The sequence below is a fragment of the Coregonus clupeaformis genome, unplaced genomic scaffold (assembly GCF_020615455.1).
Source record: "Coregonus clupeaformis isolate EN_2021a unplaced genomic scaffold, ASM2061545v1 scaf0419, whole genome shotgun sequence".
Taxonomy (NCBI): domain Eukaryota; kingdom Metazoa; phylum Chordata; class Actinopteri; order Salmoniformes; family Salmonidae; genus Coregonus; species Coregonus clupeaformis.
The window spans coordinates 46,110-159,936 of NW_025533874.1; the positions used below are offsets into that span (position 1 = coordinate 46,110).

The window sequence follows — 113,827 nt, forward strand, 5'->3', positions numbered from 1 at the left end:
TAAACAGAGTAGCAGCAGCGTTAAAGAGGGGGTGGGGTGGGGTGGGATGGTGGGGGACAATGCAAATAGTCCGGGTAGCCATGATTAGCTGTTCAGGAGTCTTATGGCTTGGGGGTAGAAGCTGCTAAGAAGCCTTTTGGACCTAGACATGGCACTCCGGTACCGCTTGCCGTGCGGTAGCAGAGAGAACAGTCTATGACTATGGTGGCTGGAGTCTTTGACAATTTTTAGCGCCTTCCTCTGACACTGCCTGGTATAGAGGTCCTGGATGGCAGGAAGCTTGGCCCCAGTGATGTACTGGGCCGTACGCACTACCCTCTGCAGTGCCTTGCGGTCGGAAGCTGAGCAGTTGCCATACAAGGCGGTAATGCAACCAGTCAGGATGCTTCGATGGTGCAAATGTAGAACTTTTTGAGGATCTGAGGACCCATGCCAAATCTTTTCATTCTCCTGAGGGGGAATAGGCTTTGTCGTGCCCTCTTCACGACTGTCTTGGTGTGTTTGGACCATGATAGTTTAGTCTCCCGAGTGGCGCAGTGGTCTAAGGCACTGCAACACAGTGCTAGCTGTGCCACTAGAGATCCTGGTTTGAATCCAGGCTCTGTCGTAGCCGGCCGCGACCGGGAGACCCGTGGGGCGGCGCGCAATTGGCCCAGCGTCGTCCAGGGTAGGGAGGGAATGGCTGGCAGGGATGTAGCTCAGTTGATAGAGCATGGTGTTTGCAACGCCAGGGTTGTGGGTTCGATTCCCACAGGGGGTATGAAAACATATATATATATTAATGTATGCACTGTAAGTCGCTCTGGATAAGAGCGTCTGCTAAATGACTAAAATGTAAAATTGGTGATGTGGACACCAAGAAACTTGAAACTCTCAACCTGTTCCACTACAGCCCCATCGATGAGAATGGGGGTGTGCTCAGCCCTCTTTTTTTCCCTGTAGTCCACAATCATCTCCTTTGTCTTGATCACGTTGAGGGAGAGGTTGTTATCCTGGCACCACACAGCCAGGTCTCTGACCTCCTACCTATAGGCTGTCTCATCATTGTCGGAGATCAGGCATACCACTGTTGTGTCATCGGCAAACTTAATGATGATGTTGGAGTCGTGCTTGGCCATGCAGTCATCGGTGAACAGGGAGTACAGGAGGGGACTGAGAACGCACCCCTGAGGGGCCCCAGTGTTGAGGATCAGCGTGGCAGATGTGTTGTTGCCTACCCTTACCACCTAGGGGCGGCCCGTCAGGAAGTCCAGGATCCAGTTGCAGAGGGAGGTGTTTAGTCCCAGGGTCCTTAGCTTAGTGATGAGCTTTGAGGGCACTATGGTGTTGAACGCTGAGCTGTAGTCAATTAAGAGCATTCTCACATAGGTGTTCCTCTTGTCCAGGTGTGAAAGGGCAGTGTGGAGTGCAATAGAGATTGCATCATCTGTGGATCTGTTGGGGCGGTGTGCAAATTGGAGTGGGTCTAGGGTTTCTGGGATAATGGTGTTAATGTGAGCCATGACCAGCTTTTAAAAGCACTTCATGGCTACAGACGTGAGTGCTACGGGTTGGTAGTCATTTAGGCAGGTTATCTTAGTGTTCTTGGGCACAGAGACTATGGTGGTCTGCTTGAAACATGTTGGTATTACAGAAACAGTCAGGGACATGTTAAAAATGTCAGTGAAGACACTTGCCAGTTGGTCAGCGCATGCTTGGAGTACACGTCCTGGTAATCCGCCTGGCCCTACGGCCTTGTGAATGTTGACCTGCTTAAAAGTCTTACTCACATCGGCTACGGAGAGCGTGATCACATAGTCAACCGGAACAGCTGATGCGCTCATGCATGCTTGCCTCGAGGTGAGCATAGAAGTGATTTAGCTCGTCTGGTAGGCTTGTGTCACTGGGCAGCTCGCAGCTGTGCTTCCCTTTGTAGTCTGTAATAGTTTTCAAGCCCTGCCACATCCGACGAGCATCAGAGCCGGTGTAGTACGATTCAATCTTAGTCCTGTATTGACTCTTTGTCTGTTTCATGGTTCGTCAGAGGGCATAGCGGGATTTCTTATAAGCGTCCGGGTTAGAGTCCCGCTCCTTGAAAGCGGCAGCTCTACCCTTTAGCTCAGTGAGGATGTTGCCTGTAATCCATGGCTTCTGGTTGGGGTATGTATGTATGGTCACTGTGGGGATGACGTCATCGATGCACTTATTGATGAAGCCAATAACTGATGTGGTGTACTCCTCAATGCCTTCGGAAGAATCCCGGAACATATTCCAGTCTGTGCTAGCAAAACAGTCCTGTAGCTTAGCATCTGTGTCATCTGACCACTTCCTTATTAACCGAGTCACTGGTGCTTTCTGCTTCAGTTTTTGCTTATAAGCAGGAATCAGAAGGATATAATTATGGTCAGATTTTGCCAAATGGAGGGCAAGGGAGAGCTTTGTACGCGTCTCTGTGTGTGGAGTAAAGGTGGTCTAAAGTTTTTTTTCCTCTTTTTGCACATTTAACATGCTAGTAGAAATTAGGTAGAACGGATTTAAGTTTCCCTGAATTAAAGTCCCCGGCCACTAGGAGCGCTGCCTCTGGATGAGCGTTTTCCTGTTTGCTTATGGCCTTATATAGCTCATTGAGTGCAATCTTAGTTCCAGCATCGGTTTGTGGTGGTAAATAGACAGCTACGAAAAATATAGAAGAAAACTCTCTCGGTAAATAGTGTGGTCTACAGCTTATCTTGAGATACTCTACCTCAGGCGAGCAAAACCTTGAGACTTCCTTAGTATTAGATTTTATGCACCAGCTGTTGTTTACAAATATATACAGACCGCCACCCCTTGTCTTACCGGAGTCAGCCGTTCTATCCTGCCGATGTAGCGTATATCCCACCAGCTGTATGTTATCCATGTCGTCGTTCAGCCACGTCTCGGTGAAACATAAGATATTACAGTTTTTAATGTCCCGTTGGTAGGATATATTTGATCTTAGGTCGTCCATTTTGTTTTCAAGTGATTGTACGTTGGCTAATAGGATTGATGGAAGAGGTAGATTACTCGCTCGTCGTCAGATCCTTACAAGGCATCCCGACTTACGTCCATGATATCTCTGTCTCTTTCTCATGTGAATGACGGGGATTTGGGCCTTGTCGGGTGTCTGTAGAATATCCTTCGCGTCCGACTCGTTGATGAAAAATCAATACGAGGTGAGTAATCGCTGTCCTGAAACATTATGTACAGAATAAATTACAAAAAACTTGAAAAAACACACATAGTAGCACAATTGGTTAGAGGGCCGTAAAACGGCAGCTATCTCCTCTGGCACTTGGTGACCTATAGTAACACCCTAAAATAATAGGCTTTAGATGAGGCAGGTGAACCTGCAACCACAACACTTCAATAACACTTGATGTGAGATTTTCTCTAAGCATTACAGGGATATGGCTCTGAATCTATACAGCAACACCTCCCCCATAGGCATTCCTGTCTCGTCTGTAGGTGTTACAGTGCCTTCAGAATGTATTCATACCCCTTGACTTATTCCACATTTTGTTGTGTTAAAACCTGAATTCAAAATTGATTAAATTGAGTGTTTCTATATGCAATACCCCAAAATGACAAAGTGAAAACGTGTTTTTAGAAATGTTTATTGAAAATGAAATACAGAAATATCTCATTTACATAAGTATTCAGACCCCTGAGTCAATACTTTGTAGAAGCACCTTTGGCAGCGATTACAGCTGTGAGTCTTTCTGGGTAAGTCTCTAAGAGCTTTCCACACCTGAATTGTGCAACATTTGCCGATTATTCTTTTCAAAATCCTTCAAGCTCTGCCAAATTAGTTGTTGATCATTGCTAGACAACCCTTCTCAGGTCTTGCCATAGATTTTCAAGTAGATTTAAGTCAAAACTGTAACTCGGCCACTCATGAACATTCACTGTCTTCTTGGTAAGCAACTCCAGTGTAGATTTGGCCTCGTGTTTAAGGTTATTGTCCTGCTGAAAGGTGAATCCATCTCCCAGTGTCTGGTGGAAAGCAGACTGAACCAGGTTTTCCTCTAGGATTTTGCCTGTGCTTAGCTCCATTCCGTTTCTTTTTTATCCTGAAAAACTCCCCAGTCCTTAACGATGACAAGCATTCCCATAACATAATGCAGCCACCACTATGCTTGAAAATATGGAGAGTGGTACTCAGTAATGTGTTGTATTGGATTTGCCCCAAACATAACACTATATTAGGGCACAAACACATGCTAATACAAATTCTAATACGTATGTCGATTTAAAATTATATTGTGATTCAATTAATCAATTCTTTGATCAATCAGACTGTACTGTGAATAGGAGCAGAGAGAAGTCTTGATCTCTTGGTCTTGGTCTTGAGACCACTCTAGACCACATAAATGCGGTCTGATCTGTGTACTTAAGGTATAGCCTTCCATCTGGGATAACAACCCCTAATTTTCTCACATTTAACCCCCAGCTTTTGTATGCTTGTTTGGATAAGACCTATCCCCAAATTACACACCATCAAAGTGCTGTTTCACTTTTGCTGTCATTACACAGGGTGGTGCTTAAGTGGTCAGAATGTGTAAACATTTAAAGAAGTTTGCAAGCCAGAACTTTGTCATGCATCTCTATGAAAAAAAGATTAGTGTAGGCTAACTGGTGTAATCACTGTAGTGCAGTTCAAACAAACATGTTCTCTTTTTGAAACACCACTAGGGGGAGTGCTCATATGTAAATTGGGAGGTTAGATTCAAATGTCTGTTTGGTGGCACCCTAGTCAAAGTGTGAAAACGGCCTCTTTTGTCCTCAATTGCTACTCTATTGTTCCAGCAAGCAAGGGGAGAGGCCAATGACATCACATCTGGCCATCAGACAGATGGCCTTGAATGGCCTACTCCTTGAAGTTTGCAGTTTTGCAGTTTGCAGTGTCTAAAAAACAATATTTTGCTCCAAACATATATATATTTTTACCTTTAAAGTCCTACTCCAGTCTCCTTTTCACCTCATTTAACACCTGATTTACTTAAAGGCCCAGTGCAGTCAAAAACGTTATTTTCCTGGGTTTTATATATAACACTATGAGGTTGGAATAATACTGTGAAATTGTGAAAGTGATGATAATGCCCTTTTAGTATAAGAGGTGTTTGAAAAGACCGCCTGAAATGTCAGCCTGTTTTGGTGGGATGGAGTTTTGGCCTGCCTGGTGACATCACCAGGTGGTAAATTAGTTAATAGACCAATCCGAAAGAGAGTTCCAAACCTCTCTGCCAATAACAGCTAGTTTTCAGTTTTCCCCTCCTCACTCAGACCACTCCCAGACAGTCCTAGCAAAATTCTTGATTAAGATATTGCTATTTTCCAATAATCTATTTTAGTTTATTCTTGACCATTTTAATTGAAAACAATCACAGTAGGGTACTTAATTGTTACCTAGAAATTATTTGATATTAAAATTAAAACAGCTGCATTGGAATTTTAACAAAAGGCACATATCAATAGGTGGTCCAGGTGCTTCATGACTAGGGTTGCAAAAGTCAGTGAACTTTCAATACCAGCCTGGTCTCGGAGCAAAACGTCATACAGTATAGTACACATATTTAGTTTTTGTAGTCCTAGACTAAGCTACCTGGCTAAAATGCTTGCTAGCCTAACTTCCTCGCATGGACAACAATGAGCACGCTAAGTTAACGTTAAGCCTACTAAATCTACATATTGAACTTAAATTGTCTCAGGCCAGTGGCACAATGTATGAATTTATGGTTAGATCAGAATCGCTGTTATAATCATGGCCATGGCTGGGAATCCGACTTTTCCCGGCCCCTTCTTTTCTGGCACTAAAGGTCCCAAAGCTTCTACGCATGTGCAGATCACATTCTGTATGTGTGTTTCTTTACCTCTACTTAACGCACACATTTTTGTGGTCTTCTTCCCTTCACATTTCTCGTTGTCAATCGTGAATTATAATTCTTCAAGTTTTACTGGTGAAATGTCCATGCAGCATCTGCATACCAATCTCAATCAGTTTCATGGGGATATGCATTTAGAATCTTTTTGAGTTATACAGTATTGATTCAAAGAAGCCTACAGAAGCCTACATTTTTTTTTGCAGATGGCATTAACAAACTGCAGCATAGCCTACCTGCGTATTTTGCCTAGTGGCGTGCGCTGTTGAATCTTGGCCACATGAGAGAAAAATGTGGTGGTGTTTTTGTCTTACAGTAACGGTATACTGTGCTATTATTTTTGGTTCTGTTATGTACAATATTATCATTACGAGTAGAGCAGAGACTGTGCATAAAGTAAAGAATAAACACATTGGCAGAACGCAGAAGCTTCAGGCCCTTTAGTGCAAGGAAAAAATAGTCTGGGAAAAGTCGGATCCGCAGACACTGTACACTCTTAGAAAAAAAAGGTTCTAAGTAGAACTACATAGGGTTCTTCGGTTTGTCCCCATAGTGGAACCCTTTTTGGTGCTCGGTAGAACCCTCTGCAATCCTCCATATAGGGTTCTTCATAGAACTCCCTGTATATGGTTCTACTTCTATGAAGGGTTCTACAAATAACAATTTTATTATCTAGAACCCTCTATGAAAAGTTCCACCAGCCTTATTAGCCTTTAAAATGTAATGATTTATGACAATACATTATATATATCATAAGGCCTAGTTATATATCATAAGGCCTAGTTATACTTTAACACAGTGGTGTTAGGAAACCCCTGGTTTACAAGCCACATCAGGCCTGCAAGTCACATTATGCCGGCTTGCAAAGTGATGTGTAATTCCTATTGGAATCCAGCCAGAGTTAGGATATGCAACAAGTGGAATGTTTAATCACCCGCAACCTGCATTCAGAATGACTGCCAGGGTAGGGAAGATTGAATACTGAGACTATCTTAATGATCTAAACTGGTACAACCATCTCAGTAATGGGTGCAAAAGTAAAAGTAAAAGTATAAATCATTTCAAATTGCTTATATTAAGCAAACCAAACGGCACCATTTTTATTTACAGATCTATATATTCCAACACTCAGACATAATTTACAAACGAAGCATGTGTGTTTAATGAATCCGCCAGATCAGAGGCAATAGGGATGACCTGATATGTTCTCTTGATAAGTGCGTGAATTGGACCATTTTCCTGTCCAGCTAAGCATTTAAAATGTAACGTGTACCTTTGGGTGTCAGGGGAAATGTATGGAGTAAAAAGTACATCATTTTCATTGGGAATGTAGTGAAGTAAAAGTACAAATATAAATAGTAAAGTAAAGTACAGATACCACAAAAAACGACTTAAGTAGTACTTTAAAGTATTTTTACTTAAGTACTTTACATCACTGACACATCCACTGAACAGACAGTATTCAGTATAGTACTGCCAATAGGGCTCAGGTCTTTACCTCTTAAAACCAAGAGAGCTACTAACAGTTTTGTACCAGTATCAGTATGGCTTTTAAGTGAAAATTGATTTGTGTGACTTAGGTTTAGCTTTTATAGTACAGCTCTTTAATGAAATAGATTTTTGTGACTTACATTTATCTTGTATACAGTGCATTCAGAAAGTATACAGACCCTTTCCCTTTTTCCACATTTTGTTACGTTACAGCCTTATTCTTTTTTTTTATGTCCTCGTCAATCTACATACAATACCTCCTAATGACAAAGCAAAAACAGGTATTTAGAAATAACACATTTATTAAAAATAAATACATAAGTATTCAGACCCTTTGCTATGAGACTCGAAATTGAGCTCAGGTGCATCCTGTTTCCATTGATCATCCTTGAGACAGGATTGTGTTGAGGCACAGATCTGGGGAAGGGTACCAAAAAATGTCTGCAGCATTGAAGGTCCCCAAGAACACAGTGGCCTCCATCATTCTTAAATGGAAGACATTTTGAATCACCAAGACGCTTCCTAGAGCTGGCCGCCTGGCCAAACTGAGCAATTGGGAGAGAAGGGCCTTGGTCAGGGAGGTGACCAAGAACCTGATGGTCACTGACAGAGCTCCAGAGTTTGTCTGTGGAGATGGGAGAACATTCCAGAAGGACAACTATCTCTGCAGCACTCCACCAATCAGGCCTTTATACCAATCAGGCCAGACAGAAGCCACTCCTCAGTAAAAGGCACATGACAGCCCGCTTGGAGTTTGCCAAAAGATACCTAAAGGACTCTCAGACCATGAGAAACAAGATTATCTGGTCTGATGAAACCAAGATTAAACTCTTTGGCCTGAATGCCAAGCATCACGTGTGGAGGAAACCTGGCACCATCCCTACGGTGAAACATGGTGGTGGCAACATCATGCTGTGGGGATGTTTTTCAGTGGCAGGGACTGGGAGACTAGTCAAGATCGAGGGAAAGATGAACGGAGCAAAGTACAGAGAGGTCCTTGATGAAAACCTGCTCCATAGCGCTCAGGACCTCAGACTGGGGCGAAGGTTCATCTTCTAACAGGACAACGACCCTAAGCACACAGCCAAGAAAACGCAGGAGTGGCTTTGGAACAAGTCTCTGAATGTCCTTGAGTGGCCCAGCCAGAGCCCGGACTTGAACCTGACCGAACATCTCTGGAGAGACCTGAAAATAGCTGTGCAGCGACACTCCCCATCCAACCTGACAGAGCTTGAGAGGATCTTCAGAGAAGAATGGGAGAAACTCCCCAAATACCAGTGTGCCAAGCATGTAGCGCCGTACCCAAGAATACTCTAGGCTGTAATCGCTGCCAAAGGTGCTTCAACAAAGTACTGAGTAAAGGGTCTGAATACTTATGTAAATGTAATATTTCATTTTTGGGGGGCAAACATTTCTAAAAACCTGTTTTTGCTTTGTCATTATGGGGTATTGTGTGTAGACTGCTGAGGAAAAAAACTATTTTATCAATTTTAGAATAACAAAATCCATATTTATCTTTCATTCACATATCATTTTTGGATTCCCTCCGGATATCATACATGATATGGCCGGATATGTGAAGAAGCACAATGATTTTTGCCACCTAAACAGGTAAAATCATTTGGCCGCTGGACATTTCGAAGTCAGATTTAGCACATTTTCAATCAGACCTACAAGATGAAACATTAAAATATATATGATTCACATATCATGTAAGGATATTTATTGTAATTATGAATTATTTGAGAAATACAGATACATAAATGATCAGGTAATGACTACAGATATGATACATTTCAGAAAGTATGTGGATTCGTTCATGCCTGAGTATAAAGGCTTAGATATGTCAGCATGTTCCTTTCCAGAGTTAGAATATTCTACAAATATGTAAGCGGGCATCAGGTGCGTGTCTTGACTGTATCTCACCCCAAATATCTCCCCGGTAGCAGGGAGAGTTTGGAGGTCCGGATTGGATGCATGTAGAAACTGTCCCATTACTGTATCTAATAAAAGGACAGCTATCCGGAAATATATAGATAAAGATATCCCTTGATATTGACTCTTTTTCCCCAGTGAGTACTACTCACGGGCCGCTAACAATTTTTTTAGACCTACACCTAGTTCAGTTATCTAGCTAACAACCTGGTAACTTACTCTCAATAGGAAAATAGTGTTTTAACACAACGTAGAAACCTAATATTCCACAAATGCCTTTGTAATTACAATGACCAGTATTTGTATCAACATTAGCTTTTTGTAATAAACAAATGTCTTAACAGGGTTACATATTAATTGCTGGGGCACCTGCCTCAGAAGTAGCTGGAATTCCACATTTTGTTTGGTTACAGCTTGAATTTAAAATGTATTACATTTTGTCACTGGCCTACACACAATACTCCATAATGTCAAAGTGGAATTATGTTTTAATTTAATTTTTTATAAATCAATTAAAAATTAAAAGCTGAATGTCTTGAGTCAATAAGTATTCAAACCCTTTGTTATGGCAAGCCTAAATAAGTCCAGGAGTACAAATGTACTTAACAGGTCACATAATAAGTTGCATGGACTCAATCTGTGTGCAATAATAGAGTTTAACATGACTTTTTAATGACATCTCTGTACCCCACACATACAATTATGAGCAGTGAATTTCAAACACAAATTCAACCACAAAGACCAAGGAGGTTTTCCAATGCCTCGCAAAGAAGGGCACCTATTGGTAGATGGGTACAAAAAAAAACAACAGACAATAAATATCCCCTTGAGCGTGGTGAAGTTATTAATTACACTTTGGATGGTGTATCAACGTACCCAGTCACTACAAAGATGCAGGCATCCTTCCTAACTCAGTTGCTGGAAAGGAAGGAAACCGCTCAGGGTTTTCACCATGAGGCCAATAGTGACTTAAAAACAGTTACAGAATTTCATGGCTGTGATAGAAGAAAACTGAGGATGGATCAACAACATTGTAGTTACTCCACAATACTAACCTAATTGACAGAGTAAAAAGAAGGAAGCCTCTACAGAATAAAAATTATTCCAAAACATGCATCCTGTTTGCAACAAGGCACTAACTTAATACTGCAAAAAATGTGGCAAAGCAATTAACTTTTTGTCAAGAATACAAAGTGTTATGTTTGGGGAAAATCCAATACAACACATTACTGAGTACCACTCTCCATATTTTCAAGCATAGTGGTGGCTGCATCATGTTATGGGTAGGCTTGTAATCGTTAATGACTAGGGAGTTTTTCAGGATAAAAACACGAAACGGAATGGAGCTAAGCACAGTCAAATTCCTAAGGGAAAACCTGGTTCAGTCTGCTTTCCACCAGACACTGGGAGATTAATTCACCTTTTAGCCGGACAATAACCTAAAACACAAGGCCAAATCTACACTTGCTTTCCAAGAAGACAGTGAATGTTCCTGAGTGGCCAAGTAAGTTACAGTTTTGACCTTAATCTACTTCAAAATATATGGAAAGATCTGAAAATGGTTGTCTAGCAATGATCAACAACCAGCTTGAAGAATTTAAAACATAAAAAGTGTTGTCATTATGGGGTATTGTGTGTAGACGGGTGAGAAACAAAATAAATTTAATCAATTTTGAATTCAGGCTGTAACACATCAAAATGTGGATCAAGTCAAGGGGTATGAATACCTTCTGAAGGCACTGTAACTACACCAATATGGCTGCATTCTCCCCTCTTAGTCAAACATGGTGGAATGTGGACAGTTTTTACACACAAACTCACCACTCTAAAATGGTTTTATCGGGCATAATGCAACATGTCCAAATAAGGTTCTATGTACAGGTTAATTTAGTGCTTACACATTACATGTTAGCGATTTTACAGATGTTAGAAATGAGGGGGAAAAAAACAGGGGCCACTAATTTTTTGTAGAATCCTGTGAGAATATCCCTTATGTCACCTCTTAATGTGTGAGTTATTGACTACTATTGACATTAATAACTGAACAGGACGGCAGTAATGGCAGACCAAAAAGTATTGCTTGGACAATACTAGTTATCCCCAAATTACCATACAACATAAAGTGAGCTGCTTCACTTGTCCTGCCATAGAAAGACAATTTAAGGTGGTGCTCAAGTTGTCATAATTATGTAGACATTGAGTTGTGTAAACATTTCGAGCAAATAGCATGTTACAACTCTGTCATGTATGTAGCATTCATATTGTGGAGCAATATTACATACAAAATTCCCTATTAAAACTATACAATTACAATAGCTCTCCTACCATTATCTACCAGTAAAGTGAATGAAATGCCTCAAAGGCATGTCAAAGTGTCACGGATTCGGCCGAGGCTGCTCCTCCTCCTTGCTCGGGCAGGCTTCGGCGTTCGTCGTCCCCGGAGTACTAGCTGCCACCGTTGAATGTTATCGATGTTTGTTTGGTTTTGTCTTCCTTGTACACCTGTTTCCATTTAGTGTTCATTATGTCCCCTATAAGTTTCTCGTTTTGTTTGTAGTTAGTTGTGTGTAATTGTACGCCTGTCTGTTGGGGTTGTTGGATTTTGCATTCTCGTATTCAAGAGTAGTGACGCACTGTTTGCGCATCTCTTGTATTTAGTGTTTTACGCACTGTCTGCGTATCACTCGCCTCCGTCGTTTGAGGCTCTTTATTTTGTATTGTCCTTTTCCTGACTAGTAAAGTCTGTTTGGACTAAGCTTCTGTGTCCTGCACCTGACTCCACCACCACATCGTCATCAGTACCACTGACACAAAGAGAGGTAGAGGAGACTTTTTCAAATCAAAGTGTTTGTTATGACAGGGACATTGCATCAGCTAGTGTTCATGACCATTCACGAACTGTGGGTTCCAGCAGACAAGAAGCCTTACTGTTTTACCACTTCTGCAATGGCTGCATTCTTTGGTAATCACTTCTGTGTTACTGGTAATAACTTTCTGAATGGTGTTCTGTGTAGATGTCAGTGCTTTGGGGGAAATGCAGGCAACAACGCTTCTCCTCAGTCTGTGAGATTAAATCTATAGTATATACTGCATGTCATTTATAAAGGTCTAACAAATAGGATATACTATCATTCATACAATGTCAATAGAAAGGGTCAAACAATGTCCCAATGTAGTGTTTGTGAAATAAATCTGCATTCCTCTCTGGATATGTATTTATATGCCATTATCCGCCCCTCTCTCAGCTCATCTCTATGCCGTGCTCCAGCTCCATGACTGGTCTTTTCTCAGGGCTGTAGTCTCGGTCATCACGCTCCACATACCTCTGCAGGGTGCTGTAGTACTGCTCACTCTTGGAGAAGGTGTAGAGGGCTGAGACCTCCTCCCAGGCCTTGTGGTTGGGGAATGGGAATATTTCCGGGTCACGGTTCTCAAAGAAGCTCTTTAGGTTCCTCTCGGCCAGTTTGGATGCGTACTCCATAGCGAATTTGTCGAACTGCTCCTTCTCCTTTTCTACATAGCGCTTCCAGAAGGTGAGCTGCAGGTAGCTGACCTTCGAGCGGCAGTTGGTGTAGCAGGTCCCGAGGAGCCCTAGAACGGCTGAAATTATGATGATACACCAGCCCAGTATCTGGGGATGTACAGACATGAATCAAAACTCACATAAAATGAATAAACAATGCCAACAGTTTTTTAAATGAAAATAATAATAATAATTCATTAATAATAATAATTGTTAATAATAAACTTTTCCAATAATGTTGTTTTACTGTCAGTTGAATTACAAACAGTAAAGTAAATCAATGAATCACACCTTCATTTTGGTCTGACTCGTACCAGCATTTGCAGCTGTATCAATAACCCATTGACAGTGAAAAATATGACATTCCACCATACAAAAGTCACAAACAGGGTCTGACTGCTGCTTGCACTCACCTGTGACTGAGCCCGGAACATGAGCAGCAGCTCCATGCTCTCGTCACTGGGCAGCTTGGACTTGCTGCAGGGCACGCGGGCCAGCTCCTCCCTGCACATCAAGGTCTTGTTCTTACAGAACAGATCCACCACCAGGTTCTCATCCAGCCCGCTGACGGCACACTCGTAGAAGGTCCCGTTCAACAGTGCCACACACAGCCACATGATAGGGGCCACACAGGCACCGGAGAAGATTTTGACAAACACTTTGAGGCAGTTGAGGCAGTTGCCCCTGGGGCACAGTTTCATGGGTTTGAGCCAACAGCCAGTGTAGAGGCGCCACAGCCTGCTGCTGAAGAAGAGACCCAGCACCAGCAGCACCAGGCCTGGGCCCAGCAGGAAGGTCAGGCCGTATGCAAAGTTCTGGTTGTGGTTGCAGGGGCACTGGAAGGAGACCATGGAGAAGATCCGCTCTCCCCCGATGGTCAGGAGGGCCATGAAGCTGTAACCAATGCTGGACTTCTGGTTCATGAAAAAGCGCAGGACCGTCTGGAAGTTATCCATGGTGTCGACAAGGAGTTTTTACTCACGCTCCGCAAAAACCAAAATAATGCAAAGAGAATAGACAATTAGAAGAAGAAAAATACAGTGGTGAAATAGTTTAGACGCAAACGGCTACCTTTGGAATGTATGTATCCAACACTCACTCCACTCCCTGTACTGTCTGAGCCAAAGGCAAATACAAACACACTGAAGCTCTTCTGAGCATGTTTCTGCCCTCCCTTTCCATCCCTCCTGTTCTTTCTCTTTCACTCTTCCTCCCCAAGAACTCCTCCCTCTTTTCCTCACTTTATCTCTGTTTCCCGCCCTTGTCCACCCACTTAATCCAATGAGATTGTCTGTATTCTCCCGCTCTCAAACCTCACCCTGATTCTTCTTTCTTCCTTCTAAATTTCCCTTTCTCTCTCACTCCCCCCTCCTTTCCTATGCATAGGTAATAAAACAGCAGTGACCAAACTGGCTGAGATCCTGCAGATCTGGTTTTTGACTTCAGACCATGCAGCTGCCGTTGTCCTCTGAGAGTGATGTCATATGACAAGCAGCCAGAGGGTCATGCAGTCTGTCAGAAAAACAAACATAACTTCACTTTAACCAGATTCATTTAAATTGTTAGTTGAGCAGTTCAGCACAGTGATTTCAGCACCATGATTTATTATCTGTATTAAATGCACATACAGCTTGACCCAGATACAACATTATACAGTATATGCAACCAGCCTTTGCTCTCTCTCTCTCGCCCTCTCTTTCTCTTTCCCTTTCTCTTACAGGCACAAAACACACACACAGGAAGCAATGTGTTATTTCAGCACTAAGGCTACAATGCATTCATTAGCAGTTAAAAAATGTAATGGAAATCAACAATAATGTTAATACTGAGCTATGCAACCTCATGCAGATGCATATAATGTCCTCTCCCACTTCCTATAGAAGCCTGTGATGAGTTTCTATGCTCTACAATTCCCACAGGATGGAGCTATAGTCTCTTCACTCTAAAAGGCCTGTGAGTGCATTGATTTATCCCACAGAGAAGCTTTTAACAGGGCTGTACTTGCCACATTGGGCACATCAGGTACTTCATGTACTACTACCAGAAATGGGCAAAGATACACCAAAATGTATCTTGTTACAAAATATTATCCTAAAGACCAATTATTCTTCAGAGCTTTGTGGCCTCCTATCACCTCAAATTCATTGAATTGGTGTCAGAAATGAGATACTGTGAGTGTGAAGTAATCAGAGGTGCAGGTGAAGGTGAAAAGGTGTTTGAAAGAAAGTCGAGGCACAGGACTCACTTCCCGAATGAGTGTGAGTGCAGTGACAGTGTGGCAATAACACAGTGTGTTCCCTTTCAAAGTCAACTTTACTTTCCACTTATGGACCAAATTCACTGCATTATCCTCATACTCATACTTGTGCTTTAACTTTCTTTCAAGCTCCTCTACTCATCCAACAACAACTCCCATGGCCTCACACGATAGTACCATAAGATTTCTGATACCAATGCAGCAAATGTGGGGTGATTTTGGGCCACCAAAATGTGAACCACTATACTTTTTTTGTTAAAAAGTATTTTTAGTATTTTGAAAATACAAAATAACATTCTCTGAAGTATGTTGTTACAAATAAAAATTTATATATAATACTCAAAAGTAATTGAAATATGTATGTCAAATACAGTACATGTAACAGAAATACTGCCGATCTCTGACTAGTACTACTTAAGCTTTACAGAGAGATACGAATCTAACAATTACACTAAGTTTACATTCAATTCAGAGCTGATGTTCATCGCAGTTCACTTGTGGCAATGGTTGTGGCAATGGTCAGTTTACAGTGCAATAATATAAATAACAATAACTCAGAAATACTTTGGAAACCAAGCTTGTAAGGTCCATATGAATATTCTTGTGGGTTAGCGTCATAAAGATGCTACATGTACACTGGTAACAGGCTTTTCCTTGAAAGTATTTTGCAGTGCACTAGCTTACAGGAAGTAAATATGTACCTTATTTCATAGAACCAGATCATGCGTTTCCTGTTTAATGCCACAGACCAGCTGTATGTAGGCCAAGTCTGAGGAGCATTAAAATACTGAAGAAAAAATAAAAGTAAAAGAGAAAGAAAGTATGGTCAACTATTTTAAAAATGATTATTTCCCTTCTGAGCATAGAATTTCAAATAAAAAGCTGCAAGCAGCGCTGGTGATACAGTGAGTGAACTTTCAAGTAACAATATAAAATTGGGAAGAATTGTTATTCAAGTGAAGGCCTGAGAGTGGTTAATCAGATAATGTGATTGGTCTTTCTACTGAAAAATCCCCTGATGCGCAGCGATAATGATGATGATGATGAAGATTATAATGCTGACAACAATTCTCTATAATGAGTCATAACTATGATGATAAAATAATGATGATTACAGATAGGGTCATGATAGTGATGCTGTCACTGCTGTTCCTATGATCATATGCATGCCCATTCACAGCATCATCTTGCCCTCATCCACAAAGGCGAGCACGGCTAGATTAGCAGTGTCTGGACCGTCTGACCTGACAGACGACATCCTGTGGTCCCTGGCCTCTGCAGGATCATGACACGTCTCCACGTACTTGTGCAGGATGCTATAGTAGTGGTCTCTGGTGCTGAACCTGTAGAGGGACGAGATCTTCTCCCAAGCCTGGTTAGGTGGGGTGGTGACAGGCTCTGGAGACATCTGCTGGAAGAAGCTCTTCAGGTTCCTCTCTGCAAGCTTTTCGGCGTGATCTGCCGTGTAGCTTTCCAGCAGGTCGCTCTCCCGCTGGGCATAGGCCCTCCAGAACTTCAGCTGCAGGGAGCTGACTGGGGAGTTACACCGGGCAACGCAGATCAGCAGGAGGTTGAAGACCATGATGGAGGCGATCAGTAGCCAACCCAGGACCTGAAATCAAAACCAATACATTCAACACAATATTCAACTATTCTGCTTAACCCCTTACCTGGAATGCCTGAGTTAATGTCACAGTTATAATTACCCACATACATTATACTGCTCAAACTCAAACCATATCTATAAAAATAGCAGGTAGCCGGGGAATGTATTTGGGCAGTATACTGTATAAGGAATGGTAGATTCATTTCAGAGGTGTTTTGGTCATCAATTAATCCATCACCTCTTTATACAATAGGAAGCAGTGTTTCCCTTAGGATTTTTTTCAGCAGCGGTGGCAAAGTTAGAATAGCGTGGTAGTGGGTGTGGCCAATGGTGCGATCTCCAACCATACATTTTAGAGGCCCTCCTCTTAGCCGCAGAGACACAATTTAGCAGTGGCGGCCCACCACTGCTAAATTAAAATATGGGAAACACTGTAAAGTTTTGTACATTAATGAGAACAAGTCTTACAGAAACTGAGTCAGACTGAAGAAGAACTGACATTTTACAACAATGGAATTCTTATAAGTAGCCTATGCTTTGGGGCACTTCTGCTTTGGGGCACTTCTGCTTTTGTTGCGATGCAACAAATGCCTTCAAAGCAAAAATGTGTACTTCATAATGTCAGAGGCTCAGTTTAAAATATAATACAACTCCCTTAGCTGTCAGAACACATCCAGTGGTGTCAATTACTGTTTACAGTCGAATCACCTACACTCCAACAGGCTGTGGACAAAAACAAGGATAGCCCACTAAAACATATAGAAGTGTGTAAAATGGGACAAAGAAGAAAGGATAAAAAAGTATAATTCAAACCATAACTTGGTTCTATTAGTGTGCATATTATCTCACCTGCGACTCAGCGCGGATGGTTGCCAGCACATCATCCCTTTCAGATTGTGGCACGTTGGTGGCCCTCCCGCAGGGGAATTTATAAAGTTCATCCAGGCACTGCGGACTCTTTCCATCGCAAAGGTGGTTTGTGAAAACCGTTACATTGACGCCAGTCATGGCGCATTCAAAGTAATTGCCATTGAGCAAAGCGACTGCAATCCAACTTACAGGTGCAACTACTGCTGTCGTGGTGATCTGAAAGAAGACCACCCCACAGGCGCAAAAATACTTAAAACTACAAAATGTGGATTTGCGTAAACACAAACCTGTAAACAATTTCCATGTTTTATTGCTCATGATGTAACCTAACACCAACAGTGCCAGAGCAGGCACTAAGAGAAACACCATGCCATATAAAAAGTTCCAGCCGCTGCAAGGACATTTGAACACCACCGACGAAAATATCTGTTCCCCGCCTGCAGTTAACAACGCAACTAAACCAAACCCGAGACTAGTCTGCTGATTCTGAACAATTTTAAGAACAGTTTTGAACTTATCCATCTTTCCAGACGCACAGGACTCACATGCACTTTTGCTAATAGCAAGTCATGGGAACCATATAAATAGAAGTGACAGCTATACTTTCTGTTCCCTTGTCTGGGTGCGCCTGTCCTCTCTGGTGCGCCTCCAACTCAGGGTGTTGTGAACATGAAGTCACTTCACTAGGCTACAGTTTATTTATGGACGATACAGTGAGGGGATTCTATTAATTCCCATGCCTGCCCCCGCAGAGTCGTCATGCGCCCCAAAAATCTGAAGTGGCACAATGTATGTGAGGATGGCTGGGGGGTGGTCTGGAGGGGTGCTTGGGCCCCATCTGTAAATTGGAGAATCCAGCATTTTTCAAACACCTGAAACAGCTTTTTCTGCATATTTTAGGCATACTTCTTGAGCTGTCTGTATCCTCCTGACTGGTGGTAAAATATATATATATAAAAAATAAAAACATGCTTCTCTGCATCTCTGCTCACATCTGGGTAAAAGATGGAAAGGAATGTGAGTCTTATTCAGTACATTTAGTAATTGCTTGCTTTTCTAAAGTCTACCAACCTTGCCAGCAGGCATGCCAGCTAAGATAGCTACTCTAACTTGATTGATATCCTGAAATGTCTTCTTGGTAGCTAGTTATGAGGTTGGGAGATTGGGAACCTATCTGGGTTAGCGAAAGCCAACTTCATAAAATTGCTAGGTGGCTAGTAGTTTTACAGAGAAACAAAACAATATATATATATATGTGTGTGTGTGTGTGTGTGTGTGTGTGTGTGTGTGTGTGTGTGTGTGTGTGTGTGTGTGTGTGTGTGTGTGTGTGTGTTTGTGTGTATATATATTTAAACAGGACAAATCTGATGGCATGATGCCTCTGCTCCTGTCTTATCTTGGGTCCTGTGTGATCTTAGGTAGGCTCCCTCTAATTCTCCTCTCTCTCTCTCTCTCTCTCTCTCTCTCTCTCTCTCTCTCTCTCTCTCTCTCTCTCTCTCTCTCTCAATTCAATTCAATTCAATTTAAGGGCTTCATTGGCATGGGTAACGTATGTTAACATTGCCAAGCAAGTGAAGTAGATAGTAAACAAAAGTGAAATAAACAATAAATATTAACAGTAAACATTACACTCCAAAAGAATAAAGACATTTCAAATGTCATATTTTGTATATATACAGTGTTGTAACAATGTGCAAATAGTTAAAGTACAAATGGGAAAATAAATAAACATAAATATGGGTTGTATTTACAATGGTGTTTGTTCTTCACTGGTTGCTCTCTCTCTCTCTCTCTCTCTCTCTCTCTCTCTCTCTCTCTCTCTCTCTCTCTCTCTCTCTCTCTCTCTCTCTCTCTCTCTCTCTCTCTCTCTCTCCCCTTCAGGAGGAACTAAGCCCTAGTACCATGCCTCATGACTACCTGGCCTGACGACTCCTGGCTGTCCCTGTCCCCAGTCTACTTGGTCGTGCTGCTGATCCAGTTTCTTCTGTTTTGCCTGTGGCTATGGAACCCTGACCTGTTCACCGGAAGTGCTACCTTGGCCTGGACCTGCTGTTTCGACCTTCTGTCTCTCTCTCTCTCTCTCTCTCTCTCTCTCTCTCTCTCTCTCTCTCTCTCTCTCTCTCTCTCTCTCTCTCTCTCTCTCTCTCTCTCTCTCTCTCTCTCTCTCTCTCGCTCTCTCTCTCTCTCTCTCTCTCTCTCTCTCTCGCTCTACCGCACCTGCTGTCTCAACCTCTGAATGCTCAGCTATGAAAAGCCAACTGACATTTACTCCTGAGGTGTAGTGGAGTAGGGGCCTACGTGGAACTCTATTCCACATCAGGTAACTGATGCAAGCAGTAGAATCAGATTTAAAAAAAACAGATTAAAATACACCTTATGGAACAGCGGGGACTGTGAAGCAACACAAACATAGGCACAGACACATGCATACACATACATGATAACATATGCACTATACACACACTTACATATGGATTTTGTGTTGTAGATAATGCGTTTTTCCAGCAGCAGACTATGATCGATAATGTTAAAAGCCGCACTGAAGTCTAACAAAACAGCCCCCACAATATTTGTATTATCAATTTCTCTCTGCCAATCATCAGTAATTTGTGTAAGTGCTGTGATTGTTGAATGTCCTTCCCTATAAGTGTGCTGAAAGTCTGTTGTCATCTGTCTGTTGAAAGCCTTGTATCTGGTCAAACACAATTTTTTCCAAAACGTTACTAAGGGTTGGTAACAGGCTGATTGGTTGGCTATTTGAGCCAGTAAAGGGAGCTTTACTATTATTAGGTAGCGGAATGACTTTTTCTTCCCTCCAGGCCTGAGGGCACACACTTTCTAGTAGGCTTAAATTAAAGATATGGCAAATAGGAGTGGCAATATCGTCCGCTATTACCCTCAGTAATTGTCCATCCAAGTTGTCAGACCCTGGTGGCTTGTTGATACACAACAATACTTTTTTCACCTATTCCACACTCACTTTACGGAATTCAAAATTACAATTCTTGTCTTTCATAATTTGGTCAGATATACTTGGATGTGTAGTGTCAGTGTTTGTTGATGGCATGTCATGCCTAAATTTGCTAATCCTGCCAATGAAAAAATTATTAAAGTAGTTGGCAATATCAGTCTGTTTTGTGATGAATGAGCCATCTGATTCAATGAATGATGGAGCTGAGTTTGCCTTTTTTCCCAAAATGTAATTGAAGGTGCTCCAAAGCTTTTTACTATCATTCTTTATGTCATTTATCTTTGTTTCATAGTGTAGTTTCTTCTTCTTTTTATTCAGTTTAGACACATGATTTCTCATTTTGCAGTATGTTTGCAATCGGTTGTGCAGCCAGACTTATTTGCCATTTATTTTGCCTCATCCCTCTCAACCATACCATTTTTTTTTTTTTTTTTTTTTTTTTCGGGGGGATGGATCAGCTTAATATTGCAGATAGATTGTATCTTCTATCAATGTAATTGTCTGCATCACTTCCAATCCCCCATGTTTTTTTTATTTTTTATATATACAGTCATGGCCAAAATTGTTGGCACCCCTGAAATTTTTCCAGAAAATGAAGTATTTCTCACAGAAAAGTATTGAAATTACACATGTTTTGCTATGCACATGTTTATTTCCTTTGTGTGTATTGGAATAACACAAAAAAAAACAGGAAAAAAGCAAATTTGACATAATTTCACACAAAACTAAAAAAATGGTCCGGACAAAGTTATTGGCACCCTTTCAAAATTGTGGATAAATAAGTTTGTTCCAAGCATGTGATGCTCCTTTAAACTCACCTGGGGCAAGTAACAGGTGTGGGCAATCTAAAAATCACACCTGAAAGCAGATAAAAAGGAGAGAAGTTGACTCAGTCTTTGCATTGTGTTTCTGTGTGTGCCACACTAAGCATGGAGAACAGAAAGAGGAAAAGAGAACTGTCTGAGGACTTGAGAACCAAAATTGTGGAAAAATATCAACAATCTCAAGGTTACAAGTCCATCTCCAGAGATCTAGATGTTCCTTTGTCCACAGTGCGCAACATGATCAAGAAGTTTGCAACCCATGGCACTGTAGCTAATCTCCTGGACGTGGACGGAAGAGAAAAATTGATGAAAGGTTGCAACGCAGGATAGTCCGGATGGTGGATAAGCAGCCCCAAACAAGTTCCAAAGAAATTCAAGCTGTCCTGCAGGCTCAGGGTGCATCAGTGTCAGCGCGAACTATACGTCGAAATTTGAATGAAATGAAACGCTATGGCAGGAGACCCAGGAGGACCCCACTGCTGACACAGAGACATAAAAAAGCAAGACTACAGTTTGCCAAAATGTACATGAGTAAGCCAAATTCCTTCTGGGAGAACGTCTTATGGACAGATGAGACCAAGATAGAGCTTTTTGGTAAAGCACATCGTTCTACTGTTTACCGAAAATGTAATGAAGCCTTCAAAGAAAAGAACACAGTACCTACAGTCAAATATGGTGGAGGTTCAAAGATGTTTTGGGGTTGTTTTGCTGCCTCTGGCACTGGGTGCCTTGACTGTGTGCAAGGCATCATGAAATCTGAGGATTACCAAAGGATTTTGGGTCGCAATGTAGGGCCCAGTGTCAGAAAGCTGGGTTTGCGTCCGAGATCATGGGTCTTCCAGCAGGACAATGACCCCAAACATACTTCAAAAAGCACCCAGAAATGGATGGCAACAAAGCGCTGGAGAGTTCTGAAGTGGCCAGCAATGAGTCCAGATCTTAATCCCATTGAACACCTGTGGAGAGATCTTAAAATTGCTGTTGGGAAAAGGCACCCATCCAATATGAGAGACCTGGAGCAGTTTGCAAAAGAAGAGTGGTCCAAAATTCCGGGTGAGAGGTGTAAGAAGCTTATTGATGGTTATAGAAAGCGACTGATTTCAGTTATTTTTTCCAAAGGGTGTGCAACTAAATATTAAGTTAAGGGTGCCAATCATTTTGTCCGGCCCATTTTTTGAGTTTTGTGTGAAATTATGTCAAATTTGCTTTTTTCCTGTTTTTTTTGTGTTATTCCAATACACACAAAGGAAATAAACATGTGCATAGCAAAACATGTGTAATTTCAATACTTTTCTGTGAGAAATACTTCATTTTCTGGAAAAATTTCAGGGGTGCCAACAATTTTGGCCATGACTGTATATATTCCCCTTTATTACTTTTCAACCCCACCATCCTTTCCCTACTTGGAGTAAATTAGTGAACAACAACGCCCAGGCCTCTACTTCCGGTCTATACTTACTATCTACACCTTATGGACAGAGTTAATTTTACAATAATTCTATATCTATATATATCTATATATATATACACACATATATATATATATATACATATTTATTTATTTTTTTGCTCCTGAACTTCTTCTACTCTCAACCTCTCCGATCATTTTCATGATGTCCATCCGGGTTGCTTCTAAATGCCATATCTTTCTAACTGTGCTCTTTCCCAAAAGCTCCCAACATACAACCTATATACTTATTATGGACACAGTATGCTTACATTATTAGCTATCTTTGTTATTATTTGTTGTTATTTGTTATTAGTCCCATCCTTCAACTCTATTCAATACCTCCCATCTATCTCTTAACACCATCCATATAGGATTTCTATTTGCCATATATATTTCAACCATACTGTGATGTTTTACAAAAGTTCTGAACCTTTCTATTCTCATTGCTTCTACAGATTGTGAATTAAAAATAAACATTTTTGCTAAAAGTATTATTATATTATTGATTGATTGACTATGACTTTTCAGATCACCCAGTAATGCTATCTGCAAGGTTAGTTCCAGGTAAATATTGCAATCCTTTAGCCATTCCTGGACCTGTGTCCAAAAACAAGCTACAAATGGACAGAACCAAAACAAATGATCTAATGATTCTATCTCTTCACAGCAAAATCTGCAGAGCTGGGAAGATTGTATCCCCCATATAAATAACATTCTATTGGTAGCAAGAATTTTATATAATAATTTAAATTGAAAGATTCTAATTTTTGAATCCGGTGTCGTTTTGTGTGTCAGTTCATAAACACTATGCCATGGGATCGGTACGTCAAAGATCTCTTCCCAACTATTTTGCAATCTATATGGGACTGCTGTCAATCCTTTGGTCCTTAAGTGAAACTGATATACTTTTTTATACACAGTTTTCCTTAACCAATTATGTTCTTTAATGCAAGGCCGACAGACAAGTTCCTTACTTTCTCCCCCTTCAACTTTCCTCTTCCACTTTTGCGGTAAGGCTGCAATTATTTGGTTGTAATTTTGGGTAGAGCAGACATTTCCATATGTTTTTATTAGCTGCATGTGCGACATAACTCCACCAGTCCTACCGATGATATCATTTACGAAGATTATACCTTTTTTAAACATTCTGTCAATAAATAAAGGTTTTTTGTCAATTAGTATATTTGAATTTAACCACAATATTTGTTGCATTATTTGTTCTGTCGTTTCTGGAGGATTAAATTGAAATTGCAACCAACTTTCTATGGCTTGTTTTAGAAATAGTGACATTTGGGAGATTATTTCCTTTTCAAATAACTGAAAGTGAGAGGTTGTAATCTGAATAAAGGGAAAAAGGCCTTTCTTGAACAGTGGGTGAGACAATCTTACTAATTTGCTTGAGAACCAGTTCGGATTTAAGTATAACTTTTGGATGACTGAAGATTTTAGTGATAGGTCTAATGCTTTAATATTTAATAATTTCTGTCCTCCGAATTCATATTCATTATATAAATATGCTCTTTTAATTTTGTCTGGCTTGCCGTTCCAAATAAAATTGAATATTTTTTTCTCATATAATTTAAAAAACTGTTTGCTAGGCGTAGGCAAGACCATAAGCAAATAGGTAAACTGGGATAATACTAAAGAGTTAATCAGGGTGATTTTTTTGACAGGTATTTTCCTTTCCATGGTAGTAAGATCTTATCTATTTTTGCTAACTTTCTATTAAAATTTATTGAAGTGAGATCATTTATTTCCTTTGGGATATGTATTCCGAGTATATCCACATCACCATCAGACCATTTTATTGGTAAACTACATGGTAATGTAAAAATTGTATTTTTTAGTGATCCAATACGTAATATAGTACATTTGTCATAATTTGGTTTTAATCCAGAGAGGTTAGAAAATGTATCTAGATCCTCTATGAGGCTGTGGAGGGATTCTAGTTGTGGATCTAAAAGAAAACATGAATCATCTGCGTACAATGACACCTTTGTTTTTAAGCCCTGTATTTCTAATCCTCTGATATTATTATTGGATCTGATTTTAATAGCTAACATCTCGATGGCCACAATAAATAGATATGCCGATAGTGGACAACCTTGTTTCACTCCTCTTGACAGTTTGAAACTTTCTGAGAAATAGCCATTATTTACTATTTTACACCTAGGGTTACTATACATGATTTTGACCCATTTTATAAGAGATTCTCCAAAATTGAAATGCTCCAGGCATTTATATATGAATTCCAGTCGAACTTTATCAAATGCCTTTTCGAAGTCTGCTATGAATAGCAGGCCTGGTTTCCCATATTTTCCATAGTGTTCTATTGTTTCCAATACTTGCCTTATATTGTCTCCAATGTATCTTCCATGTAAAAAACCTGTCTGATTAGAATGAATAATATCCGACAATACCTTTTTAATTCTATGCGCTATACATTTTGCTAGGATTTTTGCATCACAACACTGAAGTGTAAGGGGCCTCCAATTTTGTAAATGGACTGGATCTTTATATTTTCCACTTGTATCCTGTTTCAGTAATAATGAGATCAGACCTTCTTCTTGAGTGTCAGATAATCTACCATTTACATAGGAGTGGTTAAAACATGCTAATAACGGTCCTCTTAGTATTTCAAAAAAGGTTTGGTATACCTCGATTGGTATGCCATCCAACCCTGGAGTTTTCCCGGACTTAAAGTCTTTAATTGCATCCAGAAGTTCCTCCTCTGTAATTTCACCTTCACATTTGTCTTTCTGTGTGGCTGTTAATTTGACATTATCAATAGGAAAGAAATCTCTACAATTAGCTTCAGTTAGAGGAGATGGAGGCGACTGAAAAGAAAACATATGCTTAAAATACTTTGTTTCTTCCTTCAAAATATCATTAGGTGAATTATGGGTGACTCCGTCAATTGTAACCAGTTTCATTACGTTCTTTTTGGTAGCATTCCTATGTTGAAGATTAAAAAAGAATTTTGTGCATTTTTCCCCATATTCCATCCAGTTTGCTTTGTTTTTATAATATATTACACTTGATCTTTCTTGAATAAGTTTTTCCATTTCTTTTTGTTTTTCCTCTAATTTATTCTGAGCCTCTATGTTACAGTTTTTATTGCCATCTATCTGTTCTGTTAGACTTTCTATTTCCTTTCTTAGTATAAACTCTTTTGACCTAAATTGCTTTTGTTTTCGAGATGAGTACTGAATTGCATGGCCTCTAAAGGCACATTTAAAGGTGTCCCATACAATAAGGGGATTCGCTGTACCTAAGTTATGTTGGAAAAAGTCAGTTATAAATTCCTTTGTTCTAATTATAAATAAATTATCATCTAATAGGCTTTGATTAAATTTCCAATATCCTCGCCCACGTGGAAATTCAGTCAGAGTAATGTATATGCCTATTATATGATGGTCTGACCGCATTCTGTCCCCTATCAACACTTTTTTTTACTTTTGGTGCCAACGAGAATGAGATAAGAAAGAAGTCAAGACGACTAGCTTGATTCAGTCTCCGCCATGTATATCTCACTAGATCAGCATATTTAAGCCTCCATATATCTACTAGTTCTAATGTATCCATGACATTCACAATTTCCTTAAGAGCATGTGGGTGATTGTTTGTGGTGTGATTTCCTTTTCGGTCCATTGAGCTATTTAAAACAGTATTATAATCCCCCACCATAATAATATTGTCTTGAGTTGCTTGCAGGCTTGATAATTTATTATATATATTGTCAAAGAATTGTGGATCATCATTATTTGGTCCGTAAAGGTTAATGAGCCATATCTGTTTATTGTCCAATACCATATTTAAAATAATCCATCTACCTTGCGTATCTATTTGGACAATTTGCACATTCGGATCGAAATTACTATTAATTAATATCATCACCCCTTTTGAATTTCTTTGCCCATGGGAAAAGTATATTTCCCCCCCCCCATTCTTTTTTCCACGCTACTTCATCTCGAATTGTTGAATGAGTTTCCTGTATACAATAGATATTATATTCCTTCTCTTTGAGCCATGTAAATATTGTTCTTCTTTTGTTATTATCAGCTAAGCCATTACAATTATAACTGGCTATACTTATTTCACCATACACCATAATGAGATACAAGTTTCAAGTCTATTTATCATTATATATGTTTGTAAATTTACCAATAAAAAATTGCGTAATGATTGAGTGTCCATATAGCTGTACCGTGATATTTGCATTGCTACGGAGTAACCCTTCAATTGTTCTCCACTAATTCCCCCGCTAAAGCCCCTCCCCATCCCAAGTTGAGCCGTCATCCCAGTGATCAGCATCCCCCCCACGTCCCTCCGTATCCCTAAGGCCCTGAGAGGCCAGGACCCATCCATCGAAAACAGCACACAGTGCCACCCACAAAACAGAAGCAGGTTAACCGCCAAAAGTATTTCCAATGCTTTCACCTCTATATATATATATCTATATAACTATTATTTTTTTATTTATTATGCATATCCTATTTTCCATCATTATCAATTAATATGCGTAATAATGTCGGCAGTTCACGCATAGGATTCTAACATATAACCAGGATTGCCATTGTATTACATTTAATTCATTGACAAGCAATTATTATCCTAGCAAATAATTCCCGCGGTCCATCCCATACCCCCCAACATCCCCCCCCCCACAACAGATGCCAGACCAGCACACACGCACATACTCACATACTCCAACACACTCAACCCCCCTCCTCCACAATCCACCATAAAATCCAATACTCAACGGCTGTTATATCCCAGAGCCCAACTCGAGAAATACCTTACATACAATTACCATACAATTTTTTAATTCCAAATCAATCCATGGGGATTTAACTGTTTTACAGCCATTTTCTTAATGGGTGCATGCTTATTAGTAACTGGGATAAGCTGTTTGGACAGTCAGTATTCCAAAACGGATTTGAAAAATGGAACTGATTTGAGCATTAAGGCCTGCGTGTGAACAAGGCTTTATAATCTCCACCCGGCACAGCCAGAAAAGGACTGGCCAGCCTTCAGAGTCTGGTTCCGCTCTAGGTTTCTTTCTAGGTTTCTGCCTTTCTAGGGAGTTTTTCCTAGCCACGTGCTTCTACATCTGCATTGCTTGCTCTTTGGGGTTTTATGCTGGGTTTCTGTATAAGCACTTTGTGACAACTGCTGATGTAAAAAGGGCTTTATAAATACATTTCATTGATTGATTGATTGCATATGCGCAGTTTGCCGCGAGACGACCGTTAGACACGATGACGTGTTTATGCGCATGAGTTTAGCTAGCCAACATTGCCTACAAGCGTGATCGGGGACTTCTATTGGAGAAGCAGTTTCTGCCTATCTTCATGCTGTACTGTCTTTGGAAATGGCCTGAATTGCGCAGCGTTCATAGAGATAGATAGAGGACTCATCAAAAAAAGGAATATCTCTAGCAGACAGATTTTGATGGGGATGTTTTTATTATGCTAATTCGATTCCCGCGGTGGCGTGGACATCAACTAAAGGGGGTTTAACATAGAAGTCAACCTATGTCCTGTACTTTCAAAATGATTACATTTATAAAGTTTATTTTCGATTTCTACTTCAAATGGAACAGACTTTGTTAATAACATGTATTAAATCATATAAAACACGGCAACAGTAAACATGTTGTCCCCCACAAATGATGCGGTGCCCCCCCATTTGGCCAATTAGTGACAACAATTCAAGCTTAAACGGGACAGGAGATATGCTTGTTCAAAGTTTGGAATTGCAGTTGATTACTATAGTGCCTTGGGCCTATCAGTGTAATGTTGTAAATGCCAGATCTGTCACGCCTGCTCCCGCTCCCCCTCCGTGGGGCTCGAGGGCGCCATGCTGGCCATCATTACGCACACCTGTCACCATCATTACACACACCTGTCACCATCATTACACACACCTGTCACCATCATTACACACACCTGTCACTATCATTACGCACACCTGTCACCATCATTACACACACCTGTCACCATCATTACACACACCTGTCACCATCATTACACACACCTGTCACCATCATTACGCACACCTGTCACCATCATTACACACACCTGTCACCATCATTACACACACCTGTCACCATCATTACACACACCTGTCACCATCATTACACACACCTGTCACCATCATTACACACACCTGTCACCATTGTTATGCGCATCAGCGCTTCATTGGACTCACCTGGACTTCCTCACTGTTTAATTACCTCCCCTATATCAGTCTGTTCCTCAGTTGTGATCCCCGTGTCAGCATTAATGTTGTTATGTTTCCCCTGTCCAGACTCTGTCCGTGTTTTGTTTCATGTCTGTATATATTAAATGTTCACTCCCTGTACTTGCATCTCGTCTCCCAGCATCTGTCCTCACAAGATCTCTATGGCAAGACACATCATTCAAGTATCGCCAGTGGTGTCTGAAATATTGTGTGTGACTAACATACGAACGGACGGAGAGAGATCCATAGTTCCCTCTCTGATTTCATCGTAGGGGACAATAACAATGTTTTAGCCCTATACCGTGAAAATAGAAATAAGAAAGAAATAAGCGAAAGATAAAGGAAAGAGCCCTCCACACGACCTCTCCAATCAGTTTTGCGAGAGAAAGAGCTTTGTGATAGCTTGGTAAGTAAGTTAGTACTGCTGCGTTATGAAAGGAACTAGACACGGACACGAATTATCTGCTTAGTGTGTTAACACACTATTGGTGGTTTGTTGTGACCAAGTGTTGGTGCTAAACTGTGTGTTATTGGATGCTAGCATGCTAGTTAGCTATGGTGTCATAGTTAGCTAGCTGAATAAATTGGGTTGAGTCTATTCCTTTAAACATTGAACCGCTGTGGTTCACAACAATTCTGATTTCTAAAGGTGGAAGTTGGGAGAGTTTTTGTTCGGGTGGTTCAGTGAAACAATTATAGTTTCTGAGGTGGAAGTTTTGGTGAGGGAGGCCCTGCTCTCTCCTCTCCCAGATGTTTAGTTCATTTCATTCCGATCTCCTCTGCATTATTGTAGCCATTTGCTACAGCCTGTCAACTATGCCTCTGCCTATCCCTGTTCTCTCCTCTCTGCACAGGCTACACAAACGCCTCACACCGCGTGGCTGCTGCCTCTCTAACCTGGTGGTCCCTGCACGCACCCCACACCTGGAGTTCCAGGTCTCAGGCAGCCTCTGGAACTGCCGTTCTGCTGCCAACAAAGCTGACTTCATCCCAGCCTATGCTAACCTCCAGTCCCTCGACTTCCTGGCGCTGACGGAAACATGGATTACCACTGAAAACACTGCTACTCCTACTGCTCTCTCCTCGTCTGACCATGTGTTCTCGCATACCCCGAGAGCATCTGGTCAGAGGGGTGGTGGCACAGGAATCCTCATCTCTCCCAAGTGGACATTCTCAATTTTTCCCCTAACCCACCTGTCTATCTCCTCATTTGAATTCCATGCTGTCACAGTCACTAGCCCATTTAAGCTTAATATCCTTGTCATCTATCGCCCTCCAGGTCCCCTTGGAGAGTTCATCAATGAGCTTGACGCCTTGATAAGTTCCTTTCCTGAGGATGGCTCACCCCTCACAGTTTTGGGGGATTTCAACCTCCCTATGTCCACATTTGACTCATTTCTCTCTGCCTCCTTCTTTCCACTCCTCTCCTCTTTTGACCTCACCCTCTCACCATCCCCCCCTACTCACAAGGCAGGCAATACGCTTGACCTCATCTTTACTAGATGCTGCTCTTCTACTAATCTCACTGCAACTCCCCTCCATGTCTCCGACCACTACTTTGTTTCCTTTTCTCTCTCGCTCTCCTCCAACACTACTCACTCTGCCCCTACACAGATGGTAATGCGCCGCCGCAACCTTCGCTCTCTCTCTCCCACTACTCTCTCCTCTTCCATCCTATCATCTCTTCCCTCTGCTCAATCCTTCTCCCTCCAATCTCCTGATTCTGCCTCCTCAACCCTCCTCTCCTCCCTTTCTGCATCCTTTGACTCTCTGTGTCCCCTATCCTCCCGGCCGGCTCGGTCCTCCCCTCCAGCTCCGTGGCTTGATGACTCATTGCGAGCTCACAGAACAGAGCTCCGGGCAGCGGAGCGGAAATGGAAGAAAACTAAACTCCCTGCCGACCTGGCATCTTTTCACTCCCTCCTCTCTACATTTTCTTCATCTGTTTCTGCTGCTAAGGCCACTTTCTACCACTCTAAATTTCAAGCATCTGCCTCTAACCCTAGGAAGCTCTTTGCCACATTTTCCTCCCTGCTGAATCCCCCCCCTCTCTCTGTGGATGACTTCGTCAACCACTTTGAAAAGAAGGTTGACGACATCCGATCCTCGTTTGTTAAGTCTAATGACCCTGCTGGTCCTACTCACACTGCCCTACCCTATGCTTTGACTTCTTTCTCCCCTCTCTCTCCAGATAAAATCCTGCGACTTGTGACTGCAGGCCGCCCAACAACCTGCCCGCTTGACCCCATCCCCTCCTCTCTTCTCCAGACCATCTCCGGTGACCTTCTCCCCTACCTCACCTCGCTGATCAACTCATCCTTGACCGCTGGCCATGTCCCTTCCGTCTTCAAGAGAGCGAGAGTTGCACCCCTTATCAAAAAACCAACACTCGATCCCACTGATGTCAACAACTACAGACCAGTATCCCTTCTTTCTTTTCTTTCCAAAACTATTGAGCGTGCCGTCTTTAGCCAACTCTCTTGCTATCTCTCTCAGAATGACCTTCTTGATCCAAACCAGTCAGGTTTCAGGACTGGTCATTCAACTGAGACTGCTCTTCTCTGTGTCACGGAGGCTCTCCGCACTGCTAAAGCTAACTCTCTCTCCTCTGCTCTTGTCCTTCTAGACCTGTCTGCTGCCTTTGATACTGTGAACCATCAGATCCTCCTCTCCACCCTCTCCGAGCTGGGCATCTCCGGAGCGGGCTCACTCCTGGATTGCGTCCTACCTGACCGGTCGCTCCTACCAAGTGGCGTGGCGAGAAGCTGTCTCCGCACCACGTGCTCTCACCACTGGTGTCCCCCAGGGCTCAGTTCTAGGCCCTCTCCTTTTCTCCCTATACACCAAGTCACTTGGCTCTGTCATATCCTCACATGGCCTCTCCTATCATTGCTACGCTGACGATACACAACTAATCTTCTCCTTTCCCCCTTCTGATAACCAGGTGGCGAATCGCATCTCTGCATGTCTGGCAGACATATCAGTATGGATGACGGATCACCACCTCAAGCTGAACCCTGGCAAGACGGAGCTGCTCTTCCTCCCGGGGAAGGACTGCCCGTTCCATGATCTCGCCATCACGGTTGACAACTCTGTTGTGTCCTCCTCCCAGAGTGCGAAGAGCCTTGGCGTGACCCTGGACAACACCCTGTCGTTCTCCGCTAACATCAAGGCGGTGACCCGCTCCTGCAGGTTCATGCTCTACAACATTCGGAGAGTACGACCCTGCCTTACACAGGAAGCGGCACAGGTCCTAATCCAGGCACTTGTCATCTCCCGTCTGGATTACTGCAACTCGCTGTTGGCTGGCCTCCCTGCCTGTGCCATTAAACCCCTACAACTCATCCAGAATGCCGCAGCCCATCTGGTGTTCAACCTTCCCAAGTTCTCTCACGTCACCCCCCTCCTCCGCACACTCCACTGGCTTCCAGTTGAAGCTCGCATCCGTTACAAGACCATGGTGCTTGCCTATGGAGCAGTGAGGGGAACGGCACCTCTGTACCTTCGGGCTCTGATCAGTCCCTACACCCAAACGAGGGCATTGCGTTCATCCACCTCTGGCCTGCTGGCTCCCTTCCTCTGCGGAAGCATAGTTCCCGCTCAGCCCAGTCAAAACTGTTCGCTGCTCTGGCACCCCAATGGTGGAACAAGCTCCCTCACGACGCCAGGACAGCGGAGTCACTCACCACCTTCCGGAGACATTTGAAACCCCACCTCTGTAAGGAATACCTGGGATAGGACCCCCCCAAAATTGTAAAGTGGTTATCCCACTGGCTATAGGGTGAATGCACCAATTTGTGAGTCGCTCTGGATAAGAGCGTCTGCTAAATGACGTAAATGTGCCCTTGAGCAAGGCACTTAACCCTAATTGCTCCTGTAAGTCGCTCTGGATAAGAGCGTCTGCTAAATGACTAAAATGTAAATGTAATGTAAATGTAAGTTCTCCCATATGACTGCTGGATGATTCACTAACCATGATCAACTACAGTAAACATGTAGTCTAGACTCATATCCCTGCGCATGTGTGCCAAATTTCAGCACTCTGAGTCAAACAGATCAAGAGATAAACATGTGCCCATTATAATGCCACTGTGTGGTCAATATGAATGTTCTTGCATATGTCGAGTCTTGGCAGTGTTTTCAACATGTGTACCAAATTGTGTTACAATATGAATATCCTTGACTGATTTATATGCATTTATGTATCAGACAACGCCCACGTGAATGTTCATTGGTTAATAGCAGCCATGTTGTTTTAGGTACTAGTCTGGAAAATATTGCATTGAGAGACCTTTGTCCATAGATGCCACATATCAAGTTTCATGCAGATCAGTCATTTGGTGCCAGAAGATAATATTTGAAGTGTTTTTCACAAAATTCTAAATGGCGGAAAATCAATAATGGCGGACCTGAGGCAAATCTGTTCCTTGTGAGGAGAGGAATTACTTTAGGTCAAACGGGGTGAGGGGCGTGACCTTTCTTAGTTAGCATTTTCAGTCTCCTGTTATAGTGCCACCATCTGGCCAATCAGTGTAATTTCATAAAAATGGGCCAGTGGTTTCTGAGGAAGGACGGACGGATTTCATCATGGGGGGAAATAATGCCATTCAAATAAGCTGATTCACCCACATAAGTATACCTGGATGCACATCTATCAACTTTGAAACATGGTTGTCTTTGTTTGGGCTAATGGCTATGGCTAATGGCTTCTACCTGAGCACATGGCATGTGGTAATTGTCTGCAATTCACACCTCCCAATATAGATGGTGTTATAATATGGTTAATGAGTTGTGTTTCTATACAGGAATTATAACCCCCACCTAAATAGAAGTAAATAACTGTGCAGGGGTCCTGTTAATTCAGAGTTGGTTTTAGCCAAGATCTACTGGGTTTTCCTTATACGGATACATTTTCATTAAAGCATAACAAACAGACAGACACCGTGTGGAACTGAATTAATTAATCACTCTCACTTTAATACATTGGCGACGAGAATGTACAGAGCCCTGTGCGGGTGAGAGACTTGTTGAACCTAATAATTAACTCAGACAGTGAACGAGCTAGCTACCTAGGTACAATGGCAACGTACAGAAAGATTAGCGAATATGAGCCAGAGGTGGATGACTGGCGGCAACATGTAGAACATTTTTATTTTTATTTTGAGGCAAATTAAATTACCAATGACAGGAAGAAAAAGGCTATTTCTCTCAGTGTATGAAGTAGCAAAGTTTATGCCATGTTACAGCCAGAAACACCGTCGGATCTTCCATTGAAGGATTTACTGGAAAAATGGAATGAGCATTACACATTTTTGGACTCAAGTGTGATAGTACAGAATTTCAAATTACAGCAATCAACAGTCAACTTGAGTACATATACAGGAGACAAAGTCAAAGTATTAGAAGAATTGGAAACAGTGGTGAACTACATTGAAGAAGAGAGACAGTTACCATTGCTAGTGGTTCAGGGGGAGGGCCCAAACTTACTGGGGAGAAATTGTCTTAAAGTAATTAACATAGATTAGAGAGCTGTTTTTAAACTGGAGGTCGAACAGCGAGGTGAACTTCAATCCCTCCTGACCCGTCACAAAACTGAGTTTGAGGAAGGGCTAGGCTGGGGGCCACAGCAAAAATCTATGTTGAGCCAGATGCTAAGCCAAAGTATTTTAAAGCCTGTCCCCTACCTTATGCTTTGAAGGATAAGGTGGACACCGAGTTGTCCATGTTAGAAAGGGAGAGTGTTATCGAGCTAGTTCGTTTTTCAGAGTGGGCAGCACCCATTGTGCCGATAGTCAAACAAGACAAATCAATTAGGATATGTGGGGACTACAAAGTCACAGTTAACCAATTGTCAAAACTGGACAACTATCCTATACCAAAACCTGAGGACCTACTGACCATGTTGAGGGGGGGCTGCCTTATGGAGTTCCAACGCACCATGGACAACCTCCTACAGGGCATCCCACAATTGGTGACGAGGGTCAACGACATTCTGGTGACCGGCAACTATGACGCCAGCCACATACAGAACTTGGGGATGGTGTTTGACAGGTGGTGTACTTGGGGTACAGGATTGACCACAATGGAATACACCCAATTGCAGACAATGTTTTAGACATAAACAATGACCCAAAACCGACCAACCAGACACAGCGGAAATCATTCTTAGGAATGTTGAACCATTATCATAGATTTTTGCCTAATTTGTCAACGGTGTTAGAACCCTTACATGAACTTCTGAGAAAAGGGACCACTTAGAGATTGGGTACACGTCAGGACCAGTAGTTTAAAGAGGTTAAAGCGTGCCTCCAGTCAGATGATCTGCTGGTTCACTTTGATGAGTCAAAACCACTTTACCTGTCATGCAATGCATCACTGTATGGAGTCGGAGCGGTGTTATCACACCTGTATCCAGATGGCGCGGAGATACCTATGGCGCGGAGAGGGCTATTCACAGCTTGAAAAAGAGGCCCTGGCCATCATTTTTGGCCTCAAGAAGTTTCACCAGTACTTGTATGGGAAACAATGCACTATCGTGACGGACCACAAGCCCCTACTGGGGCGACTGAGAGAGAACAAAGGTGTTCCACAGATGGCCACAGCCCAGATCCAGAAGTGGGCATTGACACTGGAGGCCTACGAGTACACCATAGTCTATAAGGAAGGCTCCAAACATGCAAATGCAGACGCATTGAGTCAACTTCCCCTACCAGAGACCCCCACAGAGACACCCCAGGTGGGGGATGTGATACTGCTCATGGAACACATGGACATCACCCCAGTTCAGCTGCAACAGATTCACACCTGGACAAGGCAGGATCCGGTGCTGTCCTGAGTCAGTGAGCGCTACATGGATGGCCTGTCAGCACAGACCCAGAGATGTTGCCTTATATCAGGTGAAAGCACAAACTGAGTGTGGAAGATGGGTGCATCCTGTGGGGGAGTAGGGTGTTAATACCACCTCAGGGGAGACAGAGAATGATAGAATAACTACACAAGGCTCATCCAGGGGTGTCACGAATCCAAACATGGATGCGGACTTAGAAGTAGCAGTCAGAAAATGTCAAACGTGTCAAACAAAGGCTACACCACCGGCTGCATCACTACACCCCTGGGAGTGCACGAGAGTGCACATATACTTTTGTCGCCCAGTGATGAGCATAGAGCAGTTGTGCAGCACCTTTACAGTCAGTGGGATCCCAGCGGTTCTGAGTCTGGTCAGTGCTGAGTTTGAAGAATTCCTAAAAAGGAACAGGATAAAGCATGTGACCTCTCCGCCCTATCAACCGTGCAGTGCGCCTCTTCAAGGAGGGAATAAAGAAAATGGGGGAGGGAAGTGTAGACACCAAGGTGGCACATTTCCTGCTGAAAAACAGGACGATCCCCCAGACCACCACGGGAGCCACACCAGCTGAACTGCTCATGAACCGCCAGCTGAGAACACAGTTGGACCTGGCGCGCCCCTCCCTGGCAGACAAAGTCAGACAGAATCAAGGAAAGCAAAAGGAGCAAAATGACTCTCATGTACAGTGGGGAGAACAAGTATTTGATACACTGCTGATTTTGCAGGTTTTCCTACTTACAAAGCATGTAGAAAAAAAATCCTGAAAATCACATTGTATGATTTTTAAGTAATTAATTTGCATTTTATTGCATGACATAAGTATTTGATCACCTACCAACCAGTAAGAATTCCGGCTCTCACAGACCTGTTAGTTTTTCTTTAAGAAGCCCTCATGTTCTCCACTTATTCCTCGTATTAACTGCACCTGTTTGAACTCGTTACCTGTATAAAAGACACCTGTCCACACACTCAATCAAACAGACATCAGGGATAAAATTGAAGACCTGCACAAGGCTGGGATGGGCTACAGGACAATAGGCAAGCAGCTTGGTGAGAAGGCAACAACTGTTGGCGCAATTATTAGAAAATGGAAGAAGTTCAAGATGACGGTCAATCACCCTCGGTCTGGGGCTCCATGCAAGATCTCACCTCGTGGGGCATCAATGATCATGAGGAAGGTGAGGGATCAGCCCAGAACTACACGGCAGGACCTGGTCAATGACCTGAAGAGAGCTGGGACCACAGTCTCAAAGAAAACCATTAGTAACACTCTACGCTGTCATGGATTAAAATCCTGCAGTGCACGCAAGGTCCCCCTGCTCAAGCCAGCGCATGTCCAGGCCCATCTGAAGTTTGCCAATGACCATCTGGATGATCCAGAGGAGGAATGGGAGAAGGTCATGTGGTCTGATGAGACTAAAATAGAGCTTTTTGGTCTAAACTCCACTCGTCGTGTTTGGAGGAAGAAGAAGGATGAGTACAACCCCAAGAACACCATCCCAACCGTGAAGCATGGAGGTGGAAACATCATTCTTTGGGGATGCTTTTCTGTAAAGGGGACAGGACGACTGCACCGTATTGAGGGGAGGATGGATGGGGCCATGTATCGCGAGATCTTGGCCAACAACCTCCTTCCCTCAGTAAGATCATTGATGATGGGTCGTGGCTGGGTCTTCCAGCATGACAACGACCCGAAACACACAGCCAGGGCAATTAAGGAGTGGCTCCGTAAGAAGCATCTCAAGGTCCTGGAGTGGCCTAGCCAGTCTCCAGACCTGAACCCAATAGAAAATCTTTGGAGGGAGCTGAAAGTGTATTGCCCAGCGACAGCCCCGAAACCTGAAGGATCTGGAGAAGGTCTGTATGGAGGAGTGGGCCAAAATCCCTGCTGCAGTGTGTGCAAACCTGGTCAGGAAACATATGATCTCTGTAATTGCAAACAAAGGTTTCTGTACCAAATATTAAGTTCTGCTTTTCTGATGTATCAAATACTTATGTTATGCAATAAAATGCAAATTAATTACTTAAAAATCATACAATGTGATTTTCTGGATTTTTAAAATTACAGACCTCTACATGCTTTGTAAGTAGGAAAACCTGCAAAATCGGCAGTGTATCAAATACTTGTTCTCCCCACTGTAAGAGACAGGGAGTTCACACAGTGTATGTGAGAGGATATCAAACGCAGGCCCCAAATGGATTCAGGGAATCCTGACAGAGAAAACTGGACCAGTCTCATGGAAAGTGAGAACATGGGATGGGCAAATGGTGGATCAGATTTGTCTACGGCACAATCCGGGGGCCCCTGTTACAGGAGTGGGTCGCAGTTCCGGAGCGACCCACTAGGTGTCATCCTCCGACAACCATAGGCACCTCCTCACTCACAGTTGGGACTAATTATCTGCCTATTGGTGTCACCTGTGACTATCTGATTCACCTGTGTATTTATGCCCTCACTTCCCTGTGTTCCCTTGCTCAGTTTTCTCTGCTAGTTCCTTGATGTCAAGCAGTACGTATCAGTGTCGGGTCACGTGACAGAGTTACAGGTACTCGAGAAGTGTTCTCCCTGTGTCATTGTGTTTTTCCAGTCAGAGTTAGTATTTCGGATTGTTTGTTGTCAGCCTGTTTTTGGAGACCTATGTGCTCCTCATTTGTTTTAGTGTATAGTCCGTTGTTTTGTATCCTGGCTTTTGGACCACCAGTACAGATCCTTGTTTCACCATCCTTGCCTACTGTCTATCCTGCACCGCACCTGGGTCACACCTCACACCAACCTTTACAGGCCCCAACACTCCTCCAAAGCGGATTGAGCTGTTACCCACCACAGGACACCACAGGACACCAAAGAGCCGCAGTTGGAACCTCAAAGGAGACCAACCGGGTGCTCTTGAGACCTTGTTGGACAAAGAGACACGTTACCCTTTGAAAGACAGGAAGACTTCTGCCTATTTAAAATATTATGTTCAGCCAGGGACAGAATCATTCTTACTGGTGCCTAAAGTAGGGTCAGTGCACCCTTAACACTTTAAATACTTTTTCAGTTCAGTACAAGTAGGGAATGGCAAGTTGGACTTTTTCCTTTTATGTTAGAGGGGGGAGGAAATGTTATAATGTGGTTAATGGGTTTTGTTTCTATACAGGCATTATAACCCCCACCTAAACAGAAGGTAAATAACTGTGCAGGGGTCCTGTTAATTCGGAGTTGGTTTTAGCCAGGAACTACTGGGTTTTCCTTATAGGGTTAGATTTGAATTAAAGCATCACAAACAGAAAGACACCGTGTGGAACTTAATGAATTAATCACTCTCACTTTACTAGAGATGGCGTGTCACAGATTCTGCCGAGGCTGCCCCTCCTCCTTGCTCGGGCAGGCTTCGGCGTTCGTCGTCACCGGAATACTAGCTACTGCCGATCTATGTTCTATGTTCTACCTGTTGTCTGATTGTTACACACCTGTTTCCCATTATGTGATTACTCCTTCCCTATTTAACCCGGTGGCTCCCAATGTGTTTTGTGCGTGTTTGTTTTTCGTTTCGTGTGTCGTTGGTTTGTTCCTCCCTGTGTGGAGGTATCTTGTATTGATTTCTTTACTTATTCAGTAAAGTATGTTTCATAGAGTTCTGTGTCCTGCGCCTGACTTCGATCCACCGCATTACACTGACACTCGTGACAGAAACACGCACCAAAGATGGAGTCAGCAGGTACAGCTAGTCAGTCCGGATCGATGGAGGAACGCGTTCAACGACAGGAGAGCATGATCCAGGCTCTCGGCACCGCTATGGAGAGGGTGGTGAATGCTACGGACCGATGGGAGAGAGGTGGTTTTCCTACACCTCCTCCAACCACTCAACCACCCATACCACTGTCCACCCCTTCGCCACCTGGGTTCAGTGGGATTCGGCTCTCGCTCCCAAGGGCATATGACGGTACACCAGCCGGGTGTCAGGGTTTCCTTCTCCAGGTAGAGCTCTACCTGGCAACCATTCACCCGGCGCACTTGGGATACGAGAGCGTGTCCGCCCTCATCTCCTGTCTGTCGGGGAAGGCGCTCGAGTGGGCCAACGCCGAGTGGGGAGGAATTGACACTACATCTGTCCGCTACGAGGATTTCACCCGCCGCTTCCAGGCGGTATTCGATCATCCACCGGAGGGGAGAGCGGCGGGCGAGTGTCTGTTCCACCTAAGACAGGAGAGGAGGAGCGCCCAGGATTTTGCGCTGGAGTTCAGGACTCTGGCAGCCAGCGCAGGATGGAATGAGAGGGCCCTGATCGACCACTATCGTTGCAGCCTAAGGGAGGATGTTCGGCGGGAACTGGCCTGCAGGGACACCAACCTCAACCTGGACCAACTGGTGGAGATGTCCATCAGGCTGGATAACCTGTTGGAGACCCGCGGACGTTCTGATCAGGGCCCATTCATTCCATCTCCCAGCACCTCCGACCCTACCCCCATGGAGCTCGGAGGTGCTGCGCTTAGGGAGACCATGAGAGGGGCCGTCCCCTGCACCAACTGTGGCCGCAGAGGACACACTGCGGGTCGGTGTTGGGGAGGGTCCCTAGGGAGTCGAGACAGTAGGCAGAGCACTGGTCGACCATCTCAGGTGAGTAAGCACCCGACTCACCCAGAGCTCCCTGTTGGTCAGCTGTGTATAGAGGTTGTTTTCCCAGCATAAGGCGCTAGTAGATTCAGGCACAGCTGGGAATTTCATTGATCATCAGTATTCACTTAGTTTAGGGATTCCCACTGTTCGTGTTGATGTGCCCTTCCCTGTACATGCATTAGATAGTCGCCCGTTAGGGTCAGGTCTAATCAGGGAGGTTACCGCACCACTCTTAATGAGGACGCAGGTGGGTCATGAGGAGAGGATTAGTCTCTATCTGATTGATTCTCCTGCGTATCCTGTGGTGTTGGGACTTCCCTGGTTAACCACTCATGACCCCACTATTTCCTGACAATAGGGGGCTCTCAAGGGATGGTCCAGTCAGTGCTCAGGGAGGTGTGTAGGGGTTTCCTTAGGGGCTACTACGGTGTCCAAACCAGGTCTCCACAATGCACATTCCTTCCGAGTATGCCGATTTGGCTCTCGCCTTCAGTAAAAAGAGGGTGACTAAATTACCACCCCATCGTCCGGGGGATTGTGCGATAAATCTCCAGGTAGGCGCTGCACTTCCCCGGAGTGATGTGTACCCTCTGTCACAGGAGGAGAAGGCGGCTATGGAAACATATGTCTCTGAATCTCTGAGACAGGGATACATTCGGCCTTCCACTTCACCTGTTTCCTCAAGTTTCTTTTTCGTGAAGAAGGATGGTGGGTTACGCCCGTGCGTTGATTACCGTGGTCTTAATCAGATCACCATCAAGTACAGCTATCCATTACCTCTGATAGCTTGTATGACGGCGTCATTGCACGGGGCGTGCTTCTTCACGAAATTGGATCTCAGGAGCGCGTACAACCTGGTGCGTATCCGGGAGGGAGATGAGTGGAAGACGGCATTCAGTACTACCTCAGGATACTATGAGTACCTCGTCATGCCATACGGGTTGATGAATGCTCCATCAGTCTTCCAATCCTTTGTCTATGAGATTTTCAGGGATCTGCACGGACAGGGTGTAGTGGTGTATATTGATGACATTCTCATATACTCCGCTACACGGGCCGAGCATGTGTCCCTGGTGTGTAAAGTGCTGAAGCATGACCTGTATGCCAAGGCGGAGAAATGCCTGTTCTTCCAGGAGTCCATCTCCTTCCTAGGGCACCACATGTCCGCGTCTGGGGTGAGGATGGAGAGTGACCGCATTTCAGGAGGAGGTGCAGCGATTTTTGGGGTTTGCCAATTACTAACAGAGGTTTATCCGGGGCTTTGGTCAGGTAGCGGCTCCCATTACCTCGTTGCTGAAGGGGGGACCGGTGCGTCTGCTGCAACTATGATGTGGGGGACCGGGAGCTGTTGGCTGTGGTCCAAGCCCTGAAAGCGTGGAGACATTGGCTTGAGGGGGCTAAACACCCTTTTCTCATTTTGACTGACCACCGCAATCTGGAGTACATCCGGGCGGCGAGGAGATTAAACCCTCACCAGGCAAGGTGGGTTTCTCGCCCGTTTTGTTTTCACCCTTTCGTACAGGCCAGGTTCCCCGAACGCTAAGGCAGATGCTCTGTCCCGACTGTATGACATGGAGGAGAGTTCCGTGGAGCCCACTCCCATACTTCCGGCGTCGTGTCTGGTGGAACCGGTGGTGTGGGAGGTGGACGCGGACATCGAGCGGGCGTTGCGTAACGAACCCACTCCTCCCCAGTGTCCAGAGGGTCGTGTGTACGTCTCGCTGGAGGGCCGCGATCGTTTGATCTATTGGGCTCACACGTCACCCTCCTCTGGTCATCCTGGTATCAGTCGGACAGTGCATTGTCTTAGTGGGAAGTACTGGTGGCCCACCTTAGCTAAGGACGTGAGGGTTTATGTTTCCTCCTGCTCGGTGTGCGCCCAGTGTAAGGACTTCCCACTTCGTGACGGATTTTCCCCCCTCACAAGGGAACACCACGATCCTGGTCATTGTGGATTGGTTTTCTAAGTCCTGCTGCCTCATTCCGCTGCCCGGTCTCCCTATGGCCCTACAGATTGCTGAGGCCCTATTTACACACGTCTTCCGGCACTATGGGGTACCTGAGGATATAGTGTTTGATAGGGGTTCCCAGTTCACCTCGAGAGTCTGGAGGGCGTTCATGGAACGTCAGCCTGACCTCAGGGTTTCACCCCGAAAGCAACGGGCAGGTGGAGAGAGTCAACCAGGAGGTGGGTAGGTTTCTGAGGTCGTACTGCCAGGACCGGCGGGGGGAGTGGTCGGTTTTTCTCCCCTGGGCAGAAATGGCCCAAAACTCACTCCGCCACTCCTTCACTAACCTTACTCCATTCCAGTGTGTATTAGGTTATCAGCCGGTTCTGGCACCTTGGCATCAGAGCCAGATCGAGGCACCTGCGGTGGATGAATGGTTTCGGCGCTCGCAGGAGATCTGGAACGCTGCCCATGTGCGCCTGCAACGGGCGGCAAAAGGCGTGCGCCGACCGCCACCGCAGTGATGTGCCCTTCCGGTGTATGCCCCGGGGGACCGGGTCTGTCTCTCGACCCGAAACCTGCCCCTTCGCCTGCCCTGCCGGAAGCTGGGCCGGCGGTTTGTGGGGCTATTCAAAGTCCTGAGGAGATTGAACGAGGTATGTTATAGGTTACAGCTTCCTCCTGATTATCGTATTAACCCCTCGTTCCATGTGTCTCTCGGTGGTAGCTGGTCCACTCCAGGAGTCTGAGATACGGGAGGTTCCTCCGCCCCCACTGGACATCGAGGGGGCACCGGCGTACTCGGTCCGTTCCATCTTGGATTCGAAGCGTCGGGTGGGAGGCCTGCAGTATTTCGTGGAGTGGGAGGGGTACGGTCCGGAGGAATGGTGCTGGGTCCCTAGGAGGGACATCCTCGATCCCTCCATGTTGAGGGATTTCCACCGCAGTCATCCGACTCGCCCCGCACCGCGTCCTGGCCGTCCCTGAGGCCGGTGTCGACGCACAGCTGGAGCCGCGCGTCAGGGGGGGGGTACTGTCACGGATTCTGCCGAGGCTGCCCCTCCTCCTTGCTCGGGCAGGCTTCGGCGTTCGTCGTCACCGGAATACTAGCTACTGCCGATCTATGTTCTATGTTCTACCTGTTGTCTGATTGTTACACACCTGTTTCCCATTATGTGATTACTCCTTCCCTATTTAACCCGGTGGCTCCCAATGTGTTTTGTGCGTGTTTGTTTTTCGTTTCGTGTGTCGTTGGTGAGCGGGTTTGTTCCTCCCTGTGTGGAGGTTCCTGACGTCTCCACGTTCGTCGCCGCCTGCACTGTGTGTGTGCAGAATAAGACTCTGCGGCAAGCAGCAGCATGCCTCCTTCAAACACTCCCTGTTCCTCACCACCACTGGTCACATATCCCTGGACTTTGTCACTGGTCTCCCTCCGTCCGATGGCAACACCACCATCCTTACGGTAGTGGATAGATTTTCCAAAGCCGCCCATTTCATTCCCCTTCCCAAGTTACCCTCAGCTAAGGAGACAGCACGTCTTCCGGATCCATGGACTTCCAGTCGACATGGTCTCCGATTGTGGTTTTCAGTTCTCGTCCCAATTCTGGAAGGCGTTCTGCACCCTCATTGGGTCATCGGCCAACCTGTCCTCTGGGTTTCATCCCCAATCTAACGGCCAGTCGGAGCCAGCCAATCAGGACCTGGAGACTACTCTTCATTGCCTCATCTCTGCCAACCCCACCACCTGGAGCCAGCAACTCGTGTGGGTGGAGTACGCCCGCAACACCCTTCCCTGCTCGGCCACTGGTCTCTCACCCTTTGAGTGTTCCTTGGGTTACCATCCCCCACTCTTCCCTGAGCAAGAGGAAGAAGTCTGTATACCCTCGGCCCAAATGTTCGTCCGCCGCTGTTGGCGTACCTGGAAGAGAGCCTGGTCCGCTCTTCTTAAGACCGCCTCCAGGTATTGGCGACAGGCGGACCACCACCGGACCCCGGCTCCCCGCTATCATCTCGGGCAGAGGGTATGGCTCTCCACTCGTGATCTGCCCCTCCGGGTGGAGTCCCCTAAACTTTCCCCCCGCTTTATCGGCCCTTTCCCCATCTCTAAAATCCTTAGCCCCACTGCGGTTCATCTTCTGTTGCCCCGCACCCTCCGTATACATCCCACTTTCCATGTGTCTAGGATTTAACCTCTGTCTCACAGCCCTTTGTCTCCTGTCAGGTCTTACCAGCGTGTTTCCCGTTTCTCCTGTTCTCAAGTTTTGTGTCTAGTCTTCACGGTTTTGACCTTTCTGCCTGTCCTGACCCTGAGCCCACCTGCCGTTCTGTCTCTGATTGACTCTGCCTTGGATTATGAACTTCTGCCTGCCTTCGACCTGCCCTTTGCCTGCCCCTTTGTTATAATAAATATTCTGAGAATCGAACTCCACCTCCTGTGTCTGCATCTAGGTCATATCCTGAGTCGTTACAGTGGGGAGAACAAGTATTTGATACACTGCCGATTTTGCAGGTTTTCCTACTTACAAAGCATGTAGAGGTCTGTAATTTTTATCATAGGTACACTTCAACTGTGAGAGACGGAATCTAAAACAAAAATCCAGAAAATCACATTGTATGATTTTTAAGTAATTAATTTGCATTTTATTGCATGACATAAGTATTTGATCACCTACCAACCAGTAAGAATTCCGGCTCTCACAGACCTGTTAGTTTTTCTTTAAGAAGCCCTCCTGTTCTCCACTCATTACCTGTATTAACTGCACCTGTTTGAACTCGTTACCTGTATAAAAGACACCTGTCCACACACTCAATCAAACAGACTCCAACCTCTCCACAATGGCCAAGACCAGAGAGCTGTGTAAGGACATCAGGGATACAATTGTAGACCTGCACAAGGCTGGGATGGGCTACAGGACAATAGGCAAGCAGCTTGGTGAGAAGGCAACAACTGTTGCCGCAATTATTAGAAAATGGAAGAAGATCCCTCACCCTCAGTCTTGGGGCTCCATGCAAGATCTCACCTCGTGGGGCATCAATGATCATGAGGAAGGTGAGGGATCAGCCCAGAACTACACGGCAGGACCTGGTCAATGACCTGAAGAGAGCTGGGACCACAGTCTCTGTCACGCCCTGGCTCTAGGGACTCTTTTAAGTTGAGCCAGGGTGTGTAGAGTTTATGTTTTGTGCTCGTTGTGTCTAGTCTAGTTTTTGTATATCTATGTTGGCCAGAGTGGTTCTCAATCAGAGGCAACGAGTATCAGCTGTTGCTGGTTGTCTCTGATTGGGAACCATATTTAGTCAGGTGGTTTTCCCACAGTGTTTGTGGGATCTTGTTCCGTGTTGGTTTGTGTTTTGCACCTGTGGACGTCACGTATCGATTTGTTGTTTTGTTCGTGTATCATTTAATAAATAAGTATGTTCACCTTCCACGCTGCGCCTTGGTCCTCTATATCCGACGATCGTGACAGTCTCAAAGAAAACCATTAGTAACACACTACGCCATCATGGATTAAAATCCTGCAGCGCACGCAAGGTCCCCCTGCTCAAGCCAGCACATGTCCAGGCCCGTCTGAAGTTTGCCAATGACCATCTGGATGATCCAGAGGAGGAATGGGAGAAGGTCATGTGGTCTGATGAGACAAAAATATAGCTTTTTGGTCTAAACTCCACTCGCCGTGTTTGGAGGAAGAAGAAGGATGAGTACAACCCCAAGAACACCATCCCAACCGTGAAGCATGGAGGTGGAAACATCATTCTTTGGGGATGCTTTTCTGCAAAGGGGACAGGATGACTGCACCGTATTGAGGGGAGGATGGATGGGGCCATGTATCGCGAGATCTTGGCCAACAACCTCCTTCCCTCAGTAAGAGCATTGAAGATGGGTCGTGGCTGGGTCTTCCAGCATGACAATGACCCGAAACACACAGCCAGGGCAACTAAGGAGTGACTCCGTAAGAAGCATCTCAAGGTCCTGGAGTGGCCTAGCCAGTCTCCAGACCTGAACCCAATAGAAAATCTTTGGATGGAGCTGAAAGTCCGTATTGCCCAGCGACAGCCCCGAAAACTGAAGGTTCTGGAGAAGGTCTGTATGGAGGAGTGGGCCAAAATCCCTGCTGCAGTGTGTGCAAACCTGGTCAAGACCTACAGGAAACGTATGATCTCTGTAATTGCAAACAAAGGTTTCTGTACCAAATATTAAGTTCTGCTTTTCTGATGTATCAAATACTTATGTCATGCAATAAAATGCAAATTAATTACTTAAAAATCATACAATGTGATTTTCTGGATTTTTGTTTTAGATTCCGTCTCTCACAGTTGAAGTGTACCTATGATAAAAATTACAGACCTCTACATGCTTTGTAAGTAGGAAAACCTGCAAAATCGGCAGTGTATCAAATACTTGTTCTCCCCACTGTATATGCATTGGTTATGCATGCCATATGATAAGCTGCTAAAGGGAATCAGATAGCTTATATACTGTGACAATCAAATAAAACTAGACAAATAAATGTTCATTTGAGAATACAACACAAACACAGACACATTAGAGACAGAACCCCTCTTTATTGCATGATTGTGACATCTGATTAATCAACATTGACACTAGTTCATTTTGAATAATAGTTTAACAATTAAATCAAGTTTAAACACTTTACTTCTAAAAATCAACACTTCATCACTACAAAATGTACAAATAAGCTAACTCGTATGTAAAGATAAGTAGATAAGTGCATGATCTACTGGGTGAGCAATCAATCAATCAATCAATCAAATACATTTATAAAGGCCTTTTTACATCAAGAGATGTCACAAAGTGCTATACAGAAACCCAGCCTAAAACCCCAAACAGCAAGCAACTCAGACATAGAAACACGGTGGCTAAGGAAAACTCCCTAGAAAGGCAGGAAACCTAGGAAGAAACCTAGAGAGGAACCAGGCTATGAGGGGTGACCAGTCCTCTTCTGGCTGTGCCAGGTGGAGATTATAAGAGTACATAGCCATTAAAGCCAGATTGTTCTTCAAGATGTTCAAACGTTCATAGATGACCATGATTTGTTTCACCTGTCTTTGTGATTGTCTCCACCCCCCTCCAGGTGTAGCCCACCTTCCCAATTATCCACAGTGTATTTATACCTGTGTTCTCTGTCTGTTGCCAGTTCGTTTTGTTTCGTTAAGCCTACCAGCTTTTCCCCCCTTGCTCCTGTCTTTCTCAAGTTCCTGTTTTCTAGTTTTCCAGATTTTGACCATTCTGCCTGCTCTGACCCTGAACCTGCATGCCGTTCTGCATCTTGTCACACCACCCTGGATTATTGACCCCAGCCTGCCCTGACTCTGAGACTGCCTGCCATTCTGTACCTTTTGGACTGATCTGGATTACTGACCTCTGCCTGCCCTTGACCTGTCGTTTGCCTGCCCCCTGTTTTTGTAATAAACTTCTGTTACTTCGACAAGGTCTGCATCTAGGTCTTCTCCTGAAACGTGATAGTACGAACTGGCCATGACTGACCCAGCAGACTCGGACCAGCTCCGCAATGCCTCCCTAGGAGCCACCATTGGAAGGCATGAGGAGCTGCTTCGTGGTCTCATGGAAGGGTTCCAGACCTTGGCCGAACGCCATGACAGAGCGTTTAACACATTGCTGGAGCAATTACGCGGGTTGTCTGTTAGGCAGCCTACAACGACGGTAACCTCCCAGCTCCTCAGTAACCCGGCTGTTAGCAGTGCGGCCTCCCCGGCAAACCCGGTTTCCCGAGAACCCTGCTTACCTCCCCCGGAACACTTCGCTGGAGATTCGGGAACCTGTCAGGCATTTCTCGCTCAGTGTTCACTCATCATCGAGCTGCAGCCCTCCTCCTTCTCCTCGGACCGCTCTAAGATAGCGCAACTCATCACGCTGATGTCTGGGAGGGCTCTCGCCTGGGCTACGGCAGTGTGGGAACAACAGTCGGCCATATGCTTCAGTCTGGAGGAGTTCATGCTGGAGGAAAAAAAAGGTTTTCGATGCTCCATTATCCGGGAGAGAGGCTGCCCGGAAGTTACTCCAGCTTCGGCAAGAATCCGGCAGTGTGGCAGACTATGCAGTGGATTTCCGCACGTTGGCAGCTGAGTGTGTCTGGAACCCGGAAGCGCTGTTCGACACGTTCCAGCACGGAGTATCGGAGGAAGTAAAGAACGAGCTTGCAGCCCAGGAACTACCGATGGATCTCGACTCGCTCATCGCCTTGACCATTCGGATCGATGGGCGACTACGCAAACGTAGGAAGGAGAGGAAGTCCGATTCCAACTCGCCTCCTAGGCATCCCGGAAGTCCCCGTTGGCTCCATTGCCAAGAGAACCCAGAGGCAACTCGAGTTCCACCGAGAGTCTCCGAACTCTGCCGATCCACCTCTTCCCGAGCCGATGCAACTAGGCAGAGCTAGGCAGTCTCCAGCCGAACGGCAATACAGGCTTCACACAAAGTGTTGCCTGTATTGCGGGACTACTGGTCATTTTGTGTCCACATGTCCACTAAAAGACCAGGCTCACCGGTAGGAGCGAGTACTCTGGTGGGCCATAAGGATAACTTTTCCTCTCCCCTTTTTAAAAATGTTTTAATTTATTTAATATTTAAACACATTTTTTAAATATTTTTGTTTGGGTAGATCAGCTTTAATATTGCAGATAGATTGTAACTTCCATCAATGTAATTATCTTCCTCCAGCATTTTCACAAGGTCCTTTGCTGATGTTCTGGAATTGATTTGCACTTTTCGCACCAAAGTACGTTCATCACTAGGAGACAGAACGCGTCTCCTTCCTGAGCGGTATGATGGCTGCGTGGTCCCATGGTGTTTATACTTGCGTACTATTGTTTGTACAGATGAACGCGGTACCTTCAGGTGTTTGGAAATTGCTCCCAAGGATGAACCAGACTTGTGGAGGTCTACAATTCTTTTTCTGAGGTCTTGGCTGATTTATTTTGGTTTTCCCATGATGTCAAGCAAAGAGGCACTGAGTTTGAAGGTAGGCCTTGAAATACATCCACAGGTACACCTCCAATTGACTCAAATTATGTAAATTAGCCTATCAGAAGCTTCTAAAGCCATGACATCATTTTCTGGAATTTTCCAAGCTGTTTAAAGGCACAGTCAACTTAGTGTATGTAAATTTCTGACCCACTGGAATTGTGATATAGTGAATCATAAGTGAAATAATCTGTCTGTAAACAATTGTTTGAAAAACTACTTGTGTCATGCACAAAGTAGATGTCCTACCCGACTTGCCAAAACTATAGTTTGTTAACAAGACATTTGTGGAGTGGTTGAAAAATGAGTTTTAATGACTCCAACCTAAGTGTATGTAAACTTCAGACTTCAACTGTATATCCACAGTAAAACTAGTCCTATATCGACATAACCTGAAAGGCCGCTCAGCAAACAAGAAGCCACTGCTCCTAAACCACCATAAAAAAGCCAGACTACGGTTTGCAACTGCACATGGGGACAAAGATCGTACTTTTTGGAGAAATGTCCTCTGGTCTGATGAAACAAAAATAGAACTGTTTGGCCATAATGACCATCGTTATGTTTGGAGGAAAAAGGGGGTTGCTTGCAAGCCGAAGAACACCATCCCAACCGTAATGCATGGGGATGGCAGCATCATGTGTGGGGGCGCTTTGCTGCAGGAGGGACTGGTGCACTTCACAAAATAAATGGCTTCATGAGGAAGGAAAATTATGTGGCTATATTGAAGCAACATCTCAAGACATCAGTCAGGAAGTTCAAGCTTGGTCGCAAATGGGTCTTCCAAATGGACAATGATCCCAAGCATACTTCCAAAGTTGTGCCAAAATGGCTTAAGGACAACAAAGTCAAGGTATTGGAGTGGCCATCACAAAGCCCTGACCTCAATCCTATAGAAAAAGTGTTGGCAGAACTGAAAAAGCGTGTGCGAGCAAGGAGGCCTACAAACCTGACTCAGTTACACCAGCTCTGTCAGGAGGAATGGGCCAAAATTCACCCAACTTATTGTGGGAAGCTTGTGGAAGGCTACTCGAAACGTTTGACCCAAGCTAAATAATTTAAAGGCAATGATACCAAATACTAATTGAGTGTATGTAAACTTCTGACCCACTGGGAATGTGATGAAATAAATAAAAGCTGAAATAAATAATTCTCTCTACTATTATTCTGACATTTCACATTCTTAAAATAAAGTGGTGATCCTAACTGACCTAAGACAGGGAATTTTTACTAGGATTAAATGTCAGGAATTGTGAAAAACTGAGTTTAAATGTATTTGGCTAAGTTGTATGTTAACTTCCGACTCCAACTGTAAATAACATTATATTGGTAGCAATAATTTTGTATAACAATTTAAATTGAAAAATTCAAAGTTTTGAATCCGGCATCGTTTTGCGTATCAGTTCATAAACACTATGCCATGGAATCGGTACGTCAAAAATCTCTTCCCAACTATTTTGCAATCTGTATGGGATGGCTGTCAATCCGTTGGTCCTTAAATGAAACTCGTATACTTTTTTATTTATCACAATTGTCTTCAACCAATTATGTTCTTTAATGCAGGGCCGACAGACAAGTTCCTTACTTTTCCCCCCTTTCACTTTCCTCTTCCATTTTCGTGGTACTGCTGCAATTATTTGGTTGTCATTTTGGGTAGAGCAGAAATTTCCATATGTTTTTGTTAACTGCATGTGCGACATAACTCCACCAGTCCTACCTATGATATCATTTACGAAGATTATACTTTTTCTTTTTTTTTATTCAAAAAAAGTATGTTTTTTATCAGTTAGTATATTTGAGTTCATCCACAATATTTATTGCATTATTTGTTCTGTCGTTTCTGGAGGATTAAATTGAAATTACAACCAACTTTCTATGGCTTGTTTTAGAAATAGTGATATTTGGGAGATGATTTCCTTTTCAAATAACTGAAAGTGAGAGGTTGTAATCTGAATAAAGGGAAAAAGGCCTTTATTGAACATGGGGTGAGACAATCTTACTAATTTGCTAGAGAACCAGTTTGGATTTAAGTATAACTTTTGTATGACTGAAGCTTTTAGTGATAGGTCTTATGCTTTAATATTTAATAATTTCTGTCCTCCGAATTCATATTCATGCACCCCTTTTCATGCCATCTTGCTGTGGGGGAACCAGTGGAAATCTCTCTAGGTACTCATCGACTCTGGGGCCAATGAGAGCATTATGGACGATACCCTGGCGTCCGAGCTGGGCATCCCCACTCAGCCCCTCTCCATTCCCATGGACGTTAGAGTGCTGGACGGGCGTTCTATAGGCCGGGTCACACACAATACCACCCCCATCAACCTACAAGTATCAGGGAACCACAAAGAGACGATCCAATTCCTGCTAATTAAGTCTCCTCGGGTTCCTGTGGTATTGGGTTGGCTCCAGTGACACAACCCCTTTATTGACTGGTCTACTGGTGTCATCATGGGCTGGAGCCTGTTCTGCCATGCTCATTGCCTGAAGTCAGCGCTGCCTGCCCCGGGATGTCTCCTGGGGGCTCGGAATTGCCTCGGATCTCTCCGCTATTCCTGCGGAGTACCAGGACCTACGGGAGGTGTTCAGTAAGGCCCGGGCCACTTCACTTCTGCTGCACCGACCCTACAGAATCGACCTTCTCCCAGGCACCACTCAGCCCCGGGGATGACTATACTCGCTATCGGGTCCGGAGACCAAGCCTATGGAGACCTACATTGAGGACTCCCTAGCTGCCGGGTTAATCTCTCCTTCTGCCTCCCCCGCCGGCGCAGAGTTCTTCTTTGTGGAGAAGAATGACAAAACCCTGCTCCCGTGCATCGACTACCGGGGCCTCAACGACATCACGGTGAAGAACTGCTACCCGCTACCACTCATTTCCTCGGCCACTCCAGGGGACCAACGTGGACCTACGGAACGCCTACCACATGGTGCGGATATGGGAGGGGGACGAGTGGAAGACTGCCTTCAACACGGCCAGCGGTCACAACGAGTATCTGGTCATGCCATTTGGCCTTACCAATGCTCAAGCTGTGTTCCAGGCCCTGGTTAATGATGTTCTCCACAACATGTTGAACCGGTTCTTCTTCGTCTACCTCGACGACATCTTCGTCTTCTCCCGCTCCGCCCAAGAACATGTGCTCCACGTCTGACAGGTCCTCCAACGCCTCCTGGAGAACCAGCTTTTTGTGAAAGCAGAGAAATGCGAATTCCATTGCTCCACCATCCCCTTCCTGGGCTACATCATCGCAGCATGGAGTGTACAGATAGATCCCGGGAAGGTGAGAGCGGCGGTGTATTGGTCCCAGCCTACGTCCAGAGTGCACCTGCAACATTTCCTGGGATTCGCCAACTTTTATCGCCACTTTATCCAGGGTTACAGCACCCTGGCTTCCCCCCTGTCTGCACTCACCTCTCCCAAGGCTCCATTCACATGGTCCCCAGCTGCTGACCGGGCGTTCCGGGACCTCAAACATAATTTCACCACTGCTCCCATCTTGGTTCATCCTGACCCGTCCCGCCAGTTCGTGGTGGAGGCCGATGCTTCGGATGTTGTAGTGGGGGCGGTCCTGTTCCAGCGTTCGGCCCTGGACCTCAAGTTACATCCCTGCGCCTTCTTCTCCCATCGCCTCAACACCACAGAGAGGAATTACGATGTGGGGAATCGTGAGATTCTCGCGGTGAAGATGGCGTTGGAGGAGTGGAGGCACTGGCTGAAGGGGGCGGAACATCCGTTCATTGTGTGGACAGACCACAAGAACTTGGAATATCTCCGCACTGCCAATTCCAGGCAAGCTAGGTGGGCCCTGCTTTTCACCTGGTTCAACTTCTCCCTCTCATACCGACCAGGATCCAAGAATGTCAAGCCAGAAGTGCTGTCACGCCGCTATAGCCCCACAGCTACACCCCTGGAATCCGAGACCATCCTTCCCACCTCGTGCTTGGCGACGGCACTCAGTTGAGAAATAGGGAAGTAGGTCCGGGAGGCGCAGCGTTCCCAGCCGAACCCCAGGGGAGGGCCCAGATAACCGGATGTTAGTTCCTGACGCTGTCCGCTCCTCGGTCCTGGAGTGGGCCCACTCCTCCAGGCTTGCCTGCCACCTGGGCTCCCATCGAACCCTGGCCTTTGTGCAACAATGCTTTTGGTGGCCTACCATGCTTCCTGACGTCTCCGCGTTCGTCGCCGCCTGCACGATCTGTGCACAGAACAAACCTCCTCCGCAAGCTCCGCCTGGTCTCCTCCAACCGCTGCCTGTTACTCATCGTCCCTGGTCTCACATATCCCTGGACTTTGTCACGGGTCTTCCCCCATCTGACAGTTGTGGACCGGTTTTCCAAAGCCGCCCACTTCATCCTCTCCCCAAGCTACGCTTCACCAAAGAGACGGCCCAGCTCATGATGCAGCACGTCTTCCGGATCCATGGACTCCCAGTGGACATGGTCTCCGACCAGTGTCCTCAGTTCTCATCCCCGTTCTGGAAGGCGTTCTGCACACTCATTGGGTTGTCGGCCAGCCTGTCCTCCGGTTTAGACCCTCAGTCCAACGGCCAGTCGGAGCGAGCCAACCAAGACCTGGAGACGACTCTGCGCTGCCTGGTCTCCGCCAACCCCACCACCTGGAGCCAGCAACTAGTGTGGGTCGAACATGCCCTCAGCACTCTTCCCTGATCTGCCGCGGGTCTTTCGCCCTTTGAGTGTTCCCTGGGTTATCAGCCCCCGCTCTTCCTGGTGCAAGAGGAAGAGGTCGGCATACCCTCGGCCCAAATGTTTGTCCGCCGCTGTCGTTGTACCTGGAGGAGAGCCCGGTCGGCTCTTCTCAAGACCACCTCCAGGTATTGACGACCTCCACCGAACCCCGGCTCCCCGGTATCGTCTCCCACCTGAGATCTGCCCCTCCAAGTGGAGTCCCGCAAACTTTCCCCCCAGTTTATCGGCCCTTTCCCCATCTCAAGATCATTAGCCCCTCTGCTGTTCATCTTCTGTTGCACGTACCCTCCGTATACACCCTACTTTTCATGTGTCTAGGATCAAACCCATGTCTCACAGCCCTTTGTCTCCTGTGTCCTGGCCCACCCCTCTCCCCCTACTCATCGACGGCCAACAGGCGTACACATTGAGGCGTCTCCTGAAAGTTCGACCTCGGGGCAGGGGATGCCAGTACCTGGTTGACCAGGAGGGTTATGGGCCGGAGGAGAGGTGCTGGGTCCCCGCTAGGGACATCCTGGACCCAGGCCTCATCGCTGAGTTTCATCGCTGGCACCAGGTATGTGCCCAGGTAGGACGCTGCAGCCCGTCTGGTGTTCAACCTTCCCAAGTTCTCTCATGTCACCCCGCTCCTCCGCACACTCCACTGGCTTCCAGTTGAAGCTTGCATCTACTACAAAACCATGGTGCTTGCCTATGGAGCTGTGTGGGGAACGGCACCTCCTTACCTTCAGGCTCTGATCAGACCCTACACCCAAACGAGGACACTACGTTCATCCACCTCTGGCCTGTTAGCCCCCCTACCTCTACAGAAGCACAGTTCCCGCTCAGCCCAGTCAAAACGATTCACTTCTCTGGCATCCTAATGGTGGAACAAGCTCCCCCATGACGCCAGGACAGCGGAGTCACTGACCACCTTCCAGAGACACTTCAAATCAAATCAAATCAAATCAAATTTTATTGGTCACATGCGCCGAATACAACAGGTGCAGACATTACAGTGAAATGCTTACTTACAGCCCTTAACCAACAGTGCATTTATTTTAAACAAAAAAAGTAAGAATAAAACAACAACAAAAAAGTGTTGAGAAAAAAAGAGCAGAAGTAAAAATAAAGTGACAGTAGGGAGGCTATATATACAATAGAATAAAGTGACAGTAGGGAGGCTATATATACAGGGGGGTACCGTTGCATAGTCAATGTGCGGGGGCACCGGCTAGTTGAGGTAGTTGAGGTAATATGTACATGTGGGTAGAGTTAAAGTGACTATGCATAAATACTTAGAGTAGCAGCAGCGTAAAAAGTATGGGGTGGGGGGCAGTGCAAATAGTCCGGGTAGCCATGATTAGCTGTTCAGGAGTCTTATGGCTTGGGGGTAGAAGCTGTTGAGAAGTCTTTTGGACCTAGACTTGGCACTCCGGTACCGCTTGCCGTGCGGTAGCAGAGAGAACAGTCTATGACTAGGGTGACTGGAGTCTTTGACAATTTTGAGGGCCTTCCTCTGACACCGCCTGGTATAGAGGTCCTGGATGGCAGGGAGCTTTGCCCCTGTGATGTACTGGGCCGTACGCACTTGAAACCCTACCTCTTTAAGGAATACCTGGAATAGTATAAAAGTAATCCTTCTACCCCCCCCCCAATAAAAAATAAATAAATAAAAATAAAAACATTTTTTTTTTTATTGTGCCAGGTTAGGCGAATTCATGTGGCAGGTCAGAAGAATTAGATCTAAGGTTAGGAAAAGGGTTAGGGTAAAGCTACAATGCACCCCGACCAAATCAGGTAGCCCGACCTAATCAGGTCGTGACAAATGTTCATGAACATCAAATTGATACTTACAATGCAGATTCCTTAACCTTCTGTTTCCATTTTCAGACTCACAAGTTGACATTTACCCTGTGGATAATGCAGAGATTTACCCTGTGGATAATGCAGAGACAGAGAGTCAGTAAAACAATTCCACACAAGATGAAGAATAAGGGGTCAATGTTCAGGAACTAGCTAGCTAAATGATATAAAAGACTAACTTACATTGGCTGGGGTCTGTCCATAGGCAGTTAGGATCCACTGCAGGGAAAAATATTATTATTTGAAGCTATAAATAATCTAGCTAGCTAGCCAGTTCCAGCTACAGTGCATTCGAAAAGTATTCAGACCCCTTGACTTTTTCCACATTTTGTTACGTTACAGCCTTATTCTAAAATGGATTAAATTGGGGGTTTTCCCTTATCAATCTACACACAATATCCCATAATGACAAAGCAAAAACAGGTTTTTAGACATTTTTGCAAATGTATAAAAAAACAACAACTGAAATATCCGTTTACTTAGTACTTTGTTGAAGCACCTTTGGAAGCAATTACAGCCTCGAGGCTTCTTGGGTATGACGCTACAAGATTGGCACACCTGTATTTGGGGGGTTTCTCCCATTCTTCTCTGCAGATCCTTTCAAGCTCTGTCAGGTTGGATGGGGAGCGTCGCTGCACAGCTATTTTCAGGTCTCTCCAGAGATGTTCGATCGGGTTCAAGTCCAGGCTCTGACTGGGCCACTCAAGGACATTCAGAGACTTGTCCCGAAGCCACTCCTGCATTGTATTGGCTGTGTGCTTAGGGTCGTTATCCTGTTAGAAGGTGAACCTTTGCCCCAGTCTGAGGTCCTGAGCGCTCTGGAGCAGGTTTTCATCAAGGATCTCTCTGAAAAACATCCCCACAGCATGATGCTGCCACCACCATGCTTCACCATAGGGATGGTAATGGCCAGGTGAAGAGCGGTGCCTGGTTTTCTCCATTTCCATTTCCATTTCCATCATTTAGCAGACGCTCTTATCCAGAGCAACTTACAAATTGGTGCATTCAACTTATGATAGCAAGTGGGACAACCACTTTTTTTCTTTTTCTTTTTATGGGGGGGTAGAATGATTACTTTATACTATTCCAGGTATTCCTTAAAGAGGTAGGGTTTCAAGTGTCTCCGGAAGGTGGTCAGTGACTCCGCTGTCCTGGCATCATGGGGGAGCTTGTTCCACCATTGGGGTGCCAGAGCAGCAAATAGCTTTGACTGGGCTGAGCGGGAACTGTGCTTCTGTAGAGGTAGGGGAGCTATCAGGCCAGAGGTGGATGAACGTAGTGCCCTCGTTTGGGTGTAGGGTCTGATCAGAACCTGAAGGTAAGGAGGTGCCGTTCCCCTCACAGCTCCGTAGGCAAGCACCATGGTCTTGTAGTAGATGCAAGCCTCAACTGGAAGCCAGTGGAGTGTGCGGAGGAGCGGGGTGACATGAGAGAACTTGGGAAAGTCGAACACCAGACGGGCTGCGGCGTTCTGGATAAGTTGTAGACGTTTAATGGCACAGGCAGGGAGCCCAGCCAACAGCGAGTTGCAGTAATCCAGACGGGAGATGACAAGGGCCTGGATTAGGACCTGTGCCGCTTTCTGTGTAAGGTAGGGTCGTACTCTGCAAATGTTGTAGAGCATGAACCTGCAGGATCGGGTCACCGTTTTGATGTTAGCAGAGAACGACAGGGTGTTGTCCAGGGTCACGCCAAGGCTCTTTGCACTCTGGGAGGAGGACACAATGGAGTTCTCCCAGAGTTGGGTGGTTGTCCCACTGGCTATCATAAGTTGAATGCACCAATTTGTAAGTCGCTCTGGATAAGAGCGTCTGCTAAATAACTTAAATGTAAAATATAAAAATGGTTGTCCTTCTGGAAGGTTCTCCCATCTCCACAGAGGAACTTTGGAGCTCTGTCAGAGTGACCATCGGATTCTTGGTCACCTCCCTGACCAAGGCCCTTCTCCCCCGATTGCTCAGTTTGGCCGGGTACACATAGGCTAAATAGGTAGTTTATCGGTTGACATTATTTTGGAGACAAAATAAACCGGTAATTAGCATAGGCCTTACTATTTAAACACTCACTGCTGTGAATGTTGTATTGGACTCAGAGGCTTACCAATTTCGATAGGCCCCATTTCTTAGCCTGGTTGCCAGTCTGTTTCTGCTCTCTTTATGGAATTGTCATGCCAACATGAGTAAATGTTTAGCTTCACAATGACAATGGAGTAGGCTAGAGGACCACAATGGAAACAAGTCTTGACTTTTTATGTGTATATAATGATCTGCAATTTTGGTATATGTATCTGCCTGGTTTAAAATTTGTATGTATTTTAAATGGTCAAATCAAATAAAAAATCAAATCAAATCAAGAGCACAAACTGGGATCATCAATCAATCAATCAAATGTTTTTTATAAAGCTCTTTTTACATCAGCAGACGTCACAAAGTGCTATACAGAAACTTAGCTTAAAACCCCAAACAGCAAGCAATGCACAGGGGCTAGGAAAACCTCCCCAGGAAGGCAGAAAACTAGGAAGAAACCTAGAGAGGAACCATAGATGACCAGCAGAGTCAAATAATAATCACAGTGGTTGTAGAGGTTGCAACAGGCCAGAGAGGTCTTGCCACCCATTTCTCGATTGGGCCAATAGACTAGCCTATAAATAATAAAATATAACGGCGAGGCCCCATAACCTACTAGGCCTTCTAATACAACAATTCCATCACTTGATGGCGCTGTATACCACATGACCGAATGCATGTGACCATATCAAGAGGCGGGGTTTGAATATGACAATTTAGCTAATGCAATGTAACCATCTCAAGTGTCCAGGACAACTGACTGTAAAACCGCAGACTAACTTGGTAACCAGCCCTCGTTTCAACTGCTCACCACAAATGCAACAGAAACGGATATCAAATGGGAGAAAACAGATTGTCTACGAAACGGAACCGCTGAGGGGACAGGGCCATAGAACAGTCATATGATGTGCGTAGCTCGTGTGGTGTGCAACATCAGGAGAATCTTACTGTATACATGGTTTGGATGGTTATTAAATGCGAGAAGTGCATATTTATACCCGGCAATATGTTATAGGTCAGATTTATGAGCCCAAGACTCATAAATGTGTCCAAGACTAGGCTGATGTGGTCAGGACACTGGTGAGACAGGGGTTTATCCCAAATACCCCTTGGGTTTTTCTCGGTTGAACTATCCGCTGCCTTGTTGCTAGGAAACCTTTGACAGCTCTGAGATTTAAAAGTGATAGTGAATGATAGTGAATGACCAAGGCCTGTGGACTCCTCCGCTGAAACAGGCTCGAGCGCACTGACTATATGCTCACCACCACCAGCCTGTTTCTATCTAATCTACCGCGCGTGCTTGTCATGCGATTTAAATTGTAGACTAGGCTATCCATGTGTAAACATGGCCATATCATGTTAACCATCAAACATCGTTAAATTCGCGAGTTATGTATGGACACTATGTTTGGCAATAAAATATGGTACAGCAAAGTAGGTTAGCATATATCTAGCCTAGGCTACTTGTCCAAAGCTTGAAAAACTAGAAGTGTCATATTTTTACTGGAGCAGCATAAAAGGCAGGAACTGGACAGGACAGGTGTGTAATGTAGTAGCCCATCTCTCTCTCTCTCTCTCTCTCTCTCTCTCTCTCTCTCTCTCTCTCTCTCTCTCTCTCTCTCTCTCTCTCATTCTCTTGGTGCCTAAGGCCAGGCATCTGAAGGTCACTCTGTCAACCAGTGGTGTAGGCAGAAATCTATTGATGGCAGGGCCTGCAAAAATGTAGGTGGGCCAAAATTGAGGCACTCAAATAATCATTAAATTATCACAAAAGCATAGTGTATCCAACCTTAATGTAATTGATCGCACACAACAAACCATCTAAAATGTATTTTCACATTACAGACCAAATAGTATTGTAGGCCTATGTAAATCCATGACTCTTGCATTTGACATGATTTAACTATGATTTGATGGCAATGAGAGGACATGTAGCTCCTGCAATGCAGCAAGTGGCAGCCAAAATCACTATGTCCGCCCTGTTGCCACGTGGAGATGTGTCATTCCACATTATCCAGAGCAACAAAGCTGAGCTCTCTTGGACAATGTTTACCTAAAGAACCACCACTGTGATATTCACCCCCAGCTGATGTATGACCTAGTACATTTGAACAAACAGGGTGTCAAGGTCTTTTCTAGGACACTGAAAGAAACTGCTCTGGGACAAAGCAAAAACCAAAATAAAAGGAACTCTGCCATACATCCTCCAAGATCATGACCACCAGCCACCCAGAGAGACCAGCACCACTCTACACCACCGGGCCACATCCAGAGAGGCCAGCTCCACCCTACACCATCGGGCCTCATCCAGAGTGGCCAACACCACCCTGCACCAACGGGCCCCTTCCAGAGAGCCCAACTTGACCCTAAACCACCAGGCCCCATCCAGAGAGGCCAGCTCCATCCTACAACATCGGGCCCCTTCCATAGTGGACAGCACCCCCCTACCTCACTACCCCCCATGCTAACAGGAAAACACCCTAATCAGAAGAGACCAACAGTCCAGCAAGACAGCTATGCAGAAGTGTCACGAAGAATAGAGCACCCTGCTGCAGCTGACCTCAACCAGATAAGGCATCTGCTGAACATTATTTGCAAAAAAAATCAGAAATAGAATTATTAGAAATACAGCCTATTATAATGATGAGTTCAGTTTTATATAAGCTACCCAGGAAAGGGTTAAAGTTAGCTCATATATACAGTTGATGTCGGAAGTTTACATACATTTAGGTTGGAGTCATTAAAACGTGTTTTTCAACCACTCCACAAATGTCTTGTTAACAAACTATAGTTTTGGCAAGTCGGGTAGGACATCTACTTTGTGCATGACACAAGTAGTTTTTCAAACAATTGTTTACAGACAGATTATTTCACTTATAATTTAATGTATCACAATTCCAGTGGGTCAGAAGTTTACATACACTAAGTTGACTGTGCCTTTAAACAGCTTGGAAAATTCCAGAAAATGATGTAATGGTGTTAGAAGCTACTGATAGGCTAATTTACATCATTTGAATCAATTGGAGGTGTACCTGTGGATGTATTTCAAGGCCTACCTTCAAACTCAATGCGTCTTTGCTTGACATGGAAAAATCAAAATAAATCAACCAAGACCTCAGAAAAAAACTGTAGACCTCCACAAGTCTGGTTCATCCTTGGGAGCAATTTCCAAACCCCTGCAGGTACCAGGTTCATCTGTACAAACAATAGTACGCAAGTATAAACATCATGGGAACACGCAGCTGTCATACCACTCAGGAAGGAGACGCGTTCTGTCTCCTAGAGATGAATGTACTTTGGTGCAAAAAGTGCAAATCAATCCCAGAACAACAGCAAAGGATCTTGTGAAGATGCTGTAGGAAACAGGTACAAAAGTATCTATATCCACAGTTAAACGAGTCCAATATCGACATAGCCTGAAAGGCCGCTCAGCAAGGAAGAAGCCACTGCTCCAAAACCACCATAAAAAAGCCAGACTACGGTTTGCAACTGCACATGGGGACAAAGATCGTACTTTTTAGAGAAATGTCCTCTGGTCTGATGAAATAAATATAGAACTGTTTGGCCATAATGACCATCGTTATGTTTGGAAGAAAAAGGGGGAAGCGAAGAACACCATCCCAACCGTGAAGCACGGGGGTGGCAGCATCATGCTGTGGGGGTGCTTTGCTGCAGGAGGGACTGGTGCACTTCACAAAATAAATGGCATCGTGAGGAAGGAAAATTATGTGGCTATATTGAAGCAACATTGCAAGACATCAGTCAGGAAGTTAAAGCTTGGTCGCAAATGGGTCTTCCAAATGGACAATGATCCCAAGCATACTTCCAAAGTTGTGGCAAAATGGCTTAAGGACAACAAAATCAAGGTATTTGAGTGGCCATCACAAAGGCCTGACCTCAATCCTGTAGAACATTTGTGGGCAGAACTGAAAAAGCGTGTGCGAGCAAGGAGGCCTACAAACCTGACTCAGTTACACCAGCTCTGTCAGGAGGAATGGGCCAACATTTGCCCAACTTATTGTGGGAAGCTTGTGGAAGGCTACCCGACTCATTTGACCCAAGTTAAACAATTTAAAGGCAATGCTACCAAATACTAATTGAGTGTATGTAAACTTCTGACCCACTGGGAATGTGATTAAATAAATAAAAGCTGAAATAAATCATTCTCTCTACTATTATTCTGACATTTCACATTCTTAAAATAAAATGGTGATCCTAACTGACCTAAAACAGAATTTTTACTAGGATTACATATCAGGAATTGTGAAAAACTGAGTTTAAATGTATTAGGCTAAGGTGTATGTAAACTTCTGACTTCAACTGTGTGTGTGTATATATATATTGTAGAATAATAGTGAAGACATCAAACTATGAAATAATACATATGGAACCATGTACAGTGAGGGAAAAAGTATTTGATCCCCTGCTGATTTTGTACGTTTGCCCACTGACAAAGACATGATCAGTCTATAATTTTAATGTTAGGTTTATTTGAACAGTGAGAGACAGAATAACAACAAAAAAATCCAGAAAAACCAAGTCAAAAATGTTACAAATTGATTTGCATTTTAATGAGGGAAATAAGTATTTGACCCCTCTGCAAAACATGACTTAGTACTTGGTGGCAAAACCCTTGTTGGAAATCACAGAGGTCAGACGTTTCTTGTAGTTGGCCACCAGGTTTGCACACATTTCAGGAGGGATTTTGTTCCACTCCTCTTTGCAGATCTTCTCCAAGTCATTAAGGTTTTGAGGCTGATGTTTGGCAACTCGAACCTTCAGCTCCCTCCACATATTTTCTATGGGATTAAGGTCTGGAGACTGGCTAGGCCACTCCAGGACCTTAATGTGCTTCTTCTTGAGCCACTCCTTTGTTGCCTTGGATGTGTGTTTTTTTGGTCATTGTCATGCTGGAATACCCATCCACGACCCATTTTCAATGCCCTGGCTGAGGAAAGGAGGTTCTCACCCAAGATTTGACGGTACATGGCCCCGTCCATCATCCCTTTAATGCGGTGAAGTTGTCCTGTCCCCTTAGCAGAAAAACACCCCCAAAGCATAATGTTTCCACCTCCATGTTTGACGGTGGGGATGGTGTTCTTGGGGTCATAGGCAGCATTCCTCCTCCTCCAAAAACGGCGAGTTGAGTTGATGCCAAAGAGCTCGATTTTGGTCTTATCTGACCACAACACTTTCACTCAGTTCTCCTCTGAATCATTCAGATGTTCATTCGCAAACTTCAGACGGGCCTGTATATGTGCTTTCTTGAGCAGGGGGACCTTGCGGGCGCTGCAGGATTTCAGTCCTTCACGGTGTAGTGTGTTACCAATTGTTTTCTTGGTGACTATGGTCCCAGCTGCCTTGAGATCATTGACAAGATCCTCCCGTGTAGTTCTGGGCTGATTCCTCACCGTTCTCATGATCATTGCAACTCCACGAGGTGAGATCTTGCATGGAGCCCCAGGCAGAGGGAGATTGACAGGTCTTTTGTGTTTCTTCCATTTGCGAATAATCGCACCAACTGTTGTCACCTTCTCACCAAGCTGCTTGGCGATGGTCTTGTAGCCCATTCCAGCCTTGTGTAGGTCTACAATCTTGTCCCTGACATCCTTGGAGAGCTCTTTGGTCTTGGCCATGGTGGAGAATTTGGAATCTGATTGATTGATTGCTTCTGTGGACAGGTGTCTTTTATACAGGTAACAAGCTGAGATTAGGAGTACTCCCTTTAAGAGTATGCTCCTAATCTCAGCTCGTTACCTGTATAAAAGACACCTGGGAGCCAGAAATCTTTCTGATTGAGAGGGGGTCAAATACTTATTTCCCTCATTAAAATGCAAATCAATTTATAACATTTTTGACATGCGTTTTTCTGGATTCTTTTTTGTTATTCTGTCTCTCACTGTTCAAATAAACCTACCATTAAAATTATAGACTGATAATTTCTTTGTCAGTGGGCAAAATCAGCAGGGGATCAAATACTTTTTTCCCTCACTGTAGTAACCAAAAAAGTGTTAAACAAATAAAAATATAATTTATATTTGAGATTCTTCAAAGTAGCCACCCTTTGCCTTGACAGCTTTGCACACTCTTGGCATTCTCTCAACCAGCTTCATGAGGTAGTCACCTCGAATGCATTTCAATTTACAGGTGTGCCTTCTTAAAAGTTAATTTGTGGAATTTCTTTCCTTAATGCGTTTGAGCCAATCAGTTGTGTTGTGACAAGGTAGGGTTGGTATAGAGAAGGTAGCCCTATTTGGTAAAAGACCAAGTCCATATTATGGCAAGAACAGCTCAAATAAGCAAAGAGAAACAACAGTCTATTATTACTTTAAGACATGAAGGTCAGTCAATACGGAACATTTCAAAAACCATCAAGCGCTATGATGAAACTGGCTCTCATGAGGACCGCCACAGGAATGGAAGACCCATAGTTACCTCTGCTGCAGAGGATAAGTTCATTAGAGTTACCAGCCTCAGAAATTGCAGCCCAAATAAATGCTTCACAGAGTTCAAGTAACAGACACATCTCAACATCAACTGTTTAGAGGAGACTGTGAATCAGGCCTTCATGGTCGAATTGCTGCAAAGTAACCACTACTAAAACACCAATAATAAGAGACTTGCTTGGGCCAAGAAACACGAGCAATGGACATTAGACCGGTGGAAATTTGTCCTTTGGTCTGGAGTCCAAATTTGAAATTTTTGGCTCCAACCACTGTGGCTTTGTGAGACGCGGAGTGGGTGAACTGATGATCTCCACATGTGTATTTCCCACCGTAAAGCATGGAGGAGGTGTTATTGTGTGGGGGTGCTTTGCTGGTGACACTGTCTGTGATTTATTTAGAATTCAAGGAACACTTAACCAGCATGGCTACCACAGCATTCTGCAGCGATATGCCTTCCCATCTGGTTTGGGCTTAGTGGGACTATCATTTGGTTTTCAACAGGACAATGACCCAACACACCTCTGTGTAAGGTATATTTGACCAAGAAGGAGAGTGATCGAGTGCTGCATCAGATGACCTGGCCTCCACAATCCCCCGACCTCAACCCAATTGAGATGGTTTGGGATGAGTCGGACCGCAGAGTGACGGAAAAGCAGCCAACAAGTGCTCAGCATATGTGGGAACTCCTTCAAGACTGCTGGAAAAGCATTCCAGGTGAAGCTGGTTAAGAGTGTGCAAAGCTGTCATCACTTTCTTGGTTACTTCATGATTCCATATGTGTTATTTCATAGTTTTGATGTCTTCACTATTATTCTACAATGTAGAAAATAGTAAAAATAAAGAAAGACCCTTGAATGAGTAGGTGTGTCCAAACTTTTGTCTGGTACTATATATATATATATATATATATATATATATATACACAGTATAATCAAATGAAGTTGTATTTATATAGCACATTTCAGACATGAATGCAACGCAATGCACTTCACAGGAAAAAACTAATAAAAAAACAATAAAATAAAAACAGAAATATTTACTACACAACAAACATAAGAGGATAAAAAATAAAAACATAATAATAAAAACATAACAACTGGCAAACTGAAAAAAGAAAGAAAAAGCACCCTAAAGAAAAGCAAAGCAGTAAGGTGTGTTTTAAGATCTCTTTTAAATGTGTCCACAGTTTCAGCCCCCCTCAGGTTCTCTTGTAGGCTATTCCAGAGACTGGGGGCATAGTAACTAAAGGCTGCCTTTCCATGCTTCTTGGTCCTAGGCTTTGGGATAGTTAAAAGGCCAGTGCCAGAGGACCTGAGCTACCTACTGGGTACATAACTCAAAAGCATGTATGATATGTATTGGGATGCACAATCGTGGATTGATTTAAAAACCAATAGAATAATCTTAAAATGTATTCTAAAACGCAGGCAGCCAGTGCAGAGACTTTGAAACCGGTGTAATGTGTGCAGCATTCTGTATGTTTTGCAGTTAACCAATGGCTTTTTTGGGTAGACCAGACAGGAGAGCATTACAGTAGTCAAGCCTGCTTGTAATAAAATCATGGATGAGTCTATGTATCAGCCTGAGATAGAAACGGCTCCGGTGACACAGAAATGTAAAGTTGTGTATCGTCTTGGTAGCAGTGAAAATCAAAATCAATTTCTGAAAACGCTGCCAAAGGGTAACATATATAAACTGAACAGTACCGGACCCAAAATGTAACCTTGTGGAACGCCACATGTGATATCTATTTTCTTTGAGTTATGTTCACCAAGGGTGACAGTCTCGACCTGTTAAATAAATTTAGAACTGGACCGGAGATGCCAACCCACTTCTCCATTCTGTCCAGAAGGACATCATGGTTAACAGTGTTGAATGCAGCACTTAAATCCAAGAGTACAAGGACAGAGAGCTGTTTGGCATATGTGTTGGCTCTAAGATCATTTACCACTTTAACTAAGGCTGTCTGTGCTGTGGTGGGCACGAAAATCAGGTTGGAATTTTTTAGAAATACAGTTGTTTGAAAACCAATTTCTTCAGAATTTTACTTAAGAATGGAAGGTTGGAGATTGGAGCTGAAGAATCTAGATTACTTTTCTTCAGAAGGGGTTTCACCATAGCAGTTTTTAGTGCAGTGGAGAAAGTGCCTGTGAACAGGGAGTGATTAACAAAATATGCAATTAAAAACTGTTTTGAAGAAGGTTGTGGGGATAGGATCAAGATGGCAGGTAGAAGGCTTAAGCTGTAATATCACTTTCCTATCATCAAACTTCTCATCAGGTCTTGCTTAACTGATACCGAGCCTAATGTTTGTTATCTTATCTCTTAACCTCTTCAGCCCGAGGTTCCCCATATCCGGGGTACTCCTCCCGCAATCGCAAACAATGACGTAGTACGGTTTTTAAATGTGTGAATACCTGAATGTTATACACTACTGGAAAGAGAAGCGTCTCAACTGTGAATCTAGCTAAACTGTTGTTGCCCAAATGAAATAATATTCAGGCTCCAAGCAAATATATATATATTCGTAGACAGATAACGTATTTTTCTCAACCTATCTACACAAACAATACACCATTCGAAAGCTGCTACCTCACAGATTCCAACAGTGAAAGCCGTGTTCCTTTCTGACCAACACTCACTAAACTATTAATCAAAGAACGTCAATAACAAACGTCCATTTTTTTCTCTCACAACAACAAACTGCGTATTACCTTTGTTTTTGTTACCAAAAGTAGTGTCTGATCGAATAAAACCACTTGAAAAGAAACTCTAGTGTCTCTCTTCGGAGGTAAAACGGAGGTAAAACGCAAAGTTTATAAAAATATGGCAGGCTCTAGTAACAAATATACAGTTACAGAGGCGTTATTAATTGTAACAGATGAAAGTTGGACTCCATGTATCCCCATTGACTCTGAATCGGACGATGAGGACCTGCTTAGACCGGACGAACCAGACCCCAACGACGAGAACGAAGGTTATCGTGTCCAGGGCCCTACTCAAGCATCAGAAGAGTATGTAATCCCATTGTTATTTATTACTTCTAATACTACTATTACTAATTTATTGTATGAGTACAAAACATACATTCTAAAATATATATTTGAGTAACTGAAGCTCAACGTAAATTAGTGCTAGCTTAGCTTAGAGGCCCACACGCAAGTTTACTTACAATACAATGCTATGTGTATTATTTATTGTCACTGAATTATCACTTTAGTCAACATTCTCATAGTTCTAACTATTTATTTTATATATCTGACTGTTTTGAGTCAGATTTGTCAATGAATGAATACAAGTGTGATTTAGTCATGATTTTCTTTTCTCTTTTGTCTTGTTTGCACAGTGAGGATTATAGGGGGGATGAGCCACAGCCAGAGCATCTGCCTCCTCAGCCACAGCTTCCCCTTCCTCAGGCAGAGCCTCCTCTTTCTCAGCCTGGCCGCTTGTCTAGGCCACGGTCTTCATCGGACACTGAGTCCCCTGTAAAGAGCCCTCAACCCAAAAGAAAAAGGAAAGCTTTCTCAAAGTCAGCGCATCCAAACAATCACCCACAAGGACAAGGGGGCAGAGGGAACACTTATACACAGACTAGCGAGGGGATAAGAACCAGGTGTGTGTAATGACAAGACAAGACAAGACAAATGGAATGATGAATATAGGAGCGGCAGTGGTTAGTAAGCCGGTGACAATGAGCGCCGAAGCCTGCCCGAACAAGGAGGGGAGGCAGCCTCGGCGGAAGTCGTGACACACACCAGGCCAGGGACTAAGCTACACTTCAGTTATGGACTTGATGCCATTCCCTCTACTTGGTGGGGGCTATACGCTCCTATATTTTTGTAGACAATTTCTATTCTAGCCCTGCCCTTTTTGAGGAACTACGTAGAAGAAACACTGGTGCCTGTGGGACAATTAGAACGAACAGGATTGGTTTCCCACAAACCAAAAGGAACAACCTGCCAAAAAAAGCAGAAAGGGGAGATTTGCGGTGGATACGCAAAGGAAATGGATTATTTGTAAAATGGATGGACACACGTGAGGTAACCATGTGCTCTACTGTACATGAAGCATTTAATGGACAAACTGTCAAAAGGAAGGTAAAAGAGGGTGGTGTATGGCAGACTAAAACTGTGCCCGTCCCAGATGCGGTAGCCGACTACAACCGGAGCATGGGTGGAGTGGATTTATCCGACGCATTGATTGGATACTACAGTGTTCACCACAAGACGATGAAATGGTATAAGACTTTTCTTTTTCATTTAGTTGATATTGCTGTTGTAAATAGTTTCCTACTTCACAAATAACTACATAAGAACAACCCCACTAAGCCATACACACAGAAGAAGTTCAGGGAAAAGCTACTCACAGAAATAGTGAGCTTTGCTAAACAGTCTGAACCACAACCTCCACCACGACCACCACCAACATCCTGCATGCCAGAATACTATGGTGATGATGCCAGCAAAGACAGGAAGAACTGTGGGAGATGTCTGGATGTTGGCATCCCCAAAGTGAAAACACCTGTGTACTGCAGGAAGTGCCAAGTCCCTTTGTGCCTTAAATCAAAGCGTAACTGTTTCAAGGATTGGCACGACAGCAAGTTTTAGGGTAAAAAGGGTCTACATTTTGTGTGACAACCCACCCAAGGACACAATATCATTGTTTGTAGTTTTGGGATGTGTGGACTTTTTGTTTTTACATTTGTTGTTTATAGTTTCTAATAAATCTGCTCAGTTTGGAGTCAAACTTTCCCATTGTATGGTTTATTTTAATGGGAACACGTATAGAGGTCTGGGAGAACATTGGAAACAACATCAAAACAGTTGTATTTTGATGGGATGTACACATATAGTGATATGTTAGTGAAATTAAATTACTTTTGCTGTCTGGTACCTGATAAAAGTCAAATGGCACTGATGGTGCCCAAATCTACCCAAATGTCTCCATTTGGTAATCCGCCTAAACATACTTCAACTAAAACCCCTACAACTTTGGTTTACTTTACTTTATTGGCATCAAACTTCACATAAGTACTCATCAGATATTGGGCTATGGTCCCATAGTGTTTAGGGGCTGCAGCTGCATAAGTCCAATAAAGCATTTCCTATAAAACCTGAAGTTACTTTCAGGCGGAATCAAAACCTCCCAATTTATGCTGTGTTCTAGCTTCATGTATTCTGACACAGTAATACCACATTAATTATTTCACTTCAAGATACATCTCACATGTGTTACCTTTCTTTTGCTACCAAGATTATGTTTATTGCCCTTGTCGTTTTGGAGATACAGTGAGGGAAAAAAGTATTTGATCCCCTGCTGATTTTGTACGTTTGGCCACTGACAAAGAAATTATCCGTCTATAATTTTAATGGTAGGTTTATTTGAACAGTGAGAGACAGAATAACAACAACAAAATCCAGAAAAACGCATGTCAAAAATGTTATAAAATGATTTGCATTTTAATGAGGGAAATAAGTATTTGACCCCCTCTCAATCAGAAAGATTTCTGGCTCCCAGGTGTCTTTTATACAGGTAACGAGCTGAGATTAGGAGCACACTCTTAAAGGGAGTGCTCCTAATCTCAGTTTGTTACCTGTATAACAGACACCTGTCCACAGAAGCAATCAATCAATCAGATTCCAAACTCTCCACCATGGCCAAGACCAAAGAGCTCTCCAAGGATGTCAGGGACAAGATTGTAGACCTACACAAGGCTGGAATGGGCTACAAGACCATCGCCAAGCAGCTTGGTGAGAAGGTGACAACAGTTGGTGCGATTATTCGCAAATGGAAGAAACGCAATATAACTGTCAATCTCCCTCGGCCTGGGGCTCCATGCAAGATCTCACCTCGTGGAGTTGCAATGATCATGAGAACGGTGAGGAATCAGCCCAGAACTACAAGGGAGGATCTTGTCAATGATCTCAAGGCAGCTGGGACAATAGTCACCAAGAAAATAATTGGTAACACACTACGCTGTGAAGGACTGAAATCCTGCAGCGCCCGCAAGGTCCCCCTGCTCAAGAAAGCACATATACAGGCCCGTCTGAAGTTTGCCAATGAACATCTGAATGATTTAGAGGAGAACTGGGTGAAAGTGTTGTGGTCAGATGAGACCAAAATCGAGCTCTTTGGCATCAACTCAACTCGCCGTGTTTGGAGGAGGAGGAATGCTGCCTATGACCCCAAGAACACCATCCCCACCGTCAAACATGGAGGTGGAAACATTATGCTTTGGGGGTGTTTTTCTGCTAAGGGGACAGGACAACTTCACCGCATCAAAGGGACGATGGACGGGGCCATGTACCGTCAAATCTTGGGTGAGAAACTCCTTCCCTCAGCCAGGGCATTGAACATGGGTCGTGGATGGGTATTCCAGCATGACAATGACCCAAAACACAAAGCCAAGGCAACAAAGGAGTGGCTCAAGAAGAAGTACAATAAGGTCCTGGAGTGGCCTAGCCAGTATATGTGGAGGGAGCTGAAGGTTCGAGTTGCCAAACGTCAGCCTCGAAACCTTAATGACTTGGAGAAGATCTGCAAAGAGGAGTGGAACAAAATCCCTCCAGAGATGTGTGCAAACCTGGTGGCCAACTACAAGAAACGTCTGACCTCTGTGATTGCCAACAAGGGTTTTGCCACCAAGTTCTAAGTCATGTTTTTGCAGAGGGGTCAAATACTTATTTCCCTCATTAAAATGCAAATCAATTTATAACATTTTTGACATGCGTTTTTCTGGATTTTTTTTGTTGTTATTCTGTCTCTCACTGTTCAAATAAACCTACCATTAAAATTGGACCTACAGCCAGTGAACTCACTGAGAGTCTTAGCAAGGAGTTAGTGTCAGAATGGGTATTTTGAAAAATAAACTGGTCTTAAATACTAAAACCAAAAGCATTGTATTTGGTTCAAAGTATTCTCTTACACGTAAACCTCAACTGGAGTTGTACATAAAGGGTGTGACCATTGAACAAGTTGAAGAAGCTGAACTCCTAGGAGTAACATTGGATGGTCAATTATCATGGTGAAGTCATATTGACAAAGTTGTTGTGAAGATGGAGAGAGGTACGTTATTATGGACATTGGTGTTGACCGTGACCTTTTATCCTCCTGTGATGTCATCACCCAGAATTGGCACAGCATTAATGGAACACTACCTCATGTTGAGTTGGGTATATCGCTCTCCTGTTTTCTACCGTTTGTACATGGCTGTACCCTTTTATTTTGTAGTTTGCAAGTAAAGGCAATGAACATTGAAACGCGTGTGGATAATCCTTGTAAAGTTACCACATCTTTTTGGCGATGAGGATAAAACTTTGAGGTCAGCTGGTACGTGATGTTGTGCTAGCTAGCTAAGAAACCGTGAGTTAGCCATTTCTTTTTTTGGAGAGCAGGACAGAAAAGAACGTGGACAGAATATGTGAAAAGGTTGGGACACTTTTTCTTGGCAAATGGAATTACAGATGAGACTAAACAGCGCTCTATTCTCTTGAATAATAATGGCACCGGATGAGATGGCTGCCCCCTAACCAATTGTGCTATTATGTGTGTTTCTTTGCGTTATTTGTAATTTATTCTGTACATAATGTTTCTGCCACCGTCTCTTATGATCAAAAATAGTTTCTGGATATCAGGACAGCGATTACTCACCTCGTATTGGATGAAGATTTTTTTTTCAACAAGTCGGACGCGAAGGATATTCTACAGACACCCGACAAGGCACAAATCCCTGTCATTCGCATGAGAAAGAGATGGAGATATCGTGGACGTATGTCGGGGTGCTTTGTAAGGTTCCGACGGTGAACAAGTTATATGCCTCTACCATCAGTCCTATTAGCCAACGTACAATCATTGGAAAACAAAATAGATGACCTACGATCACGGATATCCTACCAACGGGACATTAAAAACTGTAATATCTTATGTTTCAACGAGTCGTGGCTGAATGACGAAATGGACAACATACAGCTGGCGGGATATACGCTACATCGGCAGGATAGATCGGCTGACTCCGGTAAGACAAGGGGAGGCCTGTGTGTATTTGTAAACAAATAGACCTCCTTTACTCCATATACAGAGACGCGTACAAAGCTTTCCCTCGCCCTCCATTTGGCAAATCTGACCATAATTCTATCCTCCTGATTCCTAATTATAAGCAAAACCTAAAGCAGGAAGCACCAGTGACTCGGTTAATAAAGAAGTGGTCAGATGACGCAGATGCTAAGCTACAGGACTGTTTTGCTAGCACAGAATGGAATATGTTCTGGAATTCTCCCGATTGCATTGAGGAGTACACCACATCAGTTATTGGCTTCATTAATAAGTGCATCAATGACGTCCCCACAGTGACCGTACGTACATACCCCAACCAGAAGCCATGGATTACAGGCAACATCTGCACTGAGCTAAAGGGTAGAGCTGCCGCTTTCAAGGAGCGGGACTCTAACCTGGACGCTTATAAGAAATGCCGCTATGCCCTTCGACGAACCATCAAAGAGGCAAAGAGTCAATACAGGACTAAGTTTGAATCGTACTACACTGGTGTCCACATCACCAACAAACTATCATGGTCCAAACACACCAAGAGGGCACGACAAAGCCTATTCCCCCTCAGGAGACTGAAAATATTTGGCATGTGTCCTCAGATCCTCAAAAAGTTATACAGCTGCACTATCAAGAGCATCCTGACTGGTTGCATCACTACCTGGTATGGCAACTGCTCTGCCTTCGACCGCAAGGCACTGGGCAGGGCAAGTTCAAATCGAAGAAGCTGCAGTCAGCAGCGCACCATCTAGAGAGCACAGAAGAAGAGGATTGTTCCTACAACATGTTTAATGTAAGTGACCCGCGCGAGGAGCCTATCTATGATACAGTGGAGGTAGATGGAAAAGAGATGAGGATGGAGGTTGACACAGGGGCCTCTCCATCTGTCATAACTGAGGAGACCTACAGAAAGACCTGGGACTCAAAATAGGCTCCTGCCATCACACCGGCAGGGATCAGACTGCGTATGTACACTTGAGAGACCATACCATTGCAGGGGGCTCTAGAGGTGGATACAACAGCCAGGAAGCGAGAGCACGGCTCCTGGTGGTTAAAGGGAATGGACCTAGTCTACTAGGGCATGACTGGCTCAACAAAATACAACTGAACTGTGGTGAGATAAAACACACACAAGTGACTGTGGATGTCATTAAAAAGTACTCTGAGGTTTTCAGAGATTAACTGGGCATGCTGCAGGGTCCTGTTCGTGGATCCTCAAGCAGAGCCTTGTTTTTTCAAGCCCAGGACAGTAACCTACGCCATGAAAAAGAAAGTGGAGGATGAGTTGGAGCAGCTGCAAGAAACATCATTACACCCAATCAGTTCTCCCGCTGGGCAGTTCCAATCATTCCCGTTCTGAAAAGTGACGGCACGGTGTGTATATGCGGGGACTACAAACTCACCATCAACATGGCCTCCAAGCTGGACACTTACCCACTTTTGCGGGTGGAGGACCTGTTCTTCGCGACGCTTGCAGGAGAAAATACGTTTTCAAAGCTGGACATGAGCCATGCCTACCAACAGCTCCTCCTGGACGAGGAATCAAAAGAGGATGTGACAGTCAATACTCACAAAGGCTTGTTCAAATACAACCGCTTGGTTTTCGGGTTGGCATCCAGTCCGGCCATTTTCCAGAGGACAATCTGTTGCAGGGGATCCCTCATGTAGCAGTGTACCTGGACGGCATCCTGGTTACAGGGGAGACAGAGGAGGAGCACCTCCGCAATCTGGACTAGGTGTTAACGAGACTCTCTGATGCAGGGCTGCGCCTGAAGCGTAGCAAGTGCACCTTCCAAGCACAGAGCGTGACATACCTAGGTCACAAAATCACAGGGTCTGTGTCCTGTGGTGGACAAAGTCAGAGCAATTAAGGATGCTCCAAACCCCAAGAACGTGTCCGAGCTTAGGTCGTTCCTGGGCATGGTGAATTACTATGGTAAGTTCCTCCCTGAGGTCTCAACAGTGTTGGCTCCACTGTACCAGCTGCTCCACAAAGCCTGTAATTGGAAGTGGGGACCAGCACAAAAGAAAGCTTTCAAGGAAGTAAAAGCACTACTACAATCAGAACAACTGCTGGTTCACTTCGACTAATACAAAGAGATCATCCTGTCATGTGACACCTCGCCCTATGGTGTCGGGGCAGTACTCTCTCATCAGATGGAGGATGGGTCAGAAAAACCTATTGGATTTGCATTGCGCACGCTGAGAAGGGATATTCACAGTTAGAGAAGTAAGTTCTAGTTCTAGCCATAGTCTTTGCTGTAAAACGTTTTTATCAGTACCTCTAAGGTCATCATTTCACCATATGCATTGACCACAAGCCCCTGATGAGCTTTTTCAGTGAATCAAGATGTATTCCTCCCATGGCTTCAGCAAGGATACAGCGCTGGGCTCTCACACTTTCAGCTCACTAATACACCATTGTGTACAGAGCGGGGAAGGACAATGCAAACGCAGATGTGCTCAGCCATCTCCCGCTACCAGAGATGCCCGCCACAACTGTGGTGATCCCGAGACAATTTTCCTAATGGAGAGATTGTCAGACTCACCTGTGAATGCCAAACCGATTAAACAGTGGACAGACCTGGAACCTATCCTGTCCCAAGTGAAAAGATTCCTTATGCAGGGTTGGCCTCCTGTCATAGAGGATGATGGACTGAGACCGTATGCAAAGTGCCAAACTGAGCTGAGTGTGCAAGATGGCTGCATACTCTGGCGGTCCAGAGTGGTCGTCCCGCCCCCTGGCCGTTCACAAGTCATGGACGAGGTTCATGACGTTCATGCGGGTGCATCCCGGATAAAAAGTTTAGCCAGATCTTATATCTGGTGACCTAACATGGATCAAGACTTAGAAAGAAAGTAAAATCCTGTTCTGAGTGCCAGATCAACCAGAAGATGGCTCCGCCTGCGCCACTACATCCGTGGGAGTGGCTTGACCGCCCATGGTCCAGGTTGCACATAGACTTTGCAGGCCCTTTTATGGGTCACATGTTCCTTGTCATGGTGGACGTGCACTCCAGGTGGCTGGAGGCTCACATAATGAGCAACATCACAGTGACAACAACCATTGAGAAGCTGCGCCAGGTGTTTGCAACCCATGGTCTGCCTGACTCTCTAGTGTCAGACAATGTGACAACCTTCACCTGTGACTTGTTTCAAGAAATCATGCAGAGAATTGGGATTCGCCATGTCCGCAGCGCTCCGTTTCACCCGGCCTCAAACGGCTTAACGGAGCGGGCTGTGCAGACACTCAAAGAGGGGCTCAAAAGGAGGAATGGGGGAACCATCGCAACCAAGCTTTCTCAGTTCTTGTTCCAGTACCGTATCATGCCACAAACAACAACAGGAAAGACTCCAGCTGAGATGCTAATGGGCAGAAAGCCAAAAGCTCACCTGGACCTACTGCATCCGGACATCAAAGCACAAGTGGAACAAAAGCAGAAGAAACAAAAAGTGAGACATGACCACCACGCAAGAGAGAGACGGTTAAACCAAATTACACTGTCTACATCCACAACTTCACAAGCAGTCAACGCTGGTTGCCAGGTATCATTCTGAGTCAGAGTGGTCCAGTCTCCTTTGTAGTCAAACTGACTGATGGTCGAGTCATGCGCAGACACCAGGACCACATCCGGCTACGCTATGACAAAGAAAATACAATGTATTCAGACAAAACAGCTGTGGGGGGTAGTGCACAAGTGGAAACACCACAGGGAACAGTTTCTGAGGAACAGGGGCATTCAGTGGCTCCAGGAGAGGGTGATGGACTGTCTCTTACCAACACCCGACCCACTCCTGTGCCCTCAGATCCAGCTCCACTGGGACACGCCTCACCTGTGTCTAGTGGAACACCAGGAGTACTGCGCACATCACAGCGTAGTCACAAGGCTCCTGACAGACTGACTATAGTTGAGACTAGGAGACTCATGGTGTTAGTTTTTGAATAGCAGACATAGTTGAAAGAAAAAGGTCTGTTATCTTTGTTTGTTTACAGTTGCAGTAACACTAGCACAAGTTCTAAAGTATTGCAAAGAAAAGAAGAGGAAGCACTGCTGTTGTTTAGTTGTTGACTTGTATACTTAATGTACTGTATTTTCCTCGCAGGAGGATTGAAATTAAGAGGGAAGAAGTGCTATAGTGTGGACACTATATAAATAATTCCTACTGAATAGGTGGTGTACTTAACTGCAGTATAGTATTATTACTATTCATGGGAGCATGGTTATTATGGACATTGGTGTTGACCGTGACCTTTACCCTGCTGTGAAGTCATCTTTCGGAGTCGGAACAGCATCAACGGGACTAACCACTTGTATAATCTATTTGCATACACTTCAAACATACATACATACCCCACCAGACACGCCACTACAGGTTTCTTCATGATACCCAAACCAAAAACAGATTTAATGCATTGCTCAGTTATGTATAGAGCCATATCATCGTGGAATGCTCTGCCACCAGAAGTTACTCGGGCAAAAAGCAAGTTTTAAAAAAAACAGATAAAAACATGTATCACAGCGCCTTTCTCTACAAATCTAATTTAACTGTACTATATATAACAAAATGAATATGTGTACACTGAGTGTACAAAACATTAAGAACACCTTCCTAATATTGAGTTTCACAACCCCTTTTGCCTCAATTCGTTGGGGCATGGACTCTACAAGGTGTCGAAAGCATTCCACAGCGATGCTGACCAATGTTGACTCCAATGCTTCCCATAGTTGTGTCAAGCTGGCTGGATGTCCTTTGGGTAGTGGACCATTCTTGATACACACGGGAAACTGTTGAGCGTGAAAAACCCAGCAGAGTTGCAGTTCTTGACACACTCAAACCGGTGCGCCTGGCACCTACTACCATACCCTGTTCAAAGGCAGTTAAATATTTTGTCTTGCCCATTCACCCTCTGAATGGAACGCATACACAATCCATGTGTCAATTGTCTCTAGGCTTAAAAATCATTATTTAACCTGTCTCCTCCCCTTCATCTACACTGATTGAAGTGGATTTAACAAGTGACATCAATATGGGATCATAGCTTTCACCTGGTCAGTCTATGTCATGGAAAGAGCAGGCGTTCATAATGTTTTGTACACTCAGTGTATATGAATAGTGTGTAAATTGTATTTTTGTTGTCTCTTGGTGACTTTCCTATATATAACTCTTATTTATTTATTTATTTAATGTAATATCTTTTGTTGTTCTTGTCTATTATTGTTCTGTACTTTGTCATGTATTTGTACGTTTTGTGTGGACCCCAGGAAGAGTAGCTGCTGCATGTGCAGTAGCTAATAGGAATCCTAATAAACTAATCTAAACATGCGACTTTCATAGACACATAATAAACCATAGGCCTATCTTAATTAATCAGACTATGAGACTAGGACATAATGCCCTGATATGACTTGGCTCAGCGACCAGGAGATAGTAGGCTAGGCTAGGCGGCCACAAATGTAACCATTTAATCACTGTCACGGAGGCCAATCAAAGTAGATCAGGTTTGCATTAGGTTACATGCTGCATATTAAACAACATCAAAGGAATGGTAAATTATAGCAGTATGCTAATTAATACACATAATAATAGGCCATACTATAGCCTATATAGACTAGAACAGTGGCCAACAACCTTCTCTTAGTCAAGATCACTTTCTGAGTCAAAATGCAAGCCAAGTGCAATTCTCTGCTGGGCGCGGGACATCAAGTGCACCTACAATGTATTGTGTGATATCAATTAAATGATCAATTTCCTATCGGGCCTAACTATAGTGCATGGGGCGGAGAACCACGGGGCAAAGTTATATTTCCAATTAAATTTGCTGTGGGCTCGTGGAAGCTGCTGTAGACACAGTGATCTAAGCTATCTGATTGGCCAGCAATATGCCTACACGTGCACCTGATTTAGCTCTCTGGGCAGATAAAAGAGTTATGCCATCTGCAGACGCACAAATATCCCAATGAAATGCTAAAACTCTCACCATTACAATAACTGGGGCGGTTAGCATTTTTGGGGGGGATATGATATTTGTGTGTCTAACTTTCTCACTCATCATTATTCACGATTCATTCAGGATTATCCGTAATCATGGTAGCATCCACATTAATGTAGAAGTGTTTAGAAACATTATATTCTTAACCACAGTGTCAGTAGGAAGCTCAGGTAGTGGTCCTTCTTTGCCGATGGCTAATTCACAAAGTGTCTGTTCTTCATTCTATTCATTAAGCTGAAGTGCCTCGCAGTGACGTAGATTCAAGTGGATTTTCAGTCTGCTTTGTATTGGGGGTTAGCAGTTAGCTGACCAAATGGATTGATTGAAATGTACCTTGTCTCTTTCTCTTTCCAGGCTAATGCATGAAGTAACTGCAGCCCTCAGGAATTACAGAATACTGTTCCACCTCTTCTCTCCTTCTCCGGGAGCATGCCATCTGAACCTTGTGTCAGGTAAGAGCTGGTGAATCTGTGTGCACACACATACACACACACACACACACACACACACACACACACACACACACACGTAAAACATACACACACGCACACAAGTACAGTACATCACTGGGGCCAAGCTTCCTGCCATCCAGGACCTCTATACCAGGCGGTGTCAGAGGAAAATTGTCAAAGACTCCAGCCACCCTAGTCATAGACTGTTCTCTCTGCTACCGCAAGGCAAGCGGTACCAGCGCGCCAAGTCTAGGTCCAAAAGGCTTCTTAACAGCTTCTATCCCCAAGCCATAAGGCTCCTGAACAGCTAATCAAATTGCTACCCGGACTATTTGCATTGTTGCAATTTTACTTATCTATTGTTTACTTAACACTTATTTTTCTTAAAACTGCATTGTTGGTTAAGGGCTTGTAAGTAAGCATTTCACTGTAAGGTCTACACCTGTTGTATTTGGCGCATGTGACAAATGTTGACAATGTTGAACTACAGCTGCTGAGCCTTGGAGGTGGCCAGCATGGGGCTCCAGTGCTTTACCACCCACCCTAGTACACACACACACACACACACACACACACACACACACACACACACACACACACACACACACACATAGACACACACACACCAGACTAGTGTTCAAATACTAAATACTATTGAAGGTGACAGACCAAACTGGAGATGTGGCAGGTAGCCTAGCGGCTAAGAGTGTTGGGCCAGTGACGAAAGGTTGCTGGTTCGAATCCCTGACCTGAATAGGTGAAAAATCTGTCCATGTTCCCTTGAGCAAGGCACTTAACCCTAATTGCTCCTTTAAGTCTCTCTGGATTAGAGCGTCTGCTAAATGACTAAAATTAGATGAGCAGAGAGACAAGATAGGTGATGACGAGAGAGACAGAGATTTTCCCCCAGCCTTGACTGATATCTCTCCATTTCCCTTTCCCTCTCTCTCTCCACCGCTCTCTCTCTCTCTCGCTCTCTCTTCCAGTGGGCAGGACCTGGTAAAAGACCAGAGGCTATGCCAGTCCAAGTCTCACCAGGACTCCGTCCTCTCCGCCCTCAACCAGCAGAGGAAGGACGGCCTACTCTGTGATGTCACCCTGGTTGCCGGCGACCAGAAGTTCCACGCCCATAAAGCGGTGCTGGCGGCGTGCAGTGATTACTTCCGGGTGAGTTTGGACCTGGGGAGAACACTGCACTCTTAGAAAAAAGGGTTATTCGGCTGTCCCCATAGGAGAACCCTTTGAATAACCCTTTTTTGTTCCAGGTAGAACCCTTTTGGGTTCCATGTACAGTCGTGGTCAAAAGTTTTGAGAATGACACAAGTATTGGTCTTCACAAAGTTCGCTGCTTCAGTGTTATGAGATATTTTTGTCAGATGTTACTATTGTATACTGAAGTATAATTACAAGCATTCCATAAGTGTCAAAGGCTTTTATTGACAATTACATTAAGTTTATGCAAAGAGTCAACATTTGCAGTGTTGACCTCTGCAATCTGCCCTGGCATGCTGTCAATTAACTTCTGGGCCACATCCTGACTGATGGCAGCCCATTCTTGCATAATCAATGCTTGGAGTTTGTCAGAATTTGTGGGTTTTTGTTTGTCCACCCGCCTCTTGAGGATCGACCACAAGTTCTCAATGGGATTAAGGTCTGGGGAGTTTCCTGGCCATGGACCCAAAATGTCGATGTTTTGTTCCCCGAGCCACTTAGTTATCACTTTTGCCTTATGGCAAGGTGATCCATCATGCTGGAAAAGGCATTGGTCGTCACCAAACTGTTCTTGGATGGTTGGGAGAAGTTGCTCTCGGAGGATGTGTTGGTACCATTCTTTATTCATGGCTGTGTTCTTAGGTAAAAATGTGAGTGAGCCCACTCCCTTGGCTGAGAAGCAACCCCACACATGAATGGACTCAGGATGCTTTACTGTTGGCATGACACAGGACTGATGGTAGCGCTCACCTTGTCTTCTCCGGACAAGGGGTTTTCCGGATGCCCCAAACAATCGGAAAGGGGATTCATCAGAGAAAATGACTTTACCCCAGTCCTCAGCAGTCCAATCCCTGTACCTTTTGCAGAATATCAGTCTGTCCCTGATGTTTTTCCTGGAGAGAAGTGGCTTCTTTTCTGCCCTTCTTGACACCAGGCCATCCTCCAAAAGTCTTCGCCTCACTGTGCGTGCAGATGTACTCACACCTGCCTGCTGCCATTCCTGAGCAAGCTCTGCACTGGTGGTGCCCCGATCCCGCAGCTGAATCAACTTTAGGAGATGGTCCTGGCGCTTGCTGGACTTTCTTGGGTGCCCTGACGCCTTCTTCACAAAAATTGAACCTCTCTCCTTGAACTTCTTGATGATCCGATAAATGGTTGATTTAGGTGCAATCTTACTAGCAGCAATATCCTTGCCTGTGAAGCCCTTTTTGTGCAAAGCAATGATGACGGCACGTGTTTCCTTGCAGGTAACCATGGTTAACAGAGGAAGAACAATGATTTCAAGCACCACCCTCCTTTTAAAGCTTCCAGTCTGTTATTCTAACTCAATCAGCATGACAGAGTGATCTCCAGCCTTGTCCTCGTCAACACTCTCACCTGTGTTAACGAGAGAATCACTGACATGATGGCAGCTGGTCCTTTTGTGGCAGGGCTGAAAATGCGTGGAAAAGGTTTTTGGGGATTAAGTTCATTTTCATGGCAAAGAGGGACTTTGCAATTAATTGCAATTCATCTGATCACTCTTCATGACATTCTGGAGTATATGCAAATTGCCATCATCAAAACTGAGGCAGCAGACTTTGTGAAAATTAGTATTTGTGTCATTCTCAAAACTTTTGACAACGATTGTAGAACCCTTTCCACAGAGGGTTCTACATGGTACCCAAAAGGGTTCTACATGGTACCAAAAAGGGTTCTACTTGGAACCAAAAAGGGTTCTACCTGGAACCAAAAAGGGTTCTCCTATGGGGACAGCCGAAGAACCCTTTTGGAACCCTTTTTTCTAAGAGTGTAGTTTCAAGTTGTATTGTCACGTGCACAAGTACAGTGAAATGCCTTTCTTGCAAGCTCTTTCCCAACAATGCAGTAATTAATATCACTAGTACTATAAAGTAAAGTAGAACAAAAACACACGAGAAATATAAATAATAAGAACAGGAGAAAGTAAGTAAGCTATATACAGGGTCAGTTGCAGGGTCAGTGCCAATACCATACAATGTGTAGGGTTACTGGAGTGGTAGGGGTAGATATGTATAGGGGTAAGATGACTAGGCATCAGGATATATGATAAACAGAGTAGCAGCAGTGTATTTGTACTGGGCTGTCCACACCACCCTATGTAGCACTATGTGATCAAGGGTGGTGCAGTTGCCATACCAAGCAGTGATGCAGCCAGTCAAGATGCTCTCAGTTGGGCAGCTGTATAACTTTTTGAGGATTTGAGGGCCAATGCCAAATCTTTTCTACCTCCTGAGGGGGAGGAGGTGCAGTCGTGCCTCTTCACTACTGTGTGCGTGGACCATTTTTAAGTCCTTAGTGATTTGGACACAAAGGAACTTGAAGCTTAGTGCGGCAGGTAGCTTTGTGGTTAAGAGCGTTGTGCCAGTAACCGAAAGGTCGCTGGTTCTAATCCCCGAGCCGACTAGGTGAAAAATCTGTCGATGTGCCCTTGAGCAAGGCACTTAACCCTAATTGCTCATGTAAGTTGCTCTGGATAAATGACAACAACAAAAAAAGCTCTCGACCTGCTCAACTAGTGCTCTGTTGATGTGGATGAGGGCGTGCTCGGTGTTAATCCAGGGCTTTTGATTGGGGAAGCAGCGAACCTTCACTGTGGGGACAACATCGGTGATGCATTTGCTAATGAAGCCGGTGGCGGAGGTGGTTAGCTCTTCGATGGTATCAGCAGAGTCCCGGTACAGTCAGCGCTAGCAAAGCAGTCCTGTAGCATAGCCTCCGTTTCAGAGGACCATTTATCTACAGAGCATGTCACAGGTACTTCCTGTTTGAGCTTCTGCTTGTAGACCGGAAGCAGGAGTATAGAGTCATGATCTGATTGCCGAACGGGGGATGAGGGAGGGCCTTGTATGCTTGCTTGTGAGTAGAGTAACAGTGGTCTAGGACTTTATCACCCCTAGTGGTGAAGGAGACGTGTTGATGGAAGTTGGACATTATGTGTCTTAATGACGCAGAATTAAAATCACCGCAACCAGAAAGATAGTCTCCGGGTTCATGGTTTCCTGCTTGTTTATAGCCTTGTACAGTTCGATAAGTGCCAGATTGTTGTTTTTCTTGTCCTGAGATAGAATATATACAGCAGTCATGATAACAGCTGAAAACTCTCAGGAAATAGAAGGGTCAGCATTTGACCATCAGATATTCCAAGACGGGTGAACAATGGGTCAAGACTTCCACTGCGCTAGAGTCAGCACACCATTTGCTGTTGATGAAGAGTCATACCCCTCCCCCTCTAGGATTTCCCTGAATCCAATGTCCTGTCCGCTCGGTGAATGGAGAATCCATCGAGTTGGGTAGCCATGGGGGTTATCTTTTCCGAAAGCCATGTTTCAGAAAAGCAGAGAATATTGCAGTTACGAGAGTCCCGTTGATATCAAATCAAATCAAATCAAATCAAATTGTATTGGTCACATGCGCCGAATACAACAGGTGCAGACATTGCAGTGAAATGCTTACTTACAGCCCTTAACCAACAGTGCATTTATTTTAAACAAAAAAAGTAAGAATAAAACAACAACAACAAAAAAGTGTTGAGAAAAAAAGAGCAGAAGTAAAATAAAGTGACAGTAAGGAGGCTATATATACAGTAAAATAAAGTGACAGTAGGGAGGCTATATATACAGGGGGGTACCGTTGCAGAGTCAATGTGCGGGGGCACCGGCTAGTTGAGGTAGTTGAGGTAATATGTACATGTGGGTAGAGTTAAAGTGACTATGCATAAATACTTCAAATTCACGATTGGAGGTCATCCATCATATTAAGTGTCTGGCCAATAGAATAGAGGGAAGAGGTGGCCGGTTATCCCTTCGCCTTAATCTTACCAGGACTCCCCCTCTCCTGTGATCTTTTTCGCCGGCGTTTCATCTTGGGTAGACCGAAAATTGGGTCGGAATTACACTAACAGCCCAGGGCAGAGTCGAAGTTGAAGCCGGAATTGAGGTTAGTAACTGCCGATCTGATGTTCAAAGGTTCTTGTCGATCATAAGTTTCGCCGGTGTAGGCCGTCACTGTAAATAAGAATTTGTTCTTAACTGACTTGCCTAGTTAAATAAAGGTAAAATAAATACAAAATATGATAGCGGATACATTTCATGCAAAAAAGTAAAGATAAACGCCAAAAGAATCACAAAATAGCAAAGTTGGGTCAGAGCTCGAAAGACTGCAGCCATACAGTACGACGCCATCTTCTGTGCCAGTATGTAATAAATAATAATGTAATGTCAGTGTAATGTGCACATCTGGCTTCAGAGGACATGGAACATATACAATACAGTCCACATGCACAGTATATCTACACAGTATATCTGCACATACACTATATATACAAAAGTATGTGGACACCCCTTCAAATGAGCGGATTCAGCTATTTCAGCCACCCCCGTTGCTGACAGGTATATAAAATCGAGCACACAGCCATGCAATCTCCATAGACAGACATTGGCAGTAGAATGGCCTTACTGAAGAGCTCAGTGACTTTCAATGTGGCACCGACATAGGATGCCACCTTTCCAACAAGTCAGTTCGTCAAATTTCTGCCCTGCTAGAGCTACCCCGGTCAACTGTAAGTGCTGTTATTGTGAAGTGGAAACGTCTAGGCGCAACAGCGGCTCAGCTGCAAAGTGATAAGGCACACAAGCTCACAGAACGGGACCGCCGAGTGCTGACCGCTGAGGTGTCCACATACTTTTGGTAATGTAGTGTATATTAGTCAGTAATCAAGCAAATTGGACTGGAGCCATAGAGATATGGCACTGAATGAGAAATGAGTCAGTCCATAGAGAATGCTAATATGTCAGTATGAGGTACAGATGGCTCATAGGCAGTAAATAGATTAGATCTGCAGACAGACGGATGGATGGACTGACGGATGGAGGGACAGAAAGACAGACAGGCTGGCAGACAAAAAGACAGACAGGAAGGCTGGCAGACTAACGGACCAACAGACAGACAGATGGATGGACGGCTGGACTGACGGATGGAGGGACAGGGAGACAGACAGACAGACAGACCGACAGACAGGGTGGAGAGCTGCAGCTGAGACAGCAGGCCAGTGAAAAGTGCACCAATGAGATTTGATTTAGGGACACTGAGCAGGTTAGGAAGAGGAAATTAATCCTCCCCCTTGAAAACAAGAGAGAGATTATACCTCCTAGTTGCCTATAGGGATTATTCAGCATGGGTATTTTTACGCCTCTTTTCCCTCTCGGTAACTGCGGACATGAGGGTAATAGTATTTCCTCTCTTTTCTTCCTCTTCTCCTCCTTTTGTTATTTCGTTCCCTTTTAAATAGTGTTGTTACACAATCGACTCTCTTCTGTCAAATCTCAGATGAGTCAAGTAACAATATGTTACAGAGCTCAGTTATCATAGTGATCTGGTATAGCTATCAACAGCCTGTACTTTCAGATTAGACTGTGGGACGAATGTCGTGTCAAGTTTGTTATCATCTGGCACCAAAGTTTAGTTAAGCATGTATGGAGTGGTTTTAATTTAGATTAATAATTCAGTAGAGATGGCTCTTTGGAAGGGCATATGCGAGTAGGTTGTGTATGAGTGTGTGAGACTGTGAGTAACTGGTGTGCTCTGGGTTTTTATGAAGCAAGCGCCTACATGCACAGGCACGAACGCACATACACACATACACAGTCCCTGTCATCCTTCTCCTCCAATCCCATCACATTACCTTTGTGTACCTCAGGGAAATATAGCATAATATCACAGCCACCCTGTCTGTGACACCTTACCAGGGCCATGCACAGAGCTTTCAGGGGGCAGGTGCTCAAAATGAAAAAAGCATAGGCATATTTATTTCTGCAACAACACACTCACTCATCACAAATTGTAAGGAAGCTAGTTACAGTGCCTCTTAAACACATGATTGACACCGGGAAAAGAGGGTAGGCTATTAGCTGATCATTGGGTACATTTACATGAACACTAATAATTAGATATTAAACTGATTATGGCAGTAGGTTGAGTATGGCTCATGTAAACACTTTACTCTGCTTATCTTAATGAGTTTAAGGTCAAAATCGAAGTAAGCACACACTGATTAAAACACCTGGTTTTCTGAGCAATCTTTTGAATTATTAGCACATGTTAACAGCTTAATTGGCATTCCAGCAGTATACAGTGAGGGAAAAAAGTATTTGATCCCCTGCTGATTTTGTACGTTTGCCCACTGACAAAGACATGATCAGTCTATAATTTTAATGGTAGGTTTATTTGAACAGTGAGAGACAGAATAACAACAAAAAAATCCAGAAAAACGCATGTCAAAAATGTTATAAATGTATTTGCATTTTAATGAGGGAAATAAGTATTTGACCCCTCTGCAAAACATGACTTAGTACTTGGTGGCAAAACCCTTGTTGGCAATCACAGAGGTCAGACGTTTCTTGTAGTTGGCCACCAGGTTTGCACACATCTCAGGAGGGATTTTGTCCCACTCCTCTTTGCAGATCTTCTCCAAGTCATTAAGGTTTCGAGGCTGACGTTTGGCAACTCTAACCTTCAGCTTCCTCCACAGATTTTCTATGGGATTAAGGTCTGGAGACTGGCTAGGCCACTCCAGGACCTTAATGTGCTTCTTCTTGAGCCACTCCTTTGTTGCCTTGGCTGTGTGTTTTGGGTCATTGTCATGCTGGAATACCCATCCACGACCCATTTTCAATGCCCTGGCTGAGGGAAGGAAGGTTCTCACCCAAGATTTGACGGTACATGGCCCCGTCCATCGTCCCTTTGATGCTGTGAAGTTGTCCTGTCCCCTTAGCAGAAAAACACCCCCAAAGCATAATGTTTCCACCTCCATGTTTGATGGTGTGGATGGTGTTCTTGGGGTCATAGGCAGCATTCCTCCTCCTCCAAACACGGCGAGTTGAGTTGATGCCAAAGAGCTCGATTTTGGTCTCATCTGATCACAACACTTTCACCCAGTTCTCCTCTGAATCATTCAGATGTTCATTGGCAAACTTCAGACGGGCCTGTATATGTGCTTTCTTGAGCAGGGGGACCTTGCGGGCGCTGCAGGATTTCAGTCCTTCACGGCGTAGTGTGTTACCAATTGTTTTCTTGGTGACTATGGTCCCAGCTGCCTTGAGATCATTGACAAGATCCTCCCGTGTAGTTCTGGGCTGATTCCTCACCGTTCTCATGATCATTGCAACTCCACGAGGTGAGATCTTGCATGAAGGCCCAGGCCGAGGGAGATTGACAGGTCTTTTGTGTTTCTTCCATTTGCGAATAATTCCACCAACTGTTGTCACCTTCTCACCAAGCTGCTTGGCGATGGTCTTGTAGCCCATTCCAGCCTTGTGTAGGTCTACAATCTTGTACCTGACATCCTTTTAGAGCTATTTGGTCTTGGCCATGGTGGAGAGTTTGGAATCTGATTGATTGATTGTTTCTGTGGACAGATGTCTTTTATACAGGTAACAAGCTGAGATTAGGAGCACTCCATTTAAGAGTGTGCTCCTAATCTCAGCTTGTTACCTGTATAAAAGACACCTGAGAGCCAGAAATCTTTCTGATTGAGAGGGGGGTCAAATACTTATTTCCCTCATTAAAATGCAAATCAATTTATAACATTTTTGACATGCGTTTTTCTGGATTTTTTTGTTGTTATTCTGTCTCTCACTGTTCAAATAAACCTACCATTAAAATTATAGACTGATCATTTCTTTGTCAGTGGGCAAACATACAAAATCAGCAGAGGATCAAATACTTTTTTCCCTCACTGTATTTGATCTGCGCATGTGCCAGCACCAGTAGCGCAAGCCTCCCTCTTATGCGCGAGAGAAGTGAGTAGGGCAGATAACTGGAAGTATGCATCTTAGACATTGTTTTCACATACAAACTTTATATGTCGGAACTCAGAATCAAATAGGCTTCACAAAAATAACATGGTCTCTGTGGTAGAACATTTATTTTGATTGGCGATTTTCTCATCAGGTAGCCGGATTTCAAATGTGTCCATGTAAACAGGATTATTAGGAAAATCGTTCTAAACAAACTATTATATTAATCTGACTATCTACAATAATAGTATTATTGTGTGCATGTAACCGTACTCATTGATGTTGATGATTTATGTAAATATGTTAGTTACTAGCTCGATATATATATTTTTGTACGGATTGTGATTTATCTTCAATGCTCTTAAATAATCACTTCATAATAGCCTATACCAGTGGTCACCAAGGCATTCCTAGTCGATCGCCAAACAGTTCTGTAGAAAACCCAACAATAAGCCTTGCATGCGCTGTTGGTGGTAGGTGCACCCGATTCTGCTGCTCTGGGCGCCGGGTAGGTGTAGTTTTCCCATTTTGAACCATTTCATATGTCTGAAGCTACAAACTGCCTTCCCGGCTGGCCCGGGGGGAGCAAATCAAGTACACTATAGGCCTACCACTGGCCAATCGGATTGCTCAGATTACCGTGTCTGCAATAACGTAGCAGGCATAAAAGAAAGCTACAGCAAAGTTGATACAATGAGATTTCTAAACTTTTAAAATCATGACTAGAGAGAGAGACTGTCAACGAATATAGCAAAGAGCTGCTGTTTTTATGAGTGAGTTCATGTTTAAGTTTTTACTCAGCACTGTCAACAGCGCTTTTATAAGCAATAAAATGCGCATTCTCCCTACTTCCACTCAAACTACAATCAGCACTGCAGCTGCAATGAATGAGCAGGAAAGTGTATCGATAGGCTTGCGTTGTAATTATTAGCGGCTTGGGTCTTTTTTAATATTGAGGAATATTTCACTTTCTCTGGTCATAGGAGTAAGTAACAACATGAATTTGTGCATGAAGCAGAATTAATTTGGTGCGACTCGAGTTTCACCATCAGCTGGAAGACGTTGTCCCTTTTTGGTCAGTGTCAGCGGAGGAAAGGGAGAGCGGAGGGACGTTGAGAGGCGGACCCTCAGTCTGCTGCCCTTTCCCTCTGCTGAGACTAATAATCAGATGTAGGCTCCATCAGCCCAGTAAAATAAAAAGCTAATTGTTTAAACGCAGTGGTGTAAAGTACTTAAGTAAAAATACTTTAAAGTACTACTTACGTAGTTTTTTGTGGTATCTGTACTTTACTTTACTATTTATATTTATGGAAACTTTTACTTTTACTTCACTACATTCCTAAAGAAAATAATGTACTTTTTACTCCATACATTTCCCTGACACCCAAAAGTACTCGTTACATTTTGACAGGAAAATGATCCAATTCACACACTTATCAAGAGAACATCCCTGGTCATCCCTACTGCCTCTGATCTGGCTGACTCACTAAACACTAATGTTTCGTTTGTAAATTATGTCTGAGTGTTGGAGTGTGCCCCTGGCTATCCGTAGATTTAAAAAAGAAAAAAAAGAAAATTGTGCTGTCTGGTTTGCTTAATATAAGGAATTTGAAATGGTTCATACTTTTACTTTTGATACTTAAGTACATTTTAGCAATTCCATTTACTTTTGATACTTAAGTATATTTAAAACCAAATACTTTTGGACTTTTAGTCAAGTAGTATTTTACTGGGTGACTTTCACTTTTACTTGAGTCATTTTCTATTAAGGTATCTTTACTTTTACTCAAGTATGACAATTGAGTACTTTTTCCACCACTGTTTAAACGTATGGTCACTCAGCTGTGCCTCACAAGTAATACAACAACTGATCTATTACCGGTGTGATCATATAGCCTTCCCCAAATGTTAAAATATATATTAAAAAGGAATGGTCTGAGAAGAACAACAATGCATTGGCAGGGCAATTCAAGCAAAGCCAATATGCAGTATAATGTTTTGGGCCTATAGCCTACTGCACAAACCTCATTACTAGAGTACTGTTTTTAATAGACTAATGTTGAAAATCACATTTGTGGTTTCACATGTATATTAAAAAAATCTCTATTTCACATGTGAAAATCTTAGGGCTGACCCCATTTAGTTGACTGGTTGATTGATTGGTCGATAGGCTGTTGGTCGACCGAGATTTCTTTAGTCGAGTAGTCGTTTTTTGTTTTTTTTCATGATGCACAAGACGCATGTCTGATTCGCACCTGTCTCAGTGGACTACTCCATTGCGGAGGCCACGGGGATGGCACAGTCCGGGTAATGTAATTATGTGCACAAGCACAAAACACCACATCTGTCTTTTTTTTTTTGTCCCGTCCAATTCTGCCATGTCAGTAATTTGTACATGGCAATTCCAGCCAGAATACAGAGCTGCCAACTCTCACGCCTTCGCCGTGTGACACACGTTTTTGCCTGTTTTCACACGCACTCACGCCACACATCCAATTTCTCACGCAAAAAAAATTGTCCGAGACTCGTTCGTTCCTTTTTTCAAACTCCCCGACGGTAGATGGCGCTGATGAGCGCCACTGAACCATATGCGCTGCACCCCGAAGTTAGCGACAGAAAAAGACAACAGGAGAAGAAACGATCACTACCTCAAGAAGTCTGATAAGAAGCTGAGCTGAGACTAGGTATGTAACAATGAAATGTCGTCCAATTGAGTACTCACTCTCTTAAACTTTAAATCTTGAAAGAAATTATTTGTTTGTGCGTGTGAACATGATTTAGTGTGGTGAATGTAAACTCAGCTGATTTCGAACAGGTAAGATGTATTCCAAAGAATTTAACATAAATACAGGAAATGTGTGCAATAGAAGTAGACTTGTGCAGACATTCACTGACCCCATGACAGAAGTGTACCTGCTGTTCTTCCAAGCCACCGTACCAACTTTCACTTCTTTCAACTTACTACTTCAGAGAGAGCAGTCATCAATATTTTTGTTACATGATGAGGTGGGATTGGATTTTTCAGTTTTTTTCCATTCTGTGTTTCTTGCTGATATCTGCAGGGATCCTCTAAAACAGGTTTCACCTACTATTTTTGTAAATGTCTGTTATAGATGGTGAAATTCGTATGCAAGCTATGTTCCAAGTTTATGGTTCCTGCAGCTCTGCAGTGCCATGAGGAGCCTTGTGAAATTGCCTTTAAAGAAAAGGCAAACCATTTACCAGGTTAGTATTTGACTATTATTATGATCAAACACTGTGATATGTGATATTTAGCCTTGTACCTTATACCGATATGCTGTATCTGTGACAGGAAGAAAGTTGAACATTGGGTTCACAACCAGGGCTAAATTTAACAGATTACTCGACGAGGGTGACATCACACCACAGCAGGTGGATTCATTCCATGAAGCTGTGTTGTGTTTCCTGACAAGTGCTGTGGACTATGCACTTAAGAAGCTGCCACTGGAAGAGCCACTGATCAAGCACGCACAATTTGTAGATGTACGGCAAAGGGCTGAAAGTGACATCGAAGATGTCCTGTACTTTGTTGAAAGGTTAGTTTTTTTTCTCTAATTATTGTCTATCATCTTAGCTAAAATACCCTGTGTTTTATGATGAGGTGTGTTCACTCCTAAACTGCACATGATATATTCTTATGTGGCTTCTCCTCAAAGATGTGTATGAACTGCTGCTGGTTGATGACTATATACCTAAAACGTAACAACTTGTAACTCTACTTTCATAAATAGGTTTCCCCATCTCCTCCCATACCATGGGCCAGAGGAGCATGACCTTCTGGGTGAGGAGTTTCTAAATTATCAGACCATGCCAATGATATCCCTGCAGGACGAAACTGAAATGGAAAGCTTCTTGGCTGAAATGGCAACCCGGAAGCATAACGTACATTTTTTTTTCATTTTTTGACTTTCCTTTTGGCAGGTGTGGCTTGGCTACATCTGTTGCTTAAAATTGTTGCATCCATATATGTGTCATGCATGTTGCAAATTATGCATGTTTTTATCTGAACTTTGTTAATGGATCAACCTACAGTATACTTACAGTATTAATCAATCAAAAATCAAGGTATGTTTTTCCATTGTGTTTTGGTGCATTTTCCATAGGTGACAGGAGCCAAAGAATTTGAGAGGCTTGCTGCCGTCGCCAAGCTTGTCCTGGTGTTTCCCCATGCAAACGCAGATGCTGAGAGGGTGTTTTCAGTTGTGGGACTGAACAAAACCAAGAGAAGAAACAGCCTAGCAATCTGGAGCCCTGCTTCAAATGGGAGCCCCCCTCCGATATCATCAAGGCCTCCAAGAAGGCCACAGGCCAGTATAACCATGCCGACAGATCATAGACAAGAGGCTCATTTGAGATGAGCCAGGTCTGCGCAGAATCGATCACCGGCGATCACCGCCCAATGCATGCTGGTTAGATTTGTGTCCGACTTGATCCCGACTTTCTCTGACGTCATGCACACGTGGGCAACGATATCCTCATGAGATCAAGGCGGCCGCAGTTCTGAGACGCAGGCAGTGCAATTGCTTTTCACCGACTGCAGGACCCAGGCGGACCCAGGACAAAATCTCACTCCAAGGTTTTTTAAAAAGTTGGCAGGTATGAGAATAACCTACTGTTTTTTGGCAAACTCCAAGGTCGTCTGATAATACTAGTCCTTGCAAATCGACATCCCTGTGTTTTGAGAGAAATGTCTGAGTTTGACAGGTGTTGCTCACGGTTTGAGCAAGAAAACAATAACTGATTCGATCATTTGAACGAAGTGCCATGCATAGCCTATATATGAAGGGCCTACATGTATCAACTTTCACAGTGAATGCTTTTGTTAATATGTTTTGTGCGTATGAATTGAATATTGCCAAATGCATCAGTAAAAAATATTGCGCCTATTTAATGTAACCCTTGCTGTTAATAGATCAGCATACAACTGACTTAAACGTTTGGAAACGTTCACATCCATAGCCTTAAAACGCATCTCAAGTGCACTGTTTAGCTCACATCTGAAGGCTGGGGGGCATTTAGGACGTCTACTGGGGATCGCTAAAATATCCTAATGATTATGATCACACTTTCTCAATTCAAATATTATGGCGACACTATACCAAAGATGGTTTGGTATGGTTTAGAAACTTGGGAACCAAGCTCGAGTTATCAGTGTAGCCCTGTTATCGCCTGGACTTGTTGAAATATCTTCACGCCTAGAAAAAAACCTCCAGGCTTCCGTCATAACTGTCTATTTATTGGAAAAAAATTAAGAATTACAGGGGGCAGTTTGGGAAAAAATTATCCCGTCCGAATCGTCCTCTGTAATAACAGACATTCTGGGGTAATAATTACATAACCAACGTTCTCTAGTAATACTAGTCCCGTGCGAATAGGGTTTAGCCTAATTGTCTAAGAAAATTGAGGAGAGAGCAAACCCCAACTTGGTTAGGTCTATAATCAATAGCCTAACTGTTAAATGTGCCTGGCTTTATAAATCATCCATATATATCTACAGAAATAAGACCGATCTTGCATTTGTTGCCTGTTTGAGTGTTTGTTTAATAGCCTACTGATTCCGTGAGCACCAAGCCTCATGCAACGGCAAAATATTGGATAAAGCAATTTCACAGATTTGGCTGTTTTTAATCATTGCTATGCTGTAATAAAGGCTTTACGATTTTTTTTGTTAGAACAGACTGTTATTACTTATTTAGTTACTGTTGTTTACACTGTTCCTAACAGGCAGAAAAATAATATTTACATTTACATTTTAGTCATTTAGCAGACGCTCTTATCCAGAGCGACTTACAGGAGCAATTAGGGTTAAGTGCCTTGCTCAAGGGCACATTTACGTCATTTAGCAGACGCTCTTATCCAGAGCGACTCACAAATTGGTGCATTCACCCTATAGCCAGTGGGATAACCACTTTACAATTTTTTTTTTGGGGGGGGGTTATTCCAGGTATTCCTTAAAGAGGTGGGGTTTCAAATGTCTCCGGAAGGTGGTGAGTGACTCCGCTGTCCTGGCGTCGTGAGGGAGCTTGTTCCACCATTGGGTGGAACAGTTTTGACTGGGCTGAGCGGGAACTATGCTTCCGCAGAGGAAGGGGAGCCAGCAGGCCAGAGGTGGATGAACGCAATGCCCTCGTTTGGGTGTAGGGACTGATCAGAGCCCGAAGGTACAGAGGTGCCGTTCCCCTCACTGCTCCATAGGCAAGCACCATGGTCTTGTAACGGATGCGAGCTTCAACTGGAAGCCAGTGGAGTGTGCGGAGGAGGGGGGTGACGTGAGAGAACTTGGGAAGGTTGAACACCAGACGGGCTGCGGCATTCTGGATGAGTTGTAGGGGTTTAATGGCACAGGCAGGGAGGCCAGCCAACAGCGAGTTGCAGTAATCCAGACGGGAGATGACAAGTGCCTGGATTAGGACCTGTGCCGCTTCCTGTGTAAGGCAGGGTCGTACTCTCCGAATGTTGTAGAGCATGAACCTGCAGGAGCGGGTCACCGCCTTGATGTTAGCGGAGAACGACAGGGTGTTGTCCAGGGTCACGCCAAGGCTCTTCGCACTCTGGGAGGAGGACACAACGGAGTTGTCAACCGTGATGGCGAGATCATGGAACGGGCAGTCCTTCCCCGGGAGGAAGAGCATCTCCGTCTTGCCAGGGTTCAGCTTGAGGTGGTGATCCGTCATCCATACTGATATGTCTGCCAGACATGCAGAGATGCGATTCGCCACCTGGTTATCAGAAGGGGGAAAGGAGAAGATTAGTTGTGTATCGTCAGCGTAGCAATGATAGGAGAGGCCATGTGAGGATATGACAGAGCCAAGTGACTTGGTGTATAGGGGAGAAAAGGAGAGGGCCTAGAACTGAGCCCTGGGGGACACCAGTGGTGAGAGCACGTGGTGCGGAGACAGCTTCTCGCCACGCCACTTGGTAGGAGCGACCGGTCAGGTAGGACGCAATCCAGGAGTGAGCCGCGCCGGAGATGCCCAGCTCGGAGAGGGTGAAGAGGAGGATCTGATGGTTCACAGTATCAAAGGCAGCAGACAGGTCTAGAAGGACAAGAGCAGAGGAGAGAGAGTTAGCTTTAGCAGTGCGGAGAGCCTCCGTGACACAGAGAAGAGCAGTCTCAGTTGAATGACCAGTCCTGAAACCTGACTGGTTTGGATCAAGAAGGTCATTCTGAGAGAGATAGCAAGAGAGTTGGCTAAAGACGGCACGCTCAATAGTTTTGGAAAGAAAAGAAAGAAGGGATACTGGTCTGTAGTTGTTGACATCAGTGGGATCGAGTGTTGTTTTTTTGAGAAGGGGAGCAACTCTCGCTCTCTTGAAGACGGAAGGGACATGGCCAGCGGTCAAGGATGAGTTGATCAGCGAGGTGAGGTAGGGGAGAAGGTCACCGGAGATGGTCTGGAGAAGAGAGGAGGGGATGGGGTCAAGCGGGCAGGTTGTTGGGCGGCCTGCAGTCACAAGTCGCAGGATTTTATCTGGAGAGAGAGGGGAGAAAGAAGTCAAAGCATAGGGTAGGGCAGTGTGAGTAGGACCAGCAGTGTCATTAGACTTAACAAACGAGGATCGGATGTCGTCAACCTTCTTTTCAAAGTGGTTGACAAAGTCATCCACAGAGAGAGAGGGGGGGAGAGGATTCAGGAGGGAGGAAAATGTGGCAAAGAGCTTCCCTAGGGTTAGAGGCAGATGCTTGGAATTTAGAGTGGTAGAAAGTGGCCTTAGCAGCAGAAACAGATGAAGAAAATGTAGAGAGGAGGGAGTGAAAAGATGCCAGGTCGGCAGGGAGTTTAGTTTTCTTCCATTTCCGCTCCGCTGCCCGGAGCTCTGTTCTGTGAGCTCGCAATGAGTCATCAAGCCACGGAGCTGGAGGGGAGGACCGAGCCGGCCGGGAGGATAGGGGACACAGAGAGTCAAAGGATGCAGAAAGGGAGGAGAGGAGGGTTGAGGAGGCAGAATCAGGAGATTGGAGGGAGAAGGATTGAGCAGAGGGAAGAGATGATAGGATGGAAGAGGAGAGAGTAGTGGGAGAGAGAGAGCGAAGGTTGCGGCGGCGCATTACCATCTGTGTAGGGGCAGAGTGAGTAGTGTTGGAGGAGAGCGAGAGAGAAAAGGAAACAAAGTAGTGGTCGGAGACATGGAGGGAGTTGCAGTGAGATTAGTAGAAGAGCAGCATCTAGTAAAGATGAGGTCAAGCGTATTGCCTGCCTTGTGAGTAGGGGGACGGTGAGAGGGTGAGGTCAAAAGAGGAGAGGAGTGGAAAGAAGGAGGCAGAGAGAAATGAGTCAAATGTGGACATAGGGAGGTTGAAATCCCCCAAAACTGTGAGGGGTGAGCCATCCTCAGGAAAGGAACTTATCAAGGCGTCAAGCTCATTGATGAACTCTCCAAGGGAACCTGGAGGGCGATAGATGACAAGGATATTAAGCTTAAATGGGCTAGTGACTGTGACAGCATGGAATTCAAATGAGGAGATAGACAGGTGGGTTAGGGGAAAAATTGAGAATGTCCACTTGGGAGAGATGAGGATTCCTGTGCCACCACCCCTCTGACCAGATGCTCTCGGGGTATGCGAGAACACATGGTCAGACGAGGAGAGAGCAGTAGGAGTAACTGTGTTTTCAGTTGTAATCCATGTTTCCGTCAGCGCCAGGAAGTCGAGGGACTGGAGGTTAGCATAGGCGGGGATGAAGTCAGCTTTGTTGGCAGCAGAACGGCAGTTCCAGAGGCTGCCTGAGACCTGGAACTCCAGGTGTGGGGTGCGTGCAGGGACCACCAGGTTAGAGAGGCAGCAGCCACGCGGTGTGAGGCGTTTGTGTAGCCTGTGCAGAGAGGAGAGAACAGGGATAGGCAGAGGCATAGTTGACAGGCTGTAGCAAATGGCTACAATAATGCAGAGGAGATCGGAATGAAATGAACTAAACATCTGGGAGAGGAGAGAGCAGGGCCTCCTCACCAAAACTTCCACCTCAGAAACTATAATTGTTTCACTGAACCACCCGAACAAAAACTCTCCCAACTTCCACCTTTAGAAATCAGAATTGTTGTGAACCACAGCGGTCCAATGTTTAAAGGAATAGGCTCAACCCACTTTATTCAGCTAGCTAACTATGACACCATAGCTAACTAGCATGCTAGCATCCAATAACACACAGTTTAGCACCAACACTTGGTCACAACAAACCACCAATAGTGTGTTAACACACTAAGCAGATAATTCGTGTCCGTGTCTAGTTCCTTTCATAACGCAGCAATAATTAAACGTTGGCTAGCTTAGCACAAATATATTGTATTTAGCTGCCACAGTACAGCACACAATGGCTACTGTGTTGACTCTGTTCGAAAAACGGCTAGCTAGCTAGCTTCGTGCTACACCCGGCACCGCCGAAGACAATGCCAACCTACAGTAACTGCCCACAACAGCCCACGATGCCTAACTATGACACCATAGCTAACAGCACCTGTTTGTCACACATAATATGCACGCAGCTCTCGCTCCTATACCCTCCTTTTTCTTGATCTCCTTGTTATTGTTATTATTACAATTATTATTATGATCTTCATTATAATAATAAGTAATGTCATTATCATTAGTAGGCTTTGTATAGTAGCCTTGTATAACCACCATCGAGCTGTAGGCCTAAGAGCGATTGTTTTTCACATGATTGTTTTTCACATGTGAACTTGCAATTTCACATGTGAAAGTGAAAATCTAATTTGCAGTTTCACATGTAAGAAAACTCCAACTGTGAAAATCTCACTTTCACATGTGGAATTGCAGATTCACATGTGGGGTTGAAATAATGTTATTCTCCTCAGATGTGAAAAGATGGTGTTAACATGTTGCAGTGGCAATGTTTCCACCGGTGGAATTAGGGTGACCACATCTAAAAGGCCCAAATGCGGGACAAGGGAACGATTTTGCGGGACACACACATGTCTGACTCGTGAATTAATCGATATTTTTTTTATTACATTTTACATTTTTCACGTGATTTGTTTAAAACAACAATTATTTTTTTGTAAGGGTAGTGTTACTGAGGGAGGTTTTCATCTGAAAGCCCTGAGCTGGGGACAAGACATCATATCTAACTACAGTATGGCCTTATACAATATCCACTCTCTTACAATCGACATAAGTTAAACGCAGTTTAAGCACCTTTTTTATTTTGCGAGAGCTTTTACCCACCTTATGCGGAAAAATGCATGGAACTTACAGGGAGCGTTACTTTACTCACCACGAACGGCGATCACAATATAATTTATCTGGTGATGATGAGGACTTGTGAAATGTGTTATTTCAATTTAACACATTTCACCTCAGAGAGAGAGAGAGAGAGAGAGAGAGAGAGAGAGAGAGAGAGAGAGAGAGAGAGAGAGAGAGAGAGAGAGAGAGAGAGAGAGAGAGAGAGAGAGAGAGAGAGAGAGAGAGAGAGAGAGAGAGAGAGAGAGAGAGAGAGAGAGAGAGAGAGAGAGAGAGAGAGAGAGAGAGAGAGAGAGAGAGAGAGAGAGGGAGAGAGAGAGAGAGAGGAGAGAGAGGAGAGAGAGAGAGAGAGAGAGAGAGAGAGAGAGAGAGAGAGAGAGAGAGAGAGAGAGAGAGAGAGAGAGAGACTCCCCTCAGTACCTCCCTCTCGGCTCTCCCCCTCAGTACCTCCCTCTCGGCTCTCCCCCTCAGTACCTCCCTCTCGGCTCTCCCCTCAGTACCTCCCTCTCGGCTCTCCCCTCAGTACCTCCCTCTCGGCTCTCCCCTCAGTACCTCCCTCTCGGCTCTCCCCTCAGTACCTCCCTCTCTCTAGGTCAGGAGTAACCCATGTAGCTTGTGACCTTACCCATGTCATCACTCATCCAGGTCCTTAGCCCAAACTCACATGCAAGCATTCATACACACACCGCTCACCCACGACCCCATCCAGACACACACCGCCACCAGGATGTGGCTGGTGTTCAGTCAACCGGGGGATTTTTTTTACTAACACAGTGGTGAATCAACAAGGCTCAACCCTAATGAGACACACATGCCTTTTTTGGAAATAGAGAGCTGCCCGCAAGCCGACCCTGCTCTGAAATATGCCGCACTTCAAATAGAAACGGAAACCGAATGGGGAGCTGCCTGTGCAAGTTCAACTGGATGAGTTGCCTTTTAACATTTCTGAAATATTAGGCTAGTTATGCCCAGTCAACGACAAAACATGACAGGAAAAACGTCAGGCGTAATTGACCCTACCAGGATGTTTCTGTCATCACAGTTGTCACTGGCCTTCCAAAGTCCAGTACATGGACATCTCATGTCAACTCTTTTCGCATGACAAGGTGTGGCATGAAGGCGCAAACAGATTGGTACCCAACTAGTGTGATTTAGGAGACGTTGATTATTTTAGTTGTGTATTAAAGACATGACTAATCCATCACCCTGCCACTTCCCCTGTTCCTCCATCCCTGATCAATGGCTCTGCCATCATCTCATACTGTGACACCAATCAATTGCTTTGATTGTTGAGCACCCGGCATCAGGCACAGCACAGCAGGCTCAGGGCCAGGCAGCTGCTCTCTCTCTGGGGCTTTGATTTCACTTTGTCTCTGTGTTTGTGTGCATGTGCGTGCATTAATGGAGTGTGTCCCAGAAAAATATCAGGACCAGGAAGTAACCAGTCTCTGTGTCGGATAGTGATAAATATAGCTTGGAAAATGGGTGTCAAAGAGACACATGATCTCTATGTGATCTGTTTGTCCAATGAACTCTATGGATAGGCCCTAGAAGAATGAGCCTGCAACTGGAGTGTAGTTGCTGTGTGAAAGCACATGGTAATCTTTGTGCTTTCAAACCCTTGGGGGTGTGTGTCTCTGTCTGTCTGTCTGTTCGTTTGTGTGTGCTGATCAAGCAAAAATATGAACTTCTGTTCTCTCTAAGACAATGGGCAATAAAGTATACATTTTTTGCCCGCGCAACTGACAGCTATATCGGTCCACTAATACCGGACTAGTAAAGGCCCAGTGCACTATTTTTGTTCTTTATTATTAATATTTTTTCAGGGGGTGCTTCAGCACCCCTACTTCCTGCATCTATGAGGACATATACAATAGCGCCGGAGGGGATGGCTGCCGTTTTACGGGCTCCTAACCAATTGTGCTATTGTGTGTGTTTTTTCGCGTTATTTCAAACTTATTTTGTACATAATGTTTCTGCCACCGTCTCTGACCGAAAATAGCTTCTAGATATCAGGACAGCGATTACTCACCTCGTACTGGACTACTAACCTGTAGCACTCAGGTCTGTAGCTATGAAGTGCTTTGAAAGGCTGGTCATGGCTCACATCAACACCATTATCCCAGAAACCCTAGACCCACTCCAATTTGCATACCGCTCCAACAGATCCACAGATGATGCAATCTCTATTGCACTCCACACTGCCCTTTCACACCTGGACAAAAGGAACACCTACATGAGAATGCTATTCATTGACTACAGCTCAGCGTTCAACACCATAGTGCCCTCAAAGCTCATCACTAAGCTAAGGACCCTGGGACTAAACACCTCCCTCTGCAACTGGATCCTGGACTTCCTGACAGGCCGCCCCTAGATGGTAAGGGTAGGCAACAACACATCTGCCACGCTGATCCTCAACACTGTGGCCCCTCAGGGGTGCGTTCTCAGTCCCCTCCTGTACTCCCTGTTCACCCATGACTACATGGCCAAGCACGACTCCAACATCATCATTAAGTTTGCAGACGACACAACAGTGGTATGCCTGATCACCGACAACGGTGAGACAGCCTATAGGTAGGAGGTCAGAGACCTGGCTGTGTGGTGCCAGGATAACAACCTCTCCCTCAACGTGATCAACACAAAGGAGATTATTGTGGACTACAGGAAAAGGAGGACAGAGCACGCCCCCATTCTCATCAACAGGGCTGTAGTGGAGCAGGTTGAGAGCTTCAAGTTCCTTGGTGTCCACATCACCAACAAATTATCATGGTCCAAACACACCAAGACAGTCGTGAAGAGGGCACGACAAAGCCTATTCACCCCTCAGGAGACTGAAAAGATTTGGCATGGGTCTTCAGAGCCTCAAAAGGTTCTACAGCTGCACTATCGAGAGCATCCTGACTCGTTGCATCACCGCCTGGTACGGCAACTGCTCAGCCTCCAACCGCAAGACACTACAGAAGGTAGAGCGTACGGCCCAGTACATCACTGGGGTCAAGCTTCCTGCCATCCAGGACCTCTATAAAATTGTCAAAGACTCCAGCCAACCTAGTCATAGACTGTTCTCTCTGCTACCGCATGGCAAGCAGTACCGGAGCGCCAAGTCTAGGTCCAAAAGGCTTCTTAACAGCTTCTACCCCCAAGCCATAAGACTCCTGAACAGCTAATGAAATGGCTACCCGGACTATTTGCATTGTCGTCGTCTTCCCCACCCCCTCTTTTACGTTGCTGCTACTCACTGTTACCTCGACTAACCGGTGCCCCCGCACATCGACTCTGTACCGGTACCCCCTGTATATAGCCTTGCTACTGTTATTTTATTGTTGCTCTTTAATAATGTCTTCTTTTTTATTTTTTACTTCAGTTTATTTTAGTAAATACTTTAACACTTATTTTTCTTAAAACTGCATGTTGGTTAAGGGCTTGTAAGTAAGCATTTCACTGTAAGTTCTACACCTGTTGTATACGGCGCATGTGACAAATTTGATTTGATTTGATATGCAGTTGTTTTTATAATTCAGCTGTGCTGTAGCCTATTTATAGCTCAGGTTTGCTGTGCCCATGTCTCAGAGGTGTGTCTCTCTCTCTCCCTCTCTCTTTCTCTCTCTCCATCTCACTCTCTCTGTGTGTGTTCTCAGGCCATGTTCAGTCTGTGCATGGTGGAGAGTGAGGCGGATGAGGTGGCGCTTCAGGGAGTTACCAGTGTGGGACTGAAACATGCACTAGACTTTGCCTACACAGGACAGGTGAGTCTACAGTAGCACCTTCATCTACAGCTAGCCACCCCACACATGTCCTCAAGTCACACACAGGTACTGTACTGTACTGTACTGAACTGTACACACAAACGTATCTCACAAATATCCAGGCTTAAACTAACTAAGATTGACAGTTTTCAGCTTTTTGTTAACTGATTAAAGCTATAGCCCAGCAATACTCAACTGGCGGACCACGGCCCGGATGCTTGACCCCTAGGGGGCCCCCATTGATTTTGTTGAGTCACTCAGGTATCATATGAACATACATAAAACATGGCAAAATATGTAGAATTGCAGGAAATGTGATTTAAAACGGCTACATTTTCTGCCCGCCTCATGACAAATGTGAAGAATTGCAGGAAATTTGATTTAAAATGGCAAAGTTTTCTCTCTGCCAACAAGAGGGGTGTGAACAGTTTGAGAAGTTTGGGGTCGCATGAGTCGCGATGTGGGGGTTTGTTACTATGATGATAAATGACCATCCGGACCATTACCATCTAGTACATTTGTGTGACTGGACCTTATCAAATAGTGGTTGAGTACCCCTGCTATAGCCTTTGCATGGATGTGATACTGTATCTAACCTAGCCTGACCCTACGGTATGCCAGTGATCCCCCCCTATCTCTCTCCTCTCTCTCTCTCTCTCTCTCTTCTCTCTTTCTTTCTCTCGCCTATCTCTCTTCCCCCCATCTTTCTCTCCCTCTCTCTTTCTGCGGTGAGGAGTCAGGAGATCTATGCCCTGTGGCCCAGCAGTGAGAGGCTGGCTAGCTCATAATTATTCCTAATTGCATTTCCACAGTGGAAATGAGCAGAGGGAGTTGTGTTGATATAGGTCAGCAGCCGGCTGCCAGTCCATTTCTGTCTGTTGAGATGATGAGACGTGAGCAATATGCTTATTTCAGTAAACAACCACACAGCTAGTTGCTGAAACACACCAGACACATGTCAGGGGCCATAGGGTTAGCAGACATGCTGTTGCTATATGTTGCTATACAGGCTACACTGAGAGGACACAGCACGCACACATGCACACGCACATTATAAATATTAGTCTTACTTTTTATTTGATGTTGCTAAAACCATGTATTTACATGGCAATTACATGTAAATGTGACAGGGATCACAGTTGTAAGAAGAATAACTGTGTGTGAATAACAATGTATAATAACACTCAAACTGCAATGTAATGACCCTTTAAATTCATGTTTTATAGACACTGAATATAAAGTCGGACCAACACATGTAGTCTACTGAAGAACAGATAGCATTAATAATGCCTCTCAAGTACTTTCAGTAACACAAGAGTGAAAGCACATTAGTTTAAATGCTATTGCACACAAGACCACGCCTGGCCTGAGACCACAGTCACACACCCACACACATGAATCAGCAGCATTATATAAAGTGACCACTGGTCCTGAGTGCTTCTGTCATTGAATGCGTCCCAAATGGCACCCTATTCCCTACATAGTGCACTACTTTTGACAAGAACCCAATGGGCACTATATAGGGAATATGGTGTCATTTGGGACGCAACCTGTCTGTCTGGGGAGGTGAGCAGTGTGTGAGGTGGACAGGAAGTGGTCTCACCCAGGTCCTCTCCTCAGATAATGCTGGAGCCAGGGGTGATTCAGGATGTTCTGTCGGCAGGAAGTCACCTTCAGCTGCTGGAGCTGCTCAGTCTCTGCTCACACTACCTCGTCCAGGTGAGGAGTCAAGACAGACATAGACACACACACTCACATATATTACATACTCACACATACAGTCATATACAGTACAGTCAAATACACACACTCTCACTCACTCACTCACTCACTCACTCACTCACTCACTCACACACACAGACACTCGCACACACTGCAATTTCTTGTGTATATCAAGGGTCTACTTTCCATATGTTCAAGGTTCTTCCGAACCACACAAGACCACACATTAAACCCCCCTGTCACCACCAGAGAGATACATTAGCATGGCAATTGGCAAACCGTTACATCACGTTATGGTAAACAGTGCTCTCATACACCATCTACTGGTAGAGAAAGAAATGGACACTATGTTGCACACCATTGATTTCACTGCACTGTCCCTACAGACAAACTTCCTGCTCACTGTAAATAAAATAAAATGTTATTTGTCACATGCGCCAAATACAACAGGTGTAAACCTTACAGTGACTTACTTACAAGCCCTTAACAAACAATGCAGTTTTAAGAAAAATAAGTGTTAAGTAAACAATAGATAAGTAAAAAATAAATCAGTAAAATAACAGTAAAAAGAACAGTAGCGAGGCTATATACAGGGGGGTACCGGTACAGAGTCAATGTGCGGGGGCACCGGTTAGTCGAGGTAATTGAGGTAATATGTCCATTTAGGTATAGTTAAAGTGACTATGCATAGATAATAAACAGAGAGTAGCAGCAGCGTAAAAGAGGGGGTGGGGGGGACAATGCAAATAGTCCGGGTAACCATTTGATTAGCTTTTCAGGAATCTTATGGCTTGGAAGTAGAAGCTGTTAAGAAGCCTTTTGGACTTAGACTTGGTGCTCCGTTACCGCTTACCTTGCGGTAGCAGAGAGAACAGTCTATGACTGTTGCCATACCAGGCAGTGATGCAACCAGTCAGGATGCTCTCGATGGTGCAGCTGTAGAACTTTTTGAGGATCTGAGGACCCATGCCAAATCTTTTCAGTCTCCTGAGGGGGAATAGGCTTTGTCGTGCCCTCTTCACGACTGGCTTGGTGTGTTTGGACCATAATAGTTTGTTGATGATGTGGACACCAAGGAACTTGAAGCTCTCAACCTGCTCCACTACAGCCCCGTCGATGAGAATGGGGGTGTGCTCGGTCCTTCTTTTCCTGTAGTCCACAGTCATCTCCTTTGTCTGTGATCTAACTGCTATACAATTAGATAGCAGTTAGATCACAGCTGAAGATGCAGAGAAAAGGCCCAGGTTAACATAAAATATATATATTCACTAGCTTTCTAGATAAGTGTTTTGTCTGTATGAAAGGTGGTATTGTACAGATTATTTTGTGTGTGAATGTTTGTGTGGGTGAGTGTTTGAGCTGAATACTTACAGAGCCATGCAGTATATTGTACATCACTCTGCTTACTGCCAGCAGATGGCAGACTTATTCCACTCTCAATCTCTGTTTTCTATTCTCTTGCCTCCTCTCCTGTTCTCTCTCTCTCTCTTTCACTCTCTCTCTCACTCACTCATTCTCATACTCTCATACTCTGAGATCTGCTTGAATAACAATGTGGTCTCATCTCATTAGATTCAGTGATATATAAACTGCAGTTCAAAAACACCCGAAAGAAAGTGTAGGACCCAGAGTGTGTGTGTGTGTGTGCGTGCGTGCGTGCATGTGAGTGATATTTAACTGTATGTCAGTGTGTTTATGTGTGTTACTGTATGTATTAACTCAAACCCTACACCCCAACCGAGCACTCCGTTCTGCCACCTCTGGTCTCTTGGCCCTCCCACCCCTACAGGGGGTCAGTTCCTGCTCAGCTTCTGCTCAAAGCTCTTCTCTGTCCTGGCACCCCAATAGTGGAACAAACTTCCCCCTAACGTCAGGACAGCGGAGTCCCTGACCATCTTCTGAAATGTTTTGAAACCCTTCCTCCTCAAAGAGTATCTTAAATAAATCCCACGGTACCCCCCTCCTGCTACTTTATTGTGGGAAGATCACAGTCCCATGGCTGTGATATGTGGTTGTCTCACCTAGTTATCCTAAGACGAATGCACTAATTGTAAGTTGCTCTGGATAAGAGCATCTGCTAAATGACAAGCTGGGTTTCTCAACTCCACGACATGTACATCTCGGTGGAGTTGGGTTGCGACGAATATCAGTTAATATGAGGTTAACAGTCAGTGGTTGTATTTGAATAAAGTTTTATTAAAAAGTATGGATTTCAGCAAAGAAACGCACGCCTTTACACAGGAGAAACATAGGTTGAAGAATATATATTTTTTACAAGTATCGACTGACAGTTACTCAATGTAGTCGGAGGTTCAGTGCGCCCACAGTCGTCGTGGAGTTGAGAAACTCCGCTACTAAATGACTCAAATGTAAATGTATTTACCTTATGAGTCTTTACCCTATGCCAATGTGTCCACAACAGGAGCTGAACAGTGTTAATTACCTGGACCTTTACCGTGTGGCTGATCTGTTCCACCTTCCTGCTCTGGAGGAGGCTGTGGTCAGCTTCCTGGTAGAACACCTGTGTGAGCTGCAGCAGAGCCGCCAGGAGGAGGTGCTGCTGCTCCCCTACCGCCTCCTCAGGGAGGTGCTGAAGAGCGACCACCTCACCTCCCTCAACGAGGAGGAGATCTGGCAGGTACACTGCACTGGCTCCTCACAGTCAAACACACACAATGGAAGCAACAAACACATGTTCGCAAATGCATGCACATATACAGACACATGCACGTACGCACGCACACACACACCACACACACTGTATACAGTGGGGAAAAAAAGTATTTAGTCAGCCACCAATTGTGCAAGTTCTCCCACTTAAAAAGATGAGAGAGGCCTGTAATTTTCATCATAGGTACACGTCAACTATGACAGACAAATTGAGATTTTTTGTTGTTGAGAAAATCACATTGTAGGATTTTTAATGAATTTATTTGCAAATTATGGTGGAAAATAAGTATTTGGTCACCTACAAACAAGCAAGGTTTCTGGCTCTCACAGACCTGTAACTTCTTCTTTAAGAGGATCCTCTGTCCTCCACTCGTTACCTGTATTAATGGCACCTGTTTGAACTTGTTATCAGTATAAAAGACACCTGTCCACAACCTCAAACAGTCACACTCCAAACTCCACTATGGCCAAGACCAAAGAGCTGTCAAAGGACACCAGAAACAAAATTGTAGACCTGCACCAGGCTGGGAAGACTGAATCTGCAATAGGTAAGTAAGCAGCTTGGTTTGAAGAAATCAACTGTGGGAGCAATTATTAGGAAATGGAAGACATACAAGACCACTGGTAATCTCCCTCGATCTGGGGCTCCACGCAAGATCTCACCCCGTGGGGTCAAAATGATCACAAGAACGGTGAGCAAAAATCCCAGAACCACACGGGGGGACCTAGTGAATGACCTGCAGAGAGCTGGGACCAAAGTAACAAAGCCTACCATCAGTAACACACTACGCCGCCAGGGACTCCAAATCCTGCAGTGCCAGACGTGTCCCCCTGCTTAAGCCAGTACATGTCCAGGCCCGTCTGAAGTTTGCTAGAGTGCATTTGGATGACCCAGAAGAGGATTGGGAGAATGTCATATGGTCAGATGAAACCAAAATATAACTTTTTGGTAAAAACTCAACTCGTCGTGTTTGGAGGACAAAGAATGCTGAGTTGCATCCAAAGAACACCATACCTACTGTGAAGCATGGGGGTGGAAACATCATGCTTTGGGGCTGTTTTTCTGCAAAGGGACCAGGGACGACTGATCCGTGTAAAGGAAAGAATGAATGGGGCCATGTATTGTGAGATTTTGAGTGAAAACCTCCTTCCATCAGCAAGGGCATTGAAGATGAAACGTGGCTGGGTCTTTCAGCATGACAATGATCCCAAACACACCGCCCGGGCAACGAAGGAGTGGCTTCCTAAGAAGCATTTCAAGGTCCTGGAGTGGCCTAGCCAGTCTCCAGATCTCAACCCCATAGAAAATCTTTGGAGGGAGTTGAAAGTCTGTGTTGCCCAGCGACAGCCCCAAAACATCACTGCTCTAGAGGAGATCTGCATGGAGGAATGGGCCAAAATACCAGCAACAGTGTGTGAAAACTTTGTGAAGACTTACAGAAAACGTTTGGCCTGTGTCATTGCCAACACAGGGTATATAACAAAGTATTGAGAAACTTTTGTTATTGACCAAATACTTCCACCATAATTTGCAAATAAATTCATTAAAAATCCTACAATGTGATTTTCTGGATTTTTTTTTCTCATTTTGTCTGTCTTAGTTGACGTGTACCTATGATGAAAATTACAGGCCTCTCTCATCTTTTTAAGTGGGAGAACTTGCACAATTGGTGGCTGACTAAATACTTTTTTTCCCAACTGTATATGCACACCATAAAATGCAGATCTTCCATACAGCCAGACCCACACAGACTTTGATATACTACAACACACAATGTGTCATAAAACATCAATTTTCATTGCCTGCACCAAAATGCACTATTTATATTTATGTATCGGAGTGAATAGGAAAGGAAGGCATATGTATCTGTGTGTATATATGTATGAGGGATGGGTGAAGTGTGGAGGGGGGGCTGTGCGTTTTGACTATTCATTTGCACCAATCAGGCCCCTCTCTCCCCCTCTTCTCTCTCCCATCCTCTCTGATTAGGCCCACCGCGGCTTCATCAGGGCCCCAATCCCCCAGCTGTCACTCCGGCCGCCCGACTGATTGAAAACAATCAGGCCTCTGATGGCACAATTACCCTGACCCTTTAGCCAGGCGATGCCGCCATAATCAGACCCTGATTAGGCTGCTTTGGGCCTCCTTCACTCTGCCGAGAAGGTTAATTTGGGCATCCGCCCGAAAAAACGTGCGGGCGCCAATACCCAGCCGATATAGTTTGCCTGTCAATCATCGTCACACCGACTTCTCTCTGAGTCTCACGCTCTGGAAATCACATTTTCTTGGGTCTTTGTTTTTTTCCCCCTCTTTGCAGTTTGCCTTTCTCTGGCTGCTCTCTCTCTCTCCCTCTCCCGTTCTGTCTCTCTCTTTGGGGAGGAGGGGAGGAAGGGGATGTTGATTTATTCTCTGCCCCAAGGAAGTTCTCTGATCCAGCGTGACCTTCACAGTCAGCCTACCGGAGCGCACACACCCCTCCGCCACTTCAGAGGTGGGAGGAGGAGGAGGAGGGAGAGCGAGGGAAAGAGAGAGAAAGGGGGAGAGGGGTGTAGATAGCAAGACCGAGAAGAGGACAAAGCAGAGAGTGGAAGGGGGGGGTGTAAATACTGTTGTGTTGGCATAATATGAGGATGTATTTAAGAAGGAAGAGAAAAAGGAGAGGCATTGACAGTAGCAGGACAATATATACAGTGCATGTGTGATTGATGTGTGAATATGTCTGTGTCTATGTAAATGGTGTTTTGGTGTGCTGTTTGTACAGAATATGGTTTGAATGCATATACGAGCCAGTGTAATGTTTGAATATAATTTCAGTGTGTATGCAGTGTGCCTGCGAGTCAGGAGGAGGTGCTGACAGTGAACCGCTCCAGCTCAGTAATCTTGCAGTGCTATAATAAGTTCCCTGTCTCTGTACTGATTGTGTTAAAAGCCACTTTGTTTCCCTGATAATGGTATCAGTGATCTTCAGCCATCTCACCCACATTCACACACTGCTGCCGCAGCTAAACAGCCTCCGATTGCTCTCAAGTTCAATTAAATCCCCTCTCTGCTTCTCTCCTCTCCTGGTCCTCAACAAAGGAATGTACCGGTGGATATTCATGATGCTTGCACACAACACACTTTTGTATAAGTGTGTTAATGTATACAGTAACACACTCGTCTTGATCTTGCAACACTGCTCTGTAGGCATTTAGAATACTAATAAGTATGAATCGCTTCACTCTGTCTTCCTCTTCCCCTCTCCTCTCTAGCTGGTAGTGTGCTGGTTAGAGCATGACTGTCGGTACCAGTACACAGAGGACCTGATACAGCATGTTCGTTACGGCCTTATGGATGTGGCCGCCCTGCACCACGTTGCACAGTGCCACCCGCTGGTCCAGTCCAGTGCCACCGCCGCCACCCTAGTGGACGAGGCTATAGAGTACCACCGTGCCACCTACGCCCAACCCCTCCACCAGACCGCCCACACCAAGCCCCGCTTCCAGTCTCTCACCCTCTACATCGCCGGCGGGCGCAAGCGCGAGGTGAGCCGCGTACGGGAGCTGCGCTACTTCAACCCGGCCGCCCAGGAGAACGTGCGCGTGGCCGGGTGCTCCAACTGGAGCGAGCTGGCGCCCATGCCCGCCGGGCGCAGCCACCACTGTGTGGCCGTCATGGGTCACTTCCTGTTTGTGGCGGGCGGCGAGGTGGAGCATTCCACGGGGAGGATGTGTGCGGTGAGGACCGCCTGTCGGTACGACCCCCGGGGGAACCGCTGGACAGAGATAGCCTCCATGAAGGCGTGCAGGGAACACTTTGTCCTGGGGGCTCTGGGCCAGTACCTGTACGCGGTGGGGGGGAGGAATGAACTGAGACAGGTGCTGCCCACCGTGGAACGCTACTGTCCCAGGAGGAACAAGTGGACCTTCGTCCAGTCCTTTGACCGCTCGCTGTCCTGCCACGCCGGCTGTGTGGCTGACGACCTGCTCTGGGTCTCAGGTACACACACACCCAGATGGAGAATAGTGCATAACAGACTGAACACACACACATACTGTACATATACACACACACACACATGCACGCCACCTGTGTGTAATACTCTTCTCTGTTACAGGTGGAGTCACAAACACAGCTCAGTACCAGAATAGACTGATGGTGTACGACCCAGAACAGGTAACTGAAGAACAGGTAGTACAGAGAAATAAGAGAAAAGACAGTAAGACAAATGTCATCAAAACATTTAAGAACCATGGATTCAGAACAGTTTATGTTTATGTGATAGCTGGGTAATACGCTTGTTTACTGCAATAGGAGGATGTGTGTTTGTGTATGTTTGTGTGCGTGTGAGACAGAGAGCCCGCGCGCAAGGGGGAGAGCAATAGGGAGAGAAAGAGAGCAAGAGTGAGGCAGGGAGGGAGAGCAAGAGAGAGAGAGAGTGAGCGAGCAGGAGACAGAGAAAGTCTCATTTGTATTCACCGTGGAGCTACATTCACCTGCCAGGAACACCACCCCCCACCCACACTACCCTCAACAGATGGCCACCCGTCAACTCCCACCAGACATACGCACACACACACATACACAATCGCGCACACACACATACACTAGCTCACATACGCACACAAACATGGTCACGTACGCTCACCCCCCTTTCCCCCACACACACATACAAAACAACCATATACACACTTAGTCAAATGTGCACAGTCGGATACTCCATGTAAAATGGAGAGGGTGAAGTATATTATTAGGAATGGGGAGAAATCACTAGGAAAAGTCATAGCCCTGGTGACACATTATTTATCCAGCACTGAACATACATCAATTACCCAAGCAGGGATATGCTAAAATATTAATCCATCTATTCAACATCTTCTCACCATCCTTTTTGCTCCCCACCACCTCTTTCTCTCCCTCTCTCACCCCACCCCTCTCTCCTCCATTCCCACCCTCTCCACTCACCCCTCTCTCTCTTTCCCCATCTCTCCACCTTTCTCTCTCTGACAGAACCAGTGGCTGGCCCGCAGTCCCATGCTGCAGAGGCGAGTGTACCATGTCATGGCCGTGGTGAGAAGGCAGCTGTATGTGCTGGGAGGTAATGACCTGGACTACAACAACGACCGCATCCTGGTCCGCCACATCGACTCCTATGACATAGACATGGACCAGTGGACCCGCTGCACCTTCAGCCTACTCACGGGTGGGTGGGCTGCACATACACACGCTCATGCATACGCATGCACGTGCACACACAGGCAGGCAGACACACACGTACGCATGCACACATACTAGATAAGATCACTGTCCTCCTCTCCTTTTTCCCTTGTGACTATCCACCCCTCCCGACCTTGAATCCCTGTGAAGTTGTCAAATAAGTTCAAGGTGAAGTCATGAGAGGAGACAGAGTTATTTTCAGAACTTTCTGAATGCACGCTATGTCTCAGGTGACATTGAATCATATGGCCTCTCTTTGGCACAGTGAATCGTTGTTTTCGCTATCTCCTCTCTCTCCTCCGCAGGTCAGAACGAGTCTGGCGTGGCAGTCCATGATGACCGAATCTATGTTGTTGGTGGATATTCTATTTGGACCAATGAGCCCCTAGCGTGTATTCAGGTGAGTGACAGATTTAAGAGGATATAACCTGAAAATGTTATGTTTTATTAAAATATGTTGTGCATTATAAATCATTATGCATAGTTTATAAGTGCATTCAAAACACCTTATAATGCATTATAAAGAAAGAGGGTGTTCATAGCAAATGTTCTCTTATTAAATTATCTTATTATTTCATGTGTATGACATTTATATTTCACTTCCTGTGGTCCAGGTGTTAGACGTGAGCACGGAGGGGAAGGAGGAAGTGTTCTATGGACCAACTCTACCATTCGCCTCCAATGGAATAGCAACGTGTTTCCTCCCTGCCCCATACTTCACCTGCCCCAACCTACAGACTCTTCAAGTGCCCCATCACAGGATAGGGGCTGTCTAACACACTAATAGAGACTACAGTAAATGTCTACATAGATACATCATGCAAACATGCAAACAGCTCATAAGGACATACATACAATTATGTAACACAAAATAATAGAACCAAAGGTCTACTCCTTTACAACAGCCCCACTCTTCCTTTAAATGCATACACACAATATCTACACTAAACACACACACAATTGCCACCCATATAAGATTACCCACATCTTCCCCAGTGTCAGGATCCCAACCTAACCACTTCAAGTGCAGGCGTCACTGCCCATCCTGAGGACTTGACACTACCTATGAACTGAAAAGAACGTGGCCCTGAATGGAAAAAGGAGGGTCCTCAAGAGGACATTGAGGAGGTTCCATATTCCTATCCAGCTACCCTGTGATGATAGACTGATGTTCCATCAGCTGCAGGGTGGGTGTAAATTCCATTTCAATTCAGTCAATTCAGGAAGTCAACTGAAATTCTGATGACAATTTCTGCTAATTGAAAAGCATTGAGAATAATATATATTGATTGGAATAATATATCCTGAATTAACATGGAATTGACCCCAACCCTGCTCAGATGACTGGTTGAATAAAGGGCTGCTCTAGTCAAACTGGTGCAGAACAGAAGATCGCAATGCTGGAGCTCTCTACGGAGTGAAACGGCTCCCTCTTTTACTAATGCACTATAGGGCTATTGTCACTCTAACTAGCTGCACTTACTTACTACTTACCATAACCCATCTACTTCATACAAAGCCAATGGACCCATCCAAGGACATTTCAGTTGAAACCTGTTGTGTGAACTGTGGACCCATCTTACTCTTTCTTGAGCGTGTGTTTTCTATTCAAGCTCAGGATTTAAGACTGTTTAACAGTTCAATGAATGTGTCTGACCACTGTTATCATACAGTGCATATACTCAACATACTGTATGTAGGAGAACCTAAGCTGTGTTGCCACTGTATTATGACATTTTCAAAACATCTTGTTTTACTTTGACCAAAAAATAAGACAAAAGTAATTCCGTAACTCCACCAGCCTCCAGCAGTGAGGAAGTGTGAGAAAGATGTCTTTGTTTTCAGAATAAAGAGGTATGGTACTGTATGAATAAAGCCCATAATAAGTTGAATCGAGTAAGTTGTTCATCTGCCCGTATTGTCTTAGGGACAGTATGACATTTACTGGGGGGTTGTGTTTTTTTTGTGCACTTTTCCCCTGGTTTACATTTACAATTTTCTCATCTGCTTGCATGCACCTCCCCAATATCAAGGTGTTTTGGTACTTCCCTTAGGCACTACGCTTTTCCACACACTAACTATTATTATAAACGGGGTGGTTCGAGCCCTGAATGCTAATTGGCTGACAGCCGTGGGGTTGCAACTCAATATTAGGAAGGTGTTCTTTAATGTTTGGTATACTCCGTCTTCTCTACCAGTCTGTCTATGCTGCCCTCTATCTACCATTCATAGTGACAATAGTGGAAGGTGGACC

At 44.6% G+C, this 113,827-nt stretch overlaps 3 protein-coding genes and 1 pseudogene across 3 annotated transcripts; 2 read left to right on the forward strand and 2 right to left on the reverse strand.

Annotated features, from left to right (window-relative positions):
* Positions 1–11,812: 11,812 nt before the first annotated feature.
* Positions 11,813–13,789, reverse strand: LOC121566515 (calcium homeostasis modulator protein 5-like). The gene is made up of 2 exons (XM_045215301.1): positions 13,242–13,789; positions 11,813–12,936 (listed from the first exon to the last, which is right to left on the reverse strand). The coding sequence occupies exons 1-2, from the start codon at positions 13,782–13,784 to the stop codon at positions 12,547–12,549; spliced, it is 933 nt and encodes a 310-aa protein (XP_045071236.1). The 5' UTR covers positions 13,785–13,789; the 3' UTR covers positions 11,813–12,546.
* Positions 13,790–16,258: 2,469 nt separating this feature from the next.
* On the reverse strand, positions 16,259–18,168 carry LOC121566490 (calcium homeostasis modulator protein 6-like). The gene is made up of 2 exons (XM_041876517.2): positions 17,541–18,168; positions 16,259–16,697 (listed from the first exon to the last, which is right to left on the reverse strand). Exons 1-2 carry the CDS (start codon positions 18,081–18,083, stop codon positions 16,260–16,262), a joined length of 981 nt encoding a protein of 326 aa, XP_041732451.2. The 5' UTR covers positions 18,084–18,168; the 3' UTR covers position 16,259.
* A 40,610-nt stretch (positions 18,169–58,778) lies between these two features.
* Positions 58,779–113,462, forward strand: klhl32 (kelch-like family member 32). The gene is made up of 11 exons (XM_041853369.2): positions 58,779–58,970; positions 78,899–78,996; positions 79,983–80,163; positions 101,877–101,984; positions 103,605–103,703; positions 106,129–106,344; positions 109,629–110,355; positions 110,474–110,532; positions 111,367–111,559; positions 111,879–111,973; positions 112,188–113,462. The coding sequence occupies exons 2-11, from the start codon at positions 78,974–78,976 to the stop codon at positions 112,347–112,349; spliced, it is 1,863 nt and encodes a 620-aa protein (XP_041709303.1). The 5' UTR covers positions 58,779–58,970; positions 78,899–78,973; the 3' UTR covers positions 112,350–113,462.
* Positions 73,337–76,396, forward strand: LOC121543942 (annotated as a pseudogene).
* Positions 113,463–113,827: the final 365 nt, after the last annotated feature.

Excerpts from the sequence above, each read along its gene's own strand:
- LOC121566515 (XM_045215301.1), bottom strand. The coding sequence starts at position 13,784 with ATGGATAACTTCCAGACGGTCCTGCGCTTTTTCATGAACCAGAAGTCC. Across the intron at positions 12,937-13,241 it reads TGTTCCGGGCTCAGTCACAG|ATACTGGGCTGGTGTATCAT; the intron begins GTGAGTGCAAGC and ends GTACATCCCCAG.
- LOC121566490 (XM_041876517.2), bottom strand. The coding sequence starts at position 18,083 with ATGGATAAGTTCAAAACTGTTCTTAAAATTGTTCAGAATCAGCAGACT. Across the intron at positions 16,698-17,540 it reads CCATCCGCGCTGAGTCGCAG|GTCCTGGGTTGGCTACTGAT; the intron begins GTGAGATAATAT and ends TTTTGATTTCAG.
- klhl32 (XM_041853369.2), top strand. The coding sequence starts at position 78,974 with ATGCCATCTGAACCTTGTGTCAG. Across the intron at positions 110,356-110,473 it reads CGACCTGCTCTGGGTCTCAG|GTGGAGTCACAAACACAGCT; the intron begins GTACACACACAC and ends TCTCTGTTACAG. Across the intron at positions 110,533-111,366 it reads TGGTGTACGACCCAGAACAG|AACCAGTGGCTGGCCCGCAG; the intron begins GTAACTGAAGAA and ends TCTCTCTGACAG.